At 36.1% G+C, this 106,116-nt stretch overlaps 3 protein-coding genes across 6 annotated transcripts in view; all 3 read right to left on the bottom strand.

Moving 5' to 3' along the window:
• Nucleotides 1-1,818: 1,818 nt before the first annotated feature.
• Nucleotides 1,819-14,570, bottom strand: arsj (arylsulfatase family, member J). Its single transcript, XM_088939258.1, has 2 exons — nucleotides 13,898-14,570; nucleotides 1,819-3,264 (listed from the first exon to the last, which is right to left on the bottom strand). The coding sequence occupies exons 1-2, from the start codon at nucleotides 14,200-14,202 to the stop codon at nucleotides 1,887-1,889; spliced, it is 1,683 nt and encodes a 560-aa protein (XP_088795384.1). The 5' UTR covers nucleotides 14,203-14,570; the 3' UTR covers nucleotides 1,819-1,886.
• Nucleotides 14,571-30,129: 15,559 nt separating this feature from the next.
• Nucleotides 30,130-95,273, bottom strand: LOC148840578 (cGMP-specific 3',5'-cyclic phosphodiesterase-like). Of its 3 annotated transcripts, XM_088919816.1 has the most exons (22): nucleotides 69,211-69,283; nucleotides 65,016-65,604; nucleotides 61,265-61,354; nucleotides 59,337-59,408; nucleotides 58,985-59,074; nucleotides 58,001-58,138; nucleotides 55,166-55,233; nucleotides 50,644-50,763; nucleotides 50,442-50,550; nucleotides 50,229-50,313; nucleotides 48,581-48,756; nucleotides 47,305-47,364; nucleotides 41,780-41,926; nucleotides 40,999-41,124; nucleotides 40,756-40,850; nucleotides 40,313-40,400; nucleotides 38,940-39,040; nucleotides 37,744-37,821; nucleotides 37,040-37,103; nucleotides 36,250-36,324; nucleotides 35,855-35,938; nucleotides 30,130-34,223 (listed from the first exon to the last, which is right to left on the bottom strand). In XM_088919816.1, exons 1-22 carry the CDS (start codon nucleotides 69,273-69,275, stop codon nucleotides 34,107-34,109), a joined length of 2,637 nt encoding a protein of 878 aa, XP_088775942.1. In that variant the 5' UTR covers nucleotides 69,276-69,283; the 3' UTR covers nucleotides 30,130-34,106. The 3 variants fall into 3 exon arrangements, with proteins under 3 accessions (XP_088775942.1, XP_088775944.1, XP_088775943.1); XM_088919818.1 differs by lacking the exons at nucleotides 50,644-50,763; nucleotides 69,211-69,283 and adding an exon at nucleotides 94,986-95,273; XM_088919817.1 differs by lacking the exon at nucleotides 50,644-50,763 and having other exon boundaries at nucleotides 69,211-69,308.
• Nucleotides 95,274-101,704: 6,431 nt separating this feature from the next.
• Nucleotides 101,705-106,116, bottom strand: part of zcchc4 (zinc finger, CCHC domain containing 4) — a 16,924-nt gene continuing 12,512 nt past the window's right edge. For both annotated transcript variants that reach the window (XM_088913486.1, XM_088913495.1), the window contains exons 10-13: nucleotides 105,809-105,884; nucleotides 105,070-105,121; nucleotides 104,011-104,155; nucleotides 101,705-103,295 (exon numbers count right to left, since the gene is read on the bottom strand). In XM_088913486.1, coding sequence (XP_088769612.1) covers nucleotides 103,160-103,295; nucleotides 104,011-104,155; nucleotides 105,070-105,121; nucleotides 105,809-105,884 — 409 coding nt within the window. In that variant the 3' untranslated portion in view covers nucleotides 101,705-103,159. The remainder of the gene's footprint in view (nucleotides 103,296-104,010; nucleotides 104,156-105,069; nucleotides 105,122-105,808; nucleotides 105,885-106,116) is intronic.

Below are 106,116 nucleotides of genomic sequence, written 5' to 3'. Positions count from 1 at the left end.
CTTCGCAACGGCATCCTGACCATCTGGGTCCGGGGCTGGGAGCGCCTGGCCCCGTGACATCTCACTCCACTCCGGAGTCTGCCGTCTACATAGGGTCCTGAAAAATGCTTTGTGACAGTCTTCTTCTATCTTCAGACTCCCAGCACTAGCAAAGACTGTTCCAGATCCTTAAATCTTCAGCAATGTGAAGTGGCTTATTCATTTTTCCTGTGACATGTTAATACCTCCCTTAATAAGTGCTTAAGCAATGGTTTAAATGTGAACACCTTGAGCCAGGTCTGCCAGTCTTCCAAGAGCTGGGTATCTATCTGAAAACTTTAGTCAGCAAACAATGCTACAGTACATAAGGTTTGTCTGAATCACAGATGAGGATATAAGATCATATTGTAGAGCATGATGATGAGATAAGTGGGTATTTCTATTAACTCATAATGTAGAAATGTGAACTATACTCTTTTCTTTGCTTCACTATTGATAAAACAAGTAAAACAAATCTCAAGAACTCTGGCTAAAATGTACATCTAAACAGAAGGTTTGGAAGATAATATTACAGTATATCTTCTTATATCTTTCACACATTTACAGTATATTTCCTGACTTTAATTACTGTACTAGGACACATCTGTCAAAGACCTGTCTGATCCTTGCTGTGTAGGGGGTAACTGTGGTTGGTTGAATACAATTATGTTACAAAAAGTAATTAAAATTAATATCTTATCAAGCTTGAAATTGTTGCTAAGAGCCTGGACCAAGTCACTAGTCAGCTGTTACCTGTGTTCCAGGAGCAATACTGCAGTATTTAGTTTGGGTTGTTTTAGCATTCACTGCGATTCCTGGGTCCTGACAGGTAACTGCAAGTTTGCAGTGATGTCGGTGAGAGACACACCGCTCTTTCAATTGTTACTAACTAGAGTGTCACTAACTGGCATTGTAACGGGTCTCAGTGTCATTGAGAATGTTACAGAAGTGACATCGCCTCTGTTATAACCTACCGTAGATACTGTAGTACAGTATTCCCACGTGGTAGAAGACCAGGATTTTTGGTTTGCCATTGTCTAAGGTACTGTGTGTGCTCCAAGCCCCCAAGAAGCCATGACCAAATCCTGGCGGTGAGACAGAAGAGCTGCACCAGAGCAAAGTACTGTTTCCAACATTCCAGTAAGTGAAAAATGCTCGAGCTGGCAGTTGGACAGGTGATGTTGTAGGCCTATGGCCAAAGGCCCTCATGTGGCCCATACACAGTCTCTTTCAAAATGGAAAAAGTGTGTCTGATACGAAAATAATGACACTACAATAATCGAAGGGTGATGGTGGGAGGACTAGATTTCAGTGTTTTATTTGATTTCAAGAGAAATCACAGCAGATCGGTAAAAACTGCAGTGAAAAGAAAATTTTCTAACCTATATAAATACAGATACTCTACTCACAAAACCTGACAAACCTGACAAATTTATTATACAGTTTATAGGGAGTTTATCCAATACTTTGAAAATTAAAAGAAAACCTTTACTGTCACATCATCACTAAAGTAACATGGTCCATAATAATTTCTGAATAAAAAGTCTGTGTCAAATAGACACCTCCAAGTAAATAGAATTATGTTTAATTAATTCATAATTATTTTTTAAGTGTTCAACCAAGTACACTTTTGACAATTTACTTCACAGTGATATCAGCATCAGTTTTAATTTTGGATTCATGTTTTGAATCAAAAGCCATGCCCCCGATTTGTCCCTCATTAATTGAATTTTCCCACTTGATTTGCGCATTCTGTAAAGTATAATGCTTTGCAAAATGGTGAATCGATGAGGACAGATCTAGAAAACAGAAAAGTTTATTCCCTGAGAAAATACTCATATCAAAGCAGAAGACTTTGGCTACATTTCTCATTTACTTTTCAACTTTTTCCTTTTCACTTTCTTTTTCCGCTTCCTCTTGCCCAGGCGATTGGTGCTCAGGCTGCCCTCTTGCTCCTCTTCTTCCTCCTCTTTCTCTTTGTACCAGGGGCCCCAGACCCCCCCATTCAGCTGGGGGTTGCTGCGGGAATCTTTGGGCGGGTACCTGACAGGGACAGCCGTCTTGTTGTACTGGGCCAGCCTCAGCAGCAGCTTCTTGATGATGTGGGGATAGCGGTGAGACAGGTCCACTCGTTCGTAGGGGTCTGCCGTGATGTTAAACAGCCAGACCGACTTTCCCCTATCCCACGAAACCCGCTCGTTGTGCCAGCGATTGGTCATGAGGCTGGAAAAGGTCTGGGGAGGCACCCAGTCGCTGTATCCAGGGATACCGGTCAGCAGTTTCCAGTCACCCACCCGGATGGCTGCTTGGATGGCAGTATTCCATACGCCATAACCGGCTTTCCAAGATCCGTTCTTGGCCTTTGTATAAATTGGGTCAATGTTGTGCAAGATATCCTGCCGAGGTGAGGGCCTGCCTTCACTAATGGCCTCCCACACATCGTAACCATCCAAGTCGAGATCCTCCTCGAGCTGACCTTCAGCCAAGGTAACCAAGGTGGGATACCAGTCTGTGATGTGCACCAGCCCCCGGCACAGAGTGCCTTTCTTCATCAGCAGAGGGCTATGCACGAAGCCCACGGCACGGATACCTCCCTCCCAGTATGTCCCTTTGCTCCCACGGAGGGGCCAATTGCTTCCACCCGCCTTGGGCTGCCCCCCATTGTCAGAGGAGTACACCAGAATGCTGTTGTCGTAGTAACCGTACTTCTCCAACGCAAGCGTTATGTTGTTGACGGCTTCGTCAAGACAGGTGACCATAGCAGCGTATTTCCGTCTGTGCAAGTTTGGGATGGATTTGTAGCGTTCTAAGTACTTTGCGGGTACCTGCAGTGGAGAATGGACAGCTTGGAAGGCCAAGTACAGAAAAAGGGGCTGCCTAGGGTTGTGGGTTGCCAGAATGTTCACCGCTTTCTGGGTGTACATCAGTGTTGAATAGATCCCATTGTCTTGCTCCCAAGCTGCATGCTCACCTTCGTAAAGGTCATAACCACATATTCCAGGGCTGTCACACTTGAAGTGGCTGTAATAATCTCCGCTTCCCAATAGTGAGCCAAAGAATGTGTCAAAACCTCTCTGAGTGGGCATGCAGTCTCTCTTATAAAATCCCAAATGCCACTTTCCAACCATGTGGGTGGAATACCCAACATCTTTCAGCTTCTGAGGTAGTGTCACATTGTCCAAAGGTAAACAGTTTGGTTGAGTTGGTCTTATAATGGAATGCTGAAGACCCGTGTGAATCTGGTATCTACACAAACAGAAAAAAAAACATACAAATCATCAGACATGATGCTTTGTTAAAAAGTCAGTAATGGCACATATTTAATTTTTCAAACATGTACAGTACATCACCCAACCACTACTAAAGAGACACTGAATAAGAGAAAGCAGCTTAAATGTCATGTGGCAACTTCTAAGAAACTTTAATAATACTGAAACAAGAAAAATCATGTCTCTATTTTACTTCAGCAGCAAATGGGGCACCTACATAATGTCATTATGTTATTCTTTTCAGATAGTGAGCAAATATGTTAATTGATTGAGCGCAGCTGGTCTTAAGGATCACATACAGTAATACTGAGCTCAAATTATATGATATTGTAAAATGGACAGGTGCCCAGTTGCAAGAACGGCAACAGATATGACCTTGTATCGCTTGAACAACTGAAGACTGCCTGGAAGCTATCAGTGTTCATGAAGGCAGTCTGTTTGTAAGAGAAGGTGCCCATGTTCTGCTTTCAACAATCAGCAGTATTATCTAGCAAATTCAGAAAATGTGAGCCACAGGCTATGTGTTGGAAGGCAGAGGGTTACCACACTGCCTTGACACTCATATTGTACATGTAACAAATGCATTGACATCCATAACCTGTAACTACATTGGCCGTGATATCTGAACCATGACACACTTACTTGGATCTATAATACTTTTTTTTAGCAATAGTGCTATATATAATCTGCTCGAGGATCAGTTTGGAAAGGAGAAAAATATTTTAAAATTAAAAGATCTGTTGGCAAATTATATATAGACTACTGCTAAATAAAAACATTTCAATAATTTCTTCACATTTTTGAAAGAAGGAATAATGGCAACTACACATCAAACACAGTACATAAAAACTGTTTAATCTAGTATGTAATTATGTTCACACTGGGGTGCATGGTTAAATGCATGTCAGTAGTCATGTATATAGTTCTGTTAATCAATTTGTCAATGCCTGCAATTTGTATAATATCAAAGCCAATTTAGATGATAAAATAATTTTGACGATTCCTTAATTGGTAACTTAGGAGGTGAAATAACAATTCCAATTGGGATAGCTACAGTAGCAAAGAAATTGTTTAACTATGAAATGAACTTTAATTGCATAAATATATGAAGAAAACCATGCTAATTAATCATCTTAAATTTTGTAACACTAAAACAGCCACTGGTAATTCTCTATTTGCTGAGAAACATGCTGTAAAATTTGATTGATACGTTTTTCAGATTGTACTACCATTAAGAATTTTACAAGCACTTTAATGGCAACTCATGAAAGAGTTCAGTCCTATCTGTATTTATTATGTATTAAAGAGGAACAAAGGAAACCTAATTCCATTGTATTCGGTAAAGACATTTGTTGTCCACAGACACTTCATTTATTTATACAGGTTTTCTGGTGCTGGAACATGAGTCAGGAGTGGGTGTTAAAACTAATGAATCATGGGAAAAGAATTTAATTTTCAAATTCTCCAGAGGACCTGTTTCCATAGCTCATGACATGCAAAGCAGACTCTTTCACCTTTTTTTGTTTCATAAGCCCTTTGCTTTCCACATGATCATGCTGGTCTTGATTACTTGCATGTGTTTGTCCTAATAGGGATGTGCGCTGCGTGAGAAGTGCAGTGCATTGGAGATGGTAGCAAATGTATCACTAAAATGTAACATAAAGTATCATATTTAAGTAAATATTTAAAGTTCATTAGGTTTCATAAAATTAAACGCTTGTTTCTAGTAATGTCTGAGGTCTAGATGAAACCTTTACATAGATTAAAATATATTTCTACGTTTTTAAATGTTCTGGTCACCTGCTTGTCAGTTTCCAGCCTGTGATTGAAATTTACAGCAATTACCTGTATAGAATTATTATTGATCAGATCAATCATTAGTGGATGCATTTCGTACAGGGTAAGCTGGTATATGGGCATGTCAGACTTGTACAGTGCTGTATGTAGAAATGGTGAATCACCAGTACTAGCTGAAAAAACTACCAAGTGAGACTCGAATCCAACACACTGGGTATGTGTGAAGCAGTTTTGGTTGACCTTGTGTACATGAAGGCTCCTTCCTCAATATGGGCATAAGTGCTGCAATTGAAAATGGGGGAATATGAAAACAGACAGAAGGGCTGTAATTGAAACCAGGGATGTTATAGTTCTGATAGTTGATAGTTGATAGATGATAGTTCTGAGGGATCAAATAAGAAAAGAAGTGGGAGGGATGTCACAAGAGAGGGTAGTTTGAAAAATTAAGTATATTTACTATATTACACTGATAAATACAAAATGTTTTTTTTAATTCAGCAATAGTTTGTTCTTTAAACTCAGAGTTTACAAATAATATATTTTACTACAGTACTTTGCCATGCTAAGTTGTTGAACTGTAGTAGACAATGATAAGGTTCAATGGTTCGTCTGTTTGCATTTCAGCTCTTGTTCAAGCTGTCAGACAAAGACCCAAAATCAAGATAGCTAACTCACTGTTCACTGATTAAAAGTTATTGATGTTCCTTTAAAGCAACATTCAAAATGCACAAGAATTCAGGGTGGGGATCTGTTTCAGTGTGCAAGCTACAGCAAAGTACGGTTCAAAACGGGAAGCAAGAGCCATGAATTGTTTCTTTTCAATACATGTAATATACTGCATTCATTTTAAAACATTTTGAGAGTTTTGCCCTCTGTTGTAAAAGATTATATAAAAAGCAGGCTATGAATTAAATTTATTAATATAGCAAACCAATCTTACGTCAATGTTTGCCATCTGTAACGGAAAAGATACTATTTTCCTGTTCTTAAGCCATAACTAAATCAAGGGTATGACTGTGATTAAGTGTAGGCCCTGTTAGATACTTAAGAAAGCGAAAAGCATATAATTAGGTTCATTATCAATATACATGTAAAAATCTCCAATTAAAAAAACCCAAAACAAATTTGGTAAAAGCAGTTAGATTTAGGTGGATGATGTACTGTATAATTACAGTACAACACAAAAAGGAAGTTGTTAGTTTAATATTAAAGACAGAAATCTTTAATACTCAGAAATTAATATAACAGAAATTTAACAGACAGACAGAAATTAATATAAAAGCAGAAATCTCCAATATTCTGTTCACAATCATAAGCACCAAGAAATATTAAACTATTTCTTATGCTTTCATACTGACTAGTTTTTTTACTTTAATGGCTTCAGCAAAACCACTATAATATTTAATTACTACCTCACAAGAAAAATATTTCTGTAGTGCTAAAGCTTTAGGATTACATCCAGAATTTGATGTGGTCAGAACTTTGTAACAGAATTCTCAATGTGTTTTGCTAATAGGAATCTACTATGTATACCATCTTTCCTATAAAACCTACACCAGGTCTCTCCCAGAAACTATACAAGCTGTCAATAAAATCCCAATGTTTTCAGTGGAGCTTGACGGTTTTCTCAAAATACTGAGGAACAATCTGATGAATACTTCACAACTCCTACCCAAAACAAGAACGGGGACAAAAAAAAACTTTCCCATTCCATTGTTTAATCCTCCCTTTAGAAATTCAGATTCTCTCACAATTACATCATTAGTACAGTACTTGCTTGTGCCAGGATCTTAGAAACCTGGATATATTGTGCAATTACACAGAGAAGAGGAAATGCAATACCCTTGATTCTAGGACATGGAACATATTCAATAATCATTTTCTTACTGTTACAAGGGCCTCTGCTGACAGATTTAACTAAGGAATCTGCTACTAATAACTGCCTGAGTAAGTTCATTATTAACATTTATGAAATGACAACATTTATGGGGAAACAAAAATATCAGAAGAAACCCACATTAATACTGTATTTGCCTTTAGATTTCTGTAACAGGAAACAGAATATGTTATAAAATACCATATTATATTTACATTTCTAAAGTGATGTTTTCCCAATTCATTGAATACCAATCATGAATATGACTATGATTTGCTTATATGAATAACTGTCTGTGTAATCAGATTAATTACCTGATCTTAAATTCATGTTTAGTTTCAGTCTTTTACTATGAAACAAGCTACATAATTTAAATTACATACAGTACTAGGACACTAGCTGTTTTTTAAGTGATGTGTCCTACTTTATCCTAACAGTAAAAGGACACCTTTTGCAATTAGTGTAGTCAACACTGATACTGAAATAACTGATTTTAAATTGGCACTACATATACAGGTAGTACTTAAAATGCACTTATTTCATTATCTGTGTTATAAGTAGCTCTTATTTTGAAGACCAAGGAAGGAATTGTGTGCTATAATTTGTTTAGATATGTACTTGTTTCTTTAGATTCGTTGGGCTGTGGGTTAAATACATCTTCATTTTTTTCCGTTAAAAGCTATTATCTTATTTGTGATCATATGAAAGCAAAAACAAAGGTTTGCAGCTGTGTTTTGATATTTGTCAAGTGTTGTGGACAAATATCCTAGAGTTAGTTTGCTTTGGGGGGTGTTAGTTTAGCTCTCATAACTGTTGTGTCCTCATCCAGGACTGCTGTACAAAGGTTTATCAGATATGGGTGATGTGAACAGGAGGTCTGGCTTGCTTTGTCTGTGAATTGGGCTTTTCTGTAGTGAAACCTTGTGATTTGATAATCCATTATTTACCTTACATAGTTATTGTGCAGTTTTATCATGGCATTGTGTGGCATTTTAACCTGTGTTACTTCCACTACTGTTTTTTTACTAGCTTTTACTGTTGTACTAAGCAAGACGATAAAAGTATCAAGACTTACCGTTGTTAATCATTGCCAGTAGCTACAGTACAGGTATATCACCCTGCAACTCACAACTGGCAACCCACTGAAGCTAATCAGGTGTGAACCTGGCTAGTACCTGGAAGGGAGACCTCCAGGGAAAAACTAAGGTTTCTGCAGGAAGAGGTTAGTGGGACAAGTAGTGAGTGCTCACTCTGTGGACTGTGTTGGTCCTAATGCCCCAGTATAATGGAGACACTATACAGTAAAAAATGTGATTCTTTCAGATGAGATGTAAAACCAAGATCCTGACTCTCTGTGGTCAATAAAAATCCCAGGGAATTTCTTGAAATTAGTAGGGGTGTTACCCCAATGTCCTGGCCAGCTTTCCCCCTGACCTTTACCAATCATGGCCCTCCTAATAATTCCCATCTATGAATTGGCTTCATTACTCTGCTTGCGTCACCACTGATAGCTGATATGTGGTGATTGTAGTGGCGCACTATGACTTCCATTGCATCATCCAAGTGGGGCTGCACATTGTTGGTGGTGGAGGGGATCCTCATTACCTGCAAAACGCTTTGAGTGGAGTCTCAAGAAAAGGGCCAAGTGTAAGGAATTATTGTATAAGTATAAGGAATTATTGTATAAGTGTAAGGAATTATTAACAGCTACTGCAGTGCTCCATGAGTGGATTAAATCCCACAACCTCCCAGTGATGATGATGATGATTATTTTTACTACTATGTGAATTTCTAAAGGTAGCATCACAAATCACTTACAAGCAATTTTTCTCAGTCGAGACAGTCTTACACAGCAAAATAAATCAAATGAAGTCCACACCCTTGATCTGACATGCAACAGGTACAGTATGTAGGAGAAAAAATCTCACAAAACAAAGAAGGAACCCCACACATCATACCCTATAAACCTCATAATAATCACCCATCACAGAAATGAAATATTTTAACATGAACAGATACACCTAAGCACCTCACTTGACAATCAAAATTAAATTTAATGGAACCTTCGTGAACAGCTTCTAATACTCCGTCTTTGGTTTGGGGGGAAAAAAAGCTGCGCTTCTGGCATTCAGGGAGAAGAAAGGGGTTGTGCTTTCATTAGTTAATAGTGCTACAGAGAAGAGCCCTCCAGATTTCTGGCTGAGCTCCAGTTTGAAGTCTATTCCTCTGCACAAGCTTCACAGAACCCTGGCCTTATGCCAAAAAAACCTGAAGCTCACACTATATTAATTCACCCGCTCTCGCATCAACTAATTATACTGGCCTGTGAACACCTTTCAGAGTACACCTGGCCCTCTGAGTCACCAATTCCTCTCCTGCTCTCATCACTGAAATAAAAAAAGACAGATTCCCAGAGGTAAAGTATTTTAATCTCCTTTCATTACCTGGTAAAACAATTACAATGCTTTTCCTCGCTTCAGTTAATTAAATGTCAGCACAAATTACTAACAGAAGCAAACATTTTTCAGCTTCTTCACAAATGTGAAGAAAACCCTTATAACTGTGATACATCATATTACAGTCCTCAACATTTCTGCATATACAGTATTACTGGCCATTCCCTAGCCAAAATTATAGAAATGTTTGGATGTGTGGCTATCAGGCATGTATTATCTACGTTTTGGCTCCACTGGTGGGAAGAACAGGAAAGATTATTTCAACATGATTCACTCCCTGTATGCCACCCCCCCACACACCTAAAAGTTTCACGATTGGTGATTTAATTGACTCAGATGTGAGTTCCTTAGCATGTAGCTGCCACATTAGGACGTTTTCCAGTAATGTTAAAAGTGTTTTGGTCTGTTATTCATAAACACATTTAAACAAAAAGATTCACCCTACTTTTTGAAGCTTATGTCAACCAAAAGAAATTAAAACACAGCTCAAACTAATCGCACACTAGTAACACACACCTAGTTACCAGTGTATTATTAGTTACTAGTTACCTCTGAATCTTTAACTATTAGAAAGAAAAATAATAATTTTTAAGTACAATTAATATGAGAACCCTCAAAGTTACTTACAGCTGCCCCTAATTTTACCAGTTTGTTTTCCAAGAATTTAGTTTTTGTTTTCAAATCTTTTGTGTGTTCTTAAAATGACAAATACAGCAAATTGGTGAAAAAAAAAACTACAAAGGAATCGGATGGTGTGGGATCTAACGATGGACGGTTCTAACAACTTTGAATTAAATACAACTTTACTTGTTAACATTCTGTAACATTTAAGATGTAATAGGCACCTAAAGAGCCACTGAAAACAAACATTATAGGTTCCAATTCAGTACGGATTTCTTGAGTCCTACTTTAAAGCTAAAATCACACATAATATTTGTTATGCGCACTAGATTTGAAGTAGTGAATATGTTGATCCTTGAGTCACGTTTTTCTGTTTCTGTTGCAAGGCAATTCAAACTTAGATGCAGCAGTGTAAGGCCACATAGTGCAAGAAATACAACTGGTAAGATTTCAAGCAAAGAATGCTGAGGTCTTGTCTTGGTTAGCTTTTTCTTCTGACTTGATTTCAGCAGGTCATCTGCATCACCACCATAATACGATCAACAGCAGACAACTGCAACGGTCAAAACTTTGCATATGTTGCAACTGTACAGGAAGAGTGACAGAGTACAGTATATAGTATAATAGGAAACATCTACCAAGGCCACGTGGCTCAACCAATAAGAAATATCGTGTACGTTTTTGATAACACCAATTAATGCAATCCCTTTAATCTCTTTATGTAACTTGAAACTGACATCAATGAAAACTGACATCACCGAAAGTAAACAGAACCATCTGTCTCGACTTAATACTTAAATGCTAAATATATATGTGTCTCATATTCCTTTCGAGATACTCTTCACAAAAGCTTTGTTGGGAAAATGATCCTGAAACCTTGCCCTTTACAGTACGTTTGTCTGCGTTATAAGAATATGAATTATCATAAAATATGAAAAACAAAATTATTTTAATTATATCTGTGTTAAAAATATTTTATTAAATCCATTCCATTATACTTCAGTTTTGTATTTTTTAAAGAAATAAATATTCCAAATTCCATAAGATTATATGGTTACATTGTTGGTTAAGTGACATGTGATGACTCTACTACAGTATATGTAACATAAATGCACTAGCCATAATTCTCTTATTTTGTTATTTGCTGTTTGTTTTGTATATGATATCATGACAGCCAGGTCTCAATACTACATAATATATTGTAACGCTTACGGCTGACAGGTACTGTGTAAGAGCCGGCGTACCAGAGCAGGTGACGTGACCGCCCTTCCCTGTGATAGCAGGACTACAGCTACTGGGCTGTAAAGAGATCTCTCTTTAGCTCACGGGGCTAGGTCGCTGCAGAGAGACGCGGAAGTCCCGGGTTCGAGCCCCGGACAGTGTGGGGCCGACCTGATGCGGCAAGGGCGCCCGCCAGAGCCCCCGTTGCGTTACAATATATAATCTTGGATCGCCACCAAAAACAGCCAAAACATGTTTTCTTTCCAGTCTGTGTAGCATTGCAAATAAAAAATAACAGCGATAAAAGCGGAATTATCATAATATGTTACTTGTCCGTTCACTCATGCTGAACACAAACAAAATAAAGATTTAATTAGAACAATTTGTTTCAAAACCCTGCCAAGGGGAAAGGATTTTGAATCCTGTTCAACTCATTTATGATTTCTGTAAAAGCCTAATAAAGAACAAAAAAATAAGCTCTGTTATTTGTTTTGCCACTTATGGCTTTTAACACATTATAGTTCTCTCATCACCCTCCACCCCACATACTTATCTTTCTACAAAGCTATAAATGTCAAGTCAAAGCAGGGGGAAACTCCTAGCTGGTGATTTGACAGAATTCCAATTTTTAGAAGTCACTTGTTTTGTTTTTATAGTTATGGAAGTGTTCCAACTCACTGTGTCCACTCAATGTGTAATAAAGCACTTTACATCACCATCGAAAACTGCAGCTCTTCAGTACTTCCTGTACGGCATTTAGACATTTTAAATTGCCCATGAACTGTTTTGACATGATATACTGTAGGCTTAAACGCACAAAATTACAGTGACTTTATTTTAAAACAATTTCTTCTATTCTCCTACTCAATTATGCATCGATTTAATAAATAATTCCTTGCATTTGTGCTATATGTCACCATTCATCAAAAAGGATCCTAAGCTACTTTAAACATAGAATGGTAACCATGACATACAGTACTGTAACAGTACATTACTGATGTGCAGCTTAACCTGGGTGACAAATACTATCAATCATACCCTATCGTAGTCCTACTCAGCAGATCCTGTGGACAAATGAGAAATAACCTTGGTAATTGAACTAAGGGGACAATTTAAGTAGGCCAAGTTGTACAGATTTTAGCCAGGAAACCAAGGTACCAACACTACTGAATAATGAGTAATTTGGTTTAAAGTCTCTGCCGAAGGACGGCTATAACAATCTCTCTGTAGGTTAAAACTAGTTAAGTTTCATATAAAAATAAATCACAGATGTTTTACAAAAAACAATGCACTACTTTCATAGATGTTTTGTGGATATAAATTCGGTCTCTGAAATAGGGCATCCTCTCTGAACGGATTCAGTTTAATGTCTACTTCTAACAAATCTGTAGCCATCCTAATTGGGTACTGTGTATAGTACAGTATATGTACTGTATGAAGTCTGAAACTCATGATAGCTACTGTGTACCTAGTCTTACGTTTGTAAACCACTTCAATATGCTTTATAAAAAAACAAGACCCTTAATGAAGGCAACCAGGAAGTGTACAACAACGAACTGGGGGCAGGTAGACATCACATCCCACAGACCCACAATGTTTTGGGAAGAATAAAATTTCTTCTTGAAAGTTCAGAAAAAAGAAGACTTAAGAGTGACATGCATGATTCTCAAATCATTAAATAACTTGTTTCAGTAAACATAATAGACAAACAAAGTTTAACACTATTCAGATGGGCAGGTTTCAAAGAATAGCATGGCGCTAAAAACATTTTTTGCATCCTACTGGTGCATGAATGTATGATCCTTATCATCAGTCCTCCTCCTGCCAGTATCATACAGTTAACCATTGATTAAAGACCTAAAATAAAAGAGCAATTTCCCCTTTTATTCAGACAATTGGTTTGATTAAATAATGAAATTCAGGGGTAGAATGTAACCTCAGGCCCACAAGAACTAGATTTCCCCATCCCTGTGTCCTGATGGACACTAAAGATTCTGAAGTAAGAATTCAGAGAATATTACAAGGGTGGTCAGAAAAGAAAATTGAACTGAAAGGAACTCATATTTATTCTGATAGCTGCAGTGATCTTTTTGCCATTCAGAGCTTCAATATTTAACCTACCTGGATGTTAGATGCTTCTTCTATTTCTTTTTCCGTGCTCCAGGAGGAAAAAAAAATAAAATAAAAAACATAAAAATATTTGCATCATAAATTCTGAGTATTGTGAGCGCTGTGTCCTGAGATTCTGGAGGAAGATGTTTTCTTTGTACTTTTAAAGGTAGCGATAACAATATTAATATTAAAATTGCATTAAAGTACAAAGAAAACCTGAACTACAGCGAGGGCAAAATTAGGCATTTCCGAGTAACTGCAGGCATGCGCAAAAACTCCCTGCCTTCCAATGTTTCTCCACACCAAGCGGCGCTTCCCGTTGGTTTCCGTCCATTTTATTACCTGGCACAAAGAATGTGGGTATTGTTGTACACAAGGAAGGTCACAGTACATGTAAATTACCGTCCCGTTTATTTTTTTTTTTAAATTGGATAGCGCGTTTTGGTTTTATAGCAACAGGTGTATGTCTTAATAAATGAGGTGCAATCACCATTTCTGGTATGGTACGCTGCTAAAAGCAGACTTACCTGCCAGTTATGAACTGGCTTCTTGAAGGGGTGCAAATCGGTTGAACATAGTAATTTTCCAGTTTAACTCCTTCAGCAGCAAGTCTGTCGAGAGTAGGGGTCTTAATCTCAGAACCATGGTATCCTACATCTCTGAAGCCTTGGTCGTCAGCCAGAATAAAAATAATATGCGGTTGAGACGTTGGTTTGTCTAGCACGTTAACTTCTCTGTTGTGCGCCTTCGAATTAATTTTTTCCCACGACAGATAACCGCAAGCCATCACGTTGATTGCGGACAATCCCACCAGGACGCCCAGCACGAACATTATCAGAAATGTTATTAGCCGTTTCAAATATATAAAAAAAAAACACGCCCTTTCGCAGAATGAGCTAAGGTTAGCAGCCAAAGAAAAACAGATTACAGTTCCATCATTAATTCAACACAGCCGAACGCGACTGTAGCAGAGCAGCAGTAAACAAAATATCTGGACGTTGAAAAAAAAAAAGACACTTGGAATCAGTTTTTCTATGTTTTTTATGTTGTCACCCCCCTACTCGACGATCACTGTTCTTTGAGTTTTTATAATTAATGCCGCGAGTTCCAAAGCAGCACCTGTAGTAATCATAAGGGAGATTCCTGATCATTTGTTTTGTCCCTACCTTATTCAATGCCCTCCATAAATGTATTGTTTATCAAAAATCTTTCCTTAAAAGAAAAACTTAAAAGAATCACAAGAAAAAACTTATTCCTCACTTGAGCGAAAGCCAACACATGGTTTCCAGTTGGAGTAATTGTTCCTCTTTTCCGAAGCATTTGATTCATCTTAGGTTTTGCAGCTGCAGAATAACTTGTTTCTATTATGTAGCATATTCCTTTCACCAGGACAAAACAGTCATTATTTCCTTTGCTGTAAGGATTAACTTCCACAGAACGCGAAATTTACATGGTTTTCGGGAGGCAATATCCCCAAGTTTTCCCTTTACGGTTTACCAGAGCTTCCGAGCTGCTTGGAGCGTCTGTTTCTTACGATCTGTCCTGACTTCTGCCAACCCAGTGAATGCCAGCTGCAGAACAAATACAATAAACTCGAATCTGCTTTTGCTTTATTTCCTTTGTAGCGCCGACCCTCAAAACTGACGGAGATTGCACAGTGCTGAGTGCCTGTCTGTTGGTTGACAAAAAGCAGCCACGTTTATGTTCGTCTTAAAAGTACTGCGGCGTTCCTGTCAGTAATACCCCCGATCTCTGCCCAGTTCTCTCTCACTAGGAGGGTGGCTAAGACTCAGGAGGAGAGGATCAATTAACAGCAAGCCAATAGAGTCTGGCAGTGGCGTTTCTACGTCTCCATGTTCACAGATGTTTGACGCCTGCTTCAAATAAAACAGTAGTGTAAATAGTAAGAGTATATACTGTATCACAGCCTTACCTCCTATTGATTATTTTCAGTTTCAGTAAACTAAAATATTTTACAAGCATAGTTTTAAAACAGTTGACTGTTTTGTGTCTGCTATGAAGATATTTTAAATTTGTGACAGACCTTAAAGAAATATTTTTTGAAGGAATTTTCTGAAGGAAGCCTAATTGTGAAGATTTATAGGACTACGAGCTGTAAAAGCTTACAGTATGTATACACTGGCACAGATAGTTTCAAAAGGAGGAGTATGTGTAGAATAGGAACACATAAAACAAAAAATAAGGTGCTTTCCAAGCTGCCACTAAACTTTACTATTAACAGTTAACTCTGCGCAATTAATACTAAATGTGGTAGAATTTATTATTTAAAATGTGGGTCAAGCCTAATATTAACATCTAATTCGCCATCATTCTTGCATGTATCAAGATGGTCATAACCACCCCATCTTTACTTCTCCCAAGTCAAAATGCCTCTTTCATCGACACAGTGTTTCACTGACACTGTGACACTGCAGGTATTGAACTGAAACGTGACAGAGTTCATAAACAACCAGCGCCGCCTCTGCTTCATATCTCACAAGTGGCTGTAAAAAGTTCACACTGAATCGCTTTATCTTCAACTACTTGGCAGATTGCACATTCTTACACCATTTACAGACCAGGCCTGTCAAATCCAAATTTCAAGTATCATTCAAGTGATAATAGAGTTAACATACAGTGCCATGAAATGGATAAACCACATTGCTCAGAAGGCTTGTGATAAAGTTCCCCCTAAAACATTAATTCACAAAAATACAAATACCTGGATTGAGAATGGGAGATTAAGACTGGTCTTTTGTCCATGTTCACATCCACGTCTGAGCTGACGTGGAAGGAGAACAGACTCTAACCCGAATAGCAGAAGGAGATACTGTACATTATGAGGCCAACTGAAAAATTATTCACTGAGTGATTTTTTTCTGCGAATTGCATAGCTAAAGCCCTTTCACGTGCCTCCTCAAATGTTAAATCCCAAGCACTCTGGGTTCTCATTCAAGTATTCAAATTTCCTCTAAGGCAAAGACAAAGTCAACCCCATGGACTTCTTCAGAATGAACACTAAAACATGAACACAACTGAAAACCTCAGGGAAGAGCATTTTAAGCCAAGAGGAGGCATTGTTTTACCGAAAGGATTATGGAAGTTTTAAACAAACTACCTAACCTAATGAGGTTGAAACTGATGCCCTGATTTCTTTCCTTAAAAACATCTGGATGAGCTCTACCAACAGAGCTGGGTGGGATGAACAGCCTCCTCATATTTCTAACCCTTCTTACATAATTATTTTCTTAACTCTCTAAGAAATGATAGTTCATGTGGATTATGTGTTTACAGTATGTGTGTCTGTTTCTCACACACACTTCACTTTAACACAACTAGCATTTTAATGTTATTTTTACAATAACACTACAAATGCAATTACAAAATGTGATAATCTGATCATGTACAAATACTGTAGGTTTTTTGTTTTTTTTGGCTTGATTGTGATTTTGTCTAATACAGTATGTATTTGTTAAAACAATTGCCTATTTTTTTCAGCCACTAAACTGTTCAGAGGAAATAAACAAAACACTTGGGATTGTTGGTAGTGGCAGAGATCTATGAGTAACAAACAGAAGAAACAAATAAATCATTATAGCCACACTGTATTCTTGGGAAAACTTTGTATTTATAATAATAATAATTATTAATAATAATTGCTTACACTTATGTAGCGCTTTTCTGGACACTCCACTCAAAGCGCTTTACGGGTAATAGGGACTCCCCTCCACTCCCCAGCATCCACCTTTAACATGCCACAATCTGAAGAACTCCAATTGAAGTAATTTTGAGGTAATTTTCTCAAATGTCCTGGAAGAAATTCTCTGCTGTGCTGTGTAGAAAACGTTCAACAAGCTACTGTATCATACCATGCAAGACTTGCAACAAAGATTACATTGAGTGTAGTCATTGGTCCCCCGCATTATTCTGTGAAGCCCACTCAGTGGATACTGGTGTTCCAACCACACTGAATGGAGTCGTACAACAAGGCCTAACAAGGGATATACATCAGGAATCTGATCTATTAGCATAAAATATTAGGACAAACAGGGCCTGTATTCAAAGACATTTGTACATGCATTTTGTGCCTTGCATACACGAATTTGCCAAGGTAAGCTATCATTTAAAATTATCAGTGTTTTGCCTCACAGTCAAGTGAGCCGATCCCTGGAAGGAAAAATCAACATTCTGATTTTACAATAATGTTCTTTCTGTTTTTTCTATCATGAAACAGAAAATCAGCCTAGAACTCGTTTTTTTATTTTATATTGTATACGCTGTATTCAGTTGCAATGGGGAATATATTGTATTTCTGTAAAAACATAATATAATGCCACAGTTACTTTGGATTTTTCACCTTGTTTAATCGGTTCTTTTAAAAGAAACAAAGCTGGATTTGAGACAATGTGATGAAACGCATATACAGTATATAGTGTATACTGTACACACATACACTCATATGTGTATAGCTTTAATGTTTGCTGTGTAACTAATAACATTTCAACTAATGGAATCATGATCACAGCCCCTTTCTAAATATCCTGTGTCTATAAAAATAGTGAATAATGCATGACTAATCTGGTGAATTTTTTAACATATCATCCAGTTAAGTTTATGATTCACACATTGTGTATGTATTGCAACCAGGCACATTTTTCTCATGAAAACTGGTGACAAAGAAAGCATTCAAGCATAACATGTCCTACATTTTTTGAATTGCTCAGGCAGTTTAGACCAATTTATTATTGGAACATGTGCAATAACGCTGCAGTACTTAAGATGACATGACAAGCAACCATAAATTTAGAAGAAAGCCTCTTTCGTACACAATGAAATTGTAAGTATGATCATGCAATGCTGAGCGTGTCCAAGTACTGGGTATGTTTCTTCAGAGGTTACAGAAACCACTTTAGGGAATTCCTGGAATATTAGAATGCCAATCAGAACAGAAATGTCTCCAGCAGTGTCAACCCTATTACTGGGGGGACAGTATCATCATCCCAGATTCGACATAAAGCACAATGTGTATCAACATCACAGTGTATTGTACTGACAAGCCAAGAAGGACATTTTTGGTGGAGGTTCTGTAATGTTCTGGATAGGTATAACGTTCATTCAAACAACATACTACAGCCAGTGATTTTTAACAGCAACTTCACACTCAGAGAATACAGGGACAAGCCAGTAATTAATGCAAGTTCACAGCCCAGTTTGTGCAACCGAACAAGGCAGTCTCTTTATTTTGGAAGTGTAGTATATGAAACATAAAGCAGGTTTTTATTTCCTCTGGAAATTGCACAGCGTATATGAAATTACAGACATCACATAGAGAAATTTTAGACCATATGCAAATCTATTCCTTTATTAAGACTTTTCTTTTCCTCTTCTGTTTTGCGGTTTCCATCATAGGATAAGGCAAAGCACCCTTCAACACAATCTTTAACTGGGGAGACTAAGGAATTTGGTTAAACTGTAGTACTGTATTCCTACTTCATGGAATAATCTCCAGATATAGTTAATATTCTGTTCTAGTCTAAAAACTAAATTTTAAAAGTATACAAAATAATTATAGATGCAGTATACCTATAAATATATGGTAATATGAACAACAAGAAATGGAATGCCTTACTCATATACAGTACAATAAGTTACTCCAATACTGCCTCAATAGATCTTAGACTAGAAGAAAGGTTCAGTGACGAGGCATTTGTGAAAACATTTTAAACAACTAATAAAGTAGTGCTATTTTCATCTTGATGCCTAACTATACATGTGGATATAGCCTATTCTCCTGTAGCGAATGTAACAAATTAATTACACAACTTTACACCTAGTCTTCCTTTTGATCTTCTCAAACATTCATTCCTGGCAGTAATTATATTTGTAAAATTATAACAGTTGAGATTCTTCTGAGGTTAGGCTACTAATCAAGACTAAAAGGATATGCTTGTTTCCAATAAACAAGCATAGAACGTAACCTAAAACCCAGGGAGCAGTGACAACCCGGCCTGCAGCAGATTCTGTTCGAATTAAAGCATGAAGAATCTTTGGCGAAAAGTTGCAAGATAGTCAAAGCCCTGCCATGAGAAGTCCTTCTTTAAATGGTAAATTAAATCATCTGTCTTTGGGGCAGCTGAGTCCGGATAGGTCAACGTAAGAAGTGATATAGGAAGCTGAACATTGCAAAGCAAAATGTGCTGCAAAAAACTGAGACAGCTAATTATATATCTAAAGTCCAAGCTGGCAAATTACAGTAGCTAAGTAATGTGTGTTAAGGTCTGTCACTGCTCCTGATAAAAAGCAGGGCAATGCATTTGATTATGGCCAAAAGTGTATGATTTTAATTCACTTAAACATTTACTGGAAATCCATGATAACACATTCTTCATGTATGTGTTTTTCTCCTATTACATGAGACCACAAAGTCTTCAAAATGTGTGAAATCTAGTCGCAACTTTTGTTTTATGTGGGGATTTAGGGGATTGTGCTATTTCTGAAACAATAATGCACTGTTTAATTCCATATTACATGCCTGGAGTCCTGTTTAAAAAAGTTCCCTAGGTTTGTTAGCATAGTATGCTTAACATGTTGGAACACAGATATTTAGAAAGCACATTAATCCTTTTTTTTCCTGGGATGTATTTCAGGTATTTCTAATTTGATCTAAACCTCCAATTTCTTACATATACACAGAAGAAGGTCCCTGTGAGTTACTGAAACACTGCCTAATTAGTTTAGGACAGATAATTTAATCTGTCCTTTTAATGAGGAAAATCCTGAAAAATGAACCTATTATTGTATCATCAATCCTACACAAAGTGAGAGCATACATCATCTCAGAATTTTCTTATTGTTCATTTTCCAAATTCACTTGTCACTTTCTTTGTAAGCACTATTCTCATTTCCAGTGTAAACCTAATTGCTACAGAAGGGTGGAGGCTTTCATTTAAAATGTATATAATGAGGTTCCCGCCAAGTCTGTAACCAGAACTACTGTACGTGTGCAGATTAAAACAATATGGAAACTTCAAGTATTTGGACAAGTTAAATAGCTGAGACTTCAATGACTTGATAAATTACAATTTGGACTTCATTTGGCAGACAACAGCACGTCTGTATAGAAAGTCTGATTCTTGGGACAGATAACAGAAAAGTCTTCAGTCAGACACTGCACTAATACCTATTATACTGTATCTGAAAGAGGCTCTGTAATTTTGTCTGCTTTCTGAAGGAAAATATTTCATGAAAGACAATGGGTGACACAAATAAGTGTAGTGTGGACAGACTTGGTATGACTATTCTGAATTTATAGACATAACAACTTTATAAGACTATACCACAGTTTTTGAAATGATATCCTGATGGATGATCTTCTAGCTGATTGCTAGGCTGGTACATGCTTGTGCTATTCAAACACAAAAAAGGATAGAATTGCAAAAATGCCATAATATTCTGGGTGGGATTTTAATATTTAAGACGTTTTTGAAGGAAAAAACAAACAAACCTACTTATACATCATCTTTGATTTGTACTCAACACAATGTTCAAGACATTTCAAAGGGCAATGCTATTGTTTCATCCAAAACTATTCAAGGTCTCCCACAAAAACAATGAAGGGAACAATATTTATCCATACTTTTCAGAAATGTGTGGATTGAGCCATATGGTAAATCTCCAATAAAGACATGATATGACAAAGGTAATAGGCTATAATAAGCTTCAGTGCTGGGTAGCTGCATTCCTGGGGCTCTCCGAGCACAGAAAAGCCCATCCCTATTTGCGCCCCCTTGGGCAGTGACACCAGTTCTCCCTACCTGCACGAGGGAGGACCCCTCCTTCAGCTGACCCCTCAGTCAGCCCCCAAGAGCAGGAGCTGTCCCACCACTCCTGTTTCTCTCCCTGAGATGGATGCTGTTTGACTGCCCTAGGCCCAGCCACAGTTAGGGGCTGTGCATGGCCACCACAGGACTCCCCATCACCCACACGATCTCACACAGAAACAGGACGGAGAGAAAGAAGATGGAGGGAACGCAAAGTAAACTGCGTACAATAACCCCGTCCACGTTTTGTCTCCAGAGCTCTGTTACTGGCATAGTACAGTACATAATCCTTCTATGGTTCACATTCTTTGAGATTTCCAAAGAAAAAAAAAACACTGAGCAATTTCATCACACAGAACTAGTATGAAGAAAAAAAATATGACAGATATAACCTTGTATAGTATTTCATTCTGAGAGACCACCATCATATCTCTCTATGAGTTCTTATCTCTAGGGAATGAAATTAAACCCACACGGATTAAATTTAACCATAACTCCAACTAAGGATTGTTCCCCTTGTTTCCATAAAAAATATTTTTTTCTTTTTAAAAAAAAACTTTTGTCAGCTGTTACCAGACTAAGCTCACAGCTGCTGTATACAATATATTTTACGCTGTACATTTCAATATGTGCTATACTGTAACTATGTTTTCTTTGTGTTTCACACAAAGTACTTACTGTTAAGATGATAATTCCTTAACTGCGTGAAAAAACAAGGTTAGCATTAATTAAAAGCAAGTAAGTAAGCAAGAAGGTAAATGCAAAAGTAAATTTCAAGCAGTTTTTGTAAGGCTTCAGAGTCGATCATTCCCTGTTAAAGTCTGGAGATAATGGCCGTTGAAAAAACATTTTTTGTTTGCCTTTAATGCTGCACTTCACAAAAACCACATTTTGGGCACAAAAAGTTGCGCTACAGCCTGTGAGGTGCAGGTCTGAACTAGGTTTCAGCGTTGATGATAGTTGCCAAGTTTTCAATCAATCAGCATAGCAAGTTCCAAGAGAGAAGCAGTCTGAATTATCAGATGAAATGGTGCTCAGACAGCTGTCTTGGTTTAAACAGAAACACCATAGCACAAAAATTAAATTATATTGTCATACAAATGATGCCTATTAAATCTGGGGCTGATGTAGGTCAAACATTTGTTGCACAGGAGCAGTTTGTGGTTTCATAACAAATATCAAAGAAAATGGCAGCCTGGCAGACATTTTGTTGTACGTAGTAATTCAGTTTTGCCACATAGCAAGCCATTAAAATTACATATTATTAATATTAAATTGCTAGACTCCCTGGTCTTCAAACAGGAACATTTTAAAAAGTTGGAAGAAAAATCTATTTACAATCACTACTAAGTCTGATAATTGGAAGGGTTATAAACTTCAAGGTCCTCTGATAATCTAAATTAACATCTTTAAATTACTGCTTTATTGTAAATATGTTAACAGCATGGCTGCTGTTAAGGTTATTATAATAATTTGAACAATTTTTCTTTCTGTGAAAATTAAAAGATGAACTTGTCAAATATACAACTTGTAATAACTTATTTATAATATATTTATTATTTACCTTTTTAAAGAATGCAGCAGCATACAGTAGCAACATTTTCAGGTAGTGCACAGTTTAGTTTACTTTTTTTGACACTCCTAGAATTTTCTAAAAATTGTTCATACATATTAACAACATTTTTCATCAATTTCCCTTTGGGATCAATAAAGTCTTATCTATCTATTTCTTGCTGTTTTGAAAAACTCCACGTTTTTGTTTCACTTGTGAAAGTTATGCTGCAAATCTGAGTTTGGACAGCCACATCGTCAATTTCAACCTCAAGAATAATCCAAACTGTCAAATACTCCTTCCTGGCTGTATAGAGAGATTACCAAATCTGAAAACTATATACAGTACAATACATTGTGCAACATCAAAAATGTCACATGGACTACCTGCTAATTTCACTTCCTTTACTAACCAGAGTGTTTTCATGTTTGATTCTATTTGGAATCTAGGATGAAATATGAACTAGTTCCTAAATCACTTTTGCACTTCATAAATTATTATTGCCCACAAACATTCTGGCTTGAATTTCCTCCTGCACTATTTGTTATCTGTAACAAGAACATTGGGTTTCGGTCAGATTAAGCTGATATTAAGCTGAAACAAAAGCTTACTTCTACAGCCTGAATTTTGGGAAAATTAATTAGTACTTGTAATTGTTCTGCTCTATTGACCTCTTGGCCTCCCTTCGTTGTTGTGTGATGGTGTGCAGTGGAAATGCACTCCCTCTTAGTCAATCCCATGTAAGGCCATTTGTGACAGTGTTCTATCATGCAAAGCCTGTTGAAAAGCAGCCTCTCACCAAGTGCTTTTAAAATGGACATTCTGAGGTAATCATATGTGACGCCTCTTGAAGAAAGCCTTGTGTTTCCTTTCAGGTCTGCTGAAATGAAAACCACACATCTACTGGCTTCCCATTTGGGATTTATTACTGCTGTATACACATTGGAGCTGTGGTTGGAATGTTGACAGGAGACCCTTAGCTCCCAGTTCACTTGGGAGGAGTTATTTTCCTTCCAAATACAGCGAAACTGTTGTGCCCCTGACACAGAGGTCTGTGGCCCACCAAACACTGCACAGAGAGTCCTGAAAGAGTGCACCTATGTAGAACAGAAATATTAACAGTTGTCCACTTTGGAAGCAGATTTTGAACACCAGATAGGGACCCCGCAATAACTTAGTTAATTTTATATGTTCCAATCTTTACACAAAGAACACTTACTGTGGTTCAAGGGTTCTATTTTTAGTACAGTAAGCATGCTAGGACCTCACTTATAGATATTTATTAACTTAGAGCCATACACTTAATCAAAGAGCTTTGCTTTCTAGGTTTCATTCTAGATGAATAAGTGCTGTTTCCGAGAAACACTGACTTTCTTTCACTATACAGAAATGATTAAAAGAATCCTTTCTCACAGGGTCCAGAACACAACATACAGTATCAACGCAACATACAGCAGACCAAATCTTTTACCTGCGGAGTCTGCTACAGTATATACAGTAAGAATTTTGTTAAAGATATTTGGGTTTATATATAAAATTTTGGGGTAATATTACTTAAACTAAAATTAAAAGATTCAGACATTGGTTTATCTATTTGAGAATAAAATATTAGAACAGACATTTCTCTTTTACTTCAATTACCACTTCTACTGGTGTGTACGGTTGAGTCTCAGAGTTAAGACTGAAGAAACTTCCAGTACTAATTAATACAAGAGAGATGCAGGCTTGATTATCAGTTGCTATTGTAGTTTTTAAATACAAAGTCTGTAAAAAAGAAGGGTGACTGGGGGAGGCAGCTACCATGGCAAAAGAAAAGAGAGAAATATGATGACTATGTGTGTGTAATAACAGCTGACAGCTAAGTGTTTTCTGGCACATCAGTGTTTAGTATCAGGCATTGCAGAGCACAATCAACAACAGATACAGTACAAAAAGCTGCAAGCAGGACAAGAAAAACAGCTGAAGCAGAAAGAGATTGAAAACTAAAAGGAGGGACAGAACGACAGTTTTGAAGTCCATGGCTACTTCTTTCATTAGAAATTCCTGCCTGATGCCAAATTAAATTCTATTTAATATGTCTCAAAGGAATCCAAGATATCCAAGGAATCTTACAAATACTGTACATTTTTAAAAAAAACAGGTAAAAGATCATTGGGGTCTAAATAAATGGTACCATGAAGACTTGGAGTTGTTTTGCCAGGACAAAAGACACTTAAGCCTACCGTATGTGTGTACCCAGTCCGTGTGATCTAACAAATACGTAATTGTTATTAAGAACATCAGAAAGATCATGAATGAGAGGAGGCAATTCAACCCATGTTGCTCATTTTGTTGACATTTGCGTTTTGAACCAGGCATCATAACCAGACAGTGTTTGAAGGATTCCACCGAGTCCTTGTTTAGCACTATGGCTGGGCAGTTTGTTTCCCACTCTGAAATACTTTGCATAAAGTGATGCCTCCTGTTTTTACCCCTAAAAGCCTTCTCTCTTAACTACCATGTGTATCTTTGGTTCCTTATGTTTTTCTGATGTACTCCTCCATGTTGATTTTGTCAAAATCTGTCAAGAATTTATATACTGTGCTTCCATAAAGAGCCTTTGGGCTCATCTCGGTTCAAGAAATTCTATGTCTTTAACCTCCATGTTTACAACAAGTCCTGGAATTAATGTTTATTCCCTTTTTTGAACTATTTCCAAGGGATCAATGTTCATTTTATACTGTGGCAAAACAAACTGTACACAGTCTACTAAATGCTTTTTTACAAATGCAATTGCAAAAGTTCAGTTGTAACATAAATCCCATTGACTACAATTCCAAATTTTTCACTAATATATCCTAGCATTTTATGGGTTATTTTTACTTATTTACTAGTTTATATAAATGGGTACACCGAGGAGTCCACAGGTACTGTGCTGTAAATCCTTGTCATTAGTCACTTCTTCAAAATAAGTTATATCTCTCTTTTTTTAAATGAACACTTTTGCTATTTGTGTGCTCTGTCTATGTTAAATCTCAGTTACTTCACTATTAAGTTGGGTGTGCATTATTCTGTAATTTCACAAAATGGGACATCATAGGAGGGATCTGAATATTTTTGCTACAGTACATCTCCCTCCAAAAAACAGTTGGTGATTACCATTTTCTCTCACTAAATCAGATAAATGTGTTCTGCAGGAGAAATACAATATTTTAGTTCCTTTACTTATATATTTTTGGGAGCGTGTGACTGTATGACCTTTTCAAAATATGTACAGTATATTGTTTAGAAAAAGACAGAAGCAAAATAAATGTTAATGTTAACTTATTTATTATTAAACATATACTGTAGATAAATTAGTAGACTTCTGGCCTTTGTTTAGAGAAGTAGAGGCGTCACACTGATATATTTTAGTATGCTGTCCCCTCATTTTTTACTAGAAGTGCACATGTTTACACAGCTGTACAATACACCAAAAATCCTGCAATCTGTGTGACGTAATGCTTCATCTGGTGCATCGAACTCCAGCTGGCAGCCGTATAAACCCAAAGGGGATCAGGGCGACTGGCCAAAAATCCAAAATCAAATATATAATCAACAGGAAGATTCAGGGCTTCAGGAGAAGACCCATTTTAGTTAAATGTTTTTCATTAAGACTCTTAAATGCTTGACTTTATGCAATAAGTCAACAAGCTTTTTTCCCATATAGTTCAGTCAAATGTGGGTATTCCTTCATTGTGAACAATCACTGTGAATTGTATTTCTGAAAACATACTGTACCTCTGCTGTTTTGCGTATCATCACATTCACTGTAAAATCTGTCCAACTGTGAAGTTAGCAACAGTGCAATTTGTAATACAATTCATCAGCAAAGTATTGTAGCTTTTAGTCTGTGACTTGTAGGCTGAAAAATTGATTGACAAGTTTCAGCACACATTTCTCAACTGAATCTTTTCACTGATTATACATGACAAAAAATAACAGGGTTGGATAGTGTGATTTTATTTCCAACAGTGCCATCTGCCAAAAGACCTATTTACTACAACAAACCGCACATTGTCTGTACGCTGCCTGGCCAATGAATTCATAGTCATGGTCTGGTCAGGAGCAGCCTAACTGCTGCACCCTTGTAAGCACCAGGTTAGTTAATTTGTTGTTTGTGCCTGCAGGGTGCTAAGTGGGCTGATGAAGCGGAAATCCATTTTTTTGGTTTAAGTTTTGGTTTAATCCGAATATTGGTTTTGGTTTATACCAAATATTGTCATGGCCACGGTGCTCTGGGGAGAGGAGATGGGACTGCAGGCTGTGTGAACCCAGCCTGTGAGTCAACTGTTTTAAATGTTCTTCTGTCCTCGTCACCACCATTTACGCATATCTTTTTTTCCGATTAAGGCTGGGTGCGTGCTTAAGAACTGCTCGAGATTCTTGCAGTACAGTTTGTACTGGCAAGAAGTCTCTCACACTGGCCATGCTTGGGTGTAGAAGGAGTGAGAGCCAGGATACGCTGTTCTTGACGTGAACATGGGAGGGAGCCTGGTCTCCCTGTTATGCTATAATGACGTGATTTGTAATAACGAGCTGGGAAATGAGCTTGTCATTACAAATAAGGATTTTATTATTGCTAAATAAAATATTTTTTTACTTATTCCACTTTAAACTAAAGATTCCATCTCCTCATTCCTCTGAGCCCATGTGAGTACTTTTGATTGCCACAGTACTTATGGATATGGAACTCATTTACTTGTGCACCCTAGGGACCAGAGCCGAAATAAATATGCTGAGATTTTCAATATTCCAGACTATGAATTATATAATATAATTTAATGCTATGTTCAAAGTGTATCTGGTTTTGTAAGATGCACTGTTAAGTTGGTTCATTGATTTGCATGCAGACAGCTGCAGTGAATGCCAAACTGATTTCATGTTCACAGCTTTTGGATTCAGCTTGTGAAGCTGTCTGTGCCAGAATGTTTTTCCACATATTACAATACATAGTATTACATAGCAACCATCTGCTGCAAGACCATTGAAGTTTTTCTCACTTCCAATGTGTTGTCTGTAAAACTCTAAACATACAGTAATGTTGAGATGCTGACAGGCAACTTTATTCAGGATTTTTGCTGAAGTCCCTTAACATCACACTGAGTCCCTTGTTTGTACTTGTACTGTGATTTTATTCACAACTAAGAGTGCAGGTCTTTGACCTTAGGCAACTGATGAATAAGGTTGATGTATGATTTTACAAATGTGATATTATCTAAGAATATGCATTCAAAATGCCTATAAGAATGTAGGGATGACAAGCATGTGCTGTCAGTGTTAGTTCACAGAGTTAGTTAAGGTTTATGTAGAAATTCTATATTAGAATATGTGCATTTGATAAAGGATCTGCATTTTTGTTGTGCTTGTGAGACCACCTGTGAGCAGCTATGTTGCTTTTTACAATATATTTACAATTGTTTTTAGAATCACTACTCACAGGGGTTATATTCATAAACGTATCTTAAAATGTAAGGCCAAGAAAACAGTTTATGTCCTCCACAAAGAGTTTCTCATGAGTAGCCTTTTCTGGTTGTCTTCAAGCAGTGCTTTTGCCCTCACATACAGTAACTCACCGTTAAATCTGTAGTCTCTCAAATTCAATAAATATTTAACATAGTTATTAAAGTAGAAGACGTCAACAACATGCTCCATGTTATGGAATGATCTCTGTTAGTACTGGGTAATTTTAGTATAATTGAAATTGATTCTGTGAGGGCTAAGGCAGCTTAATACTATCAGCAAGTTGTTATATTTTCCCATTTGTATTCAAGGACATGGAGAATATTGTCCATAGACCTTTAACTAGGATGTTCCGTCTCTTACTAAGAAAAAGAACTGTGCCCACAGATGTGATTTAATACTGTATATTCTCAACAGTTTTATCCCTGAATTATTTTGAAAGTACCTACTGTAGATCTTCATAGTTGGAACTTTTGCCTGAAATTTACTTCCTGACTGAGAAACCATATAGAGTTGTACTTGTTCTTAAATCATGTGAACCACTATTATATTAAAACAGAGGCTACTCAACTAATTAGGTTGCTCATTAATATTCATTTTGCGCACCTGAATTAGTTTGGTTTACCACAGCAAAATATTTGCTTACACAATTTAGTAAATTTCTATTTTTGTTTCATGTTAAATATCTGTTCACTTCTTTTTGTTTTTTTGCTGAGTGCATGAAATAGGTTGTGTATAAAATAAAATAGGAAAACTGTATGAGGGTCTGAATACCATTACAAAGTACTGTTTGTATAGTGCATGTATAGGAACACCCACTACTGCATGGCCAAATCAGAGCTGGAGGAAGCTAAGCTTGAGGTTCTCAGTGTTTATGTAGATACTCCTGTGTTCTGATCATGAAGTTGATCGAGTTGGAGGACCAATAAAAAAGCAAACAAAAAGCTTACAGGTGAGTTTAAGGAACATTGTGAAACTGAAAGTTAAGCTCAAGATTTACAATGCACTATTTAGATCTATTTTTTAAATAAAATTTATTAAACGCTTGTTATATAAATGCAACTCATATTTTAAGTTTAGTGACACAGTCTCCACTGGTTATTTTTTATGAAAATACAGTCTCAGGATTTATCAAGTTGTTTTACACGTAGTCTGTAAATACATCCCAAGTGCAATTTGTCAAATGTCTGTGGAAGCTCAGTCAGTATAACTTGCAGATACAGTATGTGGAAATCAATGAATGCCAAGGGCTGGACATTGTCTCAAATTGTCCAGCAGGTGGAACCACATTTCCAGTTTTGTCCCTGATATTTTTGTAAAATGCAGATGAATCTTAATAGGCTTGCTAGGAAAGGCAGCAAATTACAAAGAATTGCTAAAGTGGTGTTTCAGACTTAAATTTAATTTTCACGTGGTGATTAGAGGGATCGCAACCAATTTCATATGGTTAGTGATTCTAACCATATGAAAAATTATTTGGAAGCAATATAGAAGCACTTTGTGGAAGAGGAAAAAAAAACAAATTCACACTCACTACAGGATAGCAAAACCATCCACTAAAATTAATTGTTGAATTTATTTCAAAGGTGGTTTTAAAAACTGAAAGATTGAATTAAACGGCATACAAAAACAAATATTTTTTTTCCAAACAGCTAAAAATGGTTTTCATAATTATTATCTTATACGTATTAATTCTGGACTCATATTTCAAGTACAAATAAGGATACTGAGTGCAAATTACTTTATCTCTAATGTCCTTTACATGTTGTAATATTGCACTTATATTGCACTAAAAATTATTTGTGATGGAAGTGTTTCTAGTGTCTTGCTTGGCTCTTATTTTTTAACATTTTCCACAACTAAAGTATAAAAAAACGATAATAATAAAAACATACAAGGATCATCATTTACTGTAGGAAAAACACTTTTTACTAATGTGTACTATTTATTCATACACAATGCTTCTTTTTAGAAAGTGTTAACAGTAGGTATTACAATACAAAGCTTTTTAACAGAATGCAAAGGAATACAAAGAAATATAATTTTCATTACATTGTCATAGCTCTAAATCAATAAACACACTACAACAAAACACAATTGTATTACATGAAAGTAGATAAGACTTTTATACAGATATAGTTCAAGAATACATCAGTCAAAACGTCTAGCTACAAGGTAAGGTTCCCTCGCACAAGAAATGTGGACCATAACAAGTGGCCTTTTGACCATTATATTACTCTATAATATTAAAATATAAAAGGTGCTGATTAGTTCAAAAATAAATATTGTGCTAGTGAAAGTATTTTCTAGAGTTTAAATAATCTAAAATATAAACTATTCATTTTATGTGACAAAAATAAGCATGAGACATATTACAACAACATTTAACAGAAAATGTATAGCCTTCTTTAAGAAATACTCATACAAGGCTTCATTACTACAGTATGACAAGTTCTATGGGTGGATGCAGTTTAAATCCCCATTTTAAATTATTTTCCTGTTATTAATATATGGAACAGTCTTGTCACTTACATAGGCTACATGCTGCTTGACATTAACTCCTTTTTTACATTCCCTCATTTACAATTGTTAAGATATATTAAAAAGGGGCTGTTATGTTTGAGTTGAAGTACTGTGTCAATGAAAGACCCCAACAAAAGTAAATTCACAGATAAAAAGGTGTTATCCAGGTTTAGAACTTTTCTTATTACATCTTATTATGTTGCAACAAATAGATGCATGCATACAAAAATATTGTGTTGCAGTCTATGAAAAGATAAGGCCACATATATAGTTTTTAGGTGACTTACTGTCAGCTCAAGCCATCTCTAACCTGGGATCTTTCTCAAGTGAGTGGTGACAGCCTGATATGTATTTTGTCTTTTTTGGCATTGGCCTTTTAAATTTGGAACTGTTTTGTGCTTTTTAACCCCTCAGGTGACCATAAAGCACTAACTCCACTCTTCACCAGAATTGAGATAGACAGAACGTGATAGGTCAAATTAGGTATACGACGAGATTAAAAACAGTTCAAAATGAACAGTAAAATAAAACACCTAAAATGTCCTATAAGCATTTTTAGGAGTTTATTTTAAGATTTGTTAAGATTTAGATCAGGTTTTACAAATGGCATTTCTAAATGTTGTATAAATCACATATATTATTAATAGAGAGGCAAGGAGTGGATTACTGTTTGACAATACTGTAGGTACCTCAATCCAGAAATGAAATTCTGGGGCCCAGAGGACAAGGTTTCCCCAACAGCATAGTGACTATGCCAAAGTTTGACCTAAGGCAACAGGGTTATGTAACAGAAAGAGAAATAGCTGATTTTGGTCATGCCTTGAATGCTGGAACCTAAGCAAGCAAGTCATATTCTCATGATCATACTTTGTTTTGGTGGAATGTAGCCAGTAAAAAGACAAGGAACAGAGATTTGGACAGAATGTTTTTGTATCAGTTTACAGTTTAACTTAACTGCTCGCCTGACAGAGAGGACAACAAATACAGCCAGAGTGTGCTGTCTCCCCTGTTCAGGCCATTGGTTCTGACAGGACACATAATCCTATAATCCTATAAGACTGTTAAAGTAGTCCCCAGATATTGCAAAGGACATACTGTACATGTGACAATAGCCTACCTCTACTTTAGACCAGCTGGATTTTAGAAACAAAACTATAACTCTGACCGTAGCCTACACCACATCCCTTACCCTAACTCTGGAGTAAGGGGTAGGTAATATTATTAGAACTGTTCATATTTTTAAATAGCATGTTAATAGTAACGCTGTCATTTAACAGTCTATAAATAAAAGCGAAAAACAAAAAAAAATGTTTGCAAAGCCCACAACATACTGTACATGTAAAAGTCTGTCCATGTGATCTCTAACAAAGTGAACTCACCTGGATAAAATGCTAAAACAACATACTAAACTATACATATTCACAATGGCCTTTTTATTACTGTCAAAGTCTTGTCGGGCAGGATAATATCTTATGAAAACGATGTAAATCATAAACCTTTGTAGGTTTATGTAAAAATGTAATTGACAAGAAACCGCTGTATAATATTTAGAGATGTACACTTAACCACTATATTCCCTGGATTGTTTTGAGAAACCAGTGATTATGTGACAACAAATCAAGGGAAAAGAAAATTTATCCCCAGTATGTGCCCACATCTACTTTTTAACACGCTTCAATCACATACTGTATTTATAGTCTTTGGCTTGTAATGTAAATCAGTTGCATTGAAATTTTCTCATTCATGTTTCAGATGTGCAGAAAGGTCTACAATACCACATGACCTTTTAAACACAAGTGCTGTTCTTAGGTTACTTGTTTAAAAGAGTTAAGCCTTTCCAAGGCTGAGCACTGTGGTGTAAATGACTTGGGGTACAGCTGTGGTCATGCCATTAGCCAACTGTGGCCAGGAAGTGATAGACAGCTGGCTGAGTTCCACTGTCTGAGTTCTTCAAGAGCCAGAACTGGAACATAGGGTTTTCCCAGATAGACACTTAGGACAGCTGTGGGTCCATTGCATTAATCGTCCAGGCATTTGCAGGCTTGCAGTGATTGGTGTGAGAAACACATTGTTCCTTTAGTCTGCTCTAACAAATTTAAGGCTCACAGAACCTTGCAGTGCATCAAATGACAAATAGCTCTGATCGTTAGGTGTATCAGAGGGGTGTCTATTAATGGATCCTCCTTCTCCCCGTGAAGAACAAGGACTGTATCCATACAGCTGTGTTAATAAACAATTGATGATTTCAAAAATAGTGTGGGTGTGTAACAAAAAACTGTAATGTTCAAATTTAATTTTAAAAGAAAAGAAGGGAGATCTGAATGTATGTACGTTCAAGGCTTAAAACTTTTGTTTCCCATCATTTGAAAGACAATCAGTTCGGAGTTAAGGAGTTTACATTAAATTATACTTAATAATAAAATATTTCCATGGTTAATAATTGCAGTACTTTGGAAAAGGAGCATAACTGGAAGATTATAAAAGATGTGTCTCTTCGGCAATTTCATTAAATAAAGGTTATGAGAGGATGGTAGGTTTACGATGGAAAAAAGTACATTAAAAATAGGCAATTTACTGAAAGATACAGTATCACATTTAATAATAAAGCTCCCCATCTCTCATGTTAGACCAATAACACAATTAACAGGGGCCTGAGTTAGTTTAAGCAAATGGTGAAACTGAAAATGTTATATTAATACACTGAAATGGAGCAGGGTTGTCTTTATATCAATCATAACCTAAGGAGGACAAATTTTATATTAATTATTTTACAAAGGAACCATATATTTGTCTATGTATGAGGAGGTATAAAATGTGTATTTGTGACCTACAAGCAATACCTGACCAGCTAACAGTCAGTTACTATTATATGATAGACCAGGAAATCTCCATTTTTATAAAGACAGTAACACTAAGCTAACCCTGAATAACATTAGAAAAGTACACTTCAATAAATATTTACCGATGCAAACATAAAATACGACTAGGAAGGCTTTAATCTCTCTTCTTTCTGTGGATTTCTTTAATGGCTTTAATGGTGTTTTCAAGAGTTAAAACCTTCAGTCTACACAGTTAAGAATTCACAGGCAAAAAAAAAGTCCAATTGTCACCTAAAATTGACAATTGGTCATTTTGATGCAGGAAAGTCTTTATTTTCTGTGTTTCATATTTCCAATAAAGGTTTGAGTATATTGGATAAACCAAGATGTTTAGAAAAAATGTTGTGCAAAAAACAATAATAAATAAAGCTTAAAAATGTGAAAGTTCTAATCTTCTTCTACTGCAAAACTAAAACTGTCTTTATAAGACCCTGAAAGGGATCATGGATCAGAGTGGTGTTTCAGTTAAATATCCAAAGTGCTATGATGCTCCATTGATCTCTTTCTCACCCTGTTCTGCCAAGAGTTTCCAATTCTGTCGATTCTTCTTACAGCCTTCGAGTAAGGGCAGGCAGTTCTCTGACATCAAAGCAAGTGTCTGCAAGACACCAGAAAGAGAAAAAAAAGATTATTGAAATTTCTGTAATAACAGTAGAAGCAAAATGACCTTCAAAAGGAAAATCAGAAACCAGGATTATTAATAAAAAAATACAGCATGTCCTTTGGATTACAGCTACTAGCTATTACTTATAGTATACGTTTTGGGCTGTACTGTGTACAAACCTCGTTTTTGTATTTCTTGATTTATTTGTTTGTCTTATATTTGTGTGAGATGTTTTTTCAAGCATTCAGAATTATCCTTGATATCTTTTAATACATGTAATAATGCCATACTGTACATTTACAGAGTGCTTTTCATTCCAAAGAACCTCAAAGTGCTTTCACTTCAGCGACCAGGGAAGTAAAGCACCCACCATTATGAACCACCTGCCACACTCCACGGTTTGCGTGTGAAATTCAACCACCTCATTTAAAAGGTGACTTTAGGAATACCACCCAGAGTGGAATTTAAACATGACACTGATCCTAATACTCTCACCCTTCTGAACAGTGCCATGGGATGTGACTAAACAACCAGGCCTGTGTTCTAGTATCTCATCCAGAAGATGGTGCCTTCTATTGTGCGGACCTGGGCATTTCTGAATTTGAGAGAAGTCAATATATTGGCCTCAACAACATACCTAATTTAACAACAGTCTAATGAACAACAAACATAATAACAGAGCCAATGCGTTGCTCTGCTTCCTGTGCCGGGTAAACAGATACTAACAGAGAACATGGAAAAGTTTGAGCACAACAGGTAGCAACTAGATACCCACTTCACTTACTGTTCCCTCACTCCACATATCTGTTGTGCAGTGGCTGGGCTGAAGTCCTTGCAAAAAGTTAGCAAAAAATGTACGCCTCAGATGTGCAAAAGATTAGATTTGCACATTTGCTTTCGAAAGTAATTGTTCGTAGGTGTAAAGGCACAGCACACAATGGACCATTTATCAGTGCAAAGCAATTGCTTATCAGCGTCTGTTAGTGTCCAAATGAGTGATCTTCATATATTCTGTGTCATTTCTCCATGCCCACATCCTGCTTGACCAAGCTTGGAAAATATTTAGGGTTCACGAATCCAATGGAATCACAGCAGCGACAGCCCTTCAGCTTGGTAACCTCACATTCCACATTCTCCAGCCTTGTTGTGTGAGTATTCAGTAATCCTTTCTGCTCCCTATGGTCACCTGAGACCAAATTGACTTTTGAGATCAATTGCTGAACAGCTGTCACCATAACACTGAAGTTCAATCCTATAGCAGCAATCCATGCAGCTAATGCTGCTCCTCTGACTGTTCCAGTACAGAGGCCGTTTTGCCTACTTCAGAAGTGTAAAACTGTATCAGCAATAGAATAAAGACACAAAGAATGTAGCAAACTAGGGGTTGTCATCACAGCATACTGTTAATGTAATCTCTCCACACAAATGTATTACTGACACTGAAATGCCAATTGAACATTTTTAACCTAGTTTATACAAAACAGATATTATCTATGTGTTTGTCAGAAATGTAAAAATAATACATCCATAAAAAATAAAAATTTGAATGTCTTGATTAATGTTAGGAAGAAAGCCCACAGTAAAACCTATACATAACAGTCAAGTACTATAACCTTCATACATACCTCATATAACTGTATGCAGATTGCATCAATAAATGCCACCTGCATGCTTGGAATTTTATCTCTCTTCTCTCTGTTCATTAGATCCTGGAAGAAAAGGAAGATTTACTGAAATGTCTCAGTGCAAAGCCTTTTAAAGGATTATTCAATAACCAATGGGCTGTATAACATCCTCTTCATTGTGACCTTTCTTTTGTTCATATGAGAAGGATTTCATGTTACAAGGAAACTGCAGATAAACTTCTTGAGCTTTTAAAATACAGGTACATCTAGTCATGTTTCTCAAATGTACAGTAAAAGGTGCATTTTTAAACCATATTCTACTCTTCTTAAATCTGAAGAAATTATGATAATTTAAAAATCTAAAAAACAATTAAGGCAATTTATAGAACACTTACAATTGGCTCTATATTCAGCTCTCTTCTCTCTTTATCTCCTTGTTCAAAAAATTCGGTGGCAACCAACTCAGCTATCTAAAAAAAGGAAAGTCAGATTGCTTACAGATATATTGATGTAACGGCATTAGATAGGTTTGTAAATAATGTGATTCATTTTATTTATTCTTTGAAAGCATCAAAAGAATGTATTGTTATTGGATCTGTGAATTTGTGCATGGTTCATTGTACAAATCTGTACTGTATATGAGCATATACAATTAATGATTGGTATTAACAAGAACATTCTAGTTTATAAAACACTAGCGAACATAACTATAATACAGTTATAGAAGGAACAAAGTTTCTGCATTGTCTTCTGTCTTACACTTGTAACTCAATAAAACAATAATAAGAATTAAATGCATATTTGCAAGAGAGTGTTGATTTGATGTATTCTGAAAACATGTTCAGTATTGTTTTTTAACAGTGGTCAGGCTGAGTAGCATGTGAGAGACAAATCTGTTACAATGGTGTTGGATAATTAATTCTGTTTAAATGATCCTTGCCTTATTTCCAATTGCCCTAATATGCAGTTGAACAATAATAATAATAATGAAAGATTATGATAATGAACAACACTATCAGGGGGGCTCTTCTATGCTGTATTTACAGTATCATCTTTGTCCCTTTCATAACTGTCTGTGCAGATTGCCTTGTGAATGCTGACACCTTTAAAACTTCTACAGGAGTCAGAGGTGCTGTAACCCTGAAAAGGTGAATCTGTTATTTGTTAAGTTAGCTTGATTCTTACCCTTCGCTGGACAGGCCAGGGTTTTGTTATTGCAGATATATCACACGCAGTCATGAGCATTGACCTACAGTAAAACATAACATCAGTGAAACTCAGTGGATAGACAAAAAATGGGCTCACAATGATATGCACAGTTCAAGAAGGGAATCTTGTTGAGTTAGAAGAGTGATGGAGGAGAGAACCTCTTCAAGGGCTGAACTTGCATCGCACCTGTGGGCCTGAATGTCCTCTCCTCCAGTCAGAAACATTAGCTTCGTGAGTGACGGTGAAAAATGAGTGAAAAATGACTACAGGTGACAGTAATATAAACATTTTCCAGTGATGTGTTTTGAGGATCAAATAATTCTTTTAACATGATTTCATTCAATAAAGAAGGTACGCTGGCAAAGCTTGGAAAAACTCAACACTTTCAAGTACAGTATGTGGAATCAAGTTAAAAACAGTAGACCTCTCCAAGAATAGCTGAAGCTGAGGCCTGGTTCAATAATTCATTCCTAAGGCACCAACCCTAAAAGAGGAGATTTTTTCAGCTGTAAGAACCCCGCGTCTTCGTGTGGCTGACTACTGTTTATATTTCACTTTTTCAGTAACTAACTCTGAGGTTAATTTATTGTAACAAAAACTTTTTGCACAGTCACTGCAAGCAGCATGTAGGACTTTTTAGAATATTTTTTGCAGTGTAATCCCGGTCTGACCCTTCTGACCTTAACAAGTCCCTGTGATATTCATCTTCCCAGGTGAACCGATTGCTCTTTGTGAGTTCAAAGAATTCTCCTCGTTTCCTGTCAAGGAATGAAATTATTATTACTTTCCAAAGTTACACCAGCCACTGGTTAGATTGATTTTTTTATACAGCGGAAAAGCCATACACAATGAGAAGTGAATCCAAGAATATAGTAATTGCACTGTTCCTGTATCGAATAAAAATGATGCTCAAATCCAGATACTCCCTATGGATTTAACCCCCCACTGATATCATAATATCATACGAACATGTGGCAGTAGTCATCTACAGAATATACAGAAATTTAATGGAATAAATTTGTTTATTCTATGGATTTTCCCAGAGTTACATCATCTCATCATTGATGAACAAGCACTGGGAAAGAAACATCGGAGCTTTCCCAGAGTGTATTGACATTCCCTTTCGGCAACACCTCCTGTACAGTAACATCATTCCAGGGTCATTGAAATCAACAAACCCATGTCTTTTACAATACTGTACTGTATGTTTGTATGCAAACATCACCTTTACACACATAAACTCACAAACATATTTTTCCTTCCACATGTCAGACATTCTCAATCAAGAAGTAATAGGGAGAGAAAAAAGAAATGTAGGACCTTCCATTTTCCACATACATACAGTATCGTATCAGTCCACTCATTACTCAAATAGGTTATTCAGTTAATGTTACTAAATTAGTACTTACAGGTGAAAATGCACAATGGATTTCTAAAGTATATTGAGGTATGGAAACACATATTTTCAATGTTAAAAATACATGTATTAAAAAGTCTTTTGTCACATTCTAATTTCTTGTACTTAGTGAATGGCAGAAGTTATCGCACAAGCTCAAACAAATTTTCAACAATGCTGAGTACTAACATGTTCTGAAATACATGCACAGTGAGTCACACTGTATAATGAGTTACGCAAAAGCCTGTTTAAAAATGTATGACAGTTTTGATTTTCAACATTTTTTCTAAAGTGGACATAAACAGTTACTTTTTAAAATGATTATATAAGTCAAATTCAGTTTTGTAATTTAATTGCAATAAAAACAGTGGGTACGCACTGTGCAACACAAGCTATGAAATAGGTTATCTAGCTCCCGTTTGAGAAGCTTTCCAGGCTGCATCTTTCCCTGAGTCCCTGCACCTGTCACCTGTTACGTACTTCATATACAGAGCCAGGTCTGTGGCAAGAACAGCCCTTTCAATCATCTTCAGGGTTGTTTTGTACTCCTCTAGGGAAAGGCCGCTCAAAATCTGGTTTCCCTGGAAAAGAAGGGGTTGGTACTGTAAACTCATTAATATAATGGGAATATCCAGTCGCACAATTCCCTCACACAGTTGCATGTGACAGTGCAGAAATAAGAGCAAAACAAAGGAGAAGCAGATGCCTCAATACATAGCTGGGTCTCCTTTATACAACTACAACAGCCAGAAAGAAAAGGCAAGGGAAGAGGCTCAGCACCTTAAAAGGCAGAGATTTTCAGTGCAGTGAGCCCTTCAGCTCCTCCCTCAGATAGAGAAAGCTATGGGTAGGATTTCTACTTTTGTCTTTATTGCATTAACAATATTCTTCAACTATTACTTATTCCCTGAATTGTAAAGTTCCACAGAATAACATCAACCAGTACACACTTGATAATTATGCCAAAGAAAAATGTTTCAGGCCATACTGCCACTAGTAGGGGTTTATTTAACGGGACTTTAATTAACTTAAAATGTCACGAAATTGTAGTGTTTGTCAGTTTTGGCTGTTTTCGTAATGAATTGACTCCCTTAATGACTCCCATCACTCTCTATAGGGAAAGCTGTGTTAGGAGTAATTATTGGTAATACATATTCAAGAGACATACTCTTAGCAATATTTTTTTCTTAAATTGGGCATGATGAGCTGATATGCAAGTGCTTAGCAGTTCACACCTGCTCAAAGTGATGGGCTGCATGATTTCATTTTTTCTGCACTGAAATGTAATTTAAAAGTCCTGTTCATTTAGAGCTGTCATCAGCATACAGATTGCAAATGAGAGGAGGCTTTTCAGCCCATCTTTCCCATTTCAGAGTTAGCAGATTATTAATACAAGGATCTTATCCAGCTGTTTCTGTAAGAAGCCAGGGTGTCAGCTTCAACAATATAGCTGATAAAGTTAGCTTTATCCATGTTCCCATTTTGTGTAAAGAAGTGCCTCCTGTTATATCGCACATATTAATTTGATTGACCACAGATTTTCTGGGCATTTCTGACTAACTTAACTCACTTGGGGTGACAACAATCAGGTTAATTTTTGAGGTCACATTAATACTGACACATAAGGCAAACAAGAATATCAGTTTAAATATTAATACTGCAATGATAAATCTTTAAATCGTATAGTCTGGGTGCACTATGTTCAAACAAGAAATGGCTTTGGAGAGAGTCATTTTAAAGGATCACTGTGGGCACACTAGCATTAATAAATGGTTCAGGTGAATTATACTAAAAAATGAAAATTTCACATCACTAATAAAGCATGGTGAGACGTTTCTTCTGTAACCACTTACTGGGCTGTTGAGGATCATGAGGCACTGGTCAAAGTGGTGATGCTCCATTGTTGAATGGCAATAGAGTTGCGCTAGTGGGTGATCACTCCTGATCAAATACAACACAAAAAGCTGCTTAAATATGGATGTATTATTGACACCGTATCACCTGCAGACAGTTAGCTCAGTAGAGATCTCATTGCTCTTCAGATGGAAGTGCCATTATCCAAGTATTGTTCATGAGTTTATGAATAATTTGTAGGAACAAAAAACTAATAAAGGGTTTCATAGGGATTTTGTTTGGCTAACGGTTAAAGGAAGATTAAATGGTTACTGTGATTTATTTCTTTTAGCTAATTCTGTAATTTAATGTTCTTTTCAGATCAAGGACTCTGAACAAACATAACCAAGAATCTAAGGAACTGTATTTGTAAAAGACGCTTTCAAAGGAGAAATAATGGTACCTTTGAATGTAAGAATTATTTACACCTCTGTGATCCAGGTCATGACTTAATGTTGCAATCATTAGTGCCAGAATCTCCAGGTCATTCAGTTTATTCTGAAAAACAAGAATATTGTGTTAATTTCATTCTCTGATTATTAAAAATTATAAATTATTTAAAATCTAAAAAACCGTTACATGGTTCACTATGTTGACTACTTTGGAAGCAAGAAAAAAATGAAATGCCACCTGAAGAAAGGCTTACCTGAAAACGACCAGTTTTGAGAACTGCAAACATACACTGAGCAGTATTGAAAGCATGTCTCCAATTGTGATAAGCTACATTTTTTCGATAATTCTTTTTCACACTTAAAATCCATTGGCAAAGGTTCTGTCAGGAGAAAGACAACACATGCCGTCAACACATTATCCCTGCAAAAGACTAGAGAACACAAGACCCTTGGGTTACCGAAATTAGCCAGTTCATGCAGGATATTTGGGCAGTTGCATGTGTTTGATCTACGGGTACAAATGTCAAGGTACAGTAGGCTATGCCTCAGTTTTTCCGCAGTTGCCAAGATGTTAGAATACAGTAGTTCATAATTATGCACAAGTTATGCTGTGAGCAGATGGCTGTTAGAGTTCAAGTGTTCATACACGGTAGGAGACCAGTAAGATACATAATATCAGTGCAGATTTAATTAGATTGAAAGAAAATGGGAAACACTAATTTATTCATTAATATAAAAGCAAGAAAGGTCCTGGCTGTTTAACTTAAGCGATTTCTTTTTCTAATAACTGGCAACAACGGGAAGCTGTAAAAAGACTGTGATTGATTTCAGGTCAACGAAAACCAAAATTCATTTCTGCTATGGCAGGAATTTCTTCTAGACAGCCAATCTGAATGAGGAGTCTTGCCACCTTTTCAATGCTTTTTAATGAGATGCAGTTCACGAAAATGAAGGACTGATTGTGCGCCTTTGTTAGGGGTTTACTTTGGCTGGACGAATGTGTGTTTCTCAGTTTGATGTGTGATTTGCCAGTACCTCATACTTCATCTGGAAATTCTGCAGAAGGTTGAGGTCTGTAAACATCCGAATTGCAGCCTGTGTCGTTTCCACGTCAGAGAGATCAAAGTCACTGAAACTGAAGTCCAGCAGGCCAAGGGATTGAGCAGAAGGCACAGTGGCAGCCTTTGGAAAAGAAAACATGAAGCTTGAAAAGAATGCCACACATCAAGGCAGTCAGGAGAAACAGTATTGAGACAACAACAACATCACTTTATTAGCCCTATACAATTTCTTGCATTAGGAATTCTTCTATTCACATACCTCAACTTGCTCTCCATGAGACACACAGACAAGGAGAGAAGCTTGGGATCAGAGCACAGGGTCAGCCATTGTACACCGCCCCTGGAGCAGTTGGGGTGAAGGGCCTTGCTCAGGGGCCCAACGGAGTAGGATTCCTCTGCCGGCTGCGGGATTTGAACCAGCAACCTTCCAGTCACAAGCGCAGATCCTCAGCCACAGTGCCACTGCTCCATCCAATAATATCAATAATAGGCTATGCCCAATAATAGACAATAATATCCAATAGATGTGACAAATAGATGAGGGTTCTGAAGACACTGAGGCACGGTAACATTTATTTCTAAACAAAAATATTGAACTCTGTTCCTAAATCATCTTTACTGAGGCAGCCGATTACTTTCACAACAGAGTGCACCAAATGAACTGTGAAATGAATTGCATTCTTTCCTACTGCAGGCCACCAATGTTGTAATTCATTATCAGGCTATTATAAGTAAATATTCATGCTGCTTTTTTTCAGAAAATGTATCACTGAAAAAAAAAAATAACTATGCAATGTTTATAGAACTTAGAGACACCATAAATTCTGAATTACCTGATAAAGACCTATGAGTCTTTCAACATCTGACATTTATGTGATTCTAAACAATACTGTTTTGTCCTAGAACTTGACAGAACAGTGCTCTTTAATGAACTACAAAGGTTTTGGATAGATTTTGGTATAGATGTGGAACAATCCTGTACAAGTTAAAACTATCAATCAAACAACTGTTGACATTTATGTGCTTGAATAAAATATAGACAGTATAGATAAACTGCATATAAACGATATCTTAGACGTAAAATGTGTTTTAGCTAACAACTGAATGTTCACATGCCCCAGTGGAGTTTTCTTTTGAAATTCTGAAAAACATCCTAGAATTGAATGCTTTCTGAACGTTTGCAATACTTAGTGAGATATGTTTGCTTCACACCTTTGGTTAATGCTGACATTTAATCTGTCAGCATTTAATTACTGTAGTTTAAGTATTGGAGGCTTGAACCCATTCAGAGAGGTGGAGGAGGCATGCTTGAGACAAATGCAAAGGTAGGCATTTGAGGTCAGTACAGTATATGTAGCTAATATTATAATGATGGTGACTAGGTACAGCTGTGTGAGATTGACTTGTCGTCATTATCCCTCCCAAGTTTCGATTCAGAACATCCATTTATTTAAAACAGGTGTGCTGATTCAAGAACGCCACTTCTACAATTGTCACAGTTGTCTGAATGAGGTTAGGAAATACGCTACAAGGACATCAATATTTTTGAAGCAGGTTACGTTTTCATGACATAAAGAAATCCCTTTTAATTTTCTTGCCCTCATACCTACAGTACCTCCCTGGAGAGTGCAGAAAGCTTTCCCCAAAGAGGGCCTGCATCTCACATAAATGTTAAATGAGCTTTGATCAGTGAAGCTCACTTTGCACCAGACTGCAGGCCCATATATTACTCTCGATAATGTCAGACAATTCTGCTTTGAGGGGCCTCCCTCCAGTCCCTGACCAGACCACTCAGGGAGACAGATGGCCTGGGCAGTTTGCAGGACTAGCAATGCACGGGAGGTTTCACTCCGTGAGTGCTGTCACTGTACATGAAGCATGACCACAGCATATAAGAACTCATTCACAAGAGGTTCTAATTAACTTGTAAGTATGTAAGCCAAAAATAAAGTACCTGTACAATGAAACGCCATATTCGCAAACAATGAAAAGAAGAATCTGTATGCTTTAGACATACATGTATACCCTCAAATCTGAGAAGACGTGAAAATTCACACATTTAGTCACAAACTCACCCATGCTAAATGTGCTAAAAGTGCTAATGTGTAGCACAATAGTTTTGAGACCTATTATCTTCAGGTGTACCTTATGTATTACAGTGTAATTATTAAGTCTTAAAGTGTATATGAGCTTTGCTGATGTTACTGGTGTGCATGAATTAGACAGATGTCAGTATATAATAATGGTTATTACATGTGTCTAATGGGATGCTGCTTACATAATAATTTACTGTATTTTTGAGAATGAAGCCTATTAGATTTAGTATCCTTTCAGAGTATCAGAATTTCTAAACTGTCCAGTAACAAGGTATTGAACAATGTTACAATGCCATTCATATTAGCACAAAATACAATACCTTATAAGTATACATAATGACATGTGTTCATATTTATTCATATATGTGTTCATATATTTTTATTATGATAGACAGAATCATAGTACTGCTCTAGTATTGCTCTACCTGCTCTGACATTGATAGTGTTCATTTACAGTGCTAACTTTAAAAAATCCTAAAGGGAAATATGCATTCCGGTTATTGCTTACATGGTTTTCAGGTCTTTACTGGGGGAAAAGCCTAACTTTTTTTAGCAACTATATTGATCAGCCTGTATCTTCAAAACAACTTTGTATTTCAACCATCAACCTCAAAAAACTGCTCATCGTCAACATGAAACTGCTCTGCCTAAACAATCATGCACCATAGTAAGCTCTTCTGTCCGTAAAGAAGTACTGCTTTTAATAAATAAAATTCCCTGTGGGCTCTGAAGGCTTGCTTTAACTTCTCCCATTATTTTGAACAATTACACTGCAGTAGAGAGTCATTTCTGTCAACCATTAACCTGTAGTATTTTCTATTGAGGCCTGCTGTCCACCATTTAAAATGAATTATTTATACAGCAAAAATTATAAATAATACGTGATTCTTATATTGGAATGTTCTTTTCTGAAAAGGGGGATAATCCAGTGAAAAGTCAATTATTTAAGAGAAATAAAGCCCCTTCAGCCTAGTCCAGTGGTGAGTACCTTTCTTCGTTTATCTATTTGTCCAAAACCTACAGGTCTTTCAAGATGAGGAAATTTTAATCTAAGCATTGCTTACCCACACATATTGCCATTCTTTCAGAGAATTTCCCATTTCCATTTCCAATTACTACTGTAATTTTATAGGCCACACAAGTACTTAAATCACTCAGATGCTTTAAAATCAACCACTAAACTTGCGATGGGAGATTAAGCCATTTGACATTATTCCTCTGAGGAAGTATGCTAATGTTATCCACAATGGCTTAGATGTACAGAAACAAATGGAATGGTAACCCAAGAAGGATAGTTTTTTGGATGGGAAGGAAAATGGGAATTAACATCTGCCACACAGGCACATTATAGGAACCCAGGGGATCCTGTAGAGTCTGTCACTTTGTGGACATTTTTGTTAAATTAGGGAGCATAAGGTTTCATGTCTAATAACAGAAAACAGATGAAAGCCTGCACTCCAGTGCATTCTAAAATAAACTGGGATGGCTGAGCAAATCCTTATTTGGAGTTCAATGAAGACACTAAATCTCTGCTCTCTTGTGTGCGAAGCAGTTGTTTACACATAACTTTGGTCTTTTTAGACTCCAGTCCATGAAAGACTGTAAAAGTATAAAATCAGCTACAGCTTATACATAGGAAACAGACAGAAATATTCCCTTTAATATCACTAGGAACACTTTTAACTCAACTCAGATAAATTAGGAAGTAAAAACAAAATTATGATTAATAATTTAATTTAATTTTGTGCCATCCATTTTTTTGCATTTTCTCCATTTAGATACTATGTACTGTACATGCATCAAGTAATTAGGATATTTTTGAATATGTGACAGACTGAATGTCTATAAGTTTACGTCCTTATTTAAAATCTTTAAATGTTATTTAAAACAAGCAGTGCAGCACTATGGCTCCATAAGTGCTTGCATTGAATTAGAAATAAATATCTGTTTCCAAAAGCCCTGCTAAAGCAGTTTAAGTATTTTATTATCATGCTGGATACATTAGAATGGGAGTTTTGTTTCCTTTTTGCATATTATTAAGTATGGTAGGTCACGGCATAGATTTTAAAGTCATTTAGATTCCTCCCTGGGCTTGTTTGCCCAGCAGTTTCACTTGCCCTCTATGCTCAGAGCAATTTTTAAAACTATCCTTTTAAAATGGGATGATTTCTTAAGAGCTCAAAAAGATTTTAATGTTATCTAAGCAGTTAAGGTGTTAGCATGTTGGTAAGCCTTTTTGATTTTTTCTCATAAATATCATGTGTTATTCTGGGACCACAGCCTTGGCCTAGTTTAATCTAATTTCCTTTGGTGAAAGAGCAGCATTACAAGGCAAAACCAGAATCCTGGCAGAAAACATTTTTGAACCTTTGTGACCTGTGCTTAAATTTGAAAGCAACAGGTTTTGAAATATACTTTCCAGATACCGCCATTACACTAGGGAAATCAATCGAAAAATCATCGTACACACGGATTAATGTGGCATAACAAAATCACTCTCTACAGCTTTTCAAGTATGTGTCGCATACCCACAACATACAGTATTCATACTAAAGCTGAGAGTTATTGGGTTTACTGTATGTTCTCAACAAGGATAACCACTCTCTATCTCTGATGATCCCACTCAGAGTGAAAGATCTCTAACAGAATACAGGGGCTAAATTCACCAATCCATGACTTATATTGCAAAGAAGCATAGTACAAAACTCTAAAAGCAAACCCAAGTTTGCTTTTTAATGTATATATAAGAAAATCATATATCTACTGTACCAAATCAGTAGAATAACTTTTGATGAAGCTAGAATACATCTAAACCTTTGTTTAGGTCCTGGTATAGGTACAGTATGTAGAAACTGGAAGACAGTCACACCCCGCAATTTACTTCAGGTGAATGTGTCTCAATACTTATGGTCACTTGAAATCACTGGGTTGAACACAAATTATAATTTTCTAAAATGATTAAATGTATGCATGGAATTTACATATGTACATTATATTGTATTGATTATTTGAATTGATCACAAACACAAATTGCTTGACTGCAATTCAAGAGTTTTGCAAGAGATTTGCCATTCTAGTACTTTTGGATGTCAGTGTAACTAGAACACAGAGATTGAAGCTGTTTAAAATAGCATATATATATTCTGGAATGAGAGGACAAAAGAACAAATTCTGGTGCAGATTGTTTTTAGTGTAATCCGTAGTGCACATATTCCTAAATCCTCTTATCCTTTGTAATGATGATCAGAGAGCAAGACAGAACTTTGACCATTAGACCTTAATACCTTCTGACCGTAGCATAGTGATAACTGCATGTTAGTAAGTAAACACGGAGCATAAGCAAACAGGAGCACTCCTGCTTGTCAAAAGGATGAAAAAGATGGATGAATAAAATGGAATTTACCGCTGTTACCTGCAGCTCCTGTGTTTCCTCCTCAGCTGCGGATGCGTGGTATGAGAGCACCTGTAAAAGAAAAGCAAACATTTCCCAAGAAAAGAGTGTGAGACTGAAAAGAGGAAAAGCCACACAAAAGTTAAGGTTTTCAAAGAAGGAAGGGGGCATTTTGTTATGTATATCCACAGGGCTCTTCTTATAAGTGTGGCTGGTAGCCCCGGAACAATAAATTCTTAGATTTCTTAAATTCAGCTTAGAGTTAATCGAGTGATTCCAAATTGCTGTACACAACATTTACTGTAGGTCACCTGTCCTTGCCTGCCAGAATTTACAGCCTTGAATCCCTGTGGCTTTCTTATCTTTTAGAAGCATCCTAAAGATAAATCATATAGACCTAACCTCGAACTGTAGATCTTCAAAACAGGACAGGCCCAAAATGGAGGGTCTACCTTTCTTGAACACCCTCTAAATCATTATTAAATACATCATCGCAAAGGGTTTCAGACATTCAGAAGACAATATTTCTCTTGGAATAATTTTTCTGCCAAAGCGTGCTTTTATTAAACAAGAGGTGAAAGAAATAAAAAATATTATTAATATTAATTTCACTCTTAGATAAAGTACTGCCAAAGTACTAAACAGGTCACCCGGCTTTTCCAGACATAATCTGATTTAACATATTTATGAAAGCAAAAACAAATAAAATATGTATTTTCCATCACCCTGACTATGTTGTAGCTTTTGGCTGTGCTTTTTCTTTCACTTTCACAGAGAAATCAATCCTGAAACTCATCTGGCAGCTCAGGCGATAGACAAAGCCTGACTATTTATCTTGTCAGAACCAGCTCACAAGACCTTTGTGAAGCCAGTTTTTTGTACATGAAGAATATGCAATGCCTACAATCCTATCTTTCCTATAAAGTTCAATCTTTTCAGTAAAGAGCAAGGCCCTTTGAGAACACACTGGTGTGTGTCAGCTGCTGTGGAGTGCTGGCGTCACTCAGTACTCTTGACTGTGACAGCTCCAGAACAGGAAGGTGAAGACTGCTTTTCGGTCTTTAAAACAATCAGTGGAAGCAGGAGAACCGAAAAGCAGATTTACTCTTATATTCATACTGCACACAGAAACCATGAAACCTTTGCAACATAAAAGACACCACAGGAGCATACCCATCTTTTTACTTCTGGTGTTTGGCTTCATTCATTCATTTTTACTTAACTATCAATAGGAGCAACAGTTAGTTTAGTTTTACAGGTTTTTAGATCTGGCACTTGGTCTGCTTACCTCCAGAGTAACCACTTGCTTGGCCATGGCTCTCTCCACTGTTTCATACATCTGTGTGTTCTGGATTCCCAGCCCACAGAAGATGGCAAAGGCTTCAAGGAACTGCTCATCGTTTCTGTTAAAAGCTTTGATTTTCCCGGAGACTTCATCCATTTTGTTCGTCAACTGACAAACACCTATGAAACAAGCACATTTCATACTTTCAGAACTGAAATCGATGATCATAAAGACTTAAAAAACACCTCTTGTCGAGTTATTCTATAAAAGTACAAATATAAAATTCGATCCTGTTTTTCTAACACACTGTAAACTCTAAGTTCTATAAAATGTATAAGCTAAAATTGCAGTCCTCATCATTATCATTCAGTAGATTTTTACAAAATGTCAAAAGCAAATAATCATTTTTGCTATAGCCATCCGATCAGGAATAGTCAATTGTGTGATTTTGTAGGCTGGCAGCTAGAAACCCTGCAACCACACACAGGAGAGTAAGAAAGTGCAGGTAGTCACCAACCTGCACACCTTCAAGCCACTCGTTTTTTGATGTTACAGGCAACACAGTCCTGTCCTGAAGCTTCAGCACCAACTGAAGAAGAGGCACAGCCTCACTGACAGCACAGCCTGCCTACAAGCGCCCATGAATTAAAGTGTGGTAGGTATCTGTTTCCCCACTTGCATTACTCAAAGCTGAAATTATTGAACTCAATTCACTATGTCAATAAATTAATCTTCTGATCTGTTATTTGCATAATGCATTCATATGAAAGGTATCACATCAGCCCAGAAAAGGAGGGGTATATACTGTACATTTCTGTCAGGAAATAATTTCCAGTTTATATGTAATATCCACTTTTGTCATCCAGCAATACTTCCTGAAATAGTGACTTGATATTCATAGTACCATCACTCTTCCAACTACAGCTACAGTACATAATCCAATTTACCTTGATCTTTCAAAGATATACTTTTATTATTAGAATTCATGGTGTTTTTCCATTTCAATATTATTTTCTATGTCAAATAGGATTGGTTTTTTTTATAAAAGGAGATCCTATCTCCTATCTATTCATACATAATTGTGGATATAACTATTCATAATTCAATTTTATTCCTGTTTCATTCGGAGTATAAACTCATAAAAATGTGGAGTAAAAACAAAGATTGATTTCCTGTAGACTTTGTACTCTATTGATTATAGCCTGTTGTGTACAATCTGTATGAGGAACCACAAAGATAATGTTACAGTCACCTTCTGTCACCGCCTCTAGTTATATAGGGCAGTTATATTTTATTTTCCTTAAAGTTAATCAAATGAAGGAACTGACATTTCTGAATGTACAAATAGTATAACAGGTGAAACGTCAGATGAATTAACATTCACAATATTTCAGACTTCTACAAATATTTAATAGATTTAAATAGTATTTAAAATATTATATTATAAATATACACCTATTTCTAACTATACAAATCCAAATTAATCACTGCTTATTATCTGTTCATTCATAACAGCCATTTTGATATGGATAGGCCACAACAAAAAGTTAAATTAGTAAATAAATCAAAACTAGCAACCCACACATACCCAGTATCATTCAGAAAAATGTGAACTAATGAGAAAAAAGTTTATGAAAAAAAGTAGAAATACCTATCACTTTATCCTTCTTCCCATTTCTAATTGGGGTGCAGAGCAAACTTTTTATTTGATGGCTTGAATTTTCTGTGTTCTCATTCTATCAAATAAATAACAAGAGGGATAAAAGACATATAAAAAACAGGTCAGTTTCTGTGGCAGCAGAAAACAAATCGTGTGATTGCTGATAACAAAGCATTTCCAAAGAGAACAGCTGTGTGTACTCACTGTCCAGGGAAGCCTCTTGTCTTTTGTGACGTCTCTAATATTCAGGGGCTCCATTGTGTTCTTCACATACTGCGCATACATGTAGTTTATTTTACTAACATCACAGTCCCTGAGGCAGAAATAAATAAATGAAGAAATGTTGTAGGTTTGGAATCAGGGCTTCTAATAAAAAGATCTATTGAAACAATTACAATACATTTACCTTCTATAAACTGGCTCTGACACTGTTGGTCTGACACTTTCTGTACGGAAGATGCAGACGTTGTCATGCATGTGAAAATTACATTGATTTGTTTTGTGAATCAGCATATTTCCGCTTTCCCTGAAATGAAAACCACCGTGCTCACATACAGGTACAGTATGTTGTACTTCAGGAACAGCGACGTAACACAAATGTCACAGAGGGACCCAACAGTATACAGTTCCATCTGCAGGACCTTCTTTGGTTGTGACCGCACTGTTTTTTTTAAATATTAATTTTAAGTGCTCACACACAGAACATTAAAGGGTACATACACAAGGATTCACTCCTGCAGTCGGTGGAACCCCGGTCAGAGGATCAAAAAAGCAACAGGACTCCAAGCCTGGATCATACCCCAGTGGCACCATGGACCCAAGCATTGGAGACATCCAAATAAACAATATCAAAATTGGCTAGGATCCAGTGTTGCCAAGGAAGGGAATATGTAGGCTCCGAACATAGTGCCACTTCCCTTTTAGCTGAGGTCAGACCAGTCAACTACAGTAGATCTGTTTCTGCGGACCATGTTAGAGTCATTTTCTAGCAAGAGAGCCAAGGGAGAACAAGGAATATCCCTGTTTAGAACAGTGGATAAAGAAAAAGAGACCTGTTTCCCTATATTTACCACTTCCAGACAATCACATAACATCAGTAAAAAGATGCCGCACAACACTACCTGGACAGAACTTACACAAAGAACTAGGGACTACTTTCTTGTGATATACTCTATGAGAGATCAAATGTACTCCGAGGAGAAAATTTAAGTGGATCATTACAGAATTAGGATTTGTGGGAGTAGAATTTATATACTGTAATCGCAAATACTCTCCCAAGAAATAACTTCATTGCAAACTTTGAGTCTGTGTTAAAAACTTGAAAAAGAGAAAGTCCTTTGTTTTGTCCCTGAAGTCAAATAGATAATGTACTGATGCCTTAAATAACTCTCAGGTCTCAACAATCCCCCAAGGGATGTCATGGGTATGCTTCGCAGGACGAAGAAACAAGTATAAAATTTAAGAGAAGCCAGAGATCTCATGCATGGATGCAATTTCAACTGCTAGAATAATTCGCTTGTTCTAGGAGTTGAAACTGCATTCCTTGCACCCCCCATCATCGAAAATGTCTGCTAAAATGTGGAATAGCTTTGTTACTCCGATGAGAAAAAGAGAAAGGGGAATCAACTGTAATGAGTTTATGATTACGGAAAATAGAACAATGTGAATACTGTGTTTTTTGTTTTTTTTATAACTTATAATATAAAAATAATATAATAAGATTGAAGTGATATGGAAAGACTAGGCTTTGTTCAAGTGGATGCCACGATATACAGTAGGAGCGACAGCAGTTAAACCAAACAGACAATAAACATGAACCAAAGGAGTAATTGCAGGACCTTCTAAGATAATGGTGCACTAAGTAACCCCCTGGATCTGCATGTACATTTGCAGAAGGAAGAGACTAAGAAGTTTCTTACTTTCCTTTATGAAATTAAGCCAATTCCTAATTTTACTTGAAGTTCACCAACAACAATCATCCTCCAAAATGGTACCAAACAATCTTAATTTGAATTGAACTTTTATTTACAATTAGCTAAACATTTTCAGATACTGTGTAGACGTAGTAGAAACAGAAAAAACAAAAGTACTAGTAAGGATTAGTATTTGTTGTTGTTGTTACTTTTAATAGTATTAACAAATTCCCTTACTAAATGTGGCTACAAGATTGCTAGCTACAGTATAAGAGATACTCAACACACTCTAATTTTGAGCATGGCCATGCAGTCACATACAGTATATAAGTATTGGCAGCCTTCATCTGTGCTGATGTTACCTACTAATTTCTAATAAGGGAAATCACATTTCTGAGATATTGTGGATGTATGTATTTCCTCCCTCTGTCTTAATTTAAATAATGCCGTGGAAAATCTGGAATCTGGAATACTTGAAGGTGCCAAACACTTTGAGTGTACCTCAGTTTTACAGACATACAGTAAAGAGACTAAATCTTCTGTCTGAAATCCAAGCATGAAAAGTGTGCAAGTAGATTGTTTTTTCCAACATTTATAAAACATATGATGATAACCTTACTATAGTATGGTGTCCTGAGCAATAAAAACACTCATTGGCCAAAATGTAAGGATTCTCCAGAAAAACTAATAGATTGTCTGGCAAAGTGCGAGTGGGTTAGTAATTATTGCTCTGTACCTCCTCTTGTCAGAACAATGCCCAGACCTTAGTCCTAGTGAAAATTAGTGGAACCTCCAGAATGCGGAGTTCAGTCCTACACCCTATTGCTCTCATAACCTCATCTAAATGTGACATTTCTTCATACAACAGTAGCTACTATTCAAATATGATACAATAAGGTACTGACCTGAAAATAGGTATGAATAAATTGGATACAATAATGGTGCATCTTGATAAATTGTAACTGTGGTTGTAGACATGAACCCCATCAGCATGTTAAAATGGCAACTACTTATAGCATTGCTTTGTAACATCTTATTTTTAAGTATCCTGAATCGCCAATAGCTTTAGATTTATTTTTTCGATTTCCGAAATGTAGGTACAGAAAGATAAAACCCTGTCTTTTAATTTACTGCAAATTTCTCAAATGCAAAAAGTCAAAGTTTTTAAAGGTTTTTAGAAATAGATTACCAAACCACAATTTTTATATAGACTACAGTATGTGCATATATAATTCAGCTCATTGAGTCAATACTGGGTAGAAGCACCTTTGGCACCAACTACAGCTAGTTAAGTCACTACCATTTTTGCACAGTTATCAATAATGGTTATGGTATTTTCTTGCCATTCACCCACATAGGCCAGGTTTGTGCATATCAACAATAATTAGGACGCTTTTGTTGTGTAAAAAAAGAGACATAACAGTTACAAGTCACTGTTTGCTTCACAATGGTATTCCAAACCAGTTTCCTCCCTGTCCTTATGCTCGGTTTGAAAGGGCGGTCTGATCTACAGTAGGTAGAGTCTGGGCGGGGTGATGCACATTCCACTCCTTAGTGATACATTGAACTTAAAGTGATGTGAAACCTTCACCTGATCAGCACTTCTTCTCTGACTTGTTTCAAAATATCCCTGGTTGACCTGTTACATTGCTATAGGAGTTGAAATTCAAAAATAGCAGTTTTAAAGAGTATTACTGCTGATCTGGTCTTAGGGTTCAGAAGTTTTAACAAAGAAGTGTTTTAAGTTGCCATTTACTACAGCTAATTCTGAAAGTTTATTATGGTATGAAATGTACAGTAGGTCAATTAATAGTGAATATTATGTAAGCTATATTTGGAATAGGAGAGTTAAATGTTAAAATGTTTTTTTTTTCTTTAAGAGAGTTAACTGCCTTTCCTGCAAATTGCAAAACTGCAAACATTTTAGAAAAATGTATTTTCCCCTTAGCGTACTCAAAGTTCAGTTGTTTAACAGCATTAAAATAAGAGGGTAGGGACTCGCTTAAAAGCCTTCATAACTAATTACAGTTTTCTATTAATTAAACTGGTCTATGAAAACTGACCAGAGCAAACTATTAGGCAGGCATAATGGGACAGGTAGGGTGTTTATCCTGTATCTGAAAAACTGAATCAAACAAGTTAATTGACCTGCATATTTAAAAAATCTTCTTCAAATGAACAGTTGCACTGAATCTTTTAGGGTTTTGTAAACAACCAATCCTGAACAGTTTTACAATTATTTTTACACCAATATGCACTGAGAAACACTGTCCGTCCCACAGGTGGATTCCTATTAAAACATATTAGACCAATATACTCCAACCTTTACACATACAATTCTAATTTCTACTGCCTACACGATGAATGTATGAAACATTGCTGTTAACACTAACCCTTGTACAGTACAGTATGTTTCACGCCAAACATGGTAGGTGTCATTGTAGTCCGCATACAACTAACATCTGATCCACAGTCCTTCCTGCATATACTGTACCAAGATGTCCATGTCTATTTTGCTCTCACAACTCACAACAGTTGAATAGCAACTTGCCATATTTTATGCCCACTCCAGGTCATCACCTGCCTGGTGAAAACTTCCGCTTAGTGCACACTGATCAACGAACCATGGAGCTATCAATGTAGTAACAATAAAATGAAATATTACAGTGTGGCAAAACTGTACAAACCAAGCTGGTCAGCCTCCTGCTCCATCATTCAAACTGCTCCTAGTTAAACAAGGTTCAGAGCACTACTCCATGTGATTGTATGCTTATGTATTGCATCTGGCACTTTCAATACATATACTGTAGAAGCCTAACTTCAATATATTGCACTTCTGTTGATACTTTCATGGTTTACATATTACTGTAAGTCACAACTACTGTAAGTACTATACATTCTTTCTGTGCTAATATACTCCTTAACACCTTTACTGTCACATTGCTTTACTATAGTATTTTATTGTGTTGGAACTTGCTTGGGTGCCTTCAGAACTGCTTTACAGTATTCACTTACCTTTTTGGAACTTCAGGAGACTCACCAAGTTCCTCATATTCCATGTGAAACACACTAGAAAACGAGTTCTGTAATGAAACATGGAAAGATTACCTTTCTTCTGGTTATAGTTAGTGAGAAAGTTAATGTACACAAATTTGTTATCAGTCACCAGTGACACACAATGTACACAATATGAGCATATGGGATAATATACTTAAGTGTGTTTTTCTAAGCATATCAGATATCTGTGCAAAAACTGGTACGCTGGCCTGAGTGAACATGTAATAAATAAGAGAGACACATTTTGAACTCTTAACAGCTGTTCACCATGAAATGAATATCTGATATATTACCCATCAATGCTGCCAACATTTTATTTCATTTCAGCATTCCATGAGAGAGATTTATCACCTTATAGGGACTTGTTTAGAGAGAACATCCAGTGGAAAGATTTTTAGTTTTTAAACACAATGAGATGAATCACACTGTGTCAGCAGTTTCTATCACCACCATTGAAATTAAGGCTTTTTCTTCACTTGGGCCTTTTTACTGATCAACTTGTTGTCAGGAAACCCAAATCACATTCACAGAGAAAACACAGAAAGAGTATCAGCACAGAAGCTGAAATTCATGTTTGTTTTTTACCCATTTCCCCACACAAATATACTGTAGGCTCCCTGTGCCAGTTCACCCATTAATACTCAAAAGTCAGATATTGTTATTTCTATTTTTTATAGTTTTAAAAGTAGTTTAAAAATGTTTCTGGACATGAAAGTTCAAATCGTTGTTTTTCTCACATTCTCACATTCTGTATATTTTTATTATTTCTTTCCGCACTCATCACATTACAAATGTTTTTAAAAATACTTAATGTAAAAATAGTGTCAACCTATACTCTGGCCTCAGAACTGGGAAGCTGAGCGATTTAACCCCCCACAGGAGGGTTGAATCACTGCTGTTAATAAGTCCTTACACTTATATAATAATTCCTAGCAGATATATAGCACTTTTCTGGATACTCCACTCAAAGTGTATTAAAATAGGCAATAGGAACTCCCCTCCACCACCACCAGTGTGTAGCCCCACCTGGATGATGACACGGCAGCCACAGTGCACCAGTACACTCCCCACACATTATTTTTCAGTGGGGAGGACAACAGAGTGATGAAGCCTATGCATAGATGGGGATTATTAGGAGGCCATGACTGGTAAAGGCCGAGGGAAAAATGGGCATGGACAATGGGGTATCACTCTTACACTTCCCGAGAAATGCCCTGAGATTTTTAATGACCACAGAGAGTGAGTTTTATATCTCATCCGAAGGACGGCACATTTTTATTTTACAGTATAGTGTTCCCATTTCTTTACTGAGGCATTAGGACCCAAAAAGACTGCAGGGTGAGCACCCCCCTACTGGTCCACTAACTCCTCTTCCAGCAGAAACCTTAGCTTTCCCAGGAGGTCTCCCATCACAGGTACTGGCCAGACTCACACCTGCTCAGCTTCAATGGGCTACCAGTTGTGAGTTGCAGGGTAATATAGCTGCAGATATACAGTAGCTGTTGGTTAGCAAGGTACTTCAGTTATGCAGCTTCAATAAAATACTATATAAATGGTTACAAATGTAAGCTGGCTGGGACAAAAGACTCAGCTAAATAAATGAATACTAATAACATGTTAGAGGACATCTTCATTCTCCAGGCCATAACAGATGACAGGTGTTTTTGAATAGCTTTCTTCAAGTCTTTTTCTTGACCAAAACATTATAGTTCAAAGGACACTGTGCTGTGAAATGGCATAATTAGGCATTGGTGTGTTTATCATTTCCTGGCTGTTTTAATTTCATTTAATTTAAACTGTTTAGCTGAGTTTCATTATCACTCAATTATAAGCATGTGTGTTTCACCTGCATCTTGTTTCGCAGAAAGCTTTGAAATCTTTGAAAATCTATCTTTTTTTAGAACAAAATGTATATCAATAGCAACTGTGGGGGAGCATTTTATCCACTAAACCTTTATGTCCAGTAATGCCAATGGCAGAACTGAACGGTTTTCTGTTACACATACTGTAAGTTATACTTTTTATTATGTGACAAAACTGCTTAGATTAATAATGCACCAATCTATCAATTTTATCAGATTAAAAAATCACACATTCTTCCCAGTTCAGTTATTTATAGTCTTGAAAACAAACTGTCACCACTGGATCATCAAGATATTGTTTATTTTACTATTATTTATTCATATCATGAAACAAACATGGTTTAATAACCATTTTTGATTAATAAAAACAAAATAGCTTTTATTAATCAAAAAAGTATTAAAATCTAATAAAGATTAGATTAAATAAATTCTAGAGAATTACTGTGTGCTCTATGGAAGAACAAATTCATATAGTAAACTGCCTTAGGGCTGTTTCTTTTCTTTATCTGATTGTCTGGGTTTCATTGTTTGAAGTGGATAAACTATTATCTTGGATTCTGTAGAAATTACAGCCCAATGACCAATTTCCTTTTGGGACTTTTGTACTATTGGCAAGTTCTGCTCTATTTGTGTTAGACATGTTTGGAAAAGATGGATATTGTCAGCCCACTTACATCTTCACAAAGCATAATTCGTAATTCAAAAGATTTGAAAAAGTTTTCCTTATCGTCTGCTTCATTCCTCTCGTACTATAATGATAGTATTCTTTGTTAGAAAATTCGTCATCAGACGTCCTACTATAAACGTCAACACAATGAATTATAAAGGGCAGAAACAGTGACTCCCTGTAGTACAATACACTTACTACAATATCACATTGTAATTGAAACAATGTGAAGCCTTTTCAGTTTTGTATAGTTATTTCACTCACCATAGAGTCTCCATCTGCTATGAATACAGTGCAGCCCTGCGCTTGCATGAATGACAATATTGTTGCTGCAATCTTCTTCAGAATTACTTCAAGGGATTGTTGTTCTTCAAATATCAAGCTGGCTAAATCAAGCAGCACCTAATGTAGCAGAAAGAACTAATAAATTAGAATCATACTATTGGCAAAATTATGAAACTTGTGACAGAGACGGGTGCAAGTTATATGTCATGCACATTCTTCATAACGATATATCAGACTATAACATTTAAATTACTTAAAGTTAAGGTTTAACAATAGTTTTGGATGCTGCACAACAAAATAACTTGTGATGGATTAAAAATGGAGCAAGTAAAAGGACTCTCTAACAGGATTTTGGTGTATATAAAATTATGACGAGTGAAATAACTTGAAATGGCTTGCTACTAACTCCTCTCACCAACGGAAATGTGTCGTGACTCACATTTCAAGACAGTGTTTTTTTGCCTGTGCTTTTAAATTTCTTTTTATGTTTATACTGCCTTGATTAAAAGGTGTTATAAAATAGTTCACTTTCCTCTTCTCCTTATTCATCTAAAAATAGCATAGAATGTGTATCCTTAATCTTATTAATGACTTGTATGGAGTAAAGTTTCGGGTTTTCTTCTTAAACATTGCATTTCAGGCAGTAAAAGAGTCATTTTACACACAGTAAGAAAGTAGAATCACAGGTAACTTCATTTACTGCAGATCAGGATTAAATCATAACTTACTAAAAACACCTACTAAATGTAAAATACAGTTTTTAAGGCTGTATCAAGTGTATCGAGCTGTGCTTTTTTCCTTTTGCAGAGAAATTCAAGGTTTGTTGTAATCTGCCTTTGTGGAAATCAGTGTAGATTGCTTTGGTCCATTATTTTATTCTCAGTAAACACATTTCAAATTAAAATGCTTCTGTATTCTTAATAAACACTTGCATCATGAAATATGTAATTCTCGAGATTATACCTGGTTACGGCGGTTTTCAAGCCTTGAAGTCTCATACAGCTGGGCGTTGTGGAGAACAATCCCACAAAAGGCCAAATATGCTGCGAAATCCTATAAATAGATTCAGGTTAATTATTACTTTAATATACACTTTCTGACCATGACCCTTACAATAAGTCCTCATAGCATTTGAATATACAGCTACTCAAACAATGCAAACAATACAGCAGACCTACAGTAACTTACGTTATAAGACTTTAGTGTAAACACACATGGAAACCTACGAGATAGTAGATAAAGTACCAAAGAATACTAGAAAAAAGCAAAAGCAGTCATGAAAAATAATGAGAAACTGATACAGAATAGAATTTACCTTTTCATCTTGTTCAGTAAAAGTGCCATTTTTGCCACACTTTTTATTTATCGCCTGTGCCACACCAACAACCTGTTTGGGGAAATAACAAAACAGATAAAAAAGTGCACTAGATTTAAAAATATATTTATTTTCATAGTTTCTCACGAAACTTTGGCATATTCATTTTCGCAAGTCTATTGTACTGCACCTGCTAAGGAGTTCCTCTGGTCCCATGTAAGTAAAATATACTATAGGAACAAGCATCAATTTAATAGCAATCCTACCTACAATTTACAAAAGCTTTAAAAAGCATAGCACTCCAGAAATCTTGGGATTTCTAACTGTATATTATACTGTATACTGTAAGTTAACCAATTGGTATTTGTGATAATGAGATTAACATGAATGACAACAACAATTTACAAATTATTTTTGGGTAATTACATGCATACTTTTGATCACATTAGAAAAAAAAACTAATGATGGCAGCAGCAGAATGAATTCTGAATCTGTTTGGAGATACATACTGTCTGCACATGTACTGTGAATGCTTTCATACTTATTGGGCAGCACTTCGACAGACAGGATAAAAATGACCCAAACCATGGGACACATACAGTACAACCACGAGGAAAAAAGAAATCAGGAGAAAAAAAGTGTAAACTCATTCATCAAATCAGTCTCTGGGTTTAAATGAAACTGTGCATGCATTTTACACGCTACAGGAAAAATGGAAGTCAGAACAACACCAGAACAGGCAAGAACTCAAAGTGGTTACAGCAAAACATCTCAAATGATTACACAAGGTGCTTGTGTTGTAGGATTTTTGTACTTATTGCCTCAAAGGAACATGCAATTAAATATGACATTTACTCTGAAATGTACTTCATGTTCTTGTGTAGCAACACACGTGGTCACTGGGGTGAGCTGACTGTTTACTGGGTTAAACACAATGACTTTGTTCTAATGAGATAACATTTATGCAGGAAATTGCCTATTTCTCTTTTGCAGAACTGTCAACAATATCAAAAAGAAAATTTGAAAATCACATAAACCAAACTGTTCTGAGGCCATAGAGCAATCTCTTATGCTTCACAAATGAACAGACGTAACAGAAATACTCCAAATGGACCCCTGAAAAAATGTAGCTGGTTGTTCAGCATTTTTAATATTGCATTTTTCCTATTTTTACTGAAATAAGTGTTTCAGAAGATTGGGCCTCCCCTTAATACTACCCAGGACAATTAAGGTAACAATTACTTGTTGGCAGAGCAATTACCTGCAACAGTACAGAACCTTGTACTGTTCTTTTCTCCATGTGTTTTAACACTCACAAATCTTACCTGTCAATAGGAAGGAAGACAGAACACTTGCTAACACTATGAAGCTCTGTCTGGAAGCACAAAGTTAGCTGATTCTCCAGTCATCTATGACTCTGTCCAATGTGGAGCAGACCCACGTACAGTACAGTTAACAGTGTGACCTTCAGATCAAAGCCATTCTCCTGGATGTAGGAGAAATCCAGCACCAGGCAAAATGAAGACTCCAAGAGCATAAGGTTTGAGCTCAGGTAATGGGCACTTTTCTTTTTTATACACGGGGGATTTCTCTTCTGCCCATTCAATTCTTTTGGCGTCTTCCAATGGAAATTGCCTTTATCTGCTTTTGGTAGAACAAGGGTCAAGGGGCATTAAAGTCCAAGGATACTGTACATCACGTTACAGGTCTCTTTAAATCATCACATGGCATAAGCCTGGGAAAAGAGTTGCCATTGCTCATTTAAACAAATAATGAGTTCAATTAGTTAACGGAGGACCTGATAAAAAAGGCTATGCCATTTGAGGACTGGAGTCACGAAGCCCAGTAACAGAAAAAATGAAACTTGTCAGTTAACAAATATTCAGCAAGTACACAAAAAAAATGAGAAAATGAAAGACATACTGTACCTCCTCTCTGTGGTTCTTAATTGGCATGCACAAAATACTCTGTGTCTTGTACCCTGTAATATGATCAACCTCTGCGTTGAACCTTGCATCCTGCAAAAATAAACATGATTTGCTTGTAAGGTAATATTATTACCAGGTTAGAAAAAGAGATAGTCACGTGAAGTCTAACTACTAAATTCAATTAAACCTTTATTTCTGTATTCTAAACTCCACTCAAATGCAGATCCACATAGGATAAAAGCAGATCCAAAACAAACATTCCTCAAATTGCCTGTCAGTAGTTTTATCTTTGTGGGAACATCATGCAATTAATCTGCTCCTTTATACACTCCACTTTCGTTTACTTAAACCTGTGATGTAGTTAAGAGTAATGAACAATTTCTGCAACAGTTTGTTTAAGATCTAAAAAGAACACCTGATATATAACCCCTCTATCTTCAATTTACATTTACTGCCCAGGGCACATTTTAAAATACATTTTTTCACAACTGAAAAAAATATTGCCAGGTTAAAAAAAGTAAAAGTCGAAATGCTGCAGAGCTTAAGGCAAAAGCTGAGTCAAGCATTTTTTATAAACAGTTCAGCCATTTTAATTGACAGCAAAAAAAAGTTACTTCTCAGTAGAATACGAAATGCCCAATCATGATGTAGTTGGTGAAAAAAGTTCCCTGTCATTTCCAGTTTTAATTAGCACAGTGAGGTTGAAAGCATGAGCCTCAGGGACTATAGAAAAGCAGCACAAAAACAATCTAATGTAAGCTAGGATATCTAGTCAAAATAAATTCCCATCACAATCAGATGGACACCAGCAGTTTATGAAAGCCAAAATATTTTTTATGGTTGAGTTGAGTCTAGCTGGGTAATGTGTCTATTATGACGCAGGAAATCCAGTATCTAGATCACATTTCAGTTTACATGATAGCGGTTGTTTTTTTTTTTTGCTCCCAAAATCATGTCACGCTTGCCTGCTTAAATGCAAGATTGCTGCTCTAATTGGCCACAGGTGGATTTGAAAACAGTAGGGTTTCAACTCCCACAGAGCCTTTCTGAAAACAGACTGCAACCTATCAAAATGAGCATCTTATTAAAACAGTCGAAAAAGCTGCCATTTGTGACAGTTGGGCAGCAATGTATATAACATACTGTCTGCAAAGCAAACAACACAATAAAGGAGAGATTTATTGGCGGCTTCTCTACTACACAATACATACTCAACTCTGAGGCCATTTTTTAACAATAAGAATAGTTACAGTTCATCAATGTCATTTGTGTCTTTTAAAAGACCTGTTCATGTACAGTGGATAAATACAGTGCAGAGAAAATGCTTGTGAACCCCCTAGTTTGGCCCATATTATTGTATATTTTAGACTTAAAACATTATTAGACATTATAACATTATTAGTCTTTGTAAAAGGGGACGACAACCCGATTAAGCATATAACACAAAGATTTATTTGCATTACTAAATCAACAAAATCATCCAACCTCCTTGAGGAGCAATGACTTGAACTAGACATTTCCTGTAAGCGTTTTATTAGTCTCTCAAATTTGCAGATAAAATGCTGAAATCATGGTTCCATCAATAAAGCAGCAGAGCAGCCCCAAACCATGATTACTGCTGTGTTGCATTATCAATGCACAAAATGTTTCTCACTGTTGCTCAGAGTTCAACCATTGACCCGTTTGTCCAGAGAACAGAGATCTTCCTGTAGTCTTGTGGATCATGCAGGTGAACTTGAACCAAACAGCAAGATTCTTTTTAAACAACACTGGTTTCTTCCTGGCTTTCCTTACATGAAAACCAATCCTGTTCAGTCTTTTCCTGGTGGTTATGGTGTGAACACTGATATTACACGCAGGAAGAGAGGCCTACAGATCCTTAGATGTTACCCTGAGATTCTCAGTGACTGGATACTTTTCCAGGTTGTTCTTTGGGACTTTAATGGTGGGACTACCGGTCTTCAGTAGAGACACCATGTTCTTGCATATTTGCAGAATGTGGATTGTCTGAGAGTGGATGGGTGGATTCCCAGTGTATAAAAATGGTTTTGCAACACTCTCTGGACTCATTTGCAGAACTACATTTCTGAGGTCCTATGAAATCTTTTCTGATTATAACATGCCAAATTTCCATTACCATTTATGTTGAAGACCAAACTTACAAAATTTCTCATCATTATATATTATAGGGGTGTCCAGACTCAGTGCTTGTTTACTCAATTATTTAACCACCCGATTCCAAATATCCCTTTCATTGTGCTTCACTTATTCTTTTATACATACAGTAAGTCTTATATTTTTCCATATTTCTTCTTAAAATACAGTACCTTTGTGTCTTAAAGATAAAAATGATAAATATTAACCTTTTACCTTTTGGTTATTTAAGAAAAGATCAGTTGCATTTAAAATATGAAATCGTATTGGGCATTCGAACACATTTTCTCAGCACTGTGTGTATCTTTTGTGTGTGTTGTGAGAAAGTTGTTTCTGTTTATTGTTTATTAAAAAAGAACACTTTCCTAAACAGTTCTACTATTATGAACTAATTACAAAATGTGCAAATGTTGTATCTTTCCCTGCAAAAAGCAAACAACAGAGAATCTTCACAAATCTTATTTTTCTAAGTGATCACTGAAAGCAATACTAAAGTGCCATGAAGCCCACCAAACCAGGTTAGCCATTTGAGATGACAGCCTGGAGACCTACATGTAAGGAACAGAATTGACTGGAAAAACCTGAGTGCCATACTTAGTTCATGTGCACTACAGAAGCCTCCCACACAGTAAGTCATGTGTACAACAGTAGGCTCTCACACCATTTGAACCCATGACCTTCCAGCCCAGAGTCTAAATGGGGTTAATTCTGAAATACAGATGTTCGAGAACATAGAATAAGGATGTGAAGTGTGCAATAGAAAAAGTCAAGATACTTGTGAAGGATATCTGTATTTTAGTTTTGACCTACACCACAAAAACAAGGAGAACATGGAGTACATATGTTATAACTTCAGATTCCTAAGTGATTAGAAGTATGGAAAAAACATATTTTTTCCCAAAAAAATAAGTAGTAATTGAAAAGCTCAATCAAAATACTTTTTGGCTAATATGCACAACTTAGCTTGGCAACATTTCAGCACATCCACAACAATGCCTAAAAAAAGCTTCCCAATCTAAGTCTTCAGACTTCTTGTAATACAAAATGTAATATCTGTTTGTGTTCGGGGGATTGTGTTATTTAGCTTCAAGAAAAAAATATATTCTCTTAACTTATCTACAACCTTTCAAAATGCACCTTTCATTGCTAACATTACATAGTTGCTCTTTTACTTAATAGATGCTTCAATTTTAAAAGTCATGTACTTGCACAATTTTATATCCTTTTAACGCATTTAAATTGAAAAAATATTAAATGGCTATTTTTTAGGTTAAGTACATACTGTATGTGATTCATCATCAACATCCTTAGTTCCATGCATTTACCTCTCGTCTAATGATCATTAAGCTTTGACAACGCTTGGTTCAGGACTTAAGTATTGCTATGGAGACGTTAAAGCTCTGTCTCATAACACTTTCAAAGTCACATCTTCATGCAAACATCAGAACAAACACACTGTAATATAATGCTAGAAACAAGTGTTATTCAAAACACTTCTGAAGTTAAATGAAGTTAATTTTTTAAAGTTAAATAAGCTCCACACTGAATTTTTCAATCAAAGAAATGAAGAGTAAAGAGATTCAGAAATCTTGAGTACCTCATAAGCATTTTTGATATTGAGTGGCTGTCCAGTAGCTGCCACATAGCCCACAATGCCCTTGTTCCACTCCAGACGAATACAGTTGTTTGAAGCTTCTTCTAATGTTGAGCCCTCTGCCAAGTCAAACAGTCTACTGACCAGGAATTTCTCATTGGAGCTGTCCTCACAGACCAGGAAGAGCGAGTACCGATCGGCGTCTATAAGTGCATTGATGTGCAGGAAAATCTTGTGGCAGAGTGCTGTTACATCCAGGTGGCTGGAGATATCCTTCACCAGCTCCAGAAGCCGAGTGCACTGGTCACTCACCTGGACCTCACCTGCCTGCAGTCTCTGGGCTTTTAGGGGCACCTGTACCTTCTCTGAGTCACTAACAAAAGTCAAGGAGCCCTCCGAGTCTTTGCAAACAATGGGCCGCAGTGGTCTGTCAAATTCAGAAGCAGAGATTTTCCGGGTGGGGGTCCCAGGGGTAGTGTTCTCCTGGCGGCCGCTCTGATGAACAGGGCCCGGTTCTGCCTGAGCTCTGCTTCCTTCTTTGGAGGGAGGGATCGAATGGACTCTTTCAGCAAACCATGCGTTGACCATCTCCCTGCAAAAACCAGATCTCATTTACAGCCCCCCTTGCTATTCTATGACATTCATGTAGCTGCGTGTTATCACATTAACATTTGTCATCAGATGCAACATAAGAAAAAGAGTGTATCAACTAATGAGACACCTGTCCCTTATAAATCCATTTCTAAGCTGTTAAACCTAATGTATAAGGTGCAGATTAATCTGTGACTAAAGTCATAAAGAAAATCAAATAAAAATAACTGATTATATAAGTATCCATAAATTGACTTAATGTGTTAGTCATCTTTTCTAGGATTAAATCCTGAGATTCTCAGATTTTGGGATGTTTGTTTCTATTGGCTACAAAACATGATATTCAATTAAGCTAATTAAACACTGGGGAAATGCTCACTTCAAAAGTCACCTACTGTACAGTACAAAACTAGGACAGCAACTACCCATGAGTGGAGCCTGTAATAAATCATTAGGCAGCTTGGAAAAGCTGAGTTTTCAGTAGATGTCTGACATTTTCCTTTGAATGCTTTTACTTCTGTTATGCTCAAGTGAAAACTGACTGATAAATAAATACTAAACCTCTTCATTTCAACAAAAAAAAACACACAATTATTTTTTAAGGTATATGGTCATGGAGAAGAGATACTAGAAATAAATTACTAGCTTTTTGTATGAATGACAGTGGCCTCTGTTTGCAAGAACCCCCTCCAGAAAGCCTGTTTCTGTGAAATCCTCTAACAGAAATCTGAAGTCATCAGTTTTTAAGAAGTACAGAAGTTCACCACCAGTGGCTGCTACACTATGTCATATTATCTATAAACCTTTTTAACTCTTTTTTTAAATGAACGGGTTCATAATTTCAGCTCAAAGGTTTCACTAAAATGGGTGTTAAAATGCAAAATGTGAACTGAGTGTCCAGATTTGTTTAAAAAAAAACAACAAAAGTGGGAAAGGAATTCACTCAAGATTCAGTTAATGCTGTTACCTTGATCACTTTCTAAAGTTTTGATATAATGCATACTTGGTAATCTGTTGAACAATTTACAGGAATAAAAAGGATTGAGAAAGGAATAATCAGAATCAGATTTTTTTCCTTAAAAAAATATTAGTCTGATTAGTATACAAGGATAAAATGGAGGTATACATTTGCTTACTTAATAATATTTTAATAATTTAGCCCTTGGAGTCTAAAATTCAATTTCCCTACGTAATTAGGAGCTGAATATATGCACTGAAATAAACCTTTGGGCCTAACGTCCATAAAGCCTCAGTGTTTGTGTTACTCTGCTGCATATTAAAATATGTAACCTTAGAAGTCTTGCTAACTGCTGCTCTTTCAATAAAACAGCATATTTAATTTAAATTAAAAGTTCAAAATCTCAGATCAATCAACACTATTTAATCCTTTACAGTCTTACAAGTTCTGTTTTGTTAGCATCAACAGTCGATTTTTAAAATACTGTATATTTCTGCTTGTAAGTAAAGGATGAAAACATGCTTCTTAAGATTGCTTTTTTTTCTCTTCCCATTGATCCTTAACACTTTATGGTTTCTGCTTCTTCTTGTTTTGTCTGTTTTATTTAATCTTCCTTGATTCTTTGTTTCTGTTTTCATGAACAGCAGCTACAGTAAAAAGAACACCAAAACAGAAGGAGCAATTTAATTTAAAAAGCAATATCTACAGTATGTATTGTTTTGTGAGGTGTACAACATACAGTAATTACAGTCTGACGTACTGTTGTTCATAAAAAAGTTCTCTGATAACTGTAAACAATTTTATGACTTGTATTATTTACCGACTGACACCTCCTTGTCATGCAACATAAATGCACTGCTGAATGCACAATGAAAAATAAAATTCTGGCAAATAAAGACTACTTTGTTCTAAAACTCACTTGACAGCATACCTCCCACTTATATTCTTGGATTGTTTTCACCTCCTGATAATCCTAAACAAAGCTAACGCACGGTAATTAAAAATTTAAAAGCAGTGATTCCTCAAAAAATGGTACATTACATCTTTTTAAAAAAACCTTTTACATCAATATAGTTACAGCTTACTTTCCAAAAAGAAGCCAATTCACTATAATTTTGATTGTTATAATGTACAGTCTCCTGACATATACCATAAAAGGCACTATATAAATTCTATATAAGAAGTTATTACAGGTATCTCTGACATTTTATGCAGATTACTCTGAACACAAACCATAATGATATAAGTGATAGTATAAACTCATGTAAAATAAGAAGGATAAGGAATATGAGGATTCTTAGATCACAGAGGATTTTTAAGTGTGTGAGGGGAAAAAATAAAATGAGGACCTGAATAAATCTTCACTGAATTTACTAGATTTTCTTTAGATGCAGGTAAAATGTAAGATGTAAAAAGTACATCTTAAATATGTATTACTGTAATTATGCTACATCAGGTCAATTTCACTGCAAAGCAGATATTTCAAAGGATATACTTGTTAAGGCAAGGGAAAACAAATATGCCTGCAATCAAAATTATATTGATGGTATTGATTAATACTATGTGAGAGTGTACTTCTGCCATTCATTGCCAAAACGCCAATATAAAAAAAAATAGAATGAATTGTCAAAATTCAGAATTCAGAAAACTTACTCAATTTTAATTATTATTGCAGTAATAGTTATAGTTATTCTTGTACTGCAGTTAAACGTGTGAGGTACGCAAGAAATGAATGGACACAGGATCAGAAAGATTTGTTCCGATCAAGTTATTACAAAAACTGGAGCTCGGGCGAGGTGGATACCATTGTTGCGCGAATTTCACATGGAATTACTCAATCTGAGTGCGAGTAATAACGGAACACAGTTCAGATTTTTATTTTTACGGTTTTAGTTTATTTTGGCATCTCTACCTTCTGACCTGCGTCTGTCCTACGGCACGAACACAAACTGCGACTAAAGAGGATGAGATCTGCGTTAGTAGCCAACGGAAAAAAGCGAAAGACCCATTTCAGCAATACAGTTAACAACGATAACATTTACGTGTACTTAAAAGAAGTACCTTTGGAATATTTTTACAAAGCAGTTAACGAACACATTAACTTTACAACCGTTGTTCACGACACAAATTGCATAGACACAATTACCAAAATACTTTGAGTTGACAATAGAACTGCTAAAGAAAAAGAACCTGGGATTATTCCAACTCTACAGACAAACGTGCCTAAACATTAAATTTAATACAATATTTAAATACATACACAACCCTTTTGATTTTGTGATATCGTCCAATCTTACAGTGTTGCAGTACTGCAAACTACTGAGTACTCCTGTCTACTCCAGACAGGGATCTGCCAAAAGACTGCAACTGGTAAAAGTGTTGCAAATTATAAAAAAATATTTCATCTTTCATGTTATTACTATACCTAAATGTTTGCATTTCAAACGCAACATCAACGTCTTAAACTGCAAAAACAAATGTATTTTTTAAACACACCTTTGTACATTATCAGCACATAGGAAAGTACAGTAGATGAAACTGCAGAGTATGTTTGTAGTTTTAAATAACAAATGCATTGTATTATTACTAGTATAATAAAACTAAATATTTTCCTCTTTCACCGCTGATCAAGCCCCTTGCTGACCTTACCGTGTAGCTTTTCTTACAAAATAAGAATGAGCGAAGTCCAAGTGATCATCCAGCCATGCCTCCATCCTTTCGTTTTCAGAAAGACTGAAATCTTCCATGGTGCGGGACAGATCCCAACGAATGTGCAGGAGAAAACGCTCAAAACCGAAGGGGAGTGCAGCCGGGCACCCGAGCGGTGCTCTTTAAGAGGAGTCAAGCAAAGAACAGAACTCTCTCAGTGTACATGGTGCGACAGAGGCAACGCACTCCGAGCCGCCTCGCAACAGCTGGCCTTTGCATCTGACAGCGCTTCACCCAGTCAGGAGAAAGGGAAAACACGGAAACTCTACACGTTGTGGAACTGCGTGGGGCAGCGCATCTCGCCCTGATAACGCGCAGTTAACAACCATAAAAGAACAGTACAGGAGGATTAAAAAAACAACGACTTGGCATATAACCACCTGATTTACCAAGCTCCAGCAGAAACTAGCTATTTTTCCTCACTCGCTTGAACCACTCTTGAGCGGCATAAAATAAATCCTATGGTTTGTGTATCTTACAACCAAATACTCGGGTAATTTTCGTCTCCAACACAACGTTATGAGTATTGTGCCTATCCCATAATTATAAGATGGGCATTTGGTACGCTGTAAATGTTTCATTAAAAAAAATAATTGGAGGAAAAATTGATTCCTAATGAAAATAGTGCTGTCACACCTCGAAGAGGAGTAGAGTACAGAGACAATGTGACAGGAAAGTCTTGCAGTCACTCCTGGCGGACAAGAAGGCGTTGTCGCACACGGCCGGCAACAGCATCAGCAGAAACGCGTCCTGTGATGTGACCGAAGAAGAAGCATTACCCTATGCTTCTCACGAACCTTAACATGGAAAGCCCCTTGCTTCTGTTCCCACTTGGACCATATTCAATACTCTGGTGTTGTTTTACAAACAGATGGCAGTATTTTTTTTTTCTCATGAGAAAACCCACTGTGCTGAGATGCATATGTGTCTCCTGTTTCCCCCTTCCAGATGAATAATTTAATATCAGGATTGTTCAAACTAAGTGTGCCCCTGGGGCTTCATAGTAAAAAATTACTGTCTATGGTGGATGCTTCCTTTTCCCCTCACTTTTTGCTTTGGCTTATCCTTCTACAACAACTTGAGCTTTAGAGGCAAAATGCTCCTGAAAAGCAGGGTTTCATGTTCTTACCAAATCAAAACCTCCAACAACCAAAGTGCCCATGCTCTAGAACACCCCTAGGGGGAATTTCTGTCATTAAAATGCATTGCAGAACAAACAGGAAAAAGATCACTTTATTGGCCATATACAATTTCTTGTATTAGGAATTTGTCTTTTTTCACATACCCCAGCTTGCTCTCCATGAGACACACAGGCACACAGACGGGGAGAGAGAAGCTTGGGGTCAGAGCGCAGGGTCAGCCATTTATACAGCATCCCTGGAGCAGTTGGGGTGAAGGGCCTTGCTCAGGGACACAACAGAGTCGGATTCCTATGCCGGCCGCAGTATACAAACCGGCAACCTTCCAGCCACAGGCGCAGATCCTGAGCCACAGAGCCACTGCACCGCCCAAGGAATACCTCAATGTAGGTTCTTTCAGTGTTTTAAACAACAATGTTGCACGATTGCTTTCTTGTCACCCTGTATATAATTGAAGAGACTTATTTTGTGGCACAAAATAAAGATTTAGGTGATCAACAGTAGGTGACAGTGAAAGGGTTATAAACTGGAACCTACAGTATACTGACTTCATTTGTGAATACAGGAATCCAGAGAGATGCTATGGCTTTGAGATGATTGTTATTTCTAACAATAAAGTTAGTTATTTTTAGGTTTGAAGTTCATTTATGGAGTAGGTTAGCTAAAGGCCAAAGGTTTGTTGAAATTACATTTATTATTGATAAATGCAATAAGCAGATCAAGGTGAAAATATGCCACAAGCTGTTAAGGCCCTACAGTGAAAAGGGCACATGTACAGTACTACATGCTAGACTTTCCCTATATGAATAGATGTATAGAAAACACTTGTTTTTCTTCAAGAAAATAGTATGCTTTCTCTTTCTGATGTTAATAAAGCTCAGATGATTTAGAAATAAAACAAGAAAGATCAACAAGTTGGTTTATTACTTTGCAAGGAAGGCTTCTGTTATCTGAATCACAGCTACATAATGTTTTTCATCATGTCTCTCTAACCTTGCTCCTTTCTATAAAACACGCAATACATGATGACAATCATGGTTTATTCATTTTTTTTCCTGAACTAAAATCCTCTCTATCCAAAATAGTTCTGGTTTTAAAAGAAATATAAATGCTTTGCATGGAAGAAACTCATCTCAATCTTGGAGAATTCATCAATAATATACTGTGCAATTGCAATTGTTTGTTTAAAAATAATGACAATCTTTCATTTTGAAAGAAAAATAGCAATACAGACACCTGCACACACATAATCATTCAAATAAAAAATCTGAAAGATATACATATATTTATAAAGATACAGTATTTAGATTTTTCAATGACAAAACAGAAATGGCTGAGTTTATTATAGCACTCTAGCATAATGAAGAAACACACTATGTTGTAGGCTATGATCTTATTCTAAATAATGTCATTTCTGTCAATAAATAGATCACAAATGTGAAAATGAGTAGGTTTATCATTGCCTCATACAGTATGTTGCTTATCTTAATTTGCAGCTGTATTGCTACTGTAGCTAAGCAAACCCCTTACACTCCACTGCATCTGTATGAAAATGGATGTTGTCCACATAACATAATGAGAAAATAAGATCTTTATTTAAGATACACATCCATTGAAACAAATGCCAACTAGCTTACTGCACTTAAGATTTTGGCTGAATTAAGTATCCAAAATCTGTCTCTTCACCTCATTTGAAAAAAAAGATCTTTACAAATCACTGTTACAGAAGGTGAAAATGTTCTGTAAATCTTTGCCACAAACAGTGTTGTCACGATCATTCTTTAGGTGCTAGATAATAAGGACACATTATGTTTGACATAATATGAAAGACATTCACTTTCATACTCACAATGAGAATCATGACAATTATTGTAATACACATACTGTACTATCAAATTCAATTTCAATATATGCAACCTCATTATAAGAGAAATTCAGTGTTTCTAATACATTGTATCTGGCATCTGGAAGGAAAATGTAGTAAGGTTAATACAATTTAATGCAGATGTGTGGAGTATTGGAGAATCAGGTTCTCTTTTGGTCTTCTGTTTGTGACCAAAACATTTTGGTTATTTTAGGCTGTCAACATGGGAGTCTTCTGGTCCCTCTTCTCTTTCCAGAGCAGCAAAACTGAGCACAATATTCTACCAGATGACATCTGACTCCTGCACTGTACTATAGTGTGTTTATCCCATTCTACGTTTCTTAAACTGTGTTTCATTTCTTCATATTCCACTTTCCAGAAATTACGGCCTTTGTTTTGGACTCTAATCATGCCCAGACCCAAATTCCAAAGTACCTCTTATATACACTGATTTATTGTTCACAAGACCAGTCACAGTCAGTATACTGTTGGACTGTGGTCCAATTCCACTTGAAAGAATAAGATATATAAATATGAGATTTATACTGTAGGAATGACACAGCTTGGAACAAACATACATGTATGTGAAACTATCATGCAGTACAGATTAACTTTGCATGAAAAGGGGTAAACAGCCATTTAAACCTGAAATAACACAAAACAACAAATTCTGTATTTATCTTGTGTAAAAAACATTAAGATGTTCGATGGTCAGGATATTTTTTAAAACGCCTGTTGATAGTTGCTGCAAAAAGCAAATTCACATTAAATTGAATAGCACTGTACATTTTACAAAGCTACATCCACAATCAATATTAAATCAGATTTCATCTAAACAAAAGATACCAAAGACTTTCTATCAAGGTATCCATTCTTCCTTCCTGGCACAATGAATATGAATGCACTGTCCTACAGTAATACCTGCTGTTGCTAAAATCTGGGGGAGTCAGAGTCAAGCTGTGGTTAGTGGTTTGTGGTCTCTGTGGCATTTCTTTTCCATGTCTAATGTCACTCTACTTAGGTCCACAGCAACATTAGATATGTGCTTTATCTTTGTGTACAGGCCTGCAGTTTATTTTTGTTCTAATTTTCCAATCTAGCTAAACGTATTTTCAAGTTAGGAAACCTTGGAAACACCAGGAGAACCCATCTTGCGTTTTGCTTTTCCAACGGAAGGATCTTCCTAGGGGAACTGACTGCGTGGAGAGTTCAGGAAAACACAGTTTGAGAAACAGCCTTGAAAGGGCAGCCCGTTGCCAAGACTGATTTGCAGTAAAAGATATTATACAGTACTGACCACACATACTGTAAACAAAGTGAAAAGAAAAAGAATTGTGCTCGAAAGATAAACCATGTAGCTCACAATAAAAGATATCCGATGCCATGTAATTGTACAGAATCTCTACATAATTGTGTCTTATTGTTGTTTTATTTCCATCTCCAATGCGGAGGGTAAAGATCTGCATTGAAATATACAAAGTTTAAGGGGACGCTGGAAAAGGGTAATCACACATATTACCTGAGTAAAAGGTATACATACACCACATGTTGTAGCCTCTATGGATACTGTCACTGTGGGAAAATGTAACCAATTCAATGATAAAGTATTCTTCTAGAAAACTACTTCAGTACAAAGGTATGATATCATAGAAGTATTTAATTATCAGAAGCAAAAAAGTAGTCATCTTTAAATTCTGCCCTTGGAAATCTGCTCCCTTCATTTATATTTATCAGAAGGCATTACTATATTACTCACACTCACAGTTAGATCTAAACCTCAAATTGGGAAATAAAATTATTTGATCTATAAAGAATCTTTTATTGTATTTTACACACAAAAACATTCTTTTTTTTTTTGACAATTGCTAAATCCAAAACCTCTTATTCAGCTTCAGTATCAGTTTTGTACTCCTTGGGCTAGAGAATCTAGCAACACTGAAGGATCTGTCACAGACAGCTGAAGCAGCTAGAGGTGTGCCCTCCTTTGAGTGGCTGGCCCTTTCCTGTGTGCAACAACACTTCATAGAAGCCGAAGCATGAGGAAATGTGAGGAATTCATGTGAAGCTCTACAGGGTCCAGCAAGAGCTTTTAAGAACAACTGTTTGGTGTAGTTCAGACCTGTGAGTGAAAATAAATGTTATCGTTATTACACACTGGCAATATATCTCTCTTAAAGCCTCTACCATAGATGAACTTCACTTTCATTGGAGCCTACAATACTGTACATTTAGGACATATTCCTCATAATACTGCCATACACCACATGGTGTAGTCTGTATGGATGCGATGTTTTGCTTGAAGTTAGACTCTCTTACTTTTTTTGATGATGGTACAATATCATCCTTGGGCTAACGGGGCCTGAACATGGATACCATGGAAGACGGCAGCTGCAATCAATTTTGCTTTGAAGGGCCTCTACCGGTGGGTTACAGAACTTGGAGGATCCTCTTGAGGTTTGAGTCATGTTAATTTTGAGGATTGTAAATGTATTTTTGAATGTCCCCTGTCCTTGTTCATTCAGCATGTTCAGAATTCCCTCCACAGCCACATCTCGTCTGAAAGGACTACAGCTTGCGCTCTGCTTCTTCTATTTCAGACGCGAGAACCGATTGCTTGGGTTCGGAACTTAGCAAAAGTAGGAGCTGGAGTCAATGTGAAAAACATTTACAAAAGACGCCAATCAAGTGGAGGGCATAATGTTTTTCTAGGTACTCAAGCCTTATATCCACGTCCAGATTCCCTGCTGTTTCGTGAAATTCATTCTCATTTTCTGTAAAGGCTTCAGCCTCTGATTCCTGGATTTGTTCTTCTGTTCAGTTTTAAATTGCTTGTTTGTGGAACAATTAGTGCAGGCAGCTTCTAACTTCTAACAGTGTGTACTGTATGTTTATAGCTGATGCGGTACTTTCTCTACAGAGAAAATAACAGAAATATATATACATTACAATGTAAATTATATGGTATTAAAATTATTGCATAGAAAACATCTACAGTATATATCATAATCAATGCCTAAACTAGAGTAATGAGTGGAGAACTTTATGTTGTATTCAAATTCTTTAGTTTCATAAATGAATTGCATACATTTAAGAAATTAAAGGTTATTCTCTGGACATATTATCAATTCATTCATTTGTTTAACTTAGAAATTCATTTGTTACACAAATATTTTTATTTTTATATACAGTATACCCTTAGCATCTACAACACACTCTACAGTACTTTGCGTGGATATAGGGTCCAAGCCACTAGGACAGAATTTCAAAGTCCTCAAACTCAAGTAAATTGTTTCAATTTCAATTTCAATTCACCATGTGGGGCCTGACAATACAAGTCTTAAATTAACTCTTAAAAATAAATAGCATCTTGAAATGCTTCAGGTTTTTTTTGTATCTACACTATTTGCAGTCAACCTTATTTATAAGCTTCATGTACACTGTCTTTATACTACTGTTGTAATTTACACAGCCTTCCGATTAAATGTCATTAGTTTTGCATTGTTCACTTTGCAGGTGAACATGTTACTGTAGATCAGTAGTCTAACGGTAATGCAAGATGATGCCATGTAATTGCACAGAATCTCTACATAATTGTGACTTATCGTTATAAAATTTTAATCAAGAGAGCTCCCAACTTTTTGAAAGCAGTTAACTGTCAATGACCAAGTAAGGTGGAACATAAGAAAATTATTTTTTTCACATTCATTTAGGACTAGTGCAGGTACTACATAGTAATTCAACAGCAATATCTACTTAGCAAAGCTTTTCCACCCCATTTATGTATTTTATTTACAGTAGTTCAGTTTTAAGGTGACGTTACAATCGTGTTCTGTCTCACAGTGTCTGAGACTCTTGGAGCTATGTAACAACCCTAATAGCATTAGCTTTGCAGCGAGTTAAACTCAATCCAACAAATTTCATTGTATCAATCCAAACAGAACTACCTAAATGAAATCATATAGCTATAAAAAAATAATGTGTTTCCTTAAATCTGTTGAGAAGTTGATGTAAGGTGACATTCCCACTAGCCTTGGAAAGCAAACCATCTTTTGATTCAAATTGATCTCTCAGGTAAGGCCATGGCTATTTTTTGCAGTTCTCTCCCATCTTTGATATGACACACACAATATCAGTATCTTCCTTTTTGGTGTTTTTCTTGTTTTTGTGAATTGGTTATTTGAAAAATCGTTTGGCTCTCTGGTGGGGTATCAATATGCTATGTCACTAGAGGAAGTTGACTCTTTGAGGGCGTAGCTCTGCTTTATCTAATCACACCCCAGGCCAGTGCAAAAGCCAGTGCAATTTGATGAAGGAAGAAGTTTAATGGAGGTGCCTCAAAGGTATAGTAAAGGACAATATGTATTTAGGCTTTGTTAGTTTGCGCCCCTATTACAAATAATTAATGTGAACAATTCACAATGCACACACAAAGCACCAAAAGTATAACATAGTGGCTAAGCAGCCACTGTGTAAGTTTGGTTGAAATCAGTTTGCAAGGTATTTTCAGTAATTATGGCTCCAGAGTCACAGATAATGGAAAATATATTTTTAAATAAAAGTGAAATTAAAATTAAAATTAAAAGTCTGAGGCATCATTAACAAAGACAGTGATTAATAATTACTCTCAAAGGGTCAAAGGCAGTGTATGAGGTTCACAAGTTTGATTTAGGAGAAAAACAAGCAGAGCTTTATGACAACAACACATTTGAAGAAGAACAGGACAAACAAATGACAAATGTCTTTATATCCAACAGTGAAACATTGAAAGATTAACCACACTTGTACTGGAATAAGGCCGATGGAACTCTACTTGAAAAGTCTGTCTGAGTTATTGACCTCCATGATAATATGACTGTGTTTTTCCCATCGATTGGGCAATCACTCAATTTGCAGCCTGAAATGAGGAACTTCCAGCTTCTTTTAAAAAGATAGAGGATCTGTATTTAAATTTACCTCAGTTAAGACCAGTGAAGTTACAACCTCATTCTTAGTTGGATGTATAATTTTTCAATTTCTTGTGCTGGGCTGGTGTCCCTATTCTATCGCACAGATTAAGTTCTGAAATCCAGATATTGTGCTTTCAAGACTGGGACATGAAACCAAATGACTATGACTGGGATAGCCCAAGTGGTGGTACACAATTATTTTGACAATATAAAAAAGATTAAAATAATAAAAGTATCTTAATATGATGTTATTGTGTTAAAGTGCATATTGATAACAGAAATGCTACATCTCCCTAGTATACTGTACCTTTACCTTAAAGCCACTTACTTTAATACTGTGAGTGCATTGCAAATAAATTAAAAGTGAAACTAGAATGTTATGTATTAAGCTTGGAGTTCATTGACCAAACAGTTTTTTTAACAGAAGCAATATGCAGAAAGACTTCATTTTACAAAGCAGTTTATGACCTATATCAGGCATAAAAATAACAGTAGCAATTTAGCAATTGCTAATTGAGGAATAAAGTTTCAATTGCACACAAATTTACTAAGTTACCTTCTTTTTACATAAAATCTTTACAGAAAACAAAACAATGTAATCCACTATGCAATACTGTATATTAAAGAAAAAATAAAAAAAATGCTGCAGCAGTTTAATAAAATATGGAACTATAGAGGCTTTTGTTAAAAAAGAGAAGTTGGGAACTGCAACTTGAAAATCTACACAAATGCATTCTCCATTAATGATAAACAATGGCAGTTAAATGTTAATCGATCACAGAGCCGCATACTGTAAACAGTTTGATTTGATTTCAGGGTGTACTGTACACTTTAAAAGACTAGGCTTCAGTTTTGCTCTTGAGTTTAGTGCATTCAGTCAGTTGCCAGCCATTCCAATCATAAAACACTGACTGATTGACCTGTATTTTCATGATGTAACTGTTCAGAGATAAGACTCATGAAGAACTCATAAAACAGCTTCCTTATGACTAGGTGAAAAATATGTTGATAGCATTGCAGGGCTGTACTTAAAGTTACATATTTTTTATTAAAGTTAAATGTTTTACTGGGTGGGATTGATACCAAGTAATTTAGGTACGTGGTTAACAAAGCAGCAATATTTACAATTCATTTAAACTTACTTTCTAACAATCAGTTTTAAGTCTTTAAGTCTTTGCATCTTTTAACAGTCCAGGGTGTGTTTCCTGGGAGGGAAATGTCTGTTCGCTGTTCAGTTTTTTTTGCATATAAATGAACCCAGGGCTTGTTGCTTTGGCCTACAGTAGTTCTTTGTCCATTGTTACTAAAATCGCACTGTTACATTTAGTCAACAGGTGGGACTTTGTGTTTCTAAATAGCAATGGTATTTCAAGTGTACTCTTTTGTTGAGGTCTGTCACATTTGATGACTTATTTAATTATTAGATGAGTAGTAAATTCTAAGGAAGAAATAATTCTGTCAAAGGGCATTAAGGAGGTGCCAAGTACAATAACACTTGTGTTTACAACACCTATTTGTTTTTTTGCATTTTATCTGGCATACCATTATCTAAAAATTTACAAAGTACAGTGGGAGGTTTCCCCATGTAATGATTGTAATGGACTAGTAATATGCCAGTAGAGTTCACCAAAACGGACGTCAGAGACTTAAAAGATTGTACACCAATCACGTGCACATAAGTAGTCTCACCTGTATGCACCTGCAATATTTAGAATGGAGAACTCTCACATGGAGTTATATAAGGGGGTTCTGTCTGTATATAAGGTTGTGGTGCCTTGCTGGTTTGCTACTGTACATCTTTATATTTGTGTTCAATATGGATTAGAGTAACAATTTTGTAGATGTCTGTATTCATTAAGCAACTTTGAAGAAATGTTATTATCCATGGCATGGCTGTTAGTTTACAAAAAGCCACACAATCACAAAAGTGGAGATCTTTAAGAGGATGTACAAACTAAATTAGCCAAAACAGGTGTGATCCTGGGGAGAAACGAAATGGCAGACTAACATAGCTGACAGAATTATAAAGAAACATGCAAAGGAAAAGGTGTTGACTGCAAGCACTAAATTATGCACTGGAGGCATTAAAGAATTATAAAACATCTAATATAAATATTGATTAAAGATATCATTAAAGTCTATTTTTAACATGAATGAAACTTGCTTTTAGCTGGATTCTGTTCAGGCACCATATAATTTGCAGCGGGAGAGGTTGTTTTTTCATCACAATAACCTGTTTCCAAAAAATGGAAGAGTAGATAAAACAGTACTGTTGGAATACACACAGCAGGATGAGAAATGGCTTAGAAAGCCTGTGAATAACTGGAATAGAGCACTCAGGGGTCATTAATCAGTCAGCTGAACCTAATGGGCACGTGTTATAGTCTATGGTCAGCTGCTGTTGTTTATACCTTTACAGGTTAACTATTACTCTTCAAATAGGGACCTACTGTATAAACCCTAACCCAGTACTGAGGCTAAGGCTTCATTACCTGCTTCATCACCTCACATTATCTAAATGAGTGGTACTCCAGGGTAGAATGAGGGTTCAAACAACAGCTGGCACCTGAATGAGGTGTAACATGAGAATATCATTGATTAATATAAAAAAATGCTAGAATAGATCTATGGCATGTGTGCAGTTTCTTTGTGCAGGAGAGTTTTTACAGTTTGAGTGTTACGCTATAAGAATAGAATGCAAGAGGTAGATTCAAAGTTCCTCTATGTAACCATCTGGAGTGAATTACTGTCATTTGGTGCTCATAATTTACACGATTATGCTGTTATTTATATCATATGATTCTATGAATGCAGAGTTATAGGGAAGAATTATATTACATTTCATATGAAGAAAGTATACTACAACTACTATATTCATGAGCTGTGGAAAGAATTTTCCTAACTAATCTTAGCAAGCAAAACTGATCATTATTCATTTAATATAATTAAAGATAATAAAAATAAAAGAGCACATTGGCAACAGAATTTGCTTAAAGCACAGACAATAAAAAAACTCACAGGGGATTAAAAGACAGGGGATTTATGGTATGTAAAATTTAGTCTTAATATGGACTGGATGTCTACGTTGAAACTTAACTGAACAAGATCAAAATTTCTACAAAGCAGAACCACACTGGAACCATCCTGGGAAGTTCAGATGTTGGTTCATCTTGAATAATCGGTGCTGAAGCGTTCTGAGGAAGAAAGAAGGGGTAGTTGCAAAGCCTTTTCACATCTACTGCACATTGGTTGTGGGGCAATATATGTTTATAAGCCCATGATAAAAAGAGAAGTCCCTACCAGCTGTACAAACATATAGAGGCTAAGCACAAATGCACAAGCAAATAAAGTCAGAAACTAAAAAAGAAGGGTTAGATCAAGGATAATATTAGTTTTAAATTAAGCATAACTGTTAATTGAGAAACTCTAAATATGTTTTAATGTACCTACTCTGTTTAAACAGGACAAGATGTTATTGCTTATAATATTCATATAAGCACGAGCCTGTTGACACATACCTTTATTATTGTTTCTTATTTTGTTTTCACAATAACTTGAATGTGATTAGATAAACCACTTTTTATGTTGTCATTGAGTTGTTGACACCCACTTGTCGCAAGATGAACATGTAACATGTATTGTAAGTAATGGATTACTTTTTAAAAGTAAGTTTTCCCAGTGTTGATTGTTATTTATGACTATGCATCCCCAGAATACTCTCACAATGTATAATCATTCTATACCTGTTTCAAAATAAGGAAGATGGGGGTTCCAACTGCATTCTATAAAATAATGCACGCTGGAAAGAAAACCTGCAAAACAGAGGCCATTTGGTGCATCTTAGCCTTGGTTAGTAGCTAATTCATCCAAGTATCTCATCTACAGTATGTGTTTCCTGAAAGAAGCCAGGGTATCAGATTTAAAAACATGGTAGAATCGCTTGTTCTATACTCCCACAACCCTTGCAAAAGAAATGCCTTCTGATCACATACTGTAGCTCCTGCTTGTGTCCTCTGGTTCTGGCTTTATTGTTGATTTTGAAGAAGTTCAATCGAGTTCTCTTTGTCACCGTCTTTGAGGATTCTGAACAAATAGATTAGGTTCCCCTGCAATCCTCTCAGCTCAAGGTCAAAAAAGGTTCAGTCTTTTTAGTCTATCAGTGTAGGACATTCCTTGAAGTTCAGGAATGTATCTGGTTGCTCGTCTTTGGGCTGATTCCAGAACAGGATTCCAGAAGAGTGGAGTGTTTGAATTAGCTCTTATCAGAGTGAAAAGGTTTGGAAAACTTAAACAAATACAAAAATTACTTGAATATAAACACCTTCCTTTTATATATTGTTTGGGTTTTCCTGAATAATCATTAATTTGGCCACATTTACAGTTAAGTACATTACATTGTGCTAGGTTAATGGTGCAGTAGAAAACTATTTAATGTGTACCTAGAAAAGCTGGTTGCAATATGAGTCTATAAAAAGTGAAATGACCTAAGGAGAGAATACATTAAGTGCATTGTATTCCTGCTCATGAATAAACCCATCTGTGTTGCAGAAACTTCAAAGCTTTTCATCTTATTGGTCTTACTCACTATTTTTAAAGTTCAGCTGTTCTCTGCTGCAAGGAAACAGCTCCAGGAGCTCTTCCGTCATAAGCAGCATCTGTCCAACAGTTTTTACTACTCTCGTTAGAGTCTAATACATCTATCCTGTTAATATGTCAATAGATGTTTGTGCCTCTTGTGACCTCTTTCTAGATTTTTCTCCTTCAAAGAGAGTGACAGTTCATCAATGGTCATGAGAATCCTTGAGGCACTGCTGATAAACATGGTGCAGCACCAGCAGAAGTGAGTATCACTACCCCCATGTGATAGCTAACATTTCAGTTTGCACTATGATGCCGAACCATAAGTCTACTGAGGCATGTTAATTGCAAGACAAGCTTGTTATTGTTTTAGCCTTTTTGAGTTATTTTTCATTGAAGAAAAATATACAGTATGTGGAATATAACTAAGGTACTGTAAACATCTTCTGTACACATTAATTCCTCTTAACCAGAATATAGTATAAACTTTTTTCTTTGGATGTCATTTGTTCTTTGTTAAGAATTCATCACAAGGGTAATTTGCATTGCTACATTAAGAATAATTGATATCATACCAACTGATTTGAAACCAAAATATTAAAAGAAGTGGTAGCTATGGCTTATAAGATGTTGCATGATTCATGCCTACTTGTCAAAGCAATCATGCAAAGTAAGAGAAGCACTTTGATCATTGATGTTAATTAACAAGAGCAATGGTCATCTTATAGATTGCCTTGGTACTCCATGACATCAGGCCTCATGCTTTTAAGTTTTTTAATCACTTTATAAAGTGTTAACTTTCTTCTTTATGATATTCAATTGATTAACCACCCACACCACTACTTTTTCATTCTAAGCTGAATCTGTTCCGTGCTCCAGGAAGAATATCTTTTAAACTGTTGCCATCTTTTACTACTGATTCTATTTCTACTTTCTTTAACACCTGTATGATTCCTTCAAAGTCTGTTGCTCTGAAATTATAAACATTTGTGTTGAAATATACCTGCAAAGTATCCACATATTATTCAAAACATTCGATATTATCATTTCCACTATCATCCACTCTGCTTTACTCTATCATAATGGCTTGGAGAGTCTAGATCAATACAAACCTTCCCTGTATTACTGTAGGTGCTCTGGCAATCTGACTAAGAACACAATTGCTGGCTATGTCTAAAGTTTCAGTTTAAACTGCTGATATCCTTTATGTGACAAAAATTTAATTCTCCCATTATGACCACTACATTCTTCATGTATTCCTGATTTCATTATATAGGACTGCATTATAGTTCATATTCACATTTGGTGGTCAGTAGCATACAGCTGTACACTATTTCCTTTGAATGCATTTTAAATGTTCTAACTCAAACAGATTATAATATCCTTGTTTCAGTTTGGTTAAGATCCTGTGTTATAACGCACATTTAGATGTACTGTATACTTTACTCGTACTTGACTGCTGTTTGGAGCCAGTAATACTTGTTGCCTGGTAATATTGTGATTAATGGTAATTACTAAAAATAAATTAGTTGTCTAGCATCTCCTGTAGGTTGCGAGGTACAGTACATACGGTACCCTCAAGCTGTTTGAACAAAAAGGTTAGTGTCAAAGAGGTGTGGGAAAATTGTGGTTACTTATACTATCTTAGAATTCTCAAAATAAAAATTGATTTTGATTTGTTTTATACTGCAAAGTGATACTGCCAAGACAGTTAGAAAAATGTGTTGTTGTGCAGATGATTTAAGATGTAACAGGAGAATAACTGCTGTCTTAACAACACAGTGCAGCCCAGCAGTTTGAATGTTAAGCAGTTGTTTTCAATTAAAACAGTGAAGTCCTCTTGTAAGGCTATAAAAATTAGAGGCAGGATTTATGGTTCTGCATGTGCTAGAAGGACAGATGAAAACCAGAATATTTTTCCTCTTGTTTAAAAGGGCAAAACAATTACATAAATGAAAATTCTGTTAAAAAAAAACTCAGATTCTAGAATGGCCTTAGTTTTTTGTCACTCTTTTATTTTGCTAGCTGTGTGACAGTAATGAGAGAGACAGCACTCGATATGAAAACAGCGAACAATGGTCTATTCTAAAACACATCCATTACAGCATTTAAATGTAATAAGCCATAACCAAAGGTCCAAACACTCGACACTGTATATACACCTTATTACACACCTTATTAGAAATAATGTTCCTCTAAAAATGCCCCATCACTGTGGGGAGTCAGTGTTGACTCACGCCCCTATTTCAGGCTCATCTCTTTCCTACAGTGGCATTTACTGTACCACGTTACATAACCTCAGCACAGTTACCATGCAGCTGAAGGACCATGTTCAGAAAGCTGTACACCCTTGAAATATATCACTTAGTTGCACATTTCAGGGTGTAAGTGCAAATTCAGGATTAGGAGTATGGAGTGCTTGGATATCTTCACAGATGTTATTGCAGCAATAATTTAATATATTCCACATGCGATGGAAGAAACATCAAATGTTCGTGATGTCAAAGCATGCATACAACTTTGGATTTCCTTTTCAATTAAATGGAAAGTGTGGATATTGCATTCATCAGGTTAAAATGATCTTATCTTGCAAATGAAAAAAATAACTTGTTAAATTTGTAGCAATCTAAATCACACTGATTTAGATACAGATTTGAGTTCTAATATTTGGGGCCTTATTAAAAGAGGCAGCATTATTTCTGACTACAAACTATTACACTGACAGAGGTTACTGAATCACTAGTTATTTCTTAAATAGAGAATAGGTTTTAATTTACTAACTCGAAGTCCCATCAAGCACAGGCTTGAACAAATTGATTGGAACAGAAAAAATAACAAAGCATTTTAAGATCTATGAACTCTCCCCACCACAATCACCATGAAAATAAAGGTACACTGACTTCATTTCTGTGGCATGTTGTGGATTTCAGAAAAAGATGCAGTATTCTCAGCTCGAACATTGATGAACATTGGGTAAGTAGATTACTCAAATCATCCAGCGTTTAAGCACTTTCATCCAAATGTACAATGTTAAACAATCTAGTAATGATTGATTGTGCATGACTGTTACACCCCACTGATCTGAAAGGCCCATTTCAAAATTAAAGTCATCCCTGCAGAAGATCAATGAGGACTGTCTGTTCTCTTGATCTGTTCCTCTGATGCGCACAACCTAATATGGAACACCAGAGTGTATTTTTCCCATTCCCCTCTATAAGCTACTTTGAGAGTATTATAATTTAAGCAAGCTAAACAAGAATAAAAAGCTTTATTTTTTTGCTGCTCAAGCCAGGATAGCTCTCAGACACTTTGATAAATCGCCACTTCAAGTAGTGCTGCAGTAGTGCTGTAGAACTGCTACCCTGATGGTTTTGTAAGTGTATTCAAATCACCATTTGCTTTATTGAGCAATCTATTGGCTTGAAGAAGTAAGTGAGAGCATTACTTGGGTAGAATAAACATTACAGAACCCTGAGATCCTGTTTGGAGTTTGGTATTTTTTCCCCATGTTTGCATGGGTTTCTTCCAGGTGCTCCATTTTCCTCCCACAGTGCAAAGACACACTAGTGGGTTAATTGGCTTCTGGTGTGTGTCTGTGCGTGTTTGTGTCTGTGTGTGCCCTGCGATGGATTGACCTCCTGTCCAGTGTGTATTCTGCCTTGCATCCGGCTCCCCCTCAACCCTATATTGGATAAAGAGGTTAGAAAATGGAGGGATGTAACACTGAGACCTTCAGGACAACTGCTGAAGCACAACTGATCCTGATCCTGATACTGCCCACTGAATGACCAACGCCTCAGTGGGTATTGAACAAATAACAGGAACTTAGCATGTCCTAAAAGCACAGCATTCCTTTTTAAACAAAGACATATTTCAAAAAACATAAATTCTTCATCTTGTCTGTAATCTTTACTGGCGTTTCATTATCAAAGCTATTTGATGAAAATGTATGAAAAATGTATGAGGGAACAAGTTTTCACGTTTGAATTTTTGTACAGTAAGTATTCTTGAATTCCATATCCCATAATAAGCTGTAAAACTGACAATTTACTCCACTGACAGGCATGATTCCTGGTGTGACTTGAAAAGTAGTTATTATTTTTGCATTTATTATCACATAGATCATAGAAAAATCACATTAAGCTGTTCTGTTTAATTTCTTCTTATGAACTGTTCTATTTTTTCTACACTGCCCCAGTTTTTTAGCAATACTACTGAGAATTAGAGATGCCAATGAGCTGTCATTTGCTACAGTCATGTCCACTATTTCCATTTTGTCACCTCAGGCCTGTGGACAGGGGTTTTATGATTAATTATACAGCCCCTTCTATTTAAAAGGGGACAATTAAAGAGCCATTAAAAATAAAAATCTAAAAATGAAACCCTTGTGAAAATAATGGCTTGCGTGTTTGTGCTGTAAAATGAGGACATGTGTCTCTGAGGGAATTCTATAAAAAACAGTGGGAATGTTTCTTTAGTGGATGTTTCTTTGAATACTTGTACATTATAGAAGTAACATAACATATACATTCATTTTATCCAAAGGTAAAGTTAAACAAACTACACACTCGTACAACAAAAGTATAGCAGGTCATGACATTACCTCCGCCATGCTTCAGGATGAGGGTAGATGAGACCAAGATAAACCTTTATAAAATGTGATGGAATGGTTTAGAAAAAAGTCCAGATGTTCCAAAGAACACCAGCTAATCTGTGAAGGGTGGACTGGCTTGAGGATGCAAGATCACTACTGGAGCTGGATAATGGAAGCAGCAGCTAAAATTTGGGTGTTTACAGAACATCTTTCTGCTCAACTAGAAGAAAATGTTTCCATACTTACTGGTTTATCATAAAACGTGACAATGACCCAAACCATACAGCCAGTAGAACCAAAAGCGCTCATCCAGAGTAAAAAAAAAAAAGTAGAGAATATTTTAGACTGACAATCTCCAGATGTAAATTCATTCAAGCCAGCATTTTAATTCTGAAGAAAATAATTAAAATGATAACATTCCAAAAACTGGTAAGAATCCAGAGTAGCTACAACTAAGCTTCTCAAATGTTTACACAGAGAGTTCAATCGATTACAGAGTTCATGGCAGTATAGCTACAAAGGGATATGTACTGTATGCCTGATAAGTTCCCATTAGCATAAAGGAATCCATTTCATTGTCTCCAGTAAGAAAACCACTATACTGTATGCATAAATTCTGGAGAGATCAATAGAATGTTGAGAATGTGCAAAATTGGAGTCTTTGTCCATTCGTTATAACTAAAAAAGAAGAACATTATATAATATTTTTCTTCTTGTTACTGCACTTTTCAATCAAATACAATCAAGTAATTATACTTTTTTGCTTTGCTATACTGTCCTTTACACATCAAACGATAAGCCTGGCAATAAAATGCCAGTGCATTAAATATAGATATATCTTCTACTGCCTGTTCCTGAAAATTCAATTAAATTATTGCCTTTAAGCAATCACAGAAAAGTACTTTTTACCATTAGGTCCACTCAAGATACTTTAGTGTGCCGCCTTGTTTATATTTCTCAGCAATTAGTCTACTATGCACACCAGTGCAGTCCAAATAAAAATGGGTTCTTAAGTAATTTTCAAGTACCCAATACATAGTTAATAATGTTAGGAATAAACATGTAGCAGTATTAAATATTAAAAATCTTTCCTTTATTTATATAGTCTATGTTTCAGCAGAACACATGCACATATTATTTTTCAACCATTTGTTACTGTCTAAAGGCTAAAATAGGCCTTTTCCTTTCTAGAAAAATCAAAGCTTGATTTTGAAATTAGTATGAATCTTTTTTAACAAATATCTGTGAAGAAGGATGATATTATGATGATTAAGAAATAACTGCAGTAGTCAAGCAGGAGTTAAACTGCATTATTTACCATACAGTATGTATGATAATCTGTCTTCCTAAATTCAACCAATAAAGTTTACAGTATTTCCCTAAAGCAGTATTGTTTTAACAGATCTTGTATTGTATATTGTATTATACTGGGTCTAAAAAGTAAATTTAGTCTTCAGATTATAAATGCAAAATGCCTTCTGAAAGACTTTATATATCACTGCCTTTCTCCAACTTAATATTGTTAAAGTTGTATATCCTCTTGTATTTAAGATAAATCAGCTGAAAAACTGTAATAAAGAAAGAAGTTTTTATGACAGCACTTGGAATATTTCAGTATGAGCACAAACCCACTGGAAAATGTAAAAGTTCAACATACTATATATGTAGCAAAAAGCTGACAACACTCAATTAAACATTTGAACTTAATGTGTGTATGACAGGGCAAATGAAATTCTTTACATTTTTATAAGATTAAGAACATGGACAACAGTTTACATAAGACTATTTAATGAAAAAAACATGAGGCCGGTGTTTATACTTTCTCTTTTGTTAGAAAAGACTTTCTACAAACCCTCTCAGAGATGATATTCCTTTTCAATAGCAGATATCAGAACGAGAAATGAATGTTTTCAGAAAGTATAAAAATGTATATTTTGGCCTTTTCTTTATTGTAGGATCTCCTCTCACGCTTCTAAACATGTTGTTTAGGTACAGTATAGTTTTAGCCCTCATCTTTGTAGCGCCGCCTCCATGCTGTTATAAGCCCTGTTAATCACGGGAGCCATGTCAAAGAGGTCTCTGCTTATACAGAACATTTAGGAGACTTCTATCTAAATCTTGATGTGATGTGCTAAGATGTGCTTCTTGATGTCCTCGGTAGGAGTGGAGGGCCTCCATCACACACTGGATGGGTTGCAGAAGGCCACTTATCCTAAACAGGCAGGGTGAGTGCTTCACGACAACATGTCGCTGAGCATTATAACAAGGCTACACACTGCAAAAAGCAATGTCATGCCTGTTTATGGCTTCAAGAGTGAGTGGTGCCGAGTCAATGTCCAGCAGATGACTTGTTGCAACTGCTTGATTTGTAACCACGAGGAAACCTTTTTATTATTATTTTTATATTCTTCTCTCTTTCTTGGCTTTCCTATTATCATTTTTATTTGCCTATCATTTCATTGCACTCCATTTCTTTGACTGGATGTTTATTTTAAGTAATTTTATAAAGTACGTCCTTTGTCATTCTGTTTTTCTATTTGGGAAACTATTTTCTAGCCACTTATTTACAGTACATAATCTTGGGATGAATCTCAAGCACGATATCTTTAAACTGTTATCCCCCGTTTCAGAACATTTGCCATTATTCCATAATTAAACCATTTGTATGCATAAAACACACTTTCAGTCATTTTCACTTAATGGCACTTTGTTGCTGAAATATTATTAATAAAAGTTTTGTATTATATAAACTCTATCCTTTATGTACATACATTATTTTTAGTTCATGGTTAGTATTAACTTTAAAAATAAAACAGTAAACAGTAAAATTCAAAATTAAAAAAAGATTACTACAAGATAAGATTTATTCCCATCAGAATGTGTTCAATTTGGAAGTCTACAAAAAGAAACAAAAGCTACCAACAGCTCTGACAGGAATTAATACAATGTGAAGATCCAAAAGTGTTATTACAATATTACAAAACCATAGATGTAAGAAAATTGGAGAACACTGGGTTACAGTTTTGTTTTATATTGTTTTACTTTCTGTTTCATCACTTGTACAGTATATAATGTTTCTTTTCTTGTCCAGATTTCTGTGGTGAACTTTGCTCTTGAATTGTTATTTTCCACTCTATTGCAGAAAAACTGTTTTCTGGAAAGACTTCCAAAAATAGGAGTCAGGTCTGGGAATTGAAGTAGCATGTTTCAATTCACAGAAACAATAGCAAAGCCTTTCCTTCTCCCATAAACAGTACTTCTAATATTTAATACCTTTGCTTTTCAAGTTACGACGACTGGGAGCATTTGGTTGTAATATTTATTCCCCAAAATATAAGTTGATTTGAAGACTCACTCGGAACACTCTCACATTATAGGTCATCCTCTATCTAAAGTCATGTTTCACATGCTTCTGAATAAAAAGAGACACATGAACCAGAGAAGACAAATGTACACTGGAATTGTATTTAAAACCAAAAACAGGAGGCCCTTCAACAAAGGGTCTTGGGTGTATGGAACACTCTTCCCAGCCATGTAGTTGAAGCTGATACCTAGTCTCCTTCAGGAAATGGCTAGATAGGGATCTTGAGAATTGGTAAGGATCAAATATCCATCTACTAACTACCACAAGGACCAAATGGACCAAATGGCCTCCTCTCATTTGGAACTATTCTTATGTTTTTTGACATGTTATATAATACTGGAAATAAATCAACACTCTATTCCATTAGCCCTGTGTTTAGAACAGTGTGTTGACTCAGAGGGGCTTAGTGTAGCGTTTTCATCATAAAATTTGTTTATGTTCTTACATTCTGAAAAAAGGTATGTGTAAATATTTCTTTGAATAAATGTCAGCCTGGAAAGAAGGATGTATGGGATTTAAAAATAGCTTAATGCACAGTCTGGAAGATCTCCTTCTCTCTGCGCAGACATCTGCTCCATATCTGCTGGTCCCATGTTTGGCTCTGTGCATTATAAATGCAGTATTTCAAGTCCTCCACGGTCATCAATATCAATTCTATTAACAATATCAGGAGGTCTTTAAAACAATAGCTGCCGGCACACCTGTGATTGATGTCACAAGCAGAAACCAAAACATCTCTTTTCCTCTGCAACGAACTAACCACCTGTTCTCCTTCACACTCCTCTGTCCTAATTGTTCTAGACTTTTTTATCAGCTTTTGACGGACTCACCATTTAGATTTCAAACAGTACTCTTGTCTCTGCACCTGCTTCTTCCTAGCTTTGTCGTATAGTTTTCTCCCCTCACTGTCACGGTACAAAGAGAATGATAAGCAAATCAAGACTCGGGTGCAAAGCAACAGAAGAAACTGCGATGGCAAAAAAGCAGCAAAAGCCTGAGGAAAGAGGGCTCTCCCTAGTGCACTTACAAAGTGGAGATATTGCAAAACTGACAGAGGCAACAAATGAGAAAGGAATGGAAAAGATTATTAAGAGGAACATTTAAAAGAAATGCTGAACCAGTCACAACCACATATAACTCACTAGACTCACAATTTTTTCAGTCACGTACAGTACACCCCAAATCATAGATACTAACATCTATCCCTTTGAGATGAATGAAATCTGAAAAAAGCCATCAAGGGGCAGGAGATCAGATATCAATGGGCTTTGACAACATGTGCTCAGAACTGGAGAAGCTGACTGGGTCTCAGGAGCTGACTGAATGGCTGTTTGAGCTAACAATGCCTGGCAGACAAAAAACAGTCCCAAGAGAAGGAAAAAAAAAAGAGTGAAAAATAAAACTACTTAAGAAAACAGATCTGAAAAACCACAACAACTGAATCCGGAAATTATTTGGAGCAGAATGCTGGATTAAAAATCCAGGTCGATGATGTCTGGAGGGAAGAGCAAGCAGGGGGATACAAGAAGGCTTTTGACAGCTTAGACAGAGATAGCCTGTGGAAAAGTATAACACAATATTGCATATTGTGTCATAGTACCGCACAAACTGGTTTAAAGTGATAACAGGTGTCAAACACTTTCACTATTCTTTCTAAAATGTGTTGGATAAATGCGTCTGTCAAGTGAATAAATAAACCTAACGAATCACGGAGTCTTCCAATAATGACAGATGTTTTGAGATAAAATTTCAGCCAGTAATTGCACCAAGGTTGTATGCTGTGTGAAATGTTACAGCCAGCTCTGGTCAGTGTCCCACGGATGAGCTGGCTGCCACGTCAGAGGTACGAGCATCCACAGGTTTCCAAAGAATTTAAGTTTCTCAGCATCTAACCCGGACCAGGCAGGTCAGAAATTATGATAGGGGACAGTGCTGCTTCAGGCTTCCCACTATGGAAAATCAAATAATAATCACCATTGATTTTAATCAATTGTACATGCACTGCATGCTTTTGGGGAGTATTTACCCATAATCCTTTATCACATAGGATATAACTGCTGTATGTTGTATTATCCTGTACTATGTAACTAAAAATAATAATAAAAGCAGAAACACAAGAAAGAGATATGGAAAATTGACATGGTAAAGTAAACAGAATTAAAAGCTTATATATAGTATAGAGCATTAACGCATTAAAATACATGAAGTTGAATTGTAAACTTTGTAATTGCACTCTACGATGAGTAACTGTCACAGACCGTCCTCACATAAATTAAGAACAATTCTGAAAATGTACTGCTAATGAATTGCCAGCATGCATAGAATATTCTGATGGCCTGAAGAAATTTAGAGGATCTGTATATCAACCACCATAATCAAAATACTGTTACAAAGCTGGGAGTGTTGTACAGTGCTTCAAGGAGAGTAGTCCTTCAGTCACTTAGAACTCCTCCTTACCTCTGTCCAGGTAATTCTACAGATCATTTTTGGCAATTTCTTAAAATTAATTAAAGCTTTTCCTGTTTTTCAGGAAGTCTGAAAGGCTTGAAGAAAACAGAAAGAAATCCTCAAAGATCTTACAGGTATATCTCTTGAATTACACAACTTCATTAAGCTGTATAAGTGGAAACACAAGCAAATACAGTAGGCTGATGGGCTTCCTCTACATTTTATGTTCATACACATAATAATAAATTATCTTCACCTTTCTAGGCAGACAACAGATAATACACGAGGACAGAGTTTTATTTACATTCACAGGAGAAAAGAGCACAGCAAAGTGGCACTGTGGTCATATGGTACTTTTCACTTACAAACTTCTGTGAAGAACTTGAATTTCCACAGCGAAATGTGGACATTTATATAAATCAACTGAATTCCAAACTATGACAAACCCTTTTTTAACTTTATGATAACAACAGTTAAGTGTTTTGGCATTTGGTGCGACTCAAAGTTCGTATGAACTATTTGCAATATTTTAGTTCTAGCTTACTAGAAACCTAATGCATGACATAGACTTAATTGCATGTTTTTGCAACATCTACACATGGGAACATTAACCTAATATATAGGTTATACATTTCTTATACAAACATTTTAAAAAAGCTTTTGACAGCAACATCTTCTTCCTTTAGTGCTAATTTTTAAAATGACCGCACACCACACAACTGTGTTTACCTCATTTAATTGCCCTTTTTCATCAAGTGTTACGTAACACCATTTTTATTATAAACATTGCATAAAGCTCGGTTTCAAGAGGAAACAAGCAAAATCTTGGAAACAATGTTTATCTTCTGTTTGCTGGTAACAGTCCAACAGACTATTAACGAAACTAATATAACAATACGAAACAAGCAGATTGGGCCGTGGGAATCTACAGTATATACTTTTGTAACTTTGTAGTGTTAACTTCTCGTTTCTGGATCACACTGGTCAGTTGAGTCACCTAACACAACACTGCCTTGTCATTAATTGTGGCATTATCACAAAAAGTAATATCTTCTAATATTGTTTACATCTGGGTGTAACGATAAACTTTAATAGAGGGAGCATGGAGACACTCTGTCTCTGGTTTGTATATTTAGTTTTCCAGTTTAGCTCACACAGTGACCTTCAACAAACTGTGGTTTTTAGATTCACATGGCCAAGAAGTACCAACTATGGTGTAGGGGAGGGGGGATAGAAATATCTTAAAGTCAAATATTTCTAATTTGTGAGAACTTAATGTGACTGTGTACGGATATCTAGACTTAGGGATTCTTCTTATGGGGACATATGTTGTCAGAGCAACTACACTCAAAATAGAAAGTGCCAAAACCCCACTTTTAGAACATAAGTCCATAAGTAACATTTTAATCACCATTAATTAATCCTAAAAATGAGAACGAACCGGTGTATGCATTTTGTAGTGCCTGATTTTTATTTTTATTATTTATTCTACTTTGTACCTTCCCATTTTAAATGTGCCAACTGAGTTAATGAGCTTACCTTACCAGAAAAACCCCTGCATGTAATGAGAATGAGAAGCTGCATTTGTTATTTGAGATACTATGAGTGAGATCTTCAGTAGTCTTCGGTAGACTGATGTACTGTATATTTTACTGACAATGCTGCAAGCCTGCACACAGCTGACACATTTCAGGAGTTGCTGTTGATACACATCAATTTCAAACCTGTTGCTGGGTTCTTGTGTCTTTGTTGATCTTGAGCCAGATTACTGATGATCTCAGTAATGTCACCACTACTACATTGTAACATACTCTTTTCCCTTATTAACTGTACAGTTCAGGTAGGTAGCTGTGTCAGAATGCATAGGCTGCAAAATAAAGTTTTTTTTCCATGAAAAGAGAAGAAAAGAGAAAAGAAAAGAGAAGAAAACACAACATTTCAGCTGTGGAACCTATTTCGGTTGGAGCCACAGCCAAAACGTTGTGTTTCTTTTTTTCTCTTTTCAGCATGGAATAAACCTTTACTTGTTCCCTAACTGTACAATACATCGATGTCTTCTGTTGCCTTGTTTACTGCTTCACTAACACTATCCAGATGATTAAAGTATACAAAAACTCCTACAACTCATAACACACTTGTAATATATAAAAATGCCATTTTTCCTTGTTGCAATTAATACCTTGTACTTTAATGTGCCCATGTCTGCCCAGATGTGAAGAGTGACAAAGTCCTCACTTAACGTTTCATTATGATTAACAGAAGATGTCTCAAGTCTATCAGTAACAAGGACATTTGGGATGTGATATTTAAATGGGCAAATATAATGTTGACTTTCTGTCGGCCAACTTTACAGGCGGGTGCAAATATGCAAATAAATATGCCTATTTTACAAGAAGTTAAAGTTTGATCATGCTCAATTATATTCCAGTTCTATTATCAGTTAGGAACATAAAGCATTTTTAAATAACTGTAACAAAAGCAGTGCAGAAACCAAAAAAAAAAAAAAAAGATTCTCCTTCCCCCTTTTTTGCTGCAATCAAGACATTTCTCCTTTTTGGTGCAGTATATTGCACTTCTGTCCAACTTGTTTCAAAGACAAACTGTGTCCTGCAAGAATTATTTAGAGGTGGCTACCTGTACCACTGAGTCCGGTAGTGAGCGCAACAGGTAACTACCTGTGCCTACACCACATAAAACGAATATAAACAAGATATTAAAGCTTATTTCCTGTGAAACATTCCATATCCCCCTTGTTTTACAGTAACAAGAAATATGTACTCACCCCATTGTGTTCCTGTCAGATCCTGCGTCTCAAAGTCAGCTCTGGCTTGGTCAGCACGTCTTTTTTATTGTTACTCTCCTCGCTGTGATGAAACTTGAGCCTTCGGCGGAAATGTTTATTTATATCTTTTTTTGGGGGACCTGGAGGATGGAAAAAGTCATAATTACCAATTACTAACGTACAGACCTTGACAAAATCCCCTTGAAACAGCCTAGCTATTAATCTAAGATCTTTTTTTTCCTATTGCTTCGCCAGATATTTCTGCACAGCTAAACCAAGAATGGTCACAAGGAGGAACTCCAGTGCTGCAGATAAACATCCATAAGACTATCATCATTCTCTGTTCTTCCTCTGTCCATAGACAGTCTGAAACACTATCATGCCTATTTAAAATTAAGCATTTTAATTTAGGGGAAATACATCATGTCTTGTATTAATTGTCACTCACTGTGTATAGTATTTATATCGTTCACTGTCCAATTGTTTTTATTTTAATATATTCACATTGATTTGTGTGACTACAATGTCAGCTCTTTGCAAATCTACAGAAAGGTGTTTCCCGTGGAGATGATACCATCTTATCACTGAAGGATTGCTTCAATATTATCAACATTTTAAATGAAAAAAGTAATTGACCACTCTTGCATATTTATCCCACAACTGTAGGAAGTAAAAATACAAACTACAATAAGACCATATGTTTCTATATAGAGTATGTTTGCTACACAGAACCCTCCCGCTATTGTTATTGCAATGACACAACCACAATGTCCGTGGGTTCTCAGATATTTTAGGCAACAGAAGCTGGCAGCAGTGCTCAACTTTAGAGTGAATAAGAGTGAACATAAAGTAGCCAATGGCACAAGTGAGTGCTTGAACACAGGTACGCAGTCATGAAGATCTTCGCTTCAGGACTCCTACTGGACACCTGCAGGCTCTTTCCTTCTGTAAAGAAGCACCCCACCTCTTGTGCCATCTTGAGTACACTATGATTCAAACAGCCGAGGAGTCTCTGTGCCCCAAATATCCAGACCCACATCCATGACCACTGAAATGTTTTCCTTTTTAAAAATAAAATGTACATTAGAACAATTTCTATTTCATTTTTCAGTTTTACTGTACCCCTCACATGAAAAGAAAGGCAGGGACCACAGCTGTAACAGCTATTTACAGCTTTAGCCATTTGTAAGGTATTACCAATGAAAAATTTTCAGCTAGGTTAAAATAAAAAAAAAGGAATTATATATATGGCAAAATGACTCTTATTCCATGTGATGCTATTTCGTTCATAATTAATGCGTCTATTCTATCTTGAAACAATAGATTTTATTAATTGTGCATTTCAAAATACAATTAAGATAATTAAAAAAAACTATTTTTTAAATAAGTCCATTATTTAGATGCAGGATATTTGCAACTTGGAAAAATAACAGATACTGTATAAATATTAAAAAAGCAAGAGTGAGTAAAGCAAACAGTGTAGCATGGATGAAAGAGAATCTAAGCAGATCTCCCATTTTGACAAATCCTTTCTTCAAAGGTTGTTACAGTTCAAAGACAAAGCAGATGTACATCATTACAAAAAGTCTGAGTTCAGGAAATCGCTGTTTCATCAATGTGGTTCCTTCTGTTCAGAGACAGAGGTACTGTAACGTATATGTCAAACGACTTATTTACAGAGTGAAATTATTTAGTACTATTAAACAATGAGATAAATTGTTTGTCTGTCTGTGAGTCTCTGTTTCATGCCACTGTAAATAATTATAAGCTTATAGAGTTTTGTTTTGATTATGCTGTTACCTTGTTTTCAACACCCTGATATTATCAGTAGTAAAAATTCAAAGCAGTTTTTGTTTATACTTTTCACAAATAATGTATATGTTGGACAGTAATGGTTGCACAGTATTTAGGATTACTACCTCACAATGCTGGGGCCCTAGTTTCAATTACTGGGGTGCTATCTGCATGGCATTTCTAAGATCTCCCCTTTGAGTACACTTCCTCCTGGTGCTCCAGCTTCCTCCCTTAGTACAAAGACATATTGGTAGATTAATTGGCTTCTGGGAAAATAAGACCTTATATGAACGTTTGCCCTGTGATGGACTGGCATCCCATCCAGGGAGCATGCTATCTTATGCCTGTTGCTTGCCAGGAAAGGCTCCAGCTCTTCCCTGACCATGAATTGGATAAAACGGTTAGAAAACAGATAGATGTCAAAAGTCACTCCACACTGTTCTATCTCAACATAAATCCCTAAAGGTAATTTTGTGAATGCTTCTTTTATTGACTGTATTTTCTTGGTATGGTACAGAAATAGCAGAGAGAGCATGTCAAACTGTACCACCATGGTCCTAGAGATATCAATGAAATATTAAACATCTGCCTGACAACTTTGATTTTACAGAAGGCATAAAGGAACATGGCTCCAGTGAATATGACAACTAATCAATCTAGGACTAATAATACACATACTGTACAGATGTAGTCAGTGATCCAGAAATAATTGTGCCACTAACCAACAACTACAAGCCTGTCTATCTGTGCATTAGAGGTCATTAAAAATCCCAAGGTTGTTTATTCACATTAAGCTCTATATCCCTCATACTGTAGGTAATCAAGGGTAGGTAGGTCCCTTTTCAGGCAATAAAGGCCCATGGGATATCAGGGGCAAGGGCCACCACTTTCTCTTGACCATCCTACACTGGAAGTGGAGGTGATGTGGTCAGCATCACACTCCGGCCGGCCTATTACCCCAGGAGGGATTAACACCTGGTACTCATTTGGAAAGTAGGCTGTTTTAGGAATTAGGAATTAGAGCTACATTGCTTGCCTCTACCTGGGATTGAACCCAATCCCAGGTAGAGGCAGGAGCTAGACACCCTCGCCATCTGAGCTACCACAGCTCTGGCAATCAAGGGTGGGCAAACATACAGTAAATTACCGTAGCTATACTCAGCTGGGCCCTTGTAAATCTCATTTTGCATTTGAAGAGAAGAAATCCGTAATGTAATCCGTAATCCAGTCAATTATTAGAATGTTTCTTGCAATGACCATTTTATGTAACAGTTTTGAATTTGCTTATAGTGTATAAAAACTATGTCTCATAAATATAAAATTGCAGTTTTAGGTAAATCAGTAAGCATGCCGAAAAGTATTAAAAACACAGATTTCCTCAATAATAAAAGTAATATGTTTTCTAATGTAAAGCCTTTTTAATTTAATATGCAATGAACATGAACTCTGTGCTCTCTCGAAGATAATATAATATTGCATTTGACCTAATTTGTGATGCCGATTGGGTAATGACTGCTATGGAACACCTACGAGAAGCTATTGGAAAATAACCTCTGACCTGCCCTGGAAGTGAAAATTAATATACAGTATGGCTTCACCGACAGACGTCTTTAGAATTTCAAGGCTAAGTGAGTGGACGAATTTTGTCTTACACTTTCATGTACTTAAGTAGAAGCTTATAGTGATCATAAACATTTAAAAAAAAATACTTTTGAAACTGCTCGTTTGATGACCTGGCAGCCTAGCAACTTCATTCTTGGCAGGTACACTGGGGCAAATAAGCCATTATAATTGTGCCAAAACTCTCCACTTTAACCAAGATGGGTAGCCATACCTGTTAACTTGAAGACTCTTTCAAAATTATCTTCTTATGAACCGCTGCAATGATAGAATTGAAACGTGGCTGATTTCCTCTATAATTAAAGCATTTAAGGAGCCAAACTGTACCTGAAAAGCTGACACGATAGACTTTTTATATCTGAAATCAGTCATAAACTCATTTAAGAAACAACCCACTACGCAAACTGGTCCTGGTCAGACAGTTTAGTCAATTTATTCTAAATGCTACAGGTGTGTAATTCGATGATGCAGATAGGTGAAAATTGGGTTTAAGCATCAACTAAGATGTCGGCTTGATTGACAATTCTTTTTGTTCAAGTTGTAGATATGCAATTTGCAGTTTATAAACTAATGCCTCAGTTTAAAAATAATAAATAAATCTGGGGAATTAATTCTAATTTTGGTAGGCAATACAGGATAAACTGCACTGGCTACCTGGTCACTATTCTGTTCTCAATCTCCAAAATACTTCTGTCTTAAAAAAACAACACGGTTGACTTGAAATTCAACAGGTTTTGTCAAATGCTTCAGAATTACATCTCACAGGTTGTGGTGATTCTACGCACATACTTAAAACAAGTTGATCCTGTACTAAAAGTTCAGGACCTTGATCAGCTTAACAGACTGAGTTTTGTTAAGAAGACTTCAGATCTACTTGCAGTTTTTTAGTCTACATTAAAATATAAGATATAACAAAATAAGGATTGCTTTCCGTATCACAGCATGGGAGTCTCAGTTATAAACACGTCAGTTCCTGTAATAGACCTATCAGCCCACAACTTGAGAGAAAGCATTTTCTACTTTGTGCCAACATATCTTTAGAGAGTAATATAAAACTAGTTCACTCTGAGATTTGATTCTGGATCATTCAATGTTTACTTGAAAGATCCAGGGAAAATGTGTTGCTCGGGTGCCCTAATTCTGTTACTGCTGAAACACAATAGTCTCTTTGCAAGCACAAGTTTTTTTTAATCCAAATTTTTTACATTTTTTAACACTAAGGTGCATTTCTTTGGCTTGCAAAAAAGATACAGTGCTGCTTTAATGAGCAAGTTCATGTGTTATAAAAAAAATCTGTTTACCTAGAAAAGTATGTGAAACCGCAGCTTGTTTACAATTAGGTTGACTGACGATTGATGCGCTGCACCGAGGAATAAGAGAGTTGAAGTGGTTGCTGTGCAGATCTTCCTACATCATATACACAAGGACTCTGTGTAAAAGTTTGACTTCCAATGGATTACACTAACACTTTGCTGCAACAAAGAATAACACTGTCAATAACAAAGAACAATGCTGTCATATCTTAAACATAAATTCAAACGAGGAACAGAATACAAAATCTTCAACCAATTTCTCATGGAAATCTATTTGAAAAAAAAACGTTATTTTTCACCTAGGATTTTCGGCACTTTCAGTATATAACATTTTATGGTCTAAACTAAAACCTTTGCAATGTGTCCTTTGGAACTTGTTCTATATATCTAAAATGCTGAGATATTTACTCCTTCTAGCAATGTCCCATCGTGTGGCACCACAAATGATGTACACACTTTTTTTAATGTGAAAGTTTGATTAAAAACTGTTAACACTCAAAATGAAGACATTTAAGGGTTAAAAAAGTTAAATATCTATCTTCGCCTTGTCTGAACCTACTGTACTCTTACAATGCCTATTACCTCCATACTGCATAGAGAAAAGGACTTGTGGACCTACTCCATTGACATGCCCAATATCAGAACTTCTGACTTTTGATAGGCTGCAAACTCTTCCCTATCTAATATCAATTGGAGGAGCGGCATCTCTCACTGACATTACTGCAACCTTACCAGGAGGCAACTGGGTGGTCCCAAGTGTTGCTGTTGCCTCAAAAGCCAAAGGACCCTCGTCAACTAAACCTCACACCACCCCAGCAACTGCTCTGGTGCTGCTTAATCAAGGTTATGGCTAGTTATGTGCATTTAATTAGACCGCCAGAAGAAGTGATAAAGACACTGTTCATTAGGGCCGGATTAAGGACTTTTGACCTGGATCTGATCATTGCTTTGAGACACCCTTCAGTGACCTTCAGTGTCAGTGACCTGTACTGAAGTCGTTAACAAGCAGGTTTTAAGAAAAAGGCAAGAAAAATAACCTGAATTGTTCAAAACTGAACATGTACAGGTTTGGCATCTATGTAACAGCAGAACCATTGCTCAAACTATTTAAAATGAAGCACAAAACAAATATAAATTAGAATGTTCATTTTAATGTCCATTAAAAGATGGAAAGCTGCACTTTGTGCTTTTGATGAGATTAGCACAATGGCGCTAAAATTATCATTTCACCTTTTACTCACAGTGTCCAGGAGATCAAGCTGAAGCAGAGATGAAAACAGATGTTTTTGAAATTGCAAAGGATTTGTCTTAGATGTTCGATTCAGCCACTGTACAAATAACAGCCTTGAATAAAAGCATCAGGAAATTAAATAGCATGAAAACATCAAATATTCAGAATATCATCCTCTGCTGTTCCTAATTAGCTGTGAAGGATGTTAAATTTATAGAATGAAAGGAGCCAACAACAGGAGGTCCAGTCGATAGGTCATAGGAGTGACAGCTGCTCAGCTGTCAGAAGCTTTCATCTTGGCTCAAATTCGGTCTCCTTTTTCAAACTGAAGCAACAGCTGAGTTTTTGATGTGTGAAAGGAAACGCACACCTTGAAACAGGCAGACCAGGAACCAGACAGCAGCCCTCAAACATCTTATTTCAAAGAATTAATTTCATTAATTCAGTTAAATAACCGCATACTGCTAAATTTAGATTTGAATGTATTCTGCATTTCAAAGGTAAATCCCATGGGAGTATCAAAATAGTCCTTTCTAGCCAAGGAAGAAAAACAACATGAAGCACACTTATATTTTTAATTAAAAGCGTGATTCCTCTGAGTGTACAATTTAAATGTGAATGTAAACTTTATTTACCTTAAATTATGTGTGCCCAACAAGCTACTGAACTGACTGAAGTCAATGACATCTGCCTGCTGTACATACAAAATAAACTATTATGTCCCTTACTGATGGCTGAGACTACACATGAATCGTCTAGAGTTTTGATTTTGCTTGAAATTTAATTTATTACTGAACTTTTTATAGTCTAAAAAGTCTTATTAAAAGTTGGCTGTGTCAAGTACTGCTTTGACTCCATCCTGTACATACAAATAGCATAAAAGTGCTACACAAAGGACAGCAAAAAAAAAACAGTACCTGGTACCCATTTACATTTGTCCAGTGATAAAGTGACTAGTGTTGTCAGGCAATATTTGAACTTTTTAAAGAATACAAGTAGATAACATACAAGATATTTAAGATATAAGAGTTACAATACTGATAAAAATAAAAAGTACAGGAGGACAGCTTGTGTACTTCTCTGCTGTGTGCCACTGCTCCCCCTAGTGATAAAGAAAAACAGTCCAAAAAGTAAACAGCAGAAAGTATAGAAGACAAGAAACATCAACAAACTGTACATTTTGTTTGCAGGTAGAACTTGGAAATTTCCTGCCAAGATTAATTTAACTGGTCTCATTTTTGAAATTGCAATGTTAAGAAAAGTCTAAGTCCTGAACCTCACTTGTTTTATACTAAATTTTCCCAAATACCAGTTCAAAAGTGACTCACGAGTGAATGTGCAGTGTCTCTGAATAAAGTCTGGAAAGAAATGGAACGTTCTTCTCATACACCACCATTGTCTCTAAAATTTGCTTTATTTTGCACCATTTTTTTTTGGACCAGTATTTTGCTCCATCACAAATATCTCCATTTTATGCCTTCTGTGATCGCACTTAGGGTTTCCGATTACAAATACAACATTTGTATGTATCCTTTTTTGTGAATGATTTCTGTACTCAATGCATGCTCCTGAAAAATACATACTGGTAAACATACTGGTCAGGACTCTTTCCATCCTGCAATGAAACAGACTGTACCCAGCTTGCAGCCCTGATTTCAAATGACACTACCTGAAGATCACATGTACTGTATGTGCTAATGTTTTCTTCACAGTAAACTAGGATTTGCACTTGTAACTAGTGCAGGTAGAGGTCTTTGGAGTGATGAAAACTAGAAAATATTTGGATTTATTAGTAGACTAATGAAGTTTTAAAGAAAAATTGAAAAATGCATTAAAATCACAATTAAATATTCAATACAGAAACATATAAACCTGTTCCATTTTCTCAGTATATTGTTAACACGCATATAGTTAAGTTAAATAGCTACAATTTTATGAGACCAAGATGTGAGAGAGTCAAACCAATGGCTGAAACTACTGCTCTTCATTACCTGTACTGAAGCTACCATATTTTCTGTTAAAGAATTTTGTACAGCATGTAGGTTGTTAAGAGATGTTATTTTTGACACTGTTTTTTTTTAAATATACTGAATTTTAAAAAAAATGAAAAGCCAGTCCTCTTCACCTGTTCTTTAAAAACATTTTACTAAACTGTCCATGAGACAATTCCCTTCTATTTCTTTAAGTGAGTTCGCTCACAGAGAAAAGAAGAATAATCATGCTATTTTCCTCTTCTTCTTCCTCCTCCTCTTCAGTCTTATCCGGGCAGCCCTTTTCTCTCCCGCTGTTTGTTTACAAGGCACTTCCTTTTCTGCCCCGACTTTAGCCATCTTCCCAGCAGCCTGTTTTCCCCTGTGCAGGACAGAACAACATGAGACCAGCAAAGCTGCTGATGGGGTTGCGTTTACACGGTCACCCAACATCCACCCTGAGGGTGAGAAATGAGAGCTTTGCCTTTGCAAAAGGCTGCTCAGGCAATCCTCAGACACAAACGTTTAAAGCTCATATTACATAAATACAAGCTTTAGTTGAAAAAAATATTTTAAAAGGTTCACATTCTAAATGTCATTAATTTCTTCGCATGTGGGAGTAGGAGTAGAAGTGCATAAGGACCTTTAAATTTATGGTTCACTTATCTGAACTGATTTTTTGAACACTTAAAAATGTAACCTCTGCCAAAAAAACACATCTAGAGGAATGCTGAATTCTCACGTCCAGAAAGATACCGAGAGATGAAACTACCAGGGTACAGGATCTAGCCTCCTTACAACACTTTTAGTTTTAATTACTGGTGTCATATCAATAAAAGATCAATCAATTAAAAAATATGATTTCCTGTCCTTTTTAGAACACTATATAATTTTTAAGAAAACATGATGGCTGTCCTTCATGGTATTCCAAAACCTGAATGATCTATACTTTTAAAAGTAGCAACTTTCCTGAAACAACACGTTTTGAAACACTGAATGTGCACCATTATGTGCCATCCACCATACACACATTGATATATTAAAATGTTGGAGTGTAAATTACATTTCATTCTAGCCATTTGATATCATTTACTTACAGTCTGGTGTCTTTGGAGCTGGATGCTTTAGGACAGGCTCTGCGCTTGTGGTCAGCGCCTTTACAGATAAAGCAGCCAACAGTGAGCTTCCCACAAGGGTGATCCTTAAGAGCGCACTGATTACAGATGGTACAATGAACCCAGGCTGGGGGAAAAAAAAAAAGATATTTACACATTACCGAAGCCATTCACAATCCAATTTTTTTCAAGAATATTACAAGAGAATCTTGAGTAGACAATCTCTACACTGAAATAATCAGATTACAAGGCTGTCAAAAAGGTACATTAGTATCCTCATCAGCTTCATACATGTATATAAGCAAGTAATACTGAAGAAGTACTTCATTTTCGCTTCATTGAACTAAGTAAAATGATTTCAATAATAATTTCTTCCAGGAAGAATATACCATTCATTTATTAATTTAGTTACTTGAAATTGGACTGATATAAAACACAGATGTATGTTATACAAGTCTTTTTGTTATGGTTCCAGATGGATTTTCTTAACAGTATTATTCAAAATTTGGGAAAGATTGTGCAATAAGACCACCTCCACATTTTCACAACGTCAATACATCATCTTAACTGCAAGATGCAAAGATTATGTTTGTACCAATATCCTTAATTCTACACTTCGGGTCGATTTCAGTGCAATCAATAAAGCTGAAAAATGAACTGCTATACTGTCGGAAATCCAAAACATATCCAGGAAAAAAAAATGTGGAGCATGCAATTAAAGAATATTAATTTCAGGTCAGAGGAAATTAAATTAACATGCAGACTGTTTTAAGACATGACAAGTAAGTTGTTGGCAGACAGATTCAGCACAAACACATCTAACCCAGAGAAAAGTGTAGGAAGATTAATAATAGCATGCAAGCTTCACATTTGTACATATCAAACTTAAATTTAGATGATTTAAAAACAGTGGAACAGCCTGAATTATTAAAAAACATATTGTGAAAAACATCTTTTGACACAGGAAAAGATGAGAATTAAACAGTCATGTTTGGAAAATGTATTTTAGCATCCTGCTCCATCATTCACTATTTTACTTACAAGGCTTCACACACTTGTTGCACAACGAGCAGTGTTTCCAACTCCTGCCATCCTGAAAAAAGGCAGAGCAAAACTACTTATTTCCATCAATACAAAAGTTAAATACATTTCGAGCCTAATTCTGCACTATGGATCACTGTTTCCTATCTTCTTAATAAAAACCTACAGTGGCTGTGAATCACATCTTAAATTTAACAAGCAAAGCCAACCCATCATTTCATAAATGTAATGTTTCGATGGTCTTCGTCATTACATTCACAGATAAAACAATATAATCACTCCTCTTAGCAAAAGCTGATCTTGAAGATCTGAAAATTAAATTCATAAGGTCATTTGGGTGAAGCTTAGTATCGGAAAACTGTCCACCTCCTGAATTAATTGGTAAAGGAGACATTTTAAGTATGACCCTCCGACAAAAGGGTTGTGGTCCGTCTCAGAAAATCATAATCTTCGACCTTAAACATCTGGCCTTGTTTCATAACTGATATTTTATCTTCAATTACACACAATAACAGCAAAATTAAAATACCAAAGCAGGAAGCTGTTTAATTTGACGTAAAATGAACCACTTGTTGACTAGAAACTTTACCACATCAGCATTAAAAATTCAGATATAATTTACTTAGTAATCATTCTATAGACAAGTACTTTACTATAAACAATTTCTTTACCAGTATAATTAGTGAGGCTAATTTATGGTCAAAATAACAAAACTCAAGACGATCAGTAGAAACACTACCTTGGATGTACATGCATTGCAAGTGAGGCAGTGTTTGTTTTCTGAAGAAACATATCGTTGGCAAAGGGAACAGAATCTGAAAGCAAAAAGTTTTTAAAATAGTGTTAGCCAGCCAAATACACAAATTGCATTCAGTGCGAGAGCTTTTTCTTCTTTCCTTACTTCAAAAAGTTTGTTACGGTCGGTGTGTATGAATTAAAGGAACAGGAGTTTTTCAGATCATTTTAAATATGTTTCATTTAGCATTATGAAAGGGAGGAGAAAACACTTTAAACTCCTGCCAAACACATTTTGTATTTTAGTATTCT

Source organism: Atractosteus spatula, chromosome 1 (genome assembly GCF_055471065.1).
Source record: "Atractosteus spatula isolate fAtrSpa1 chromosome 1, fAtrSpa1.hap1, whole genome shotgun sequence".
NCBI lineage: Eukaryota > Metazoa > Chordata > Actinopteri > Semionotiformes > Lepisosteidae > Atractosteus > Atractosteus spatula.
This window is presented reverse-complemented; position numbering and strand designations above follow the sequence as displayed.

What these genes read in the sequence shown, in the direction of transcription:
- arsj (XM_088939258.1), bottom strand. Translation starts at nt 14,202, where the DNA reads ATGTTCGTGCTGGGCGTCCTGGTGGGATTGTCCGCAATCAACGTGATG. An exon ending in AGCCAGTTCATAACTGGCAG is followed by an intron (nt 3,265 to 13,897) that starts GTAAGTCTGCTT and finishes CTGTTTGTGTAG; the next exon opens with ATACCAGATTCACACGGGTC.
- LOC148840578 (XM_088919816.1), bottom strand. Translation starts at nt 69,275, where the DNA reads ATGGAGGCATGGCTGGATGATCACTTGGACTTCGCTCATTCTTATTTT. An exon ending in TTACTGAACAAGATGAAAAG is followed by an intron (nt 59,075 to 59,336) that starts GTAAATTCTATT and finishes ATCTATTTATAG; the next exon opens with GATTTCGCAGCATATTTGGC. An exon ending in TATCACAGGGACTTGTTAAG is followed by an intron (nt 37,104 to 37,743) that starts GTCAGAAGGGTC and finishes GTTTTACTGTAG; the next exon opens with GTCAATGCTCATGACTGCGT.